Consider the following 144,179-nt stretch of genomic DNA (forward strand, 5'->3'; position numbering starts at 1 on the left):
AATAATTCTATCATCAAGGCTGCTTCTTTTGCTCCAAATTAACGAACTTTGTTTTTCAAATTGTATATTCTCTTGATTCCAAAAGGATAGTTTCGTCTCATGTAATTCTAATCATTGTTTTGTTTTTTTTAGTTTGTTGATGTTCATCTAATGGAATAATAAGTGAAGAAAGAATTTGAGAGAGGTATTATTTGATATAATTTAATGTAAATCAAGCTATTTATTATTATAATCATATGTATTTTTAGTAAGTTGAATTGTTTAGAGACAAAAGGATGGTCTCGTCCCTCCCTCAGAACTCACTACAGAGAAATCAAACCGAAAATCAAACTATAGAGATTTGAGAAATTTGCCTAGAAAATCAAACCCAAAATCAATAAATGATGTGAAATTCGATTTTGTGTATTTTGATATTTTTTAATTTTTTCCTTATACAGTGAAATTTGATCTATAAATGAGGTGCCCAATATGTGGAAGTTTTTAAGAGAATCTCGGGAACCACAAAGAATCCTGGACGACTTTTCTTTGTTTGCGAAAGAAATTCAAAACATTTTCCTGACGATAAGAGATGTAGTTTTTTTTTAAGTGGGCGGATATTAAAAAAAATTGTGGAAGCTCGTCGTCGAATATCACTAAAGAAAAATGAAAAAAAAATCACTCAATCAGAATGTTAATATTTAAGTTGTTGTTGGTATGTATTCTCTTAGCGGTTTTGTGTATTATCAAGTGGCTGGTTAAGGTGTTATTGTCTTAGACTGAAGATTGGATTTGAAGGTGTCAGATGTGTTATTACTTGATGGTAGATGGAGTGAAATTATGTAATGATTATGGTGTATTGGGTGTGAAAGGGAGGAGATTTTCATTATGTCGTGTGGCGTTGTCGATGATGAGTTATCCTAAGTTGGGGTTTTTGGTGGAAATTGTGGAGGAGTACTCGACTTCAGTTACTTTGGATGTAGCTTTTGGTTTGACTATTTGTAAAGGTGCGTTTTAGTTTAACCTTACATACAAGATTGGGAGAAAAGAGAACTGAATATTGGAAAAATCGAGTTCGCTGTTTAAGCGAACTGCCTACGTATCTATCTCTCGATTATGGGGGGAGAAGAATCAGGTCTAGCGTAGTTCATAGGGGAGGTATTTATAGCTGATGAAAGTGGAGATCCCTCTGACACGTGTGCTGATCTGCACAAATGTAGGGCTGAGATTGAGAAGGAGTGTTGGAATGGTGTTGGTAGGAAGTTTGTAATGATGGGGAGTAGTTACATTGGTTCGTAATCTGCGGTAAGTGATTGAGTAAGTAAGACTTTGGTAATGATTGCTTCTAGGAGCTAGGCTGAGTCATGCGGTAGAACGTTCTATGTGAAGATGTACGAGTCGATCTGTTATAGAACAATGTAGTAGCTCGTGGATGTAACTTGATGATGTAGGTCGCTCCAGACGTAGTTCGGGGAACTAGGTCAGAGATCGGTGTGATATTACTGCTATGCTGAACACGTGCTTGATATTCCAGAATGAGGATATCACTCCCTCACACAGCCCCCTCTCAGTAGGGCGTGCTGTTCATTGAAGAGACCTGCTAAAAGAAAACGGCCGCGCGTGTTGAGCATGAGTGAATGAGCATACCCACCGTACTATGACAATCAGTTCATGTTATACGATGAACTGATGTGAGGGGCTAGTTGGCACGCGACTGGCACGTGATAGAATCTGGGCAGTTAGTGAGGAAACGTGTCGCTGCTTTTTCCGAAATCTTGAAAAGACAAGTCCTTAGTATACGTGTGTGGGCTAGTGCATAGGTTGTAATCATGATGCATTGGGAACTGGAGGGGCAGTTATATAAAATAACTTTTGTAGATTTGAAAAGTCATTTTTTGTTTCGTTTCCAAAATTGGCGAGACTAAAAACAGTTCAGGTTAGTGCTTCCACCATTGTTGCTGCTCATTTTTCTTGTGTGCTTGTTAGTTTTGCTGAGTTGTTAGGTCGTCTTGTTTAGGGTTTATAATTACTGAGAAAAAGGAATGTCTAATTCGGACGATACTCTATCTGAAGAGATTCGAGAGATATCATTGAGCTGTGGGGAAATGGAGGATGAGAGGGAAGAATCAGTGGAATTTGGGGGTGAGGATATGGAGGAGGAGGTATGATCTGAATCTGCTGCTGCTGTAGCTAGTACTTCAGGTCATGATGAAGGGTCAGCTTCTAGTGGGCTGCCCCCTAGGGTTGTAGATAAGCGTGCCACGAAGGCTTGCGCTAATATAAGGGAAGTGTATGGCATCCAAGGAGATGACCTGGAAATACACGAACTGGATAAGAGCGTAAATGTGTTTAGTGAGAAGTATATGCCACCGAACTTCGAAATAGTAGTCTGCGAGGGGCAACTGAGGGTCGGTATAAGGATACCGTTCTTGAAGCTGACATGTGACTTTTTGGTGTTCTGCTGGAAAGCGCCCTGCCAGTTTGTGGGTAACACCTGGCGGCTACTTAGGGTATTTGATCTGTTGAATGTGAGTGGTGAATACCGCATAGAGGTCGCTGACATTATTGAGCATTACACGGTAAAGCGATCTAGCATTTTTAACTTTAGCTTGCAAACGTTGACTGGGAAATCGAGCGTGTTGGATGGTGTAAGCAATGAGGCTTGGGAGAGGAAGCCGTTGCTGTTAGTGGGGAACTTCTATGCTAGAAAATGCAGTTTGCAAACTAGGATTTGCAATTTTGCTGGTGGGTAGGAGTGTGTTGTCTTGCTGTCTTGATGTTTGAATTGTTGATATTTTGACTGATTTGTGTCTTTGCTGTTTTTGCAGAGCTCACTATAAAGAAGCCAACTAAGCGGTCGGTGATAGAAAAGTTTGCAAAGCTATCTCGAGCTCAGAAACGGGAGAAATTGCCTGAGGTCGCACATTATTTTGTAGATCGAGGAGGTCGTGTGATCAAGGAGAAAAGGAGGGATCAGAAGAAGAGAGCTCAGGGTCAAACTAGTGAAGTAGCGATGGATAAGCGGAAAAGCGATCTGGTGACAAGGGAAGACCGGAACCAAGGTCGCACTAATCCTAAGCGATCCACCGGAGGTGCTGGTGCCTCAGGAGTTGGTGGGTCGAGTGGGCGACCTGAAGGGGGATTGGTAGCTCGCCCTTTGAACTGGATACTATGGTCTTCAAACCTCGTGATCGTAGCAGCTTGCTGAAGAGGAAGGCTGATACGATTGAGCAGGAAGCTGCTCAGGTTATCAAGGCAGCGAAGCATGTGCTTGGAGATAGCTCCAGTGCTGGGAGCGTGTCTGGTGGTGAACGGGTTGGTGATAAGGCCACTCGTAGTTCTAGGTCGAGGCCTGTAGCACCCTTGGATTTGGAGACCTTTGAGGTCATTCCGAGTCTACCACCAGTGTTCCGAGAACCTAGTTCAGCGGCGAAGGCAGAAGGCGCCGAGTAGGACGAGTGGGAAGTTTGCAGTGGCCAATGATGATTTGGAGGGCCAAGTGGTGTATGTTGATGACCACGGGGTGCAACAAACTGTGAAGTGCGTACTGATATCAGCTTCAGGTCGAGTAAGATTGCATCCTGCTTGCTTGACCACATATGTCTGGATGGTAGCCGTAAGGAACTGGACACCAAGGGGCTCGCTGATAATCTGAAGCGAATGGGCGTGGCCCACTGTCTGGTAAGTGACGTTCTTCAGATCTTGTTCATTAGCTCTTGTACTTGTACGTCAATTATCGACTGTTGTTATACTTTTGTGTGTGTAGCTTGTAAGTGAATACCAGAAGCTAAAGGAGATTGCTCAGATTGCTGAGTTAGAGATGGAGTCTATCAGTAAGCTGAATGAAGAGCTGCAAAATGTCTAGGACGCGTATGCTGCAGATTGTGAGGACTTCAAAGTGCTGAAGAAAGATCACCAGGACGTTGTTTTGGCCAAGCTTGTGATGGCCACCGAATTGGAGGATGCCAAGTAGAAACTGCAGGCCGCTGAGGAGAAACTTGTTGTTGCGGATGTAGAGATTGTCAGGGTGACTAGCTATGCTCAGCACTGCAAAGGCGTCGCTCGGGAGGCTACTCAAGCATACGACGTCCTAGACGCTGAATTCCTTGAGCTAGAAGCATAGTACAAAACTTACAGAGAGAAGCGTGAACGCGGGGCTCCCAGTACATCAGTAGTACCTGTGCTGGGAGATGCATGTGATGCTCCTATTTCTGTTGTACCTGCTCAAGAGGTCGTTGAGTTTCAAGTTGAAGACGTTTCACCGGACGTGTTTGTGAATGTTGATGTTGATGGTCTTCCGATTGTGGTTGGTGATGGGAACGCAGCAGGACATGTTGGACCCCTTGTCTACCAAAAATTTGTCTGTTGTTTCTTGAAGTTGTAAGTTACGAGTGATTTTTACTTGTTGTAATGGTGTAAGATGTGATACATTAGAGCTGGTTTCCCAGGGTAACCTGGGCAGTTCGCCTTTCCTTTTTGGTTGTTAAATACTGAACGAACTGGCTTCCCATATCATTCTGGGGAGCTTATGGAATGATGAAAGATGGTTAGTCGAGCTAGATTTCCTAAGTAGACTCAGCAGCTCGGCTAGTAGACGAACTAGGGCATGATTTTGGTCGAACAGTTCATCTTTTTGTTTGTAAGAAATGCTTGTTTTTGCTTCTCCTATTTGTTTAGCTCCCTAATGGTTTGAATGTGCGACTCTTGCTATTGTTGTAATTGTTTGGCTGTGTATGTGACCCTTGGTAAGAATGAGGGAGGCTAAGTGACCTGTGAGTCTGAGTGAGCGACGTGCATTTTATTCGTCCCTAGCGTTGTAGGTCGCGAATAGCCTTAGGACGTATGGAGCGTCTCGTATGGAACGTCTTCCATTGTAGAACTGAAGGGACCGCAGTACGTGCATGGCACGTGTAGGAATATGGATGGTTGGAGATGTGAAATGATGGCTGCCAGGTGGCCTGTCATTTGGCGTCTCGATGTAATTATGACGTGCCTTGGGAAGATACGTTATTTGAACATAAAAAAGAATTGTTGCTGGTAGATCAAAGGTATTTGCTCTACCATTTCGTTACGCTGCTGCTGCTCCAAAATTCTTGTACAAGTTTCTCTATCGTTTTCAGGTAGGTATCTTTCCATGTGTTGCTCTTCTTTTTGAACGAGAGAGCTTCGTTGTTATGTTAGTTCGCTGAACATTGGGCTATTTGCAGAATCTGCTATGGCCAGGCAACGTGGAGGTACTAGTGATGATAGGGGGACAAGGGAAGTATCTCCCTTTGTAATGGAGGAGATAGAGTTCATAAATCATCGCCGGTGTGACCATGGAAAACGTAAGGCTATTGCCTCTGGTTCAAGGGACTCCAAACGTGCCAAAGTTAAAGGGCGGTGTACCTCTGGTTTGCACGAGCGACCTGGAGGTATAGTGTTCAGGTCTCCCAGTCGTGGAGAGGGTAACGACCTAAACCAGGAAGAAACTAGCGACCTGAGTCGAGGCCATAATGTTGCTGGCCGCAGATCGTCACAGCGTGCTGGTGACGTGGGGAGAGACTTCTTCTACGTTGGGAAGACGGGGAAGAAGCGTATGGTCAAGCGCTCTGACTATAGCTTCCATTCGACTTCTATAGCGACCTGCCTCCTGGAAGGGATAGTACTGGACGGTGATAAAACTGAGCTTGAAGATGAAACTCTGGAGACTGTAGGAACCGTTATGGTCGCAGTTTACAAACCGTGAAAACCATGCATAGCGGAATAAGGGTTCTCACAATTTTGTTTAGAATTCTTACCTTTGATCAGCTATGATTTCTCTGAGAATCCAAGCTCTACGAATTAGAAACCTCTTAATCTTCTGTTATATTCCTATCCTTAGAATGGACGTTGTGTGGGAAACGATCTTCCAGCCCCTTCTTTCTCTCTTGGACTCTCTCACTCTCTTAGTTTATAACCGAATTTAGGAACTAACTTTTCTTGAGCAAAACCTGAGTATTTCGGCCAGAGAAAGAGGGGTTTCTTTATATAAGCTACAATAGGGACTATGAGGAGAAATTAGGGTTAGGTCTCCTGACTGGCTTGGGCTTCCCATGTTCGCCCAGAGCACACGGCCCAAGTCCGTCAACAAATGGCTTATTCCACTAAAGGCCATTGTTGCACTACCGCCCTAATCCCAAATTACGTTTATGGGATCCATATTATATGCTTGTTGATCTCCCCATGTTTAAGATATCGAATGCCCGTTGATTAAGTCAAGTTATTGACAACTACATTAATCAACTTCTTATGTCCTTGAGTAGTACCACTCAACCTCATTGTCATGTCAGATTAAATCCACCTGCAGGGTTTACATGACAATCTTTATGAGCTCCTCAAGGGGACATCATCAACCCGACTTCTTGAGGGTCACGGATTCCTTCTATAATCAACAGCACACCTTATATACAATGTCATTACCTAATCCATCGAGTTTGTTGATTCACAAATGAATCTCACTCATTGATGATTTAAAGCAATGTACAATGCACGTAAGTGCCCGTTATTATATCTGGATTAAGAGGACAAGCATCCATAATAACAGAGGTGTTTGTTCTCTTATATAGTCAGTATAAAGAGAAACAACCTCACTTGGTCCTGTTCAATACACACAAAATGTACTAATGTAATCATATAGTCAAGATAGACTAATACCATATTATACTACAATCATACCAATAGTTTGGCCAAATCCATCTAGGTTGTGAACGTTTACTTATACTTTATAATGTACTGATGATATGATCTTCTGTGTGTCACCACACACCATATCATCTACAACATAAAGTATTAGACGCATACATATAACTAATAACATATATAATATGCATAATATTTACCCATATGATTTTTATTCAAAAAATAAAGAATTAGAGTTAATACAAAAGTAATGCTTTTAGTATATAACCCTATCAGAGACGACGCTAAAGACCACGAACTTGGCATGTTGTTTGGTGAGTTTTTTTTTTTTTTTTTTTTTTTTTTTTTTTTTTTTTAATAAGTGGAAATTTTATTAATACTGATAAGGAATTTTACAAATAATTAGGACAAGCGTGCAACAAGCTGCGCCGCAAGTCCTTTCTGAATTGCAAATTATATTCTTCTAAAAACAAACTCGTTATAACCAATTGTCATAACGTTAATGTCCATAACTTTCTGAAGTCTCTTGAGAAGCTCAACAGACTGTTGTTCCAAGAAACCGAAAGTGTCGAAACTAAACGGAATGAAACAATGCTGGTTAGCCGTGCAAACTTCCTTATGCTTCTCCATCTTCCCTGTCGCTGCTTCTCCCACCTCAAAGACTCCATTCCCAAGCCCTACCAACGGAGAGGCTCCAGTTACATCAACACATGCATGTCTTCCCTCGCACAACCAGATATCAATACATCCGCAGGCGAAGTGTAGATCTTCCCTCATTCGGATCCGCGGAGAAAATTCATGGGAGCCTCCTTCTTCACTTGTACCCCAGCCCTCCAAAAATGCATCACATAAAATATCTCCGACATGATCATGTCGGTATTTGAAACCCGGAAAATGTCTACAACAATTTGCATGGTCCCCGAAAAGCATCTAGTCTACTTTTTTTTTTGCAAACAGGGCATAGACCACCCTCAGAGTACAAAGGAATCATGAGACGGTACCGGAGAATAGAACGATACTCCACTGACGACATACGCTGACCAAGTCCCTCCATCGGAATAGCAAGTAGAAAATCTTTTGCATGTTCTGACTGCACACATCCAATATTCGCTTAACGAAAGCGGATAACAGAAACTCCCTCTCAAGACCAACAACAATCTTACCATAGAACGCTTCTGCCAAAACTTTTTGTGGTTTTGAGGGGACGGTAGCATTCACGGCCATAGAACTGAGGTCAAAATCGGGTAGACAAAGACTCAAAGCACTGCTAGCAACATCCAGAATCTCATCCAAAGGCACTGGGCCACAACTCCTAAGAATGTGATTCTGAAGCTCAGAAGTCTGACAACGGGAGGCCACAAGAGCAAAAGTAGAGACATCAGTGGCACAATAAATACCTAACCCACCAAGACGTAATGGGAGTGTCGATAAACGCCACTACAAATCACCGAGGTTAGGACCATCAGAAACCACAATACCCTGGAAAACACTACGGAGATGCCGATCAAAAATCTTTGCTGCCTCTCTAAAAAAGGATGGTGGACAAGTACGAATCGCAAATACCAACTTAGAGAGCCCAGCACAAGCCCGTAAGAGAGCTAACTCACACTGTGGATCTTCCAATATAGCTAAACAGCTCATCAAAGTCACAACCTTTTCAACACGCTTACGAGCAAGACCGATGACAAAAGATGAATCAGTGCTGACCGCACCTCCAAGCAACCTGACTCCCTGCTGAGGACGGGACAAATCTGAAGGAAAAAGACCAGGAGTGGAGCGACGTGGATCAAGTGATGGCCAAAATATCTCAGTTTTAGCCACATTAAGAACCAACCCGTAAGAAGGTCCTTCTTCCTGAATCATACCCAAAGCTGTCGCCACCTGTTTTGTATCTCCGATCAGAGTTCCATCATCTAGATACCAAGCCTGTAGCAACAACTGACAACTGGACTGAACCCGCAGAATCAGGGGATGCAACACCAGTGCAAATAGAAGGGGACCCAAAGGGTCGCCTTGCTGGACCCCAGTAGCAGACCATATGTAGCCATCCCCCATATATAACCTCGCAGGTTGACAATACAAGTACTCAACCCAAGGGGCAATAGCTGGGCAACGGATACGAACCTCTCTCAACATGGTAGTCCGATCAACCATGTTAAAAGCATTCTGAAAATCTACAAGCAGCATCGAAAGAGAGGTACTATCACTGTTAGCATACACTATGCGGTTGACAGCATGCAGAATCGCCTCTGCTCCACCAGAAACACCAACCCCATACTGAAAATCCTGTAAGTATCCTACCACATCTTGGGAAACTCCTTTCATTGCAATCTTGGAGACCAGACGACGCCAAACCATCCCCACATCTATAGGACGAATACTATTATCCGGCTTAAGAAGTGGAGTAAGTGGGGCACTCGCAATGAATTCCACTAACGACTGTGGGCATCGTCCCTGTAACCAAAGATTCACCACAGGGGTCAATGCATCTAGCAAATCAGCCGATATAGCTGCTGCAGCACCACTCATGGCATCCAACAAATGCTGAGCTCGAAGACCATCACGACCACAAGAAGTACCCTTCGGAAATGACCTAATACGGAGACAAAACTTGTGTCTCTCTCTACCACTAAAGGGAGCTCAACAACAGGAATAGTTGGCCTTACAGGTGGTAGTCGCATCGGATGCTTCTCCTCTAATGCACATATGGTCTCTGCAGTATTGGGGGCAACCCCTGATGATGACAACACCTTTACCGCTGCAGCAAAATGTCCATCAGCAACTTTCTGCAAGCATCGACGCACATTCTGAGTAGGACCAGATCTCTGTGGTGGATGGATTGAAGGAGGCTTTATAGTAGATTCTAGGAGACGAAACATCCCTCCCGGCTCATTCCATGTCATCAAAGCATGGAGAATTTGTCTCTGTTGAAGGTTTTTCCTGTTACCAGAACGACGTTTTTGACGATTCTGGGGTTGAAAAACTTGCAGAGTGCAACGTGGCAAGAGAAAGAGACGAACCCAAGGCATAACTGAACCAGTATCAGCCGTAATATCCCAGAGAGCAGATTTCAGTGCACCAGAAAAGGCCAAACGACAAGCACGTGGTATACTTTTCACAGTTTGAAAGGGTATATGAAATGCACTATCAAGTAACATCTCATCAAGAGGGATACGCGGATTAGGGGTATCACCGTCACCCCTGTGTGTCGTGAGGGAAAGATCTGTAGTGTTAGGCTGGGGGATGCCCACAATGACACATGCAGGTTCCCCATTCTCCATCAAAATAGGAGGTTCAATGGTATCATCTGGATGACGACACGGCATACCATTGGCATGGATGCAAAGACAAAGGCCACAAATCCATTTACCTATTGACTTTAACAAATTCTCCACTGACAGATACAATTCACGATCACCCTTAAGTTCATCCCTCACCCTATCAATACTCACCTGGCAATCCAAGTGTTGTTTATCGAAATGTGTGAGAATGTAGGAAACAGTGAACCCATTACCATTTACCCCATTGGTGCATCCGTGACGACCTCGGAAAGGACAGTGAACACGTTTCTTAAGTGGTGGAACAATGAAATCAGAAAAAGTAACAGTGGGTCCTTTCTTTCCCCTCATGTAGGTGATCAGGTGTCAAACGTAACCTCCCAACTGACCAAAGCACTAAACCAAACACTGAGCAATCAAAACCAGAAGGAAATAATGTAAAATTTGTTTCGCCATGTCCAACTGTTCAATGGAATCCACAAATACCCATCAACATATTAGACCAAGCCATATACCATAAACCAAATTCAAACATACAGTTCTCAAAACCAAAAGGAAACCGACTAATAAACAACAACTGTCGAACCAGGAAACCAATCCAGTACCAACAAAACCCACAAACCAAATAGCAAACCAGGAAAAGAACAAAGCAAAATCAGTATAACCAAACCCCAAACACAATTAACATAATGAAATCACATTCACTTCTATTTTTCGTTGGAAGATGGTGGTGGCAACGACGGTGTTGTTGGAAGTCTTATAGGACAGTGATTAATGATGGTGGTGACGGTGGATGGTGGGGGTGCAGGACCAGTGGCATGGCATGGTCGGGGAAGAAGGCTTGCGGTTTTGTTTGTTTGTTGGTTTTTTTTTTTCAAGATCTGTTAGTGTTTAGGTAAGAGTCAGGTTTAATGGATGTTAAAGTTTGAATGCATTTGATAGAGGTGACAGTGGATGGTGGGGGACTGGGGGTGCAGCACGAGTGGTGCTTGAGGGAGGGGGAAGGGGGACGGTGAATGGTGGGGACAGTGGTGCTTGATGGAGGTGACGGTGAATGGTGGGGGACGGTGGATGGTGGGGGATAGTGGTGTTTGATGGAGGTGACGGTGGATGGTGGGGGACAGGGGGTGCAGCACGAGTGGTGCTTGAGGGTCGGGGAAGAAGGCACGAGATGGTTTTTTTTTTTTCTTTACTGGTTTCTTGTTGTTTGATTGGCGAACGTTAACATTAGTGTTTTCTTTGTAGTTCCTGAATGGGTACGATAAGTTAAAGCGAACTGTTTAACGTACTGATAATGTTGATAGTGCAGACACGGCTGAGCTGCTAAGGATGCGTACTGCCTAGGAAGTTGACAAGAAAGAGCTGAAGGCATTGAGGAAAAAGCATCAGGACGTATTAGATGAGAAAGCGGTGCTGGTTAGTTCGATGATTGACCTGCGTGAAAAGCTGGCCTCGGTGACTGAGTACACGAAGCATTGTCAAGGTGTAGCACGAAAAGCGCAAAGAGAATATGATTAAGTTTGTGAAGAACATGTTTTACTGGCGGAGATGTATGTTGATCTACTAGAAAAACAAGATCGTGAGGCTGAGGGTACAGCTGCACTTGTCGTACCACGAGATGGGAGTAATGCTCCTTCCACCAACGCCACTCCTACTGATAAACACATTGTTGCTGATGCTTGACTGTGATTGCTGGACTTGTCTGTGTAAGATGAAGAATTTTTTGTTTTGAATGTTTTGCCTGTTTCTTTCTCCATAAGAGATTAAAACTATAGAACTGGTTTCCTAGGCTTGCCTGAGCAATTCACTTTTTTGGTACAGATACAGAACGAACTGGGTTCCACGCAAGTGGCAGTTCGATAATTCCAAAAGTTGTAATGATACCGATCTGGATTTCTGGGTAGTCCCAATAGATCGATGGATTTGTGAACTGGTTTCCTAAATTTATTCAAGCAGTTCTTGTTATGGATGTTTATGGAACGCATGCCCTTTGCTTATGCTTATCTGCTTGTATATATTGTTTTGTTCACAATAAGTAAGGTATGTAGTGGCTGAAAAGCCTGAGGTTTAGCTTAGTGAGAGTCATTGCTCATAAAGAGCGTTCGCATCTAGTTGATCCTGGAGTTGTAGGTCTCAACTAGTGGGGATTGAAGAGGATATGGAGCATGTGAGCTCAAGAGAGCATGTTGCTCGCGGAGAGCGTGTTGCTCGTAGAGAGCGTTCTCATTGGGTTGATCCTACAGTTGTAGGTCCTTAACTAGTGAGAATTGGAGAGGCTATGGAGCCTAATGAGCTCAAGAGAGCATGTTAGCTTAAGAAAGCATGTTGCTCACGGAGAGCGTGTTGCTTGTAGAGAGCATTCTCACTAGGTTGATCTTACAGTTGTAGGTCCTCAACTAGTGAGAATTAGAGAGGCTATGGAGCCTAATGAGCTCAAAAGAGTATGCTGCTCACGGAGAGCGTGTTATCTTAAGAAAGCATGTTGCTCACGGAGAGCGTGTTGCTCGTAGAGAGCGTTCTCACTAGATTGATCCTACAGTTGTAGGTCCTTAACTAGTGAGAATTGGAGAGGCTATGGAGCCTAATGAGCTCAAGAGAGCGTGTTAGGTTAAGAAAGCATGTTGCTCACGAAGAGCGTGTTGCTCGTAGAGAGCGTTCTCACTAGGTTGATGCTACAGTTATAGGTCCTCAACTAGTGAGAATTTGAAAGGTTATGGAGCCTAATGAGCTTAAGAAAGTGTGCTGCTCACGGAGAGTGTGTTAACTTAAGAAAACATGTTGCTCACAGAGAGCATGTTGCTCATAGAGAGCGTTCTTGGGTCACTCGTGCTGGTGATTCTTTCAGCGTGAGTTCCATGTCTGTTGGTGAACTCGAACGAAGTAGGTTGCAGTAACGCACATAAGGGAATTATACTAAACTTTGTACTAAATAGGAACATGGATTGCAAAATCATTACACCTTTATTGATAAAATTTCTTTAACAAATAAATGTTCCAAGGACGTGGTAAGGGTTTCCCCTCTTGGGTCTTGATCCAGTATGCTTCATTACCGACGACGCTCAACTATGTATGGACCCTCCCATGTTGGTGCTAGCTTAGCGTCATCTTGAGTCTTTTTCAGAACTAGGTCACCAGGTTGAAAGGATCGAGGATTGACTCGCTTGTTGTAAGACTTCTTTAGAGTCTAATGGTAAGATGCTACTCATCTGATGGCTACTAGGTCACAGCGTTCATCCAGTATGTCGACCTCTCGAGCTAGGACAGAGTCATTGTGTCTAGACTCGACGAGTTCTGACCGAGCCATAGTGACTGTAAGTTCGGTAGGAATAACGGCCTTTGTGCCATAGCATAAGGAGAATGGTGATTCGCCTGTGCTAGAGCGAGTTATTGTTCGGTGAGCCCATAAGATGTTTTCTAACTAGTTCGGCCATTGGCTCTTGTTCTTTTCAATCTTTTTCTTTAAATTCTCCAATATTGCTTTATTACTGGCTTCTGCTTGGCCATTGCTTTGGGCGGTACTGAGGAGTGGAAAATGCATGAACGATCTTCCACTTGGCCAGAAACTCCTTGACTATTTTTCCCTTGAACTGGGAACCGTTATCCATCACTAGTGTGTGTGGCAAGCCAAATCTGGTGATGATGTGCACCCAGATGAAGTTTCTAACATGTGACTCTTTTACATGAGCTAAGGGGATTGCTTCGACCCATTTAGTAAAGTAATCAGTTGCGGCCAAGACAAATTGAAAGCTAGTGTTTTTTTGTGGATGAATGGTCCCATGATGTCCAAGCCCCACATGTGAAATGGCCAAGGGCTTACAATGTTGATTAACTCGCGAGCTGGTTGAATGATATTGTGGCCAAAAGTCTGGCATTTGATGCATTTGAGAACATACTTTTTGGCATGTACATGTATTCGTGGCCAAAAGTATCCCTAGGAGATCGCTTTGTGGGCCAGGGAGTGACCTCCAGCATGGTTCCCGCATTCTCCCTCATAGATTTTGCAAAAATCAACTGACCTTGATATGGGCTTATACACCTCAAGTGAGGGCCGCCACCAGACTTTCTGAATAACTTGTTATTAATGAGGCAGTAACGATGTGCCTGATATTGAACTTGTCTGGCTTTGGTACGTTCTTTTGGGATTGTACCATGTTGGATGTACTCTATGATGGGCTGCATCCATATTTGACTCATCTGACTGTCGGAGAGTGGGCATAGGTCACTGATTTCCAAGATGTGTTCGGTTTGATAAGCAGGTCCATCAATTACTTCGATAAGTAACTGTCTAGGACCACAATTCGGTGTTTGGGTAGCCAGATAAGCTAAATTGTCTGCGTGATGGTTCTCGTCACGCAAGAAGTGATGTATGGTGGCTTTCTTAAAAGAAGGAAATAACTGATAAACAACTTGAAGATATTTGGAAAGGTTACCTTCATAGGTAGTGTACTCTTTAACAATCTGGCGAACAACCAGTTGCGAGTCACTAAAGACTTGAAGTTCTTGTACATCGAGCTGTAGCGCCATTCTAAAGCCCATGATTAGTGCCTCATACTCTGCCTCATTGTTGGAGGTCGCAAAATCGATGCGAACTGACTTCTCCATCATAGCTTTATCTGGGGACACTAAGACGACTCTGATTCCACTTCCTCCAGGATTGCTAGAACCATCAACAAAGAGAGACCAGATGGATTTGTCCTGCTTCTTCATGGATGGGATATCTATTTCTTGTTCTAGGTTGTCGACAGGAAAGTCTTCTAGAAAATCTGTAACGACCTGTCCCTTTTGAGAAGTACGTGGGACGAATTCGATGTGATAAATAAGAGTTAATGTTGATTACGTGCTTTTATGTATTTCAGGTATTGAAGTCAATTATGTGCAGAAATGTGCCACTTTGGCGAGATAAAGGAGCAAGGTTTGGTTGCTAAGAAGTTCTGTGATTAAAGGGCAAGATTCAAGGATAAAAAGCATTTGTAAAGCTCGGTCAAAAGCTGAAAAGTCAACGCGGGCAGAAACAGTGCACAAATCAGCAGAACTTTCAAAGACCATATCTTTGGACTCAGGCCTCGGAATTGGGCCTACCTTATGTCAAAACGACAGGCTCGGAAAGAGATTTCCAATGGTCCAAGCCTTGACCCAATTGGAGGAGCAAAAGTGAACAAAAAATCTATTAAAGTCAAATCCAGCTGAAATGGGCTCTGTGGACTGAAGAAATTGGGCTTTGGGCTCGATTTTCCGGCCCAAAACATGGCTCCTTAGCCCATGCACGAAATATGGATCTGGTCTCCTCCATTTCCACACACAAGACTTAACTCTTAAGCATTAGATAGGTTAGGTAGCAAGTAGCCATTAGAGCATAGTTTTAGATCTAGATCTAGTTTTTACATTAATTAATTAGTTTCTATTATCTTGTTTAATTTAGTATTCTGAATCAATTGTTATTTATTCATTAGATCAATAAAGTTAATTAGTTCTTCATAAATTAGTTTTATTTTCCATTAATTACTTAGTTTCAATTTAATAGATTTACTTATTTGTCATTATTAGTTTCAATCAATTCTTGCATGAGTAGTTTCCATTTGAATTTAAATAAGCAAAGTTAGAATCTTTTTATCATGTCTTGCTTAAATTCATATAGAAATGATAGTTTGATTAATCAAGACTAAACCTCCATTAGAGGGGTTTGAGGAAGCCTTGATGAAACTTGATTATGTAGTGTAGAATTAGTTGTAAGAGTTTATTCCACTCTAGAAGGTAGTTGATTCGCCATGAAAATGGGTGGAACTTCCCCACATGCTAGTCATTAGTTGGTAGAGATTACCATGAATGATTAGATATTAGAACAAGCAATTCTTATCGTAAGAACATAAGAATTGGATTACAACAATCTATTCTAGTTTATTAAGTTGAATTCAAGGTGGAATCAAATTCCCCTAATTGTTTATCTAGATTCAAACCTTAGTATTCTCGTAGTTGCATTATCTTGTTAGTATAATTTGCATCGTAGTATAAATTCGTAAAACTCTCATTGACTTTAGTAGGATTGATAAGCTAGAAAACACGAATGCTAAAGAATTAGGAGTGAAATAAATCTTCTATTCTAACTCTACTTCAATAGTATCGAGAGTAGAAAACTTTGATAAGTCTAGCACAACAAAGTATAGTTTTAGTTTTACTTGCGTTTAGAGTTTCATCGCTTCATTCATTAGTAAAACTATCAATTTTACTTTTATCACATGTTTCCAGCACTCTTCTGCACAAACGAAGCTCGAGAATAGCATGAGACGAATCATCGGAACTTGCTGGAGAAAAACGAGCGCAAAAGAACCCGTGCCGCGCCTGTCACCCACGCGCCCGCACATGTCAGACACACACCCACATAAGATTCGTGCCCGCAAGTCATTCACCTGCGTCCGGATATGACACGCGTCCGCGCCTCATTTACCTGCGCTGCGCCTCGATTTTCTCCGACGAAGATTCCGTTGGCTCGGAATCTTCGTGTGTAAGTCTACTTTAATTCCCCCTGGTTTTTTTAATTCGACTGTTAGTGGATAAAATGTAGATAGAATTGCAAAGTTTTAAGTTTTCAAAACCAAAATTTCAATTAAAAAAGGAATTTAAAAATTAAAAATGTTTATTAATTAAAATAAATTAGTAATCCATCGATCAGCAAAGTTAAACATAAAAATTAGTTTAGTAGCATGTTTAGGTTTTATTTTCTATTAAGTGTTGTTATGCATGATTAGATTAAGATAATATCATATAGTTAATTCAAAATACAAAAAAATTAATTAGGATAAATCCAAAATAGTTTAAGTTTTGGAAGTTTAGTCTTTTGGTTTAAGTTTACTTACTAAGAGTTGGGGATTCATCAACCAACTTGGACCGGTTGGATGTGCAAGGCGAATAGTATAACATCACGCTCGCACATCTCAACCCAACTTGGGGGTTGAAGTTCCAATCTTTGACAAACACTTTCCAAGTTTTTACGTATTTTATTTAATTAATCATTAGTAAATAGTTAATTAGCTAAACGTAGTTAATTTTAATATTTACCGTTTTCATAGTTTTAAGCCCACAAAGGCAAATTTGTTCTAGTCCCACGAAGGCAACCAATTGTATCTTGTTGGCTTTGCCACATTTCAACCCGACTTGTGGGTCTTAGTTAGATTAAACTTGTAACCGTAAGGAAAAGCTCGAATGGTGGGTTGACACGCAAGACACCAAATACTTCGTCAACCCCACCACGTCGCTTTCACCCCAAGGGTCGTGTATGCACACCTTGGGCGGTAATTTCTAAACCTCCTTGCTAGAAAGTGTAAGAGGATACTTGTGTGTTACTAAGCATGCTTGGATGATTGTGTGATTTACATTTCAGTCTCGTCTTTACATTAACGCTAAGGCTAAATGCGCGCCCTAAAAGAACAAAAAGTGGGATTAATCCCTACTTTAGAACGGACGTTGCATGAAATGTTTGTTACATAGACCAAACTAAAAAGATAAAATCAATCAAGCAGAGCCAATCTAGTCACTTCTATCAGGACAAACATCTAGCATAAACAAAGAGAGTAGTAAACTACCTGATTCCAGTGGGCCAACCACCTTCCTCACTCCCCTCCCTCAGAAATACCGTGGGTGAGATTCTTGGTGGCACACCATCTGGTGAAGTAGTGATCTTCTCCCATGACGCGTGTAGTTCCCACTATTAAATTCAAACAGGGCATAGTTTCTAATTTATAGACATTGCATGCAACCTTTTCAAAAACTTCAAAGCTACAAATGAATTTCGCTGTTTGAGCATCCAATACATTTGTGTGCGTATATAAGTAGATTCTAAATAGTCTCTCAATCGTGCATTAGACTACGCTCAGGCTATACAAAGTTAGCGTGTTTAAAACTTACCCACGTAGGAGAGCATGTCCATCTCGACATAATCATATTTATCATCCCCCAGCTACTAGGATGGTGGATGAAGTAGTTCAAGTTAAAGAGCCTCTCTCTAGTTTCTACACACCGTTACAAGATGGACCTCCATCTTGTATACGACTCACACTGCTCAATAGCGATTTCCGCATCCTACCGAACGTGTTCAATCTCTTACCCATTTTTCATGGTTTCTAACACGAGTTACCGTACGAACTCCTATGCCGGATACATGAAGTATGCAGTATGTTCAATCATCCGGGCGTTTCTGATGTTCAGGTTAAACTGAGAGTGTTTTCCTTCACTCTAGCTAGCAAAAGCCACACATGGCTTCTATCGCAGAAGCCCAATTCTTTCAATACATGGGAAAAGGTAGTGTTCTCATTCATGAAGAAGTACTTTCCACCGAAGAAAATAGAGGAGATAGTAAGCAAGATACAGTTATTCAGACAGAGTCCGAGTGAGACATTCTCCGAAGCATGTGATAGATTCTCTGACCTGCTCCATTCATGTCCTCACCATAAACTAGAAAAATCCACTCTTGTCCAATGTTTTTTCAAAAGTCTTCTCCAAGAACACAAAGTCGCACTGGATATCATGAGTAATGGAAACTTTTTAGATAAAAGTACTACAGAAGCTATAACATTTCTTGAAGAGCAAGTAGAAAAGAGTACTCCAATGACATTCCAACCTAGTACTTCTAAAGCCAATGACATATTTGAGGTATAATCTGATCCAGAGATGAAAACACTAATCGAAACCCTCACAAGAAAGATAGATGCCCTTGCAACCAAACAAAAAGACCATACTCCCCAACCAGTCATGAACATCGATATAGCACCATACACTTTCTGTCTAGATCTAAATCACGTATCTACCCATTGTTCCTTGCTCAACAACATAACATCACTTCAACCAGAAGAAGTTTGTGCTTTCAATATACCAAATGCACCATGGAGGCAACACCCAAATTTTCAATGGAATACTAATCAACAAACTCAACCACCTCCAGGGTTCACAAATCATGTCAAACCACAAAATACATTTAATCAGTTCAGACAAAGACAAGGTACCTACAACAATCAGAATAGAGCAAACTTTAACTAGAACTACCAAAATCCACCAAACAACAACCAAAGAGACTTAGTACTAGTTGCCCAACCTACTAATGTCCCATTATATAAAATATCATAGATGATGTTATCTTTGATGAAATAACAAACACATATCATGGCAACCATAAAACAAACAATCGAGCTGTTACATCAAAGACAAAAACAAGCTACCAATGATCACACTGAAACACAAAAGGTCAAAGTTGTCACAACCTTGCATTCTAGCAAAATAGTTGACAATAGAGTAGTCTTGCTTAAAGATCTTGCACCTATAGAAATACCCGTTGCAGTACCTATATTACCAGAACAAGAATTTGATAAACTGATACCTCCTAATGTCCCTATAACAATTCCAATTCTTACACCATCATCTCCCACAATTGACCCAGTTAAGAAATATAAACCAAAGGCACCGTTTCTAGCACGCCTGATGACACCTAAGGATGATGAAAATTTTGATGAAATCAGAGAGACATTCAAGAATCTAACCATAAATCTACCATTTCTAGGTGCCATCAAACATTTACCCAAACATGCCAAATTTCTCAATGATATGTGCACCAACAAAAGAAGAACTAACATTCCAAAAGATGCTTTTCTTACAAAACAATTTCCATCTCTCACCGAAACCAATGGAATCGTCAAGTATAAAGATCCTGGTCATCCAACCATTCCTTGCACTATAGGAGATAAATACACAGCTACTGCTCTGCTCGATCTTGGAGCAAGCGTTAATCTCCTTCCATACTACCTATTCAAACAACTCGGTTTCCGTGAGCTTGCACCTACAACTATGACATTACAATTAGTCGATCGCTCCATTAACTACCCAAAAGGCATAGTTGAAAATGTTTTAGTCAAAATAAAAGATTTTTACTATCCTGTGGATTTCATCATCCTTGACACCGAAGTAGCTCATGATTCTATACCTATCATTCTAAGGCGTCCCTTTTTAGCAACAACCAATGCCCTTATCAATTGCCGCAATGGATCTATGACCATGTCTTTTGGAGATCTTTCAGTGGAAGTGAATGTTTTTAAGATGATGAAGTAGCATATGGAAAAGGAATTAGAAGGAGAAGTGAGTATGATAGAAAATGTCGTCAAAGAATATTGCGACAAGACCTTCCCAGAAAATGATGTGCATCAATTTTTATCCTTTGGAGACTCTGATTTCGACACGGATCATTATATGGAAGAGACCAGTAACAGCTTGGCATCCGTTCCCTTGTACAATTCGGATGATGATCTACCCAAACATAAAGATAATTCACTAGCCTAAGCGTTCAATGTGGAATTATTGCACTTTCTTCAGTTTCCTTTGCAATTTCTTCACTTTCCACATTTCCTCTCATTATTTGGTCATTTCCCATTCATCTCTCATCTTCATTATCTCTTATTTCATATCTCATTTTCTCTTATCTCATTTCTCTAATTTCTTGTTACATCTATTCTCTTATTTCTCTAATTTGTTGTTGTACCTTAAACATTTGTTCTTCAAGTGGTTCGTTCATCTTCATGTTTTAAAAAGTTTGGGTCTTCCATTTTATTGTTTTTATTATGTTTGATTGATTGAGTTGTTTAGGACTTAGAGTATAGTTTTTAGGGATTAAGGTTTAGGACTCGTGAGTTTTAAATGGTGGGGAGAAAAAGTGGAGAGAGAAAGCTATAAAAGGTTGCCAACAGGTTAACTTGATGCATTTGGGGGGTGCCTAACACAAAACATGTTTTTTAGGTCAATGACAAACTTGTAATAATTTTTTTTTGGGTTTGCCCAACACGAAATGGAAGGTGCACGTAACGAACGCCTACTACATTGAATGGGATATGCATATTTTTTTATCCAATTTTGCGGGTGAAGCAAGATTGGACAAATTTAAAGCTTTCCAGTTTCATAGGAACTCCTCTAGACGGTCTATGCTTTCTAAAAATACAGGATAACCATAGTTTGAGATTTCAGAATTTTTGGAATTATGAAAATCTGGAAAATCAAAATTGACAATATTTCGACTCATGTCATATTTTGATTTCGACTTATTTTTTTGAAAAACCAAAATATCCGCGGAATTCCGACATTCCGTTTGGAATTGTGAACATGGATAAGACCATTAGTTGAACTACGCAAACAAAAGTGAGCAGATTATTCATATTGTTTTGAGACTTGATCATATACTAAAGGGTACGTAGGCAACTCTATGGAGTCTAGTCCATCAATAGTTTAGGTAGTTTTACCCAAAACAATAGGTATTACTTATTGTTTTATGTGTCTTGGGACTCGATTTTAAAGATGCGCTAGGTAGTACTTATTGTCTGAAAAAAGTGTTTTGTGTTTTCATTGGTTATGGAATGAACAAATGGGACTGTAGCTAATCATGATTAGCCTATCAAAGCACGAGCATAGAAAGACGGCGGAGAAGGTTGTTTATCAATGTTGGTTTGTTTTGGAACTTTAAGATATTGGTGGATTCTTTTTTTGCGGACTGGGTTATGAGATAGTTGCATGATGAGATACTATCACGCGAACTAGAAAAGGAAGATGAGAAGGCATTGGAAGGCCTATTTAACACCACCTTCACTGTTTCTTCAGCATCCCAAAACCAAATACGCTCTATCTATTATAATTTCCATGGCCAGTTCCAAAGATAAACCCACCTTTAATCAAGCCCACTCAACCAATATTGAAAATCTTTTTGCTGATTTTGCTCACAAAGTTCGTCTGCCGTACAAATCAACCCCTACTATTGCTTATTCAGATCTCATGAAAACAAAACTACTGGAGCACAATAAGCTTAGCTTTTTTATTCGAGTCTTAGATGGTAAAATATCTGCGAGCTGGATTGAACAAATTGTGGGCACCTTTCAAGATAGTTAAGATGCAGTTCTATAAAACCGAAATATTTCAAGTCTGGATGGAGAATCAACACCAACTTAAACTTATCCTCAAGCAGCAACCTTGGATTGTGTCACAGCATATACTACAGATTGTTCCATGGATGGATACGAAGGAAACCAAACAACTTGATTTCAACAAGTTCTTCATATGGGTCCAACTATTACATTTTCCTGAGATTTTTCAAGATAGGGAAATAGTTGAGAACAACTTAATTGAATCCGGTTGTTTTGGACCTACTCAGCTGCTGCACTTAGAATTGTATCCAAAACATAATGATTTTGCTGAAATGACAAGAGTCAAAGTTTTGATGGATATGATATTAAGGACCCCATTCCACCTGGTTTCAAACTACCTGAACCAATAAATGGGATAGAATGGATTCAGTTTGCTTATGAGTTTCTACCTATTTTCTGCTTCAGGTGCGGTTTCATAAGACATATTCAGGCGGCATGTAACTTCAATGATGTGGACTTCAGTGTTGAACCCCAGGTTACTTCCAATGGATTGAAGTTCGAACTCTACAATGCCAAAACCCGCATTTTTGTTCTTGAAACTCAAGTTTCTTTGCAAACAGAGCCACCTAGAGGACATTATCCTTTTCTAATAAGGAATTCTTTTAGTGACGGTGGTATGTACGCTACTACGAAAGGGCCAAATGATGGTGATTACACTCAAGGTATGCAGGGTAAAGGAAAAGGGCCAATGCTAATGGAAATTAACACACCTGAGTCAAATTTGGGAACCGGACAACATTTCAATGGAGAATGGATGATCAATGACAATCTTGTTAACATAGAAAACTAGTTTCCTGATTCAATGTTTTTCATCACCGAACTCCTTGTACTCCAGTTCAACACAATTCCCCATCAAGCTTATTATGATGCATCACAAGTAGAAACTTCTACGTACTCCCAATAATGCTCCTTTGATTGATCTTACTATATAGGTAGAAGGTGCTGATGGACAACCAAATCAACTCAAAAGATAGGAAATTAGTCAAGGAAAAGCGGCTGAGGTTGATGAAACCTATGTCCAAGGTCAGAATGAAGTAGTGGAAAGCTACAACAGGGAAAGGGAGCAGAGGCGCAAAACTCCTCTAAACATGATCAGGGAGGACCATGAAAACTCCATGTCTTCAAATGGAAATACTTTGCGCCTATCTGGCAGGCGTAAGAGAAGTCAGACGGTGAAGGCAGCCCACAAACAGCTCCAACCCAAGTCATGAAGTTCATAACTTGGAATTGTCGAGGGTGTGGCTGTCCTTCGACTTTGGAAGAGCTTAAAAAGAAGATTGATGTTGTTGGACCTTTTGTTATTTTGGTAATGGAAACTAAATGTAAATAAAACAACTAGTATGATCAGGAGGTTAGGAGATTATGGTTGTTTTGTGGTTCCAAGTATTGGTCTGGCTGGTGGTATGTGGTTAATATGGGAAACTTTTGTGACAGTGGAGGTGCTGAACTCAGATAGTTGGTTTATTCACTGTAAGATTGATTTAATGCTGAATGGGATAAATGAAAGATTTGTTTTGTCTTGTGTGTATGGGAATCCAAAATTTTCAATTAGGAAGATATAATGGTCTATTTTCTCCTTGTTGCAACCTGATAATGATGTTAAATGGCTGGTGATGGGGGACTTTAACGAAGTTCTAAATTAGTCTGAAAAACAAGGGGGTCGCCCATTTAATTATTTCAAAGCTATGCCTTTTAGGGATATGGTTGATGGTTGTGAGTTGATCGACTTGGGCTTCATCAGTAACACTTTTACATGGACAAATAAACAAAAAGGGAGTCGCAGAATCTGGGAAAGGCTTGATAGAAGTTTGGCTAATGCTGCATGGATGTTGAGGTTTATAAATACCAAAGTTTATCATGAAATGGCTACTAGCTCGGACCATAAGTTTCTGATCATTAAAGTTGATAATGTACATGATCGTCTTTCAAGACCGTTTCATTTCAAAGCTATGTGGCTACATGATAGTGGCTGCTCAGAACAAGTTTGTTTGGCTTTCAATGTTGATATTGTTAGCTCTCCATCCTTTACCTTGTACAACAAACTGAAACACTGTCAGCGAAACTTACAATGGTGGAACAAGCACATTTTTGGACAGTTAGAAAATAGGTTCAAGGATATTCAGCAGGAACTTCAGGGCGTGCAAGATAGTATTATTGCTTGTGCGGACCCAGAGGATGATTTGATTATGGAAGAACATAGGTTGATGCAAGAACACAATGTCTTGATTGTCCAGCAGGCTACTCATTGGGGACAGAAATCATGTTTAGAGTGGTACAAGTTTAGTGATCTAAATACTAAATTCTTCCACACCATGGTCAAATGTCGTCGTCAAAAATCTTTTATTCATAGGATAAGAGATCTTACGGGCATTATACTTACAGAGAGGAAGCATATTGGTGATCGATTGATGGACTATTTTGCATATATAATGACTACTTCTGAGCCTTGCCTAAACTCTGAAGTACTAAATATTGAGACACCAGCTCTCTCTCCTGAAGACGATTTTATTCTTATGAAGCATGTTGATAATGCGGAGATTCTTTTTACTCTTAAGCAACTCCATCCTTTCAAGGCGCCAAGGTCGGATGGTTATCATGCAATTTTATTTCAACAGTTTTGGCACATTGTTGGGTCTCCGGTTTGTGATGCAGTAAAAAGATTCTTTAGTCATGGAGTTTTTTCACTTCAATTAAACCATTCTTTCATTGCTCTAATTCCAAAAATACCAAACCCTTCATCTCCTGAACATTTTCGCCCCATCAACTTAACCAATGTAGTGTACAAGATAATTTCCAAAATCATTGTAAACCGACTGAGACCTATTCTTAAAAGAGTCATCAGCCCTTTTCAAACTGCTTTCCTTCCCCAAAGGAGTATACATGATAATGCTCTTTTAGCGAATGAGTTCTATCATAAGATTCTGGGGCGTGGCAATAGGAATTCAAAATTTTTTGCTTTAAAGATTGACATGCATAAGGCATATGATAAAATAGAATGACCTTCTCTTAAAATGGTGCTTATCAAGTTTGGTTTTCCTATGGATTGGGTCAATCGTATAATGTTGTGTTGAAAAGGTGTCCTACTTTATCCTGTTAAATGGTACAACTCATGGTTTTTTCAAGCCCACAAGGGGTCTTCGCCAAGGAGACCCTTTATCTCCATATCTGTTCATTCTTTGCACAGAGATTTTATCTTTAAATTTTCCGAAGATGCAAAGGGAAGGTTTAATTCATGGTTGCAAGTTGGGGAGGCATTATGAGCCTGTTTCACATCTCATGTATGCAGATGATCTTTTTGTCTTTGGTAAATGTGGTTTCAATGAGCAATATCTTTTGAACAATCTGTTGAAAGAATATTGTCGACTGTCGGGCCAAACAATCAACAGAGGAAAATCACAAATTATTCATCATCCCAAGCTACATCGGATAATTGTCTATTTTCTTCGAAGATCCTTCCAAATGACTTCCACAAGCTGCATGCCGACTTATCTAGGGATACCTAATCTCACTGGTAGAGGCCGCATTCATAAATTTGCTCCTTTACTGCAGTGGTTCTAATATAAATTGGCTGGCTGGAAGTCGAAGATTTTATCTAAAGCTGGTAGACTAACTTTAGTCAATTCAGTTTTATCTTCCTTACCGACGCATGCCATGTCTCCTTGCCAAGATCATTGATGATATGGAAGTTATTAGAAGATCTTTTCTTTGGGGGCACTCCCCAACTGATCAGAAATTGCATTATTTTCCTTGGAGGCTGGCTTGTACTACAAAGTCCAATGGAGGACTTGGTGTTAAAGATCTCCAACTCCAAAATTATGCTCTCTTTGCAAAAAATGCATGGGATTTGTTACAGCAAAAATCTATATGGGCAACACAAATGAAGGGTAAATATTTTCCTTCAACAAGTTTCCTCAAAGCAAGAATAAAAAGTTCGGATTCTATCATGTGGAAACAATTATGTGCTATGAGGAGGGTGATTCGCGCAGGTGGTATTTGGAATATAGCAAATGGTGTATATGTTAACAAAAATTCTTTAGCAACACACAAAATGGGTTCTAAACTTCAGAAAAATGAACAGGCAGGGGTGTGTGTGTATTTTCAAAGAAGTACTCCAAATCAAAGCTCTCTCGATACACGCGTCATTGTGTTCCAAGTTTCGGGTGGTGTTTTTGTAGAACCACTCATATGTTAATGCGTGGGAGGATTGTTGGGTTCTAAATTCAGAAAATAACATGACGATGCCTTTAAAGCCTCGGATCTGTCCGTTGGAGTTAGTTGCTGATTTTATCGATCAGGGAAACATAACATGGAAGTTAGAGTTACTAAGTACTTATTGGCTGGCTGCTTTTGTCAATAGAATTGCTTCAATTCCTCTATTTCACACAAATGAAACGGATAAATTGGAATGAAAGTGGACCAGTTCGGGGTGCTATTCGGTTAAATCGGCATATAATGGGTGCCTTCAATTGGTGAATCATGCGAACAATGGCGAGGGGGAGCAGAGTGCTCTGTTTAAGTTTATATGGAAAATAAAGTTACCGTTTAAAATCAGATTTTTCTTGTGGCAATGCTTGCAGGGTGTCGTCCCGACTGTAGATCATTTGGCATCCCTCCATTTTCATGTGTATGATCAGTATACGTTATGTGAGATTGCTCCGGAGATGCCATTGCATGTTTTCTTTGAGTGAAACTTTGCAAAAGCCGTTTGGTGTGGTATTAATTGTACAGAAATGGTGACAAATGCGAGTTACTCTACAACACAGGTTTTTCATTTAAGAATGGTTAAGATGATTGATAAAGTCCGGACAAAACATGAAGGAACTACACAAGTTTGCTTGCTTGCTTGGTATGGGCTTATGGCATATTTGGTGGGCTAGAAACGATTCTAGATTCAATCATAGCACACCAAATCCTATTCTTTATGTCAGGAAGATTCATGGTATAATGCAAATACTGCATAATATTTTGGCAGAGGGAATTCAGCAACATTCTATTACTTTGTATGTTAAATGTATCCCCCTAGTGATGATTGGGAAAAATTAAACACAGATGGAGTAGCTATTGGAAATCCAGGATTTGGAGGTGCGGGGTGTGTTCTTCGCAAGGCTAACGGACACTTTATCATGGGAGCAGCAATACCAATTCTACATACTACAAACAATCTTGTAGAGTTCCTTGCTATGCTCTATGGGATTAAATTATTGGGCAGACTTCAAATCAGAAAAGTCATCTTGGAGACGGATTCGAAATTGTTATTCAATTCTCTTACTAATGGGGAGCTGGAGCTACATTGGCTATTAAGAAAAATCTGTACTAAAATTATTTCCTTGTTAACCACCTTTGAGGAGTATAAAATTGAATGGTGTTATAGAGAAGGAAACTCGTGTGCCGATTGCTTTGCATCTTATGTTGCAAATTTGGCAGCCAAGGATTCTTGGAGGCAACAACCTACTCTTGAAACCTCGACGTGGGCTTTAGATGATTTAGCATTCTTGCCTCAGTTTTCCTCTGTATGGTTGTCTAGAGCACCTATTTTCGCGGCTAGAGATATCGCATATGATGCTCAGGGTCTTTGTAAATCTAGAATTATCTTTACATAAATAAAGCTTAGTTTCCAAAAAAAAAAAAAGATACCATTTTTGCGTCTTGTACATCCCATGCTTGCAAGGATGGAACTAGGATTAACGTCTAGGGGTGCAAAAGTATCTACAACACAGTAATTAGGTTAGGGGTGTAATAATAGAACTCCTTTAAAAATCTTGGGGTGCGATTCTTATAGCATGGCTATTTTTCTAGCAAATTACTAATACATTATGTAACTTAAATCTTTGACAATGGTGGTCGCCACCCCCTTGGTTCCATTTATGCTTGCTTGGATCCACTTGAAAAGCTCATCCCTATACTCGAGCTCTTTCTTCTTTCATATAAAAATTGAACTTAGAGCCCAACAGTGCTAAATGCTAATAAATACACTGGCAGGCCCCAATTAGCATACAATTATAGGTTGGATTTTGTAATTATTAGAATTCTAAAATCTGAAAACCGAAATTCACAATATTTCAACTCATGTCATATTTTGATTTCAATTAATTTCAGAATCATCAATATTTCAATTTTATATTGATTTTTCTATTTTTTTAAAAAATTGATATATCAAGTGAAATTCCGCCATTCCATTCAGAATCGTAAACACTTCATACAATACAGTTCGTTTGAACTTTCAACCAAAGAGCAACAATCCGTATCCAAAACTTGAATTGAAAGAGTCGATAAGTTGTAGACTTGTAGATCATCCAAATCACAAGAATACTAAACATCTCAATACCATCAGACAAAGACGTGGGCACGTGGGCTTGTGTCATCGAGCTATATAAATTGGCATACATAGCTGTGAAATGACAAAAACACCCTTCAAGTTCTCAAGTCCACGCCAAACTGATTTTTCATGAAGAATGATACCAATTAGCAAGGATGTCGCTGAAACTTGGTTGCTTTTGCGTATACAATACTACAATAGTATCTACATGGAAGTGTGTATCAAACTATCAAAGTACCGGAACAATTTTAGGTGCGTGGGGCCGTGGACCAAGTGTGCAGGTAATTTTGGGTCGACGTCGACCAATGGACACTCTATATCTTAACAGTTTTAAGTTTTGACTCAATGTAATAAAAAGAGTGCATATGAAAGTTACCATACAATACAAAACCTGTCATCAAATTGCAACATTTTTCTGAAGTTCTGACTGTTAAATCTCCACCCTTCCTTCCTTATCACACCTCTTTCTATAACTATATCTCTTACTTCATACCTTGCACTTCTCTATCTCAGTATTTCTCACATTTGAATGCTTAAACTCAAGCTTTAATGGTGAAATACTCTTCATTATCCAATCTTCAACTATTTTAAACTACCTTAAACCACAGCCATAAATGACTGCTTGGTTGGTCTTTATCTAAACTATAGCTTATCGCCTCTGTTCCTATAACTGCTTTCCTATAGTGCTTTAAAGGCATATTTAGACACCCTCTTTATCTTGTATCTTTCTTTCTTTTCAGAGACTTCCATCCTTCTTTTTCTCTGGTAATTTCCTTACCATGTGGATTCATCAATTTTTCTAGTACTACTTAAATGCAAACTCTGCCTTCTCAATATGCATGCTATTATTAGCTCTGCCTTTCTCAGTGTTCATTGAGTTTTCTTGATATTTAGTCTCTTATCAATAACAAATGATGTTTCGATACGTGGGCCTATGTGCGTATTTGTTTTGAGCATGTAGTTTTCATTGTTTGGCGCAAAAGTAGTTAATGAAGTTCCTCTAAAACATGAGATTAAGGAAGGTTTATATGTTCAATATACCTCTTTAATGTTTTGATAGTGAAATAGATAATATGGTACGCTGCAGATTATACGATGTTAATCTAAATTCTTCAATATTTTAGTTGTTACAATAAGAAATGGCGCCAAATAAGAGTAGCCGTGGAAAGTCGAAAGGGGAGAAGAAGAAGAAGGAAGAAAAGGGTAAGTACTTGGTTACAAATTTTGCAACATTATCTTGTTTCTGGTAAATACTTTTACATGGATATCTAGTATTTCATGATAAGGTTCTTGATGATTGGTTCTAACGAAAGCGCCGCACTTTGGTTTTAAAAGTATCAATTCTGTTTATGTGATTCTGTAGTTCTTCCAGTGGTAATGGACATCACCATAAACCTTCCAGACGAATCACACATTGTTTTGAAGGTTAGTTTCTCCCTAATGAAATCTCATTATTCATTTTATCCTATTGCATTAGGAATTGAACTTGGGAATGATATGCCTTATCCTATTTCATGGGCACTTTAATTTGAACCAATGTGCGTGCAATAATATTTTTTCGCCAAAAACATGAAACGAAACATCCAGCAACAATGTGCGTGCAATAGATTTGAAGGTAACTTATGTTTGAACTATTATTTATTATTTATCATCACTCACAATGCTCTGACTGTTCCAAACTTGTGCTTAATTTAGAAGGAGATCGATATATTCACTTGATGTACAAGAAAAGAGTCTGGACCAATTTCGGGCCAAAACAACTCTAGAGGACACCGTTTTTTTTTCAAGTAACTCACAAGCTAGGACAAATTCCAACATTAAGTAACCCATGAGTCCACGATTTCAATTTTAGTAACCTTCAAGGACAAAATAAGTTGGCCCGACTTTTTTACTTTTTTTAAATACCAGTTTTATCTCTCCGTGTTATTATAGATATAAAACATAGAAATTTTTATTTTTTTTAAATACCAGTTTCACCACTCTGTGTTATATGTTTATAAAGCAGAGAATTTAATTTTTTGTGATTGTTCGTATCAAAATAGGTGAACATACCTTAAACACTATGTTGATGTATAAACAATGATTGTTCATACTCTAAATACGAAATGAACAATAATTGTTTATATTCCAATAGATGTTATTACTAATTATATATTATGTTGAGGTATGAGCAGTAATTGTGCATAGTTCATGTTGAGATATGAACAATGATTGTGCATAGCTCATGTTGAAGTATGAACAATCATTGTTCATACCTCAATAGGTGTTTTTACTGATCATACATTATATTGAGGTATGAACATACTATATACACTAGGTCGTTTCGATTGGGCCGGACTGTTTATTATTTCGCGTCAGGGGGTATACTTGATCTTTTATCTATCCGAGCCATTTTTTTTTTTATTTCACATCGAGGGTACAGCCGTTTTTATTGTGAGTGTTTAAAAAAAAAATGTGTTGAGAGTGATTTTTTCGTCGAATTTGTCCTGAAGAGTCACTCCCTGTTTTCTTAAATTGAAAAAGTTGAATTGAAATATTTTTCAGGGAATATCCACGGACAGGATTATAGATGTTCGACGACTTTTGTCTGTTAACATAGTCACTTGCAACGTAACAAATTTCTCGTTGTCTCACGAGGTAAACAACAATCAAGCACTTGTAATAGTTTTTTTTTATCGTTGCTGTATAGTTCCTAATTAATTAATTGGTATTATTTTTTCCTTTTCCTCATAGGTCTTTCCTCATTTTTTTCTTCTGTTTTTTGGTATGCGGAGATCTTACTATAAAAACGTAATCCTTCAATCAAAATATAGCTCTTGCTACTGCCATAGGAGTACTGTTTATCAAAGGTTTGAAGCTCAAAAGTCAAAACACCTAAATCCAAAAATAATTATAGAAACTTAGAAAGCACTTTGGCCGACAAGAATCACTCACAGTTGAAATTTGAAAATACATGTTTTGATTTTTATCAATGTAAGGATTGTAGGAGCAATGGAACAGTGTTTCTAACTGTTATTCCTATCGTACAAATAATTAGGTACGTGGGCCAAAATTGAAGGACAGCATTGACGTTGCTGCTTTGAAGCCATGCATTTTGACGTTAGTCGAAGGTACACATTCACCCATTACCTTTTTCAGAAGAATGCTAATTAGATACCGTTTATAGAGTTGCACCTTGCAAGCAATAATTTGAGGTAATACAATCAGTGTTCTAGGCGGGTAGTGGGAGAGCTCCTATGACTTCTAAACAGTGTTTTAAGCGGGCTAGGTGCTATAGGGTTTTTTTTTTCTAAATATATATAGCAATACACACTTATACTACAAAAATAAATAAAATCATTTACTATAACTCAAAAAATAACACACAAACAAATATATTTATTAAAAAAATGCGTAATAGTTGAAGAATATCAATTTTATATAAAAACATGCTCTTTATTATATTAGCATATAATTTACATTATACTCTTTTACACTCATTCAAATCTTAAGTTTAAACGGGATTTTAATTTTTGACATTTAATCATTCAAAAAAAAAAAAAAAAAACTAAATTGTCTAAACCCGCCTAATTGGTCTGTTTAGACCTGCATAAGTTCATTGATTTTTTAAAAGATTTGGGCCTAGGCGAATTGGTTAGACACCGCCAGCACGGTTCACTGATTTTTTAAAAGATTTGGGCCTAGGCGAATTGGTCAGACACTGCCAGCGCCTAGAGATCACCCTAGACCGATTTTTAGCACAGTGAGTACAATACACCTTACCTCACTTAACTTTCACAAGAGTTCAGAAGTACAACTCACTTTCTTTATGGGTGAATGAGACTATGAGAGTAGCATCTTTGTAAGCAATGTATAAAACCACGTGGCAATTAATATTGGCTGCAGAGATCTGTGTGGTCCAGCTCATGAATCATGCTGGACTAGAAAATCGGTGATACATTCTACTACTATCTTTTTTCGCCTTTTCTGGAACGTTCTTGGATTTTCATCGATTATTTAGTAGCTGATGGTGAATGGTGAGTAAGAAACAAAAAGGGAGACTCTAGTCTAGTCCAATCAGGCAATCATAGTTCAGGATTCGAATTGTCGGAACTCCAACAGTTCTAAAACCAGAATTCCGAAATGTTTCAACTAATTTCGAAATTTATATTTTTGGACCCTAATATTGTTATTCCGATTTTTTTAAAATTATAATATTTGACGGAATTCTGATATTTTATTGGAAATCACAGACTATGAAGTAAGGGTTATAGAAAAGAATTACATGTAATTCCATAAAAGTATTTTGGTAGCTAAAAGTTTTAATACAAGAACATACCAGACACGCACTTGACTTTGATAGTTAAGCTGTTTAGTATACGTCATATATTGAAATTGACTTTGTTGCGCACTTGACTTTTAATATATGACGAATTGATATCAGGTCTTCTCAAAGCTGATATCCAATTCAAAATTTTGATCCATTGTTGCGAAACATAACGAATTGATATCAGGTCTTCTCAAGGCTCCTCGGCACATCGAGTAACTTAAACCGGGGATATATCAGTTGGTTGATGATCAGCACAGCCACACCACAACTCCACACAAAATGTTTTACAAACTTTTTTTTCATCTGGTGGAAAAATGTGCTTACACGAAGCAATATTTCTGGTATAAACTGAGGTTTTTAAAAATTTCAGCAATTAGTACATCCACTTTTTCCCAACTCTACGTCTGTACTAACAAAAATGAGCCCAGCCGTGAGGTCTGCGTACTCGTGTGACATGTCAACCAACAAAACAACTAAAATTCATGTTGGCGTTGCACCAGTACAAACTGTTTAAATCGGTTGCATCGTACCGCTCGAGGAAGAGTTGTACCGTACAAACTATTTGATTTTGTCTTTTAACTGTCGGAACAGAAAACTATAACGAGGAAGAAGCAGTGGCACACGTAAGAAGACTTCTCGACATTGTTGCTTGCACAACTTACTTCGGCAACTCTCCCCTCAAAGACACACCAACACAACCACCACCCTCAACAACAACAACAACAACAACAACAACAGGAAACAAGGACTGTAAATGTGAAGTTGGCAAGAATAATAATGCAATAATAAGTGATGATGCAAAAGACAAGAAGCAACAACAGATTCAGTCTCAAACTTCTTCTGTTTCTTCGTTGGCGAAAGATGGTTCGATGGAAGGAGGTGAAGGAGAAATGAGTAGTGCTTCTTCATTGCTTGGTAGCTTTTATGAGTTCTTCTCTCTCTCTCATCTCACGCCTCCAATACAATGTAAAGTTTTCTTCTTTTTACATTTCTTAAATATTCTCGCTTTCGCTAATGTAATGTTCATGCAATCTGTTGTTTATCAATGATTATTTGTAAAATGTTTAGTGTACTAGTATATTTCGTGCTTAGAGTTGCTTGCTTTGATTTGAATGTTGCAGTTATTAAGAGGACTACAAGGCAACATGTTGAAGAGAGTGTGGCAGATGATAATTTGTTCTCACTTGATGTAAGACCCCTTTTAAGTTTTTTTTGTTTTCTGTAGTTATTCAAGTGCTGTTACTTTGTTCCGTTTTAGGAAAAAATAATTGAAGGTTCACATTTGATCATCTCTTGATGGCAGGTGAAACTCTGCAATGGGAAGGTGGTACACATTGATGCTTGTAAGAAGGGATTCTACAGTGTTGGGAAACACCGAATATTTGGTCACAACCTTGTTGATTTGTTGAGACAACTTAGCAGAGCCTTTGATATTGTTAGTCCTTCTAATTTGCACAACTAGGCATCCTATTTTGAGTATTTTATTTTCTTTCCTTTTTTTTTAGGTGAAAAATACAGTAATGGGACTTTCATTTGCAAACTGCAATTTGTCTTGATCGTGTCCTTAGCCAAGTGATGGCGTAGGAAGTGATTTGACCTTAAGCAGAAACTTAATACTGCTGTTGTTTTTGTTGGATATTAAGTATGTAAGTTGCATCGTAACACCATTATAGTCCATGTACAACAACTATATGTTGTTATAAAAGTATAAAACTGTTTGCTTATCAAAATCCCTAGTATTGTGAGAATCACCAAGGCAAGTTATTAAAAATGGCATTTGGGAACTGATATCTCATTCTAGTACAGTGGTTATGGACGGTAGTTGGTAATTATGTTCTTACATGAGTATTGCAAACATTTCATCTATTATAATTTTATATCTAATAAAAATCGTCTTTTAGATGAAGAGGATATGCTCTTTGCCTTTGGTTCATTCATAATCAAAAGTTGTAATGTAGTTATGGATAAAAAATATGGGTATTACGTGAAGACCTCTGTTTTTACATGCTTGGTGGTGTTGGAAAAGAACCCTTTTTGAAGTTATACTCATTTCGCATGTTTCAGGCATACGACGATCTATTAAAGGCCTTTTCAGAACGTAACAAGGTATACAGATAGCATCCAATATCTATTTACTGTGTGTCCTACAAGCTTTCAAATTTCTGGATTCAAACGCTTAGTTTCATGTTTTTTTTTAAAACAAAGGTATTACAGAGTTCTTCTACCGTTGTTGCTTTTTGTTAACTTAACTTCTTTTCCAGTTTGGAAATCTTCCATATGGTTTCCGTGCGAATACATGGCTAGTTCCTCCTGTTGCAGCTCAGTTGCCATCAATTTTCCCTCCCCTCCCTGTGGAGGATGAAACTTGGGGAGGAAATGGAGGAGGTTTAGGAAGAGATGGGAGGAGTGATTTGATACCTTGGGCTAATGAACTTTCATTTCTCGCATCTATGCCTTGCAAGACACCAGAGGACAGACAGATCCGAGATAGGAAAGCTTTCCTTCTTCACAGTTTATTCGTCGATGTTGCAATATTTAGAGCGATTTCATCCATATGGAATGTAATGGGAAAACCATGTTCAATCTCTTCAGCTGGAGATGACAAAATTTTGTTCAGTGATGAAGTAGGAGATTTGAGTATCACTATCACCAAAGATGCTAGTAATGCGAGCTGTAAGGTAGATACCAAGATTGATGGAGTACAAACAACAGGACTGGACTCTAAGCATCTATTAGAGAGAAATCTTTTGAAAGGAATTACTGCCGATGAAAATACGGCTGCCCATGTAAGCTAATTTCTTAACAAAATCTGCTCATTTGTAATGTTTTGTACTCACAATGATGAATCAAATAAGTTAATAATTCATACTTTTCCTATTTTTTGGTTGATACTGTAATTTCAGGACACTACCACTCTAGGTGTTTTGAACGTGAGGTACTGTGGTTACATAGCAGTTGTTAAAGTAAGGCAAGAAAGCGGCAGTATAGGCCCAATTCAAAGCAAATTTGAAATGATAGATCAACCTGATGGAGGTGCTAATGCCCTCAATATTAACAGGTTAGTATCATCTTGCTGTTTATGGAATTTCTAGATACGTTTCCAGCATATTAGAATTCGCCTATTTATAATTCATAAAATGTTGTTGTTGGTTTCAGTTTGAGGTTGCTACTTCACAAAAGATCACCTTCAGAACACAATAAAACCTTGCTCAGTTCAGAAAAAACAGATTATGAGGAACTCAATGCAACCCGGCATTTTGTTGAGAGAGTATTAGAAGAGAGTCTGGTGAAGCTTCAGGAAGAGGAAGTTGACGGTGATATCTTTGTAAGATGGGAACTTGGAGCCTGTTGGATACAACATTTGCAAGATCAAAACAATGCAGAAAAAGAAAAGAAACCAGCTTCAGAAAAAGCTAAGAATGAGAAAAAGGTTGAGGGGCTTGGAAAGCCTCTCAGGTTCCTGAAAAGTCCCAAAAATAAACCAGATGGGAGCAATCAAAATGTTCTATACGAGGATGGAGGGTCTTCAACAGAGGTTGTTGCAAATGCTAAATCAACCTCTTTGGAAACTCAGGGTGAAACAAAAGATGGTGACAACAAGCTTTCGCTAAAGAGTATGTTGTCTGATGCAGCTTTTACGCGTTTAAAGGAATCGGAAACAGGACTTCATAGCAAGGTGAAATATAGTTATATCTTCCACAAGTTTAGCAAGTTTTATGTGCTGGGTGGGGAAGAAATCCATTGTCACGTCTACTCATCTGTCTTCTTCTTCTTCTTCTTCTTCTTCATGCCTGCTATCACTCCCTTTACCTCTTCTTCCTCTCCATCACCCTCTTCTTCTCTCATCCCACTGCATTACAGTGCACTTGTATTTCCTTTGGGCAGGTTGGGCTTTTAGGGAGAGGGGGTGTATACGCTTGAATTTCTAATTTACTGTATGGAAGTGTCTAATGACCTTCAACGTGTTCTTAACAGTCTCTGCTGGATCTTATTGAAATGTCTCAGAAATATTACAATGAAGTTGCGCTTCAGAAGCTGGTAAGATACTACTTTCCTGTTTGAACTTATGATATGAATTTGATCAGCACAATATCTTTTGTTTCTCTTTTTTCGTTTAGGGGTAGAGGAATTGATTGATATCTTCCTTGTGCATTACAGGTTGCAGATTTTGGGTCATTGGAGCTTTCACCAGTTGATGGTAGAACTCTAACTGATTTCATGCATACTAGAGGTCTGAGGATGCGATCTCTGGGTCGTGTTGTAAGTGCCGTACTTTGACTCTGAAATCTATCTTCTATAAATTTGAATGTATTGCTATATTGAACATAAGTATTCATCATATTTTAAGTTCTTGGACTTTAGGAGAATGCGAAAATGCAAGTAACTTTAAACTGTAAATTTATCAAATATCCGAAAGAACAAATTTACTAATGTTGTAGTCAGAAATCTTAACAAGTGGAAGAATAAATTTGGCTTATGTTTATGGCTCAAACAAGTGGATTTTTGGTTAGAAGAGAGTGGATATGGTGATTGCCTCTGTTACTTGAGTAGAAAATACTTCTTTTAGTATCTGTCATATGCGCATAGGCTAAAATTTTAGTTGGGACGGGATGAGTGTCTCTGTACGATCAATGTAAATGTTGAAAAACGAAGCTAAGACTCACTGTGATACTAGCACAGTAGTAGAGGGGTGATCTTCGGGGTGGTAGAGAAAGGTGCAAGATAAGAGGCGTTCTTGAGAGAAGTGGATAAGGTAGTCTTCACTCACCATGCATTATCTATATCCTGTAGCGGTTATCTACAGCTAGTCGAGGTAGTGTTGACCTAGCTAGGATTTTCAGTTGGTTTGAGTCGCACAGCCTTCTAGTTACAACCTTGTTTTTTTTTTTGGGGGGGGGGGGGAGGGAATAGAAGAATTATAAACTATGGTACATATTGCAAATCTGGCAAGGAATCTGTTAACCTTGTGCCTATCTATGGTTGCCAGAGAGAAAAGACAAAAATAACAAAATAAATAATTGCACTCTTTTATTTTAACAATTTGTTTTCATGTTTTCTGATATTGAGGAATGTCTCAGATATATGCCTCTATGTGCTATGTTTTTCTAAATATGTTCTGTATTTTTTGTCTGTGAAATATTCTTTGATATTACCGATAACTAAAAAAGTATATACAGAAATAATGTTTTCCTATTACTCCTATACATATCTATCTTTACAAGCTGGAGATTCAAATTTGTATCAATCATGTGTACTACAATTTGATTTCAATCTAAGAGTAGAGCACTCTAATGTGAAAAGTAGTAGTTACTGATTTGGATCGAATTTACCTTCCATGAATATCGGATTCTTTCCCTAACCAGGTGAAGCTTTCGGAGAAGTTATCACATGTGCAGTCTCTCTGTATTCATGAGATGATAATACGGGCGTTCAAGCACATTTTGCAAGCCGTGATTTCTGCTGTTACTAAGACTGAGGATATCTCTGTTTCAATAGCTGCTACATTGAACTTGATGCTTGGCACTGCTAAGAATGAAGAAGCCAAGTCCTCTTGCAATGTCAATGCCCTTGTGTGGAAATGGTTGAAGACATTCTTGATGAAGAGATATGGATGGGAACTAACAAGCCTAAACTATCAAGACGTGAGGAAATTTGCCATTTTACGGGGCCTATGCCATAAGGTAAGTGCTTCTATTTATTTTCAGAATCTTTGGGGATTTCATATCTTCTTTATTGCACTATATGTCAGTTGTGTTTTGTAGTCTTGCACCGATGAACTCCTAGTGATGCACTTTGAGAACACCTTTAAATTAGCATGGATAATCAGATTCTTTAATGTAACATAACAGTTCTCGTATCGTACTAGGTTATAATTGGTAGGTGGATGATAATATACTGAGGAAGACAGATTCTATTATATTTTGTTTTTGTCCAGATAAAAAGATCAGTAAAATTTACTTCCTACTTGTGGTCCTTCAAATAAGTATACTGATTTTTTAATTTCTTCAGGTGGGTATTGAACTAGCTCCTAGAGATTTTGATTTGGAATCTCCTAATCCTTTCTGGAAAGTAGACATTGTTAGTTTGATACCAGTGCATAAGGTAATTAACTATGCAAAATCATTTTCATTTCTATCTTCTATTTATAAATGGTGTATGCTTGTCTCATTTTTTGTTTCTCCTCAGCAAGTTGCATGCTCATCAGCAGATGGACGCCAACTCTTAGAGTCATCAAAAACAGCTTTGGATAAAGGGAAGCTTGAAGATGCAGTCAGCTATGGAACAAAGGTACTGAATTTCAAAAACTATTTTATCAAGTTGTTGTTCTTTCAGTACCATGGTATGTATTGAAGATGGCATTTAACTCAAAATTTTTTTGGTAATGAGTGGAGAGGTCCCATGATTTATATATTGATTAGGATTTAGACTCCCAATGTGGGATTAATCTCAACACACCCCCTCACGTGTGACATGACTTAAGCCTAACACGTGGGCTTTGATTGTGGGGTTACATGGAGCACAAACAGGCCCTTTGGGGCAAACACAAATAGCCTGCTCTGATACCAATGTTAAAGATGAGCATCCAACTCAAAACCAATTGGTGATGAGTGAAGAAGCCCTAGGATTTATATACTGATTGGCTACGCTTTAGACTCCGTGTGTGGGATTAATCTCAACAGTATGGTACCTTTTCTTTTGTGCATTACAGTCTCTTAGATAAAAGTGGATGGATTCTGTATTTCTGTTGAGATATTTGTTATAGTTCCATGTGTGTGGAAACCTTGCAAAATAGTATACATGTTCTTGGGCCTCTCCTCTTAACACCAATTGGTTTTAAGTTGGATGCTCATAATGTGTAAGAGATTTAAATGATTCATATTTCCACCCCAAAATTGTTGGGATGAAGTGCCAGACTGCTAGTGATAAACATTTACATTTAACTGAATCTAGAGAAGATTGAAGAGAGACTTTTCACATTTCTAACATTTTTTTTTCACATTTTTGTTGTTGTTGCCAAAACTTTTATTAATTTTAACCCTTAAACCCCACTTCGCGGGTGAAAGATAGTTTGTTTTTTCACTTAACACTTCGAGATTTACCTGTAATACTCCATTGATGTCTACTCTTCAGTATTACAAAACAATAAAGTGGACAATCATTGATATTAATGAATTGTTACTTCCACATTTTCCATCTTCACTTACTTTTTGGGTTGATTATATATGACGACTCCCCTTTGAGAATTGTTCGGTCAAAAGCAACTAGAAAATTTTTAATTCATACTTCGAATGCTAGTTTAGTTTGAGGTGTTCTCTGTAGAAAGTAATTTAGGGAAAAAGTTAATTGAATGAGAAAGCTCATCACTTATATTTATAGAATCATAATAGAAACCCTAGAAAGGATAATAAAGTAATTACAAAGGTAATATAGGAAAAATACTATAGCTGCCCCGCTAACACTCCCCCCTCAAGCCGGACTATGGATATCACACATACCCAAACTTGGACAAAACATCCGAAAATAGTCTACTACTAACCGCGCCCTTAAGAAAGTCCGCAAGCTGTTCGGAACATATAAAGCACAAATCGTCGTAAGTCACTTTTCACATGAAATTACCGATCAACCTCTATATAAACGATCATGTTGACGGGGATTAGCCAAAATGCTAAGAGCAGACTTGTTGTCACAAAGAAAGCGTCATTAGATGAAGGTCTCAGAGAAGACGTTTTAGCCATATCACTCACATACACCTTCCAACATTTCGGACCTAGAAACAACATCTTGTTTTACTCCGCCATGTAACCAAATTACCACCAATAGTGGTACAATTAGATGACGATCGGATCTTTCATGATAATCCACCTCTAATTCGAGAATGACCATTATCTCGAAACAAAAGGCCACGCCCGGGACATCTTTTTGAGATAACGGAAGCACCTAATAGTTGCCCGAAGATGAGGAATGCGCGGCTTGTGCATAAACCGACCGAGAACGCCAACCACATATGTAATATCAAACGACCAATGTCGTCCAACAACTCCCCATCATAGTCGGCTAGGTTCAATATTCGGGGACGACATGCAAGTTGCCCCGGGAAGCGTAGAGAAGATCAAAAATATACTTTCTTTAGAACGAGCAACCTCAATCCCAAGGAAGTAAAAGGGAGAGATGATCACTGGCACAAAGCTTGAGACTTTTGGTCACTAATAAAGAACATCATCGCCAAGTAATAACAATATTCCACATAAACAAGCAATACAACAATCTTCACCCGAGTGTCTAAGAAACAAGGTGTGGTTGACTTGACTCGAACATATCCATATGCGATCACATTTAGCAAATGTTTCAATTCAGTCAGGAGACCGCTTAAGCCCATAAATAGACTTTTTCAACCGCACACACAAGCCCGAGTAGAAGAACGGAAACCAGTGGTGAAGACATATACACCTCTTCTTGTAAAGCCCCATTGAGAAAGGCATTTTTACATCCATCGAAAAAGGGGCTATGACTTGACGCAAAGAAGAGAAAAAATTCGAATCATTATTCATTCATCTTGGCCAGGAGCAAAGGTCTCCGATAATCAACCCCATGAATCAATGCATACCCCTTAGCAACCAATGAGCCTTGTACCTACTAAATCGTTTCCATCCGGGTTTTGTTTCACCGTGAAAACCCATTTACAAAACGCTCACGGCCCGCGGAAGAGAAACCAAGACCCAAGTATTATTGACCTCTAATGCATGTAATTCCTCCAACATCGAGCCTTCCAATGATCGGGCCAATTCATGACGTGGTATAGCAACCAATGAGAGAAGCCCGAAAAAGATCAGAAACTAGGAGACAAACGATGATCCGGAAGTTATAATTAGTGATAGAATAAGCTACGAGTATTAGCATATCTAGTTGGCATTCCTGCGATGCGCTTTCTTCCAACAACAATAGGTGGAGTATCGGTTATATCAACAAGTAAATCAACATCAATAGGTGTGGGAGGGATAGGAGATGGCTCAATCGGTAAAAGTGAATCGATTGGCGAGTGGAGAAGCGTAAGAAGATGTCATCACTTATGAAGAAAGGAGGTGAAACCAAATGTGGAACCGGAGGGAGACTATAGGCAGGTGAACACTCATCGGAAGTGGAAAAGAAATAGGAACCGAATGTGAATTTCATCTCGAAACCACTCGAGATAGAACATCACCGAAAAAGAATGGAGCATGTTCAAGAAAGTAACGTCCATGGAGACGATGAGGGGTGATAACACCTTCCAGTATGAGAGTAACCCAGAACACACATTTCAAAGCACGTGGATCTAGTTTAGAGATAGACACGGTGACTTGGACAAAACAAACACACCCATAAACACGAGGTGGGATTTGAAAAACGTAATCGATCGGGATGAATAATGGAATTCGAAAAGCCAAAAGCTCGAGATGGAGAACGGTTAATGAGCGCCCGTAAGGGAGATCGGACCGTAAACGTGAAGGAACATTCATGCCAATAGACATAGCACGAGCAAGATCAAGAATATGACGGTTTTTCTTTCGACTTGCCATTTTCTTGTGGAGTTTGAGTGTTAGAGGTTTGATGCAAAATACCATTGGCCTCACGTAACCTGTGAAGACCATGAGACGTAAATTCCCACCCCGATCGAGCTAAAGACTTTAACCGGTTGTACCAAACCGTGGTAACGAACCATAAAACTCGGAAAATGGAGGAGACTTCATCTTTGGATTTCATTAAATAAACCCAAGTACACCTAGAGAAATCATCAATGAATAACACAAAATAACGAATCCTGTGTGACGGGCAGACCCCAAACATCGAGTGCACAATATCAAACAAAGGCGAAGTTTTATTACTACTTAATGGATAAGGGCTACAATGATGTTTAGCCAGTTCACATGTCTCACAAGATAGACTTGACATGGATACTTTGAAAAGAAAGATGGAAACAAATAACGTAGATACTAAATATGACCTAAGCGGTGATGCCAACGTAACACCCGGCTTTACATTAATTTAACCGAGGGCATGGGGAGATCAAGAAACAGTCTATCCAAAGACATATTCCATTGCCAATCACAGGACACCGGATCCCGAAAACACAAGTAAGATGGATAAAAGGTTACACCTGCAGTTTACATCTTTGGTAAGTTTACTAACGTAAATAAGATTGGTGGTCAACTTGGGGACATGAAGAACATTAACAAAATGAATCGAATCGGGATACAACCCCTGCCCTACAATTAGGCGTTTCAGCCCCATTGGCAAGACGAACCTGTCCGTTTCCAAGAACTAGATGCATAATTCCGAAAAAGAGAAGACATACTATATTATCGGTGGCAACAATCAACAATCGGGGTGAAGTCCGGGAATATACTATTGGCGGATGCAAAATTACCCCGCATGAGAAGGTCCCGGTTGAGAAGACATAGAGAGAAATTATGGCGATCTCTTAAAAGACTTAATTGATAGGGACTTGAGGACCGAGATGTTAATCGTGGTGGTTGAAAACCGGAGGGCGACCGTGTAATTGATAACATGTTGCCTTTACATGCCCAAATTTACCACAATGATCAACTTCTTGTTTGGAGGACGAGAACTACGAGGCCGTTGGCAATGGCAAAAGTTAATGGTGCCCGGAAAGTTTGTGGAGGAACCGACGGTGGCGGGCGGATAAGCATGCTCGCCATAGAAGTCTCGCATTAAGACAAGAAGAGTATGAGGCACAAGCACTTCGGCATCACAGAGAGACAATAGGCATGGCTTCCTCTCAGAGTTGGGAACGGATGCTTGTCAAGCGGATGAACAAAGACATACTCAAACTTCGATTGAGCCCAAAGAAGAAACCGAAAATACTCGATTCTTTCTCCACAATTTTGCATAAAATCTTTGCATTAGTCGGCAAACCAATAAAACTATCATAAACCCAACCGGATCGAAGTCTCGCGATAAAATTCCCCAAGAGATCTAGGTTTGAAATTTCCAATTTCATTGGAAAGTTGGAAACTCCTTGCATTATTCGTCTTTGAGAAATATGCATGCGAAGAGATTCCCAAATAAGATATCGAAGGTGTCAGTAAACAAATAGCCAGCCAGAAATCGTTGGTTGCATAGAATTAATCAACCAAGTCCTCACCATAGAATCATCGAGAACCACTTAGCATACCGGATCGGTTTGCGGTGCCTTTTCGTGCCTGAGTAAGAAATCCTATCTTTCCACGGCCTCCAACAAACAATTTTTATTAGGCCCATCGAACATAGTTCAAACCATCTAGTGCGTGAGGTAACTTTCAAATTTGGATTATCATGAGCGAGGGGTAGAAGGATTTGGACATCTTCACCCGTTCTAACCAAGAAACAATGAGATAGTAGACTCATCACTATTAGTCATATCGATTAAATAATTACCTCAAAATAATGATCGAGATTCAGATCAACACCTATCGCATCTCGCGATTGGTTATAAAAAAAAAAATGAAAGACAGAAAAGAAGAAAAAAAATACGGAAGCTTAGGTTGCAATCAGAACAATTTGTTTTAATGGCTCTGATACCATGTAGAAAGTAATTTAGGGAAAAAGTTAAGTGAATGAGAAAGCTCATCACTTATATTTATAGAATCATAATAGAAACCCTAGAAAGGATAATAAAGTAATTACAAAGGTAATATAGGAAAAATACTATAGTAGCCCTGCTAACATTCTCTTGCGAAATCACTTTTCTTTTTAATTCCAAATCGTTTTCATGTACAGTTAAGATGTATTATCAATCCATACATGTAAAGTCAACGGGTTGATTTACAGTGCTTCTAAACAACATTGATCTATTCTCTTTCTGATATCCTGGGTAGGATAATAAAAAAGGAGTACCAAAATGGCTTGTATTTGTTCTTGTTGCTCAGTTTTTGTTCACGATTAATAATATATTTTGGAGCTTCACAGGCTCTAACAAAGCTGGTAGCAGTCTGTGGTCCCTATCATCGGATGACAGCGGGAGCCTACAGCCTTCTTGCCGTCGTACTCTATCACACTGGAGACTTTAATCAGGTACGTATCTAGTAAAGTTTTATTAAGCCATCTTGCATGAGCAATCGTGCATTTATGTTACCCTCAAAAACTTACTATGTGATACTGCTCGTGGTAGAGCATGGGTTTCCCCACTTATCATTTTGTGTTCGCTCTTATATGAGCATCCACCTCAAAACCAATTGGCAATGAGTGGAGCGGCTCCATAATCTTATATATTGTGATGCAAGGCTTTAACTATCCTGTGTGGGACTATATATCTCAATGTGCCTTTTTTGTGTGGCATAACTTGAGCCAAGTACGTCGACTAATTTATTGGGTGATGGGGAGCATGTGAGCTACATACTGAAATAGCCTGGTCTGGTACGATATTAAATTTGGAGCAATCAACTCGAAACCAATTGACAACGGGTGGAGCAGCTCTGCGATCTTATATATTCCGATGTACCTATACATGTCCCATGCGAGACTATATATCTCAAAATACGACCGAAGGTCTTATATATAGTTTTGATGATGCATTCTTTCCGTCGTGATATGAATTAAATTTCAATTTGTCTTATTTTTTGGTATGCACAGGCTACAATATATCAGCAAAAGGCTTTGGACATCAACGAAAGAGAGTTGGGACTTGATCATCCAGATACAATGAAGAGTTATGGGGATCTTGCAGTGTTCTATTATCGGCTTCAACACACAGAGCTGGCTCTCAAGTAGGTTTATGGACTTATGATCTTTAGTTCATATTACACTTCACGAACCTGTATGAATTCTTATATTCGTTTATCACTCAAGCTTTCATCTTTGAATTAATCAAATGTTTTTATTGCTTGCTTACATTTGAAGTTGACCAGTGGCGAACTGGTCAAGCCTTGGGAGGTTGCGCCTAATGTCCTGTTTTCAATTAAGGGGATAGGGGATTTGCGGATTATGATGAAATTCTTAGAAAAAGTATATATATATATATACACACACAAAGCAGATACTTAACTCTGTTATTAATTTTGGAAAACTTTTCGGGAGATTTGTATTCTGGGAGTCTAAATAAATTCTTATTTGCACATTAAGAATTGTTTTCCCCCATACATATACTATCTTTTGTAAGTTTTAACATTTATTCGCTCATATCTTACTTGCTAGATACACAAGTTACAGTGTTCTCCATATATACTTATGGGCTCCACACTATAGATGGATGCTTTTGTTGAACTGTATAGATTCATTTTTGGCATGTGCAGATTTTTTTTTTTGTTTTTAGCATGTTTTAAATTTCCATATGTGTTTCTTGCTTTTCCAGTTTTCAGATACTTTCCGTACACTTTTTTCCTCGTGCAGTATTCCTAACAATGCCTAAAAGTTTCGGTCAATATTTCTTCATTCATATGACATTTTGAGACTGAACTTCAACACCTTCTGTTAAGCTCCTAATTGGTGTGGAGAAATTGAGAAAATTGTAGTACTTTTTTTAGTTAGCATTATGAGATATCAAATTTATTGTTCAATATAAAGTGTAACTGGGAAATCAAGTTTTGTATTGCCTGCCTTATTTCTTCTGTTGATCAGGTATGTAAAGCGTGCACTATATCTTCTACATCTTACATGTGGTTCTTCTCATCCGAATACTGCTGCTACCTATATCAATGTTGCTATGATGGAGGAAGGCTTAGGAAATGTACATGTTGCTTTAAGATATCTCCATAAAGCTCTGAAGTGTAACCAAAAGTTACTTGGCCCAGACCATATTCAGGTGTCTCTTCACTCTAGCTAGTGTTTCAAAATTTTCATTTTGGGTTCCTATATGGTGGAGCAATGTGATAGTTCACACCTTCATACTGTTGTTCCATACACTAGGATCTCTTAAATTGAGTAATCCTACAATTTTCTGAAGATTTTCTAGTATAAAACTCCAAGTTCATGGACGAAGGCCCAAAATATCTATTTCTTATGTATTCTAGACCTTTGAGATTGCGTTATACCGGAATATCAGACTGTACCCATGGTCAAGGAAAATTTTGAAAACAAATAAGAGTAAAATCAGTGGATATACATTGGAAATGTCAGTACCAGGTTTCTGGAATTCCATTATACATGTCAATATCTACTGGCATGTTTTGTTATATTCAGCCCAGCAAGGAGCAACTGTTTGCAACCTTTCAAAGACTTCTTCTTCCTTTTAATATCTCTGAACTCTTAAGTTTTGTTAAAATTGTTTTATTTATTAGTATTATAATTAATAAAATTATATTATCATTTTAAGTTGTAATTATTATTTATTATATAGTTTGTAAAATTGTACTGCTCATCAGACTGCTGCAAGTTACCATGCAATAGCAATTGCACTCTCATTGATGGAGGCATACCCTTTAAGCGTTCAACATGAGCAGACGACCTTGCAAATACTACGAGCAAAGCTTGGACCAGATGACCTACGTACTCAGGTATCTTTATGCTCAATTCAAAATATTATTTAAACATCCTGTAACCCATTTCTTTCACATCTTGCTTTTAATCATTCCTGGGAAAGACTTTAAAACTTATGTAGTCAAAGGGACGCCTAGGCACAACTGGTGACTCAAAGCACAACGGAAGTGTGTTCCCTAGGTCTTATCTAAATCCTTTAGGACCAGCTGATCATATATACAATTAGAGGTAAAGAAGTACCTTTTATTTAATACCGGTAAGATGTGTGCATGCCTGCTCATACTTGGATCACATGCAACTCCTAGAGCCTGGGTGTGCATAGAATACTCAATATCTGGTGGTATTTAACTATATGGTCAAGAATCTGAAATGTCCAAACCAAGTTAAAAATGGAAGATAACGGAATCAGGTTATGGTCTTCATATGATTATTGCTTAGAATGAAAAGACTGTTGGTTGTTAGATTCTTCTGAACCCTGTAGTCAAGTTCTTCATGTAATGCTTAAGAAATGAATTGCTTGAGCAATAATTAGTTTCTAACATGGTGACACAAGTAGTTGAGACCGATGTATGTCAATAAATTATGTTTAGTTTGTTGATTGACTATTGTTTGATGTCTTATTATCGAACTTTGCAGGATGCCGCTGCTTGGCTTGAGTACTTTGAGTCAAAAGCTTTTGAACAGCAAGAAGCAGCTCGAAATGGAACTAAAAAGCCTGATGCGTCTATTGCTAGCAAAGGACACTTAAGGTACTATAGGTCTATATACGAACATTATTGCAAGAAGCATTATCCTTTATATGGTGAGATATATCACAATATGAATATGTCTTGTAAGTTTTATGTTTGTTTTGAGGGACAAATAATAGTTTTTCTATAAATTGATTAAATTCTATATGATGTATACTCACCTAACCAGATGGTGGAATGGAGAGGTTTCATCCCCTTCTTGTCATATATATTTCAGTCAGGAACACAACATTTTTCCTTGGAAAATTATGCTAATGAGTATGTTTAGTTTTTTACAGTTGATTTGTTAGGATAAAGTCACTTGTTATTAGCACCTATGTCCTACAAAACCTGTGCAGGTTAAGCGTTAATCGGTTGCTAATCGATAGAGGAGCACATAGCGATTAGGCCTAGTAATTGGAATTAATCGGGAATAAATCAGGAAATTATCCTGAATAAGAAAGTTCCCCTCCCTCTAGGTAAGACATAACACATATGCTACATTTAATACCATAAAACAAAAGAAAGTCACAAAAGTACTTAGTTTCACTAACAAAGTGCCGAAGTGCAAGCATAGCCTCATTGCAACATAGTCTACGATCTGCATAAGTTAAATAAAAAACACCAAAATATCGAAAACACATAGGAGTCCATGGCACTGCTAAAGTGCTAATCATACCCAAACTTGATATCAATGCCTTCACCCTCCTCATCGGGTGGTGCCGTGACTGGCTGGCTGCAGGCTGCTGGAGTGGTGCCATTGGTGAAGTTTTTTCCCCCATTTTTTTTTTGGTGTGTGTGTGTGTTAATCGTTACGGTCAAGTAGCTCAAAGCACCTATTAATCGCCAATTATTCAGCGCTTAAATCGCAGTTCAGCTATGGTTCTTTCCATTTGCATATATTTTTCGTTCTACTGGAGGTCAGACCTGTAGATGTTGTAAGCTGAGCCTGTCCACGTTCCAAAACGTGTTTTATAATATTGACTCTTGGTACTTTAACAGTTATCATTTTTGACAGTGTGTCAGATTTGCTTGATTACATCAATCCTGATCAAGATACCAAGAGAAGAGATGCTGAGATGAAGAGGAAGAACTTAAGTGCAAAGGTAAGATAGTTTAAACTGTTAAACCATTATGAAAACTACTCAATTATGTGGTTATGTTTCTTAGTTCTAGCTTATAGATTAACCCTTCCCACCAACATGAGTATGGATTAAGCATATTCAATTACCATGATATTTGAAGCATTGTCCCTCCAAGAGGTTCCTACCTGTCAAAATCCAGGGTCAGTACACGTATGACATTGGTGTTTGAATGTAGTGTTAATCAATTAAATCATAATGGAGGAGCTTGCCAGGATGGCTTGGTAAGTTAGCAGTCAGATATGTAGGCGGTAACTCCCAGCTGGTTTAATGAGGGATTTTATCTCTTCAACTGGTGAAATGAGATAGACTTTTGATCTTGAATGAATGCTAGGAAAGAATACTTTACAGGTTCAGTTTTAATGGTTTTCTTGTTAAAAATTTGAAATTTAAAACATGACGAGTTTCAAATTTGCAGATCAAGGGGCGATCAACTCAAAATGCAATCTCAAATTCTAGCGAATCTCCAAAAGATTCAATTGAAACAGTTTCAGATGATGAGAAACAAGTCTCTGAACCTGTCAACGCCGTGGAAAGTGAGAATACAACTAGCAGTCCACCAGTTCAGCCAGCACCGACTGTGTTGGAAGATATTGCAGAGAAGGAAACGTCAATCATCGCCACTGAAGTCTTGACCGAAGCAAACATTGGAGGAGAAGAAGGATGGCAACCCGTTCAAAGGCCAAGATCAGTGGGCTCTTCTAGACAGCGATTGAGGCAGAGACGAACAAACATAGGAAAGGTATACAATCATCAGAAGAAGGATGTGTCTGTGGAACCAGATCATTCTAAAGTGAAGAACAGTCAACCAAATAGTCGTTATTACCTTTTAAAGAAGCGGGCTGTGACTCCTGGGAGCTACACTGACTACCAACCCTCCAAGAGTCCAGTGTTGGGTCCTAAATTCAGCCGAAAAGTTGTCAAGGCTGTAACGTACAGGGTGAAGTCAGTTCCTTTGTCTAGCAAACCAGTGGATAAATCTAGAAATGAAAGTGCACTATCTAATCCTTCCTCAGAACCATTCCAAACTTCTTCGCCTCATGAAGTAGATCCAGCATCACAGAGCAGTTCAATAGTTAGTCTTGGAAAATCACCTTCTTACAAGGAAGTAGCACTGGCTCCCCCCGGAACTATAGCTAAGATGCAGGTCAGAAATTCAGAAAATGGAACCCCTGGAACTTCTATGCATGCTGTTGGAAAATTTGAAGTGGAAGTAAATGAAGCAAAGGAAACTATTGTATCTGCAAACACAGAGATAGAAAAGAAAGAAGATAAGACTGAAAGCTCTATTCCAGATACCTCATTTCACATAAAAGACAAAACTGAAGTTGCGCCTAGAGAAGAAGATGGTCATCCAAATGGTGAAATAGGAGGTACACCTTCTGAGATAGTGTCCCTGGACGTGGGAATGCTTGTGCCTGAGAACAGTGAGAATCAAGTTTCGCATGAGAGCGTCGAAACTGAAAGTGATTCCCCTTCTAGTGATGCTCCAAAAGATGAGCAATCTGATAGGGAATCTCCTAGCAATGCTGGTCTTGACAGAAACTCAGTTACTACTGTGCCAGGAGAGGATGTGAAAGAAGAATCCTTGGTCTCAGTTTCAGAAAATATAAGAGACACACCCAATAAGAAATTGTCTGCATCTGCAGCTCCATTCAGCCCATCTCATGCCACGTCACGTGGCGCTCATTTGGCACTAAACATCAGCATCCCTCCTGGTCCTGTTCCTGTCGTTGGTCCTTGGCCAGTGAATATGAGTTTTCATCATGGAAACACTACCGTGAGTCCTATATGTTCCTCTCCTCTTCACCACTACCCATCACCACCTAGAATCCCTAATGTGATGCACCCTTTGCCATTTATGTACCCTCCTTACAGTCAAGGCCAAGCAGTACAATCTAGCACCTTTCCCATGTCTAGTGGTCCCTTTCATTCCAATCATATGGCATGGTCATGCAATATGAGTTCAGCCCCCTTGGAGTTTGTTCCTGGGACTGTGTGGCATGGGTGCCACCCAATGGAATCTTCTGTATTGCCACCTGTCACTGAAGCTATTGCTGATCCTATTTCAGATACCCCAGTGCAGTCGGAAAATTTGGAAGGAATGAGTATTTTATCGACCCGGCAAGGTGAGACAAAGAATGAAGAGGAAGAAAATAAAGAAACAGGTAGTCCTGTATTAAATTTGATGGATACTGGGAGACCATCAGCTGAAATCAGCTCAGAGAATAAGCAAGAACTTGATGAAGCCAGATCGCCTAGAGGTGATATAAGCAAAGTAAATTGCAATAATAATTTGAAGGAAAATACTGAAAGGAGTCGTGGGAAGCATGTGTTAGGTCGCCCCAAGAAACTTGAGGGTGAAGGGAGCTTCAACATTTTGTTAAGGGGAAAAAGAAACAGAAAACAGACTCTAAGATTGCCAATAAGTTTGCTCAATAAGCCCTATGGATCACAGTCGTTTAAGCTTGTTTATAACAGAGTAGTTAGGGGGAGTGAAGATCCAAAGTCTACCAATAATGTCTTTTCGACTAGCAATTGTACGTCCAATGTTCCATCAGAAATTTCCGCAGAAAGTGAACAAAATTAAGATGAAGATTCTTTGATTTTATTTGGAGTATAAAAGAGACTGCTGTACTTTTTTGTTCTTCTGGCTTTCATCATCACATTTTACATTGCCTTTTTGCTAATGTGACCAAGCGTGCTGAGAGAATGCAGGTTAGTTACCAATATCTTGTTGTTTGCAATTCATATTATGTTTGCTTTAAGGGTGATTGTTTATTGCGTGCTCTCTGCTATTGGAGTAGCACATGGTTAGCACCATTCATTCACAGAAATAATTTTGCAGTGGAAAGATCACGGAGTTGTAACTGTTTAAGAATGTTGTTGTTGCTTATGAGCTATCAAACACATCATAATACTATTTTCTGACTGCAGAGCAATGTAATTCTTTGAATTGCAGTTTATACCAGCTCTCCAACACCTATACTGCAGGCCGTACTGAGATCTGGTCTCTGCTCCACACACTAGTACTCTTGATGAAGATATAAAAGTACTCTCTTAAAATAAGGTACAGTCCTCTTCCTATATCTGTTCTTGTATCTTTTTCTTTTTGTAGTGAAAGTGAACCTTTCTTGTAAGAAATCTGTAATGAGCCTGAAAACCGTGTATTTTTACTTCAAAAAACTAAAGAACTTTCAAGTAAATATATTATCTTGAAGCAGGTGCTGAAGACGAAGAAATGCCCCGTAATTGCAAAACAGACCGATGCTTAGAGGACTTTAGAGAAGTACAAGTATCTGATTTCAGAGATTATTTTTTGTGTGTATGTAATGGGGAGGGGTTGACTTTTAATAGGATAGTCGAGCATGACACTAGTCTCTCCCCAAGTTGAACACCACACTCTACTGCAATTGCAGGTAAAAATGATTTGGTGACTGAAAGAAACTGTCAACTCTACGGTTTTCCAAATGGGACTGCTCTGGGGACTTGTGGAAATTTTACATGTAAACTCACGATAGTTGACATACCCCAAATTTTTAGATTTTGGCTGATTTTATGTGGATATAATATACTCACTATTTAGGTCCTCTCCCCACAAAATCAGAATTCTGAAATTTCTGACCCTACCAAAATGTAGTCACCAAATGGTGAAAACAAAGGGTTCACAATTCTCTGTTTGGTAACAATTGTTTATGGCGATATCGTTTTAGATTGGGCTGGTTTTTTTCAGAGATGTTTTGAATAGTTTAGAGATCATTCCTACATTCCTATGAGTCCCTGGACTCCCAGTAGGGATTATTATAAATTGCTTTTGCAAATTTTTTATGTTTCACTTAACTTTTTTTTTGCTTTTACTTTTTCTTAATTACCTAAGCATGAAACTTTCATGATAATCGTGGTTTTTTTTCTTACAGTGTTGTGGAATTTCTAAGATTATTTTCAACTGATGTTTTCCATTTATCTGCAGGTTGACAGCAGTAAAGAAAAAGTTTTGGGTGTTTAGTGGGATAGGGAGGTTAACAAGGTAACAGTCTGAAGGTCATATTTTTGGTTCCCACAGGATAACTCTCTAAATGTATTTGATTGACTTTTATATGGACCCAAATTGAAATTTTGACATGTCTTTCTCGCGTCTAAGTAAACATTAGACCAGTCTCTTATTGTTTATTAGTGCAACAGTATTGCTGAACAAATAATGCCATTAGCGCAAGTGCAACAATGTTGTTGAACAAATAATGTCCATGGTATATTTTTTAGGAATTTCTAAATTTTCCTTCTTGTCAGCAGTGTATTCATCGCACCACCAGATACATGTTAAACCATATAACAAGTATATTGTTTAAATGAGTTTAATACTATTGAGCCAATTTTATCGTTTGTCATGGTAGCTTGTCGAATATAAGATATTATGTTTGCAAAAAGCGCCTTTCAAAGTTAATATGTTTCGCACAGCAGTGGTAATCTATACGGTCAGGTTTTCAATTCCTTGTAGAGGTCAATTCCAATACTTTGAACGATTTACAATATATAAACAGCAAAGACTTGACACCTGCATTTAGTTTTTGTAAAATTTTGGATTCTGAGATCCATACAGTAAAGCGTCAAGTGCTGTGATTGCTGTCCACAATGTTGCGATGCACATATGATGATTACCATCAATCAAAGCATGTGTATTATACTCTTCATGAATTATTCGATAGTAGATGAACTGTATCAAATTATCATTTCATTTGCAATTATCCGTACTGAGGTGTTTATGTTTCACTGTATGTATTTATTATTATTCCAAAGATATTCTAGTAAGCATTTTTAATTAATGGATTCGCCACAGTAGTCTTGAACCAACTAGTTTCCATAGTCCAGAGTCCAGACGCACTAAGAGCAAAGTTTTAGGATACAGCTACTAAGTGGAAAGTTCAGTGTTCAAAGTAAATCGAGAATAGAAAGAAAACTCATATTGGTCCAAATCCTCTCTAGCTATAACGCTAGCCATGAAGGAGTTGTCGGGCATATTCAACAGACTTACAGGGCCTCTTCTTTTTTCCCCGTACAAGAAACGAAACTCTCCTCTTGACTCGTCGCGACCAAAGCATGCACAGAAAAACACCCTCTCCCTATCGTTTGTCGCAATGGGGAGGAAGAAGGTGGAGGAGAGTGAACCACCAACAACAACCACAAAAGCAACCCCCAGTAAAGATGCTAAGAAAGAGAAGAATTTCCGCGATGCTTGCTAGTATGGATCAACAAAAACTTGATAAACCAAAGAAGGCCGGTATGTTCCTCAACCAGTGTTCGTAAGCCAATGACCAAGTCAGGACCGAGACAATCATCTTACACTGACAACTTTGATCTCCCTCCCTCAGTCCCTCTGATGATGAAGAAGATTATGGAACTGAAGACAACCAAGAGAATGGCAGACCATCTAGTCGCTGTTTAGAAATCAAACCCTTTGACATATCTGTAGTATCTTGTAAGGAGTTGAAAAAACGAAAAGAAAAGGAAAAACTAACTTGCTGCATATGCTGCTGGGCAAACAGGCAGGAGGTTCTCAAGGACGATCACGATGCTTTTGTGTTATAAAATATTACAACCTCTAAGATCACTTGTATTGATTTTCTCTATCTCCTTTCTCTTCTCTCTCTCCCCTTCTGTTTTTCCTTTTCTCTTTTCTTCTTTCCCCCTACTTTCCTTTATAACTCCTTTCCTCTTTCTAACCTCCTCTCTCTTCTGGTTCGTTGATCTCTCCCTCATCCTGTGCTCCCTTGCTCTCCATGTATCGCGTCGGTTCCCCAGCAGTTAGGACTTGGCTGATCTGATCCCCTGCAGCATGTCTCCTCTGTACTATATATATCGCATCCGGCCCACTTACCACCACTAACCTTTCAGGTCATGAATATGACCACCACAGATGCCCTCTCTCGGTCCTATTGATGATCCGCGGACATCTATGGGGCCGAGAACTACCGTTACTCATTCCATATCTCCTTTCGCGGTGTATCTCTCTTCTTTTACACTGTCATCTCATTTTCTTTTTCAAGGCACGTGTTCTACCTTTATTGCCATGTTGGAAACGGCGCATGCGCATTTGAACTCTTCAAATTTTGAGACCCCACGTGTTCCATTTCCCCTGGTCCCTTTCTTGGTAATTCTTTTTTTACCCCTGTCCCTTCAAATCCCGCTCAAACTTCTCTCTTCCCTCAAAACCCAAAACCCTCAGTTCACTTTTCTCTTCACCTTCCATTATCTTCAACCTTTTCAACTTATTTTCCACTATTCTTGATTCCTGTGGATCTCTCCAGCACCGTTCGTGTTCCCATACACTACTCCGTTGCCTTGGCTACTTCGCATCTCAGGTTTGTTCTCCAGCCTCTTTCTTCCCATCCTTATTTGCTATAATCATTTTTGGGGTACTGTTCCACCCTCTTTTCCCCTTTCGTAGCTTGCAATCTCCTTGTTTTGTGTAACATTTCCCATCTTAGTGCTGATTTTATCATGTCGGGATCGGAATCGATGGATACCTCCGCCACCAGATCCGATGGATCTGAATCCTCTACACCTAGATCTAGTAACCATACCGCTGACAGATCTGAATCCCCGACTTCTGGCTCTGCCAGTCCAGCCGCTGCACTCTCTACCTAAGGGAGAAAATCTTCTCTTCCTCCTCCGCCGTCATATTACCGTAGACCTAACTTAGATGCAGTTAAAGCCGCTTATGGCATCCCCCATAACATGGTTCTAGAGCACGTGTATGGCGTCACCCACTTTCCTCACTTGGTCACACTGCGGCCCGGTTATCTCGTCGCTACTGTAGGACAGAGTGGCTAGTTTGCGCTTTCCCTTAACCCTTCTTGACGTCGAAGTATGCAATTATTTCAACATTCCGCCATGTCAAGGCATAGGTAACTTCTGGCGTGTTATGTACGCCGCCAACCATTACAACGAGACCCACACCCCTAAAATCCAACTCCGCGATATCATTGCTCATTATTATATATATAAAGAAGAGCACCAAATTCGGAAGTGTGGGATATCAATCCTTTTGTACTCGTCCGCGAAAGAAGTCTTTTATCCTCCACATCACAACTTCTGACAAGGTGTGCACTACTATCCGTTGTATGTGTCTGGGAGTTTTATTTATGCGGACCTTCCTTCAGAAGTTTCTCTGTGGCATCTCAATTTTCTTACAAGTAGTAAGTAAAACATTTTGAGTCGCAGTGTTTTTGTCTAACTTGTTTGTAACTTGTCTTTATTTTTGATGATCCAGGTTGGAAACCCAATTCGCAGTCATAACTTTACACCGGCGTTTGTTCAGAGGTCTTCCAATCACTCCACGAATTGGGGAGTGCCCAGTGTAAAATTCTCGGCATTGATCCCGACAAAGCCAACCCTATTTTACTTGACCCTTCTCTGAAAGACATCGGTAAATACCAAGGTCCGCTCTATCGCTGCCGCCCCCCAAAGAAAGAAAGCCAAAACTTTCCCCCCTCCAAAAGAGGAAACGCAAGACTCACAAGTCTTTCAAGTATACCACCAAGATCTCTCATTCTCGAGTCGTTGCTCAACGTGCCGCTGCCTCCAAGTCTCATACTAATACCGCTAACCCCGCTCCTCCTTCTTTCCTCAATGGCAGATTGGGAAGACGATTTTGCCAACCCTTCCTCTCCTAATACTGCCGCTGCTATAAATGTTAACAAACTCAAACTCTGGGACAGCGACTCAGATGGCGATGCGCCCGTCAAAGTTGTAGACAAGAGCCCCCCAGCAAAAAAGGCTAAGACGTATGCGCCCCATCCCACTTCCGAAACACGTGCTGATCCATCACGGTCTTTGGCTCCAGCACGCCGCCTTGGCAAGGACCACATCACGATGGGCCCCCTTTCTTTAGGTCCGGTCGAAGTCTGGCATCCCCAATTCAAGGCCAAAGATCGCGAAGTAACTACCCGCGACTCAGCCTTGGACAATCCAGCAGTCGCAGCGTCCTTGTTTTTCAGCTCTCATCTCCCCCGGGGACCAAGCCTATGGAGACTCTGGCTCGTTCGCCTCACATTGAGCTTTCATCTACACTGGCTGGGAAAAGGTTTGTGTTTCATTACTCTTCCCCCATCTTTACTTCTCTTACAACTCTTGCTAACAATTATTTCTTTGTAGCTAAGTCTGGATATTGGTTATGTGGTGTGCGGACTAACCAATACTCTGGAGACTCTGGACGTTGTGAAGCAGGAGATTCACGGTCCTGATGGCTGGAAAGCTAATCATGCTAGGCTAGAAAAGGACAGGGACGATCTTCGAATCGTGGCTCTAAAGGCCCAGAAAGAACTCCAGAGGGCTGAGGACAAGCACCACGATTATGTTGCGGGTGTCGCTTCTAAACTGGAGAGCCTAAAGGAGACAGAGAGACTCGCCTCCCATGCTGCCTTAGACAAGGCTATGAAGGAAGCTGCGGAGCATTTCCGAAGCCTTGCTGCGAAAAATATCGCCCGTGAACTGAGGCAACAACTTAATGATCTTACTGCCGTTAGCCGTCTACTTCCATCTCCGCCTCCAGTGCCTGACACTCTAGTCTTAGCACCCTCGTCCACGATTCCTGAGGCTACTACATCTGATCTACCTCTATCCACTCCCAGCGCTGACACCTCCCCTATTGAGGTGGACGATGACAATACCACAGCTGTGGATGAGGCAGAAGTTCTCCCTCAGGAAGAAGCGAATGTTGAACAGCAGTAAACGTTAAAGCTTTCTTTCTTTAAAGTATATACTCTTGAATGTTTGTATATTTTGTGTTTGGATGAACATCTTTTAGCCTGGATTTCTGGGTGTGCCCAGCAGGTCTTAATTAAGCTCGTTTTGCCTTTCCATTTGCATTCTAATTCCCCGCATGCCAGAACTTGAGATTTTAAAACCCTCCAATTTAGTTTGCTTTCTTTGTACATACCCTTTGGAGTTTGTCTTTTAGCCATTTAACTTCCAGAAATTTAATGTTTGATCTTACTGTGAAGCCTAATGGGAGCATCTCTATTTGCCCCCAAGTCGATTTGGACATTGAGTCCGCGAAAGGCTCATCCCCCCCGTTGTCTTTGATAAACTATGAAGCTTGGTGGGGGCATCTCTATTTGCCCCCAAGTTGATTCGGACCTCGAGTCCGCGAAGGGCTCATCCCCCCCGCTGTCTTTGATTAGCTGTGAAGATTGGTGGGCATCTCTATTTCCCCCCAAGTTGATTCAGACCTCGAGTCCACGAAGGGCTCATCCCCCCCGCTGTCTTTGTTTAGCTGTGAAGCCTACTGGGGTTGACCCTAAGTCGATTAGGACATAGAGTCCGCGAAGGGCTCATTCCCCCCCCCCCCCTGCCGCTGTCTTTGTTCAGCTGTGAAGCCTGATGGGGTTGCCCCCAAGTCGATTCGGACATAGAGTCCGAAAGGCTCATCCCCCCTGCTGTCTTTGTTTAGCTATGAAGCCTGATGGGGTTACCCCCAAGTTATTTTCAATACTCATGATACAATTGGAATGAGTGCATTCTTTATTCATTGATATAATATTGAACACAAAATATCATTCCTAGGTGCGAATGGCCATAACTAAAAGCGAGTCTCCTCTCTTTTACATGAAAAACTAGACAACGGTTCATCCATGGAACTTTTTCAATAGTCTAATGATCCACGGTTTTTCGATCTATTCCCCAGCTGAGGTCTGCAACCGATAAGTTCCAGATGTACCTTTTTCTGTCACAACATAGGGTCCCTCCCTAGTTGGGCCCCAGTTTACCGTCATTCTCTTTCTTGGTGGCGGGTGTAACTCGGCGCAGCACAAAATCACCCACTTTGAAAGTACGCAGTTTCACTTGTTTATCATATTGTCTCTGTAGCCTCCGATGGTACTCTTCCAACCGAATGCGCGCGTTACCTCTCTCCTTTCATCAATGAGATTCAAATCAGTGGCCAATATCATCTCATTTACTCCCCCTTCCACATCTCTAGTTCGGGTCGTTGATGCGATCATCTCTACAGATATGACCACTTCTACCCCATATGCCATTGCGAATGGAGATTCATTTGTAGAGGTTCGCGGTGTTGTGCGATATGCCAATAGCACGTGATTTAACTCATCCACCCACGCTCCCTTCCGCGACTCCAATTTTTTCTTTAGATTATCCATTATAGTTTTGTTCGATGATTCTGCCTGCCCATTTCCTTCAGGATTGTAGGGGGCGGAGAACCTTTGCTTCACCTTGAATGCTTGAAGGAATTCTCGCACCTTTCCCCCCTGTAAACTGAGTGCTATTATCCGCGATGACAGTATGAGGTAGTCCGAACCTACATATGATATTCTCCCACAAGAACTTCTTTACGTTTTCTTCCTTAACCTGTTGCAATGCCACACCCTCTACCCACTTGGTAAAATAATTGGTAGCAGCCAACATAAATCTTCTTTTCCCACTAGCCATGGGTAGAGGTCCCACAATATCAAGTCCCCACATAGCGAAAGGCCAAGGACTGAACACATTATACAACGGCTCTGCTAGTGAATGTATTAGCGGAGCAAATCGCTGGCACTTTTCACATCTTTTTGCATACTCCGTGGCATCTCTCTTCATATGGGGCCAAAAATACCCCTGTGATATCATGCGGTGTGTTGTTATTCGCCCTGCCAAATGGCTTCCGCAGTCCCCTTTGTGCACTTCAGCCAATAGCTCTTGACACTGTTGTGGCCATATGCATTTTAACAGTGGCCCGCTGAAATTTCTCCTATACAAGTCCCCCTCTACTAATGTGTACCTTCGAACTACCTGTTCCATCTTATGCCTCTCTTGCTTGTTCTCTATCTCTACTCCCATCAGGAAAGTCTATATGGGTTCTATCCAACCCATATCTCTCTCAGTGGTTAACTAAACCCCTTCCTCCTTTGAAGTACTTGGCTTACTTAAGACCCTGACTTCAATAGAACGACCCTCTGTTCCAGGAAGCACTGCCGCCACATAAGCCAATGCGTCGGCATGTCTGTTCTCACCGCGGCCTAAGTGGACAAACTTTACCTTGGTGAACCTTCTAGCCTTTTTTTTGTAAAACCTCCAAATATTTTGCCATTCATGGGCAGCGGGCTACAAACCCTCCATTCGCCTGACAAATTACCAAGTTTGAATCGGAGTACACAGACAATTCGCTCACCCCCAAATCTTTAGCCAAATCCAAACCTGCTATCACCGCTTCGTATTCAGACTCATTATTAGAAGCGACAAATCCCAGTTTCATCGATAACTCTAGACGGGTGTTCTCAGGAGTCACCAAGACGGCACCGATTCCATTCCCTGTATCTGTAGCGGAACTATCAGTGAAAACTCTTCATCCATTCTGCGCATCCCAAGGATCCAAAGGGTCGCGACTAACTTCCCCTTCCTGTTCCATGACCATTTCCTCTCCCCAAGTTGGGTCCTTGGCCGGGAATTCTGCCATAGCTTGCGCCTTTTCTGCCGTTCTGAATTGGTACTGAACCTCATAAGAACTGAGCATTACCGCCCACTTTAGCATTCTGCTTGACTTCTCGGCCTTCAATGCTTGCTTGAGGGACAGATTTGTTACTACCACCAGTGAATGTGCCTTGAAGTAAGGCTTCAATTTTAACGTTGAAAATATCAAAGCCAAAGCATATTTCTTAATCCTACTGTACCAGGTCTCCGCATCCAGCAGTGTTTTACTTTGAAAGTAAACTGGTTTTTCCACCTTATCGACAACTCGCACGAGGACTAAGCTTACCGCGTATTCTGTGACTCCCAAGTACAAGTACAATTTCTCCCCCTATTCAAGTCGTGACAATAAGGGCACCTTTCCTAAGTACCTCTTCAAATCCTGAAAGGCACATTCGCACTCCGCAGTCCACTGGAAATCTGGCATTTTCCTCAGCAAACGATACAGTGGTCGGCATTTGTCCGATGATTTGGAAATGAATCTATTAAGTGCCGCAACCCTTCCAGCCAACCGTTGTACTTCTTTCACATTCTGAGGAGATGGCATCTCTACTAGTGATCGGATCTGCTCGGGATCAGCCTCTATGCCTCGGTGAGTGACTATATAATCCAGAAACTTTCCTAAACTTACCCCAAATGTGCACTTCTCGGGATTGAGCTTCAACTTATGCGTCCGCAGTATGTCAAAAGTCTCCTGAAGACCTTTTAAGTGTTCCCCTTCCGACATGCTTTTTTCCACCATGTCCTCGATATATATGTCCATTCCGAATCTTGCTTTCAAACATCTTTTCTCCTAACCGCTGAAATATGGCCCCCGCATTTTTTAAACCGAAGGGCATCCTTGTGTAGCAGTAGATACCACCTTCTACTACGAATGTTGTCTTCTCCTGATCTGGACCGAACATCACGACCTGATTGTAATCCATGGACGCGTCCATAAAAGAAAACACTTTGAAACCTACCGTTCTATCTACTAACTCATCCACCCGCGACATAGGATAACAATCTTTAGGACACTCTTTGTTTACGTCCGTAAAATCGACACACATTCTAACTTTGCCGTTCTTTTTCGGAACCGCGACCACATTGGACAACCATTCTGTGAACTCTACATCCCTTATTATCCCAGCCCCCTTCAATCGAGTAACTTCTTCGCGAATCCCCTCAACATACTTTGGTCTCACACTTCTCATTTTTTGCCTTATAGGCTTCGCATCTTCATTCATATGCAGGCGATGATAGGCAAACCCTGGGTCTAATCCTGTGATATCCTCAATCACCCATGCAAATATATCTGTATTCGCTACCAAAAACTGCACTAACTTCCCCTTCCATTCCTCCGACAAGTTAGACCCCACCGATATAAATTTCTCCTCGTCTGCAATTCCGAGGTTAACTATCTCAATTTCATCCAACATTTTCGGCTCCACCGGGGTTTCATAGACTTCCTTTGTGGCCGCCGCCTGTAATTGCTATGTTGATCCGTCTTTGCGAACCAAACCCTCCCCCTTCGTACCTCGGACCATATTTTTCATGGTCACTTGATGGATGTTCTGCGCAGCGACTTGATCCCCTCTTATTTCATACATCCCCCCATTCGTGGGGAAGCGGATCACTTGATAATATGTCGACGGAACTGCCTTCCGAGGTTAACTATCTCAATTTCATCCAACATTTTCGGCTCCACCGGGGTTTCATAGACTTCCTTTGTGGCCGCCGCCTGTAATTGCTATGCTGATCCGTCTTTGCGAACCAAACCCTCCCCCTTCGTACCTCGGACCATATTTTTCACGGTCACTTGATGGATGTTCTGCGCAGCGACTTGATCCCCTCTTATTTCATACATCCCCCTATTCGTGGGGAAGCGGATCACTTGATAATATGTTGACGGAACTGCCTTCATTTCATGGATCCATCTTCTCCCTAGGATTGCATTATACTAGGAATTAGTGTCCACCACCATGAATCTTGTGAACACAGTCGTTGGACCAGCTGTTATGGGTAACACCAACTCCCCCATGGGCTCTGTCATGTTGCCGTTGAAACCAAACAAATTTGTTTGAGGGACTTTCAGTTGATCTCTACCGATGTTCATTTCTTCTATGACCCCTTTGAATAACAAATCCACCGCAAATCCGCAGTCTATCAACAACCTCTTTACCAGATAATTTTCCATAGCTATAGTGATCACCAAGGCATCCTCATGTGGTGAGATTACCAACTCTAGGTCTTTTGGGGTGAGCATTATGGTTTCCTCTCCTATCGCGGTTCCACAGACTAACCGCGGTATGCCCATTACCTCATTAACCTGCTGTAAACTCGCTGTCTTTCTTATCTTGTCTCTGTGTGCATTTCTCCCCATTGTTTCTCCACTAAATATGACATTGATAGTCCCCAAGATTCTAGTTGGAGCCGGCACTCTCTCGGTTTGACGAACCTCCGCGACAAATTCCTTAAGCATCCCCTTCTCAATCATTCTTTCCACCAGCCACTTCAAGGCATAACATTCATTAGTGGCATGGTTCCTGATCTGATGATACACACAAAATGGTTTCCCCTCTATCTCCTCTAGTATACTGCGCGGACCCTCAAAATACTGCTACCCCTTAATTAGCGGTAAGATCTCCTCTAGCGGCCTGTTAAGAGGAGTTTGCTCTATTTCGCGGTACGACTTCCTCTCTCTGATATCCCTCCTGCCTCGATCCCCAGTCCTCTCTGGTTGTCAGGATTCCCCTCTGTATGATCCTCTTTCTCTTTCCTTTGTCTTACCTTTACCCTTTCGGTCATCTCTGTCAATAGCTTGCACTGCCTTCCCTGATTTCTTCTATTCCTTCGCGTTCCTCTGCATTATGTCCACATATCGTATGTATTTTTCTACCTTTGGATACAGAGCGTGCAAAGTAGTGATTTCGATTTTGGAAACCGACTCGTGGACTCTAGTTCCCGACCTCAAGCCATGCTGGAAGGCAATGATCGTTGTGTGTTCGTCTAGATTTTCCACCCTCAGTGTCTCTTCTTTGAATCTGCATAGAAACTCCCTTAATGATTCCGCTGACCTCTGCTTGATGTTGAATAGGGTAGCGATATCAACCACCCTCCTTTTCTGGTGTATGAAGTGATCTACAAAGGCGCGCTCTAGCTCTTCAAATCTATTGATGCTCTGCGAAGCGAACCTGTAATACCAGTCTGAAGCTCCCCCTTTAAGACTAGCGGGGAACATCATGCAGCGGAGTCCATCATACTTACTTTCCTGCCACAGCGACATCTGTTGCCAAAAATGGTGCAAATGGTCAGTCGGGTCTTCTTTCCCATCATACCTCTCAAACCTTGGTTGGGTGAACCTCTTAGGCACCTCCGAATTCCATCTTGAATATGCAAGTGGGTTTTTGTTGAGACTCGTAACCACTTTTTGTGCAGCGCTTTGGTTCACTTTTTCTGCTATGCGGTTTTCTTCCCTATCTTTCTCAATCATCGCCTGAACTACCTCTAGTGTGATGCCCGCTGTTTGTTCCGCGTCCGGTATCGGGTATTATTCATTCTCCCCCTCTACCTCACTTCCTCGAGGATCCCCCAGTTGTGTTTCCCCATGTGGGACCTCCCTCTTTTCTCAGCTCGTCATTCTCGTTCCTTAGCCTAACTATCTCGTCTTGGAGAAGTCTGGTGGCATCTGCCGCCACATCTGATATCTCCTCTTCCCCTATCCCTTCCATTTTAGCGCTCTCTGGTTCCTCTACCGCCTCTCGAATTGCTACTTTCTTAGGTCTTCCCACTCCTCTTTTCGTCACGGTGGCCACTTTCTCTCTAGGCCCCACAGACGGCGTCAAATGTGTTATCAAATATTACAACCTCTAAGATCACCTGTATTGATTTTCTCTATCTCCTTTCTCTTCTATCTCTCCCCTTCTATTTTTCCTTTTCTCTTTTCTTCTTTCCCCCTACTTTCCTTTATAACTCCTTTCCTCTTTCTAACCTCCTCTCTCTTCTGGTTTGTTGATCTCTCCCTCATCTTATGCTCCCTTGCTCTCCATGTATCGCGTCAGTTTCCTAACAGTTAGGATTCCGCTCTCTCTCTCTCCACGTATCGCGTTGGTTCCCCAGCAGTTAGGACTTCGTGGATCTGATCCCCTGCAGCATGTCTCCTCTGTACTATATCACATCCGGCCCACTTACCACCACTAACCTTTCAGGCCATGAATATGACCACCACAACTTTCACTGTTATCATTGGTAGCCTGTGTTCAGTCCTCGATGGTGAAAACGACGCTGATGCTAATGTTAAGGATATAGCTGTTGAAAAAATTTCTGTGTCTGCGCGTGGTAAAGAGCTTTTGAAAAATGCTTATGTGAAAATTTCTCATGGAAAGAGATATGGTCTTATTGAACCCAACTCAACTCTTATGAAGCTTCTAGCTTGGAGAAAGATCCCTGTACCTAAGAACATCGATGGGTGCTTTTGGTTGAACAAGAGGTATGTAGTAGGGATGAGCAGGCCTTCTCTTAGACGGATTATCTGTTAGCGGACATCTTGAAAGTCAAAGCTGCTCACGTGTTTTCTCTCTCATTCCACTTTGCTCTCTAATATTAAATGAATATTAGTGGTTTTTTTTCCTCTCTTTTTTCTCTCTCTCTCCTCACACTTTCACCTTATATGAGTTCCTCAAATTCTTCTCTTGCCTCTTAAATTAGCTAGACAACAACACCTGAACGAAATTTCTTTGAGAAGAATTGAAACAGGAAGAGGGTAATAATGTTCAACTTCATTTTAGCTAGTTACTAATTTTCTTTTCTAATGGTGTATATTTGTTTGAATTATGCTATAATTTTGCAGTAATTTGGTATGGGTTTTGCTTTATTTTAATTTGTTTTCTCATATTTTTTGACGGTTTGAGTCAAGAATTGTTTCATGTTGGTAAAGTATATATATGTTTTTGTTGTTACCCAATCTCTCTTATATTGTTTGGAAAATCATTAAATTCTATCGTTAGTTTTTTTTTTTGAATATTGCATTTATACTGCTTGTTTGATATATTTTACATACATTTCAGGTTATTTTCAAATGGACTACGAGAAATTAGAAGTAGAGAGTGGGATTGAAGGAGAAGAGCATACTGAGCTTAACAATCTTCAATTATCAAGTAACAAGAATTTGAGTCACTGTGTGATGTCAGAAACTTTTATAATGCATATGCGAAACAAACTGGGTTTAGCATCCACAGTTGGTCCAACAACATTGTTTGACACTATAAAAGTTCAATACGACACCATAACTCAGGATATTCCAACAATACTGTACGACACTATAGAAGTTCAATACGACACTATAACTCTATAGTATAATCCAAAATTATACTACCAAGATTATATTATGATTTTCTAATACGACATTATATAACACTATTACGACATTTTAGTGGTGCTTTTGTATTACTATTTTAAACCTTTAAGGTACTGTGTAGTGTGTATATATAGCTAGCCTCAATTGAAGTCCATACTCGCCAATATTTTTTTGTATAGATCCATCCGTCTCATATGGAAAATCATGAAAGACAAACAAGTTCATTTCCAAGCGTCAACTTAGATTTGAGACCCCTTAATCAAATAGGGTGCATAACAATCGGTACACCATAAATTAGCTCAAACTAGTACTCTTGTACACCTCACTCGATTATTCTTGAATAAATACTTATTAATGGTTTATATATCATCTATAAAATGTCATATTCTAGGTTTTGGATGTGTATGAGAATGTTGCATCTACAAGAAAGACACTATAGAAGTTCAATACAACACTATAACTCTATAAGGGTATTCCAACAACACTATACGACACTATAGAAGTTCAATACGATACTATAACTCTATAATGGTATTCCAACAGCACTGTACAACATTATATAAGTTCAATATGACACTATAATTCTATATCATAATCCAAGATTATACTACTAAGATTATACTGTGATTTTCTAATACGACATTATATAACACTATTATGACATTTATTAGTGGTGTTTTTGTATTACTATTTTAAACATTTAAGGTACTGTGTAGTGTGTATATATAGCTAGTCTCGATTGAAGTCCATACTTGCCAATATTTTTTTGTACAAACCCATCCGTCTCATATGAAAAATCATGAAAGACAAACAAGTCCATTTCCAAGCATCAACTTAGATTTGAGACCCCTTAATCAAATAGGGTGCATAACAATCGGTACACCATAAGTTAGCTCAAACTAGCCCTCTTGTACACCTCGCTCTTGAAACTAAATTATTATAGGCATTAAGAATGTCTGCAAAATCTACGAAATGAAAACATATAGGATCATCGTATGTATGCTCGACTTTAGTTGCTAAAAGGGATTTTATTAGTAAATAACAGTTAAGTAATGGATCGGGTATTTAGACTTTGGTCCTAACAATAGTGGGTTTATTAGGGTTTGGTCCAGAAAAGCTTGAATATTAGGGTTTAGTCCTAATTCTAGTTGTTGACGGTGGTCAATCTGCTTGTATTTTTGAAATGACAATAATACCCCTCACGCGTGCAACATCACGTGAATATATAAGTTAGACTTTGATACAAGAAATAAAGTCATCTTCTAGGACGTGGTCCCTACTCTTATTTGACAAATTAGAGTTTAGTCTTACTTGTCAACCATTAAAAAAAACCAGTCTCAACCAGCGGAGGATCCCTTTTCCATCTTATTTGCCCCGGCCCCTGTCTTAGCTTCAGACGTTGGAAAATGAACAACTATAACCTATGCCCGTTCCTCTTCTATGGATTCTGGGTAAACAACCCTTTATCTCACTAGGATTAATCGAAAGCCCATTACAAACACCTATCAATGGAACCACAAGCAAACCTTCATTGACTCTGAACGAGATTCCGATAAATCCCCTCACTCCAACGGAGAGAGGATGGGTATTATTGCCATTAATTTCAATTTCAGTTCAGTGAAAGATTTTGTCGAGTACTCTCTTCAGATGGCTGCATTGCCCATATCATCTAGTTTTGGATCCCAACCTTCTGAAGGGAAAGGAAAATATGGTCTGGCTGGTCCTGCTAGTTTGTCTCAAAGACAAATCATACACAATGAGGTTTTTAAGATTCTAGAAGGAGAAGTCACATTGTCATCAAATGAAGAGAGCGGCAGCCTTAAAGTTGAAGCTGATAAACCCCTCCGTCTTGAGATTGATCCTATCAGCCCATTTAGAGTGGTACTTCTTGCTTGCTTAAGCTTTTCATGAACAAGTGGTCAAGCACGGTGCATCTACCTTGTCGACAATATCGCTATTGTCACAGCTCCCCTAACCAGTTGAGATTGATCAATTGGAAATCCAATTTAATCAGCCTGAATGTAATTTCCTGATCAATAGTGCTCAGCAACCACCGGTAGATGCAACATCTTGCGGTCAACAAGATTTGCGGGTAGAGAATGCTCCATTTTTAAAACTGCTCACAAATAAGTGGCTACGCTTGACATACGACATAAAATCTGGTATGCATCTGATCCCCTATGTATTTTTATCCATTCTTACTTTATTACTGCTGCAACTTTGAAACACTGCTATGATTACAAAACAAAGCGGAAAGCTTGACTGCATATCTGTGATCTCAAAGGTGGGACCTTGTTTCACAATTATTTGTCGAGCTGAAAGTTGGAAGTTTGAGGAGTGTGTTGATACCTTGCCAACCAAGGACCCTGGTCTTGCATTCTCTGGCCAGAAGGTTATTCAGGTTGAGGAGCAGGATTCACAAGTTGATCTAGCTTTAGGTGCTACTGGTCCCGCATTAGTTGGAGAGAGCTTCTTAGTCGAGAAAAACCACTATTTCGTCTGGTCCTGGTAAACACAGAGAGAGCTTTGCTTTCTTCATAGTAGTCAGGTCATCTTAGCGCCTCTGGTTGTTCAGGCCCCCTGTTTCAGCCCATTCTTTAATGGTTGACAAGGAGGACTAAACTCTAATTTGTCAAATAATAGTAGGGACCAAGTCCTAGAAGATGACTTTATTTTTTATATCAAAGTCTAATTTATATATTAGCATGATGTTGCACACGAGGGGTATTAATGTCATTTCAAAAATACAAGCAGATTTACCACAGTCAACAACCAAAACTAGAACTAAACCCTAATATTCAAGCTTTTCTGGACCAAACCATAATAAACAAACTATTGGTAGGACCAAAGTCTAAAAAACCAGTAATTGACATGTTGGTGGGCCCAAGTTTTTTTTTATACTTAGTAACAAAAAGATAATAAATGTGAGGAGAGAGAGAGAGAAACACCTGAGAGGGATTTATTAAATTTTCAGAAATCTTATTTTGTGAGACCCAACATATATTGATTTTATATTAGAGATAATTGATGATGTGAGAGAGAAACACATGAGGAACTTTGACTTTCAACATGTCTGCTAACGGATTGTCCATTTAAGAGAATTCCTATAGGGATGAGAGGACAACACTTGAAACTGTTGTTTCAGCTAATGAAGAACTCGTCAAGCTCCGAGAAGAGGCCACATCCTTGCAAAATTTATTGTCTTCTGTTGAAGATGGGGTTGAGAATGACGATGATGCTAGTGATAAGCTTGCTGAAGTGTATGCTAATCGGGTCAGATGTAGCTGAGGCTCAGGCATCAAAGATTCTAGCGCAGCAGGTCTGGTTCACCAAGGATAATCAAGGTCAGGCTACTCAATCGTTGAGTGGTGGGTGGAGGATGAGAATCTCATTGGCCAGGGCCTTGTTTGTGCAACTTATAAGTATTTTGAAATAGTGGGGGATTGTTGGAATTCCTTGTTTTATATTTCAAATTACTTGTGTTTCTCTCTTTGTGTTTTTGTTGTAGTCCCACATTGGTAAGCTACTACTAACTTTGTGAGTATATCTAGACTATCCTTAGTCGGGTGTGCCTTGATAGTTCCTGTTCGTTCTGTCTTTGTCTGAAGGGGATACTACGCAATCGAGAACTCATTCTGGTAATGAATGAAATGGGGGATACTACGGAGGGCAAGCTTACGAGCATATATGCTGCTGCCCCAGCTTATGGTGGGGCTTATCCTGTGTACCGCAACCCCCAACAACAAGTAAGTTGGATTCCATCATCAGCTTAATTGTAGGCGTGACGTGATCAAACCAAGGTGGACAAATTGCTGCGCTTGTTGTTGAGTTGTTATCAGTCTTGGTAGTTAGATTTGAATTTTGATGACTCAGGTGTTTTTAGAATTTGGAGGTGTTTTTAGAATTTGGTTAACGTTTGAGACTTTTAGAGGTTACATTGGAGGAATTGTGTCCTAAGAAAAACTGAACAAGGATTCTTTGGCCTACATGGTGTAGATGCAGTTGCGTGCATGGCTTGTTAAATCAAGTTGACATGGTCCTCGTATTTAAACTGTGTTTTTAGGGAACGGTCTGGCTATCCCAGAATAATATATTGGGTGAACTAGTGTTACCCCCCTACTAGATGAGCCAATTAGGATTTCCCCCCCACTAGATGGGAAATTAGGGTCTCCCCCCTAAATACACACACAAAAAAAGTCAAAATGAGTTGACCGAATATTTTTTGTGTGTATTTAGGGGGGAGACCCTAATTTCCAATCTAGTGGGGATCCTAATTGTCTCATCTAGTGGGGGGTAATATTGGTTAAGCATAAGGAGTCCATAACTAACTAAGTAGTTTGCTAAATGAAGAGTTGCCTCCCAAATCTTCAAGATATTATAGCTCGATCACAAAGCTTGCATTTTGTAATTCTTCAACAGTACGCAGTTTATGAATGTATTAATTTAACAATATGGTGTTGTTTGATTGGTTAAAAACAGGGGGGTGTAATTTGCGAGGAATGATGCGTGTTCTCAAAAGAAAAACTGTACTATTAAGGAAGTGTTTACTGTAAGCAAACAGGGTGCATCAATGTGCATGGAAGTAGTGAATTGGTAAGGAGAAATAATTGTTCTTCTTATACCCATCGCTTGATTGATGGGGTAACCTAGGTACTTTTCCCTGAAGGTTTGAGGTAGATAGATAGCTGTTCTTCCTTTCTTTCCCTGTGGAGATTTGGGCCCCCTGTGGTTGACGGTATTGTATTTCATTGGATTTGGAAGATGACCCGTAACGGAAGCACCGCCATGCTACGTCCTTACTGTCTTTGGTTTAGGAAAGTGGGACTTCCGTAACTGCAGTCTGCAAGTGTAGAGATAGCTTTAATGCTGGAAAAGGTCACAGTGCCTGTTGTATCGTGTTTACGTACAAATACACAATAGTTGTTTTATTGGACTGCTATGGCTAGTTAAAGGCTCTGTCTCTCAAAAAATTACCTAGTTTAACATACTGTAGAATTATTATAGACGATAGACGCCCATGTAAGTCTAGTATATCGTATATGAGCATACGCCCATAAAAAAGTACCTACTACACTTAATAATGGTTCTTGAGAGAAATGTTTTCTTCCAAATTCACTACCTGGGAAACTTTCATATTGTCAGGGAATCACACCTAATTTCAAAGTAAAATATCATTCCCATATCTATTTCTACTATCTATATACTAAAGCAGAGCAGAGACTTTTAATAGAGGATTTTTTCTCTCTTATGTTGCACTATAATATGAGAGTTAGCATTTTCTCTATCCTATGTGGCACTCTAATATGAGAGTTAGTCTTTTTTCTATCCTATGTGGCACTCTAATATGAAAGATAGTGTTTTCTAATCTCTATACACTATATAATAGCCGGGTTTCAGGAACCCACTCTCTACTATCGAGTAGGCAAATTGAAATCTCTCTATTTGCTCAATTTATAAACACCTCCCTCACAAAAATTAGAAACTTCCCTTTATTAATAATTTAGAAAACCCCCCCTAATGTTACTTAAATTATTTAATTATTCTCCATTTCCCTCCCTGAATTTAGAACAAGTCCTCTTTTATTAAGAATTTAGAAAAAAACTTCCTAATGTCACTTAGGAAAAAAAAAAAACTTCGGTGTGTAGCATGGTTTGTATACTTGTACTATCTTTAAAGGAGAGTTTGTGGGTGTATTTCTAATTCTTATATTTTGAGAGTTTGAGTGTATTTTCAATTCTTATATATTTGATCAAATAAAAAAAAAACTGCTAAAAAATAGGTGATTTGTAGAAGGTAATTTCCTATTACGAATCAAACATTTTTAGTGTTTCAATTCTTATATATTTTATCAAATAAAAAAAAATTGCTAAAAAATAGGTGATTTGTAGAAACTAATTCCCTATTACAAATCATACAATTTTAGTGTCTATGATAAAACACCGACTTATTTTGAAAATATCCTTAACACAACCTCAAAACATAGTTAAAAACAATTATACAAAAAATAACATCACAAAAAATATAATAGAAAATAATAATAATAATAATAATAATAAAAAAAAAAAATGGCAAAGCAATAATGACAAATATTTTAAAATATGTATAATACTGAATGAAACTAATGTCAAAAAACAATTAATGGGGAACCGAAAAATGAATGCAAATGCATCGAACTAACCTCAAATAATATTTAACGGGAAATCGGAAACTGGATGCAAATGCAAGCATTAAACAAGTCTAAAAAAGTAATTAATAGAAAATCGGAATATGGATACAATTGCATTAAACTAACCTCAAAGAATAATTAACGGAAAATCAAAACTTGGATGCAAATACATCAAACTAACATCAAAAAATAATTGTCAGAAAATCGGAAATTAGATACAAATGTATTGAGCTAACCCTTAAAGATTAAATTAACGGGAAATCGGAAACTGGATGCAACTGCATTGAACTAACCTCAAAAAAAAATTAATTATAAATTGGAAACATAATGCAAATGCGTGGAACTAATCTTAAAAAATAATTAATGGGAAATCGGAAACCGGATGCAACTGTACTAAACTAATATAAAAAAATACACTAGATGCAAAACCTCAAGAAATAATTAACGGAAAATCGGAAACTGGTTGCAAATTTATTGAACTAACCTCAAACAATAATTAACGGGAAATCGGAAAGTAGTGCAAATGCAACTTTATCAAATAATAAACGAGAAATCGGAAACTAGATTTAAATACATTAAACTAATCTCACAAAATAATTAACAGGAAATCAGTAACTGGATGCAAATGCATTGAACTGATCTCGAAGAACAATTAACAGAAAATTAGAAATTGGATGCAAATGTATTGAACTAACCGAAAAGAATATTTAACGAAAAATCAGAAACTGGATGCAACTGCATTGAACTGATCTCAAAAAATAAATGACGGGAATTGGAAATTGGATACAACTACATTGAACTAACCTCAAAATATAAATAACGAAAAATCAGAAATTAGATACAAATGCATTGAACTAACCTCAAAATATAGTTGGGTTATATGTTGTGGGAATGTCTCGATAAGTATAGTTTTGCATTTAAAATGGTGTTTATCTTATCTCTTTCCGTAAGATTGGGAACTCATTGTTATTCAAGTAGCTTCAATATATATGAACTTCGCCTTATTAAGCAATCTTACAAAACTTCAATCAAATTTCTATTATTAAACAACAAAATGAAGTTGAAGGGTTTTATCAAAGGTGTGTGTGTGTGTCTTTTTAATGAAGAGTGAGGTTTTCACGTTATAAGAAATTTAGTTGAGTGATCAATATAATATTAATATATAATAGTTCTGTATATTTGCAAATATTTTTCAGAATAATTAATATAATAACACTCGTTCGTAGATAATCTTTGAAGATTCTACATAGTGAGTCATGCATAATTTAAAAAATAATTAACGGGAAATCGGGAACTCGATAATCTTGGATGATCCCACATAGTAAATTAAGCATAATTTACTTTTTATGTCATGCTTGCAAGGACACTACATATGGATCAGTAGAAGTTGGTATTACACACCACATTGGATATTTATAAGGAAATAAAAAATTGGATTAAAATACATAACTGAGCTCAAAGAGTAATTAACGGGAAATTGAAAACTTTATGCAAATTGCATTAAACTAACGACAGAGAATAACTAACAGAAAATTAGAAATTGGATGCAAATCTTTGAAAAATATTTAACGAAAAATCGAAAATGGTATGCAAATATATCAAACAAACCTCAAATAATAATTAATGGGAAACCAGAAATTGGATGCAAATGCATTGAACTTAACTCAAAAAGTAATTAATAGAAAATCAAAAAGCGAATGCAACTGCATTGAACTAATCTCATAGAATAATTGGTGGGAAATCGAAAACTAAATGCAAATGCACTGAAATAACCTCAAAAATAGTTAACGGGAAATCAGAAACCGGATATAATTGTATCAAACTAACCTCAAAGCATAAATAATTAGAAACTAGATGTAGATGTATTGAACTAACCTTAAAAGTTATTAACGGAAAATCAGGAACTTGATCCAAATGCAATGAACTAATCTCAAAGCCTAATTAACGAAACAATGAAAAATGGATGAAACTGCATTGAACTAACCTAAATGAATAATTAACGGAAAATTATAAATTTGATGTAATTGCATTGAACTAACCTCAAAAAATAATTAACGAAAAATCGGAAACTTGATGCAAATGCATTGAACTAACCTCAAAGAACAATTAACATAAAATCGGAAATTAGATGCTAACCTCAAAGAATAATTAACGGAAAATCAAAAACTGTATGCAATTGCATTAAACTAAAAATCAGATATTAACTAACGGAAAATCAGAAATTGGATGCATATGCATTGAAATAACCTCGAAAAATAGTTAACTAGAAATCGGAAGTCGGATGTAACTGCATCGCACTAACCTCAAAGCATAAATGTCTACTTTTTTAGCCTTCTCACATGAGTAATTATGAGTAATTAGGAACCAAAAACAAAAGTGAGTTTATAAAAATAGACTCTTACATGTATGCAAACTGTATAGAAATTGTAAACTATCGAACTAACCTAGAAAAACAAATAATGAGAAATCAGAAATTAGATGTAGATGTATTGAACTAACCTCAAAGAGTAATTAATGGGAGATTGGAATCTAGATGCAAATGCAATGAACTAATCTCAAAGACTAATTAACGAAACATCGAAAACTGAATGCAACTGTACTGAATTAACCTTAATGAATAACTAATGGAAAATCATAAAGTGGATGCAATTGCACTGAACTAATCTCAAATAATAATTAACGGAAAATTGGAAACTTGATGCAATTGCATTGAACTAACCTCAAAGAATAATTAATGATATATTGGAAACTGGATGCAACATCCTACATTATATTAAACTAACCTCAAAGAATAATTAATGACAAATTAGAAACTTGATGCAAATGCATTGCACAAATAACCCTAAAACATATTTGTATTATATGTAGGGAGAATAAATGTCTCGACAAATATAGTTTTACATTTTAAATAGTATTTATTATAATTATTTTATTGTGATTGGGAATGCTTTGCTATTTAAGTAGCTTCAATATTATCTTTGCCACATTGGGCATTCTCACAGAACTTCAATCAAACTTCTATTATTAAACCTAACAATAAAAAGAAGTCGATGAGTTTTATCAAGGTTTAGTGCTTCCTTTTTATAGAGAGTGGTGCAAGAAATTTAAATGAATAATTAATATAATTTTCATATCTCATAGCTATGCATAGTTGTTAATATTTTTTAGAATAATTTAATATAATGGCACCCGTTAAGAAATTTAAATGGACATACGTTCATGTGATAAATCTTTTCAACTGGGAGTAATGTATTTTTTGAGGATATGGAAACAATCAATCTATTTTAGTGATTTGTACACATTAGTACGTAAGCCGAACGGTGATGATTTACCGCTAAATCACCATAAATCTAATAAAACTATTATACAAACTAGATCGAGTTTAAGATAATTCCATTTGAAAATTACGGATTAATATTCTAAACCATAGAGTGAAGAGGCTATCTCAATTTGATCTCTTAGTTTTCAAGTACTTATGCACCATAATTACTGCTCATTAACGTATTTTGGTTTATTTTCAATAAATATATATTCTGATTCAAAAATTTGCCGCTAAATCACCATAAATCTAAGAAAACTATTATACATGCTAGATCGAGTTTAAGATAATTCTATTTGAAAATTACAAATTAATATCCTAAACCACAAAGTGAATATGTTATCTCAATTTGATCCCTTATTTTCCAAGTACTTATGCACCATAATTACTGTTCATTAACGTATTTCGGTTTATTTTCATTAAAAATGTATTATGATTCAAAAATTTGCCGCTAAATCACCATAAATCTAAGAAAACTATTATACAAGCTAGATCGAGTTTAAGATCATTCTATTTGAAAATTACGGATTAATATCCTAAACCACAAAGTGAAGAGGCTATCTCAATTTGATCTCTTAATTTTCAAGTACTTATGCACCATAATCGTTGGTCATTAACATATTTCGGTTTATTTTCAATAAAAATATATTCTGATTCGAAAATTTGTATGAGACATTTTGTAAAGTCTTTTCAGCACACAAAATATTTAATAAATTCTGGGCATACGATCGGGTCCAAATAGTTAATCTTAACTATAGTACTATAGTGGCAGGACGAGCCCATTCAAGGCACTCAATATATTTGTTGCAGCCAGTGAGGCAAATAGCCAGAACACTGCACACTGTCTGACTAGTGTACTGCACGTGTCTTCCAATGGTTGGAATGAACATTTGCTTGTTAACTTTATTTATTTTTATTTTTTTGGTCAAAACTAACTTTTATATATTAACAAGTTTATTTGTAGATACACCCAACATGTCAGAAAGAAAAAAAATTACGAGGGAGAACCACTCCAACAGTAAGAGAGAGGAGGTAGACTTTTCTTAATTTAACCTCTTTGGGTGGGCCAAATTGTGACAACAGCGTAGTTAGTACAAAAAGCACATGCACAAAACATGATATAATATGGTGGCTAACACATGTATCAATACTTTAAAAAAAAAAAAACACATGCATCAATCAAAGACCATGAATACTGAGTAGTTGAGAATGCTCCCAGTGAAACACGTCAGTCCCATTTTTTCTTTGAAGTGGACACCTCAACTTTGGCAGAAAAAAAAGGCAAATCCACACCCTTTTCAATTGTTCGTATGTCTGCGAAAGAAAAATAAACCTAAAAGCAGAAAATCAAAAAGAAAAACCTCTATGCACCCTCCCAACCTCTCTATTCCTCTTATCTCCATATCAACAGAAACCAATCTCTTCAAACTTCAATTTGATGAAAAAAGAAAACAAAACAAGAGAAACCTAGTACTTGAAAAAAAAAATCCAATGATCTTATTCAGGTGAATAGTGAGTTTGCGCTCTCTCTTTTTCTTTTTTTATTTGTTTTTGAAGGAAATATGGTGATGGTGGCGATGGTGGCGATGGGCGTGATTTGGGTCTTAAATGGCAACACATAATTGATCAGCCTCCATCCTTTTATGGGGCGCCACCCGGTTCCAATTTCATGTGCAGTGCTTCTCCACCACCACCTCCTCATCCTTCTTCATATGCTTACAGTGCTCAACCACCACCACCTTTTTCTGTTGTCCGATTGTGCGGAGTCCCCTTTGATTGTGCTGAACCAGATATCGTTGAGTTCTTCCGTGGTCTTAACATAGTTGACATTCTGTTGGTCAACAAGGACGGGAGGTTCAGTGGCGAGCCGTTTTGTGTTATGGGGTATCCTCTTCAGGTTGATTTTGCTCTTCAGAGAAACAAACAAAGCATGGGTAGGCAATATATTGAGGTTTTTAGGACTAAGAGACAAGAATATTACAGGGCAATTGTAGATAGTTTCAGAAGGTCAACCTCATTCTCCCCCAGGCCGAAAGGCTCGGAGAGCAAAGTCATCTGATGACAATAAAGATTCAACTGAGCATACAGGGATTTTTGCCACTGAGAGGTTTGCCATATTCAGCTGGGAAAGATGATTTGATAGATTTTTTTAAAGATTTCGAGCTTTTAGAAGACGGGTTCATATTGTAATGAACTCAGATGGGAGGCCATCTGGAGAGGCATATGTAGAGTTTGCCAATGCAGATGATTTAAAGGCCACAATGGTAAATGATAGGAAGACACTTGGGAGTTGTTATATAGAGTTGTTTCCTTCTAACCAAGAGAACTTGGATGAAGCAGTCAGGGGAAGATGAATGGTTTTATGGAGCTTATGCAAATGTATGATCTTTAACTATGTTGTAGTCTTCTCTGTTTGGGTTTTACATTGTTTTATTTAGTTTTAGAGTTTAGTTTGAAATTTTAGACGTTGCTTGAAACTACTTATGTGCTTATAAGCATGACTTTTGTTCTTCAACGAAACAACTTTAATGTGGTAACATATATGATGATCAGTAAATAGACTTTATTACTTATTAGTATTCTTAATGATTATTCCACTTCTTTATAGTTGGTAACTAAGTTTGTAAAGAAAGAAGATATTCCAATTGGAGGAATCCAATCTGCGGAGATATATTTGGGAAGAGACACACGGCCAAGTACGTGGAGAGGTTTTTCTTGAAGCTTCCAAACAGGTATGCTAATGTAATCTCATATCTGCTTCAAAAAATCTATCATCTTATTGATTTGATTGTATGAAATTATTTTATCTTTGTATCCTGGGCTGGGAATTAGTTCTGTAGTCGGTGTTGTCGTGATTGACATGGGAATCCTCATAACACCACAACTGCATTGGATGGTCCATAGAAAGAATATGGGCATGAAGGTGTCTGAATCCGGTTACTTTGAGCAGTTGTGTTTACTTCTCAAACTTAAAAGGGGTGCATGACTATATAATTTATTTAATTTGGAACCACTAGGTTCCTTTTAAATAAGTAGAATGTGATATAATGAGCTCACCAAAACCTTCATGAAGATTAAACATCTTCTATCAAGTATGCTCTCTATCGTTAGTTTGTTTGTGAATTTGGTACCTATTTCCCACGAATATCAACAATCAATCGCACAAATATTTAGAATTTTTGGTTTTTTGCAAGTTCCCAATTGAAAAACGAGGGGTTTAAGAAGTTGGGGTTCTAATTCAAGCGAGGGTGTATTCCAATAGCTTTTCTTGAAGAATGCAGTGATCCTTGGGTAATTAATAATTGATATGTCTATTGGACCTTTTGAATGAGGATATGTTTTTATGTCATTCTCAGGTTTTCACCTGCTACGGTGCCACAGTTGAATTGGTTGGGATAACTGAAACTGGCTACACTGCTGATGAGGTATATATATGCTGATGGGACTCATTCAACACTTTTCAACTTAAATTTACCTTAAGTGTTTTTTTTTTCAAGGATGAGTTGATTTATTTTGAAATATATGATTTTAGACACCAATGATCAGCTATATATGTAAATGTTCATGTTATTCTGGAGGGAAAAAGGAATCGTGCCAAAGCATCCCCAAGTCGTGATTTTGATGCTTCTCAGGTAATAATTACCTATTAAATTGATAGTTGACTATGGTTTATTTCATACTTCTGTTGTATCTTCAGTTGGGGATGTATGGTCATGGGGTATGGAAAAAGGTCTTGGTCTATTATATTTCTTTTAACAATACAATTACAGTTGTTAATTGTCTGTAGTTGATTTCCATTTATTTCAGGTATGTATAATCTTCCATCTGAATTGCGTTGCCAACAATATCTGTACACTTCAGGTATGTTACTTCCAAGCTTCCACCATGGTGGTTTTAATCACCAATTTTGTAACATGCCACTACCAAACTTATTTGCTCTAAAAATATTAATTCATTATGCATGACTGATTCGATTGCTTAGGTGGAAGATACATCGAGGTTATGATAATTCATTTATAACTTATGTGGATTATATACATGATAATATTGTTCGATTTGATATGTTATTTTCGTTGATCTCAGACTACATTCTAAACAAAACGTGGGCACAATATGTTATAAATTAAGTTACAAACTAATTAAATATGCATATTTCATTGTGGCTGCTACATGTTGTAATGTGGTATTAATCATATATATTTTTCATTTCTTGAACAGATGTTGTTGGGATATTGCTTCCAGTGTTAGAAATGGAACAATAACCCATTTCCAAGAAAAAGGATATTTTTCTTCAAGATGAAAGGTATGAAATTTGTAATTTTCTGCTTTGCTTCTTTCAATAATTGTTATAAACAATGCAGCTTATTGGTTAGATTTGTTTATTTTTAACTTCATATACTTTGTAGAACATCAACTTAGATTCTCTCAATTGTAAGTGTGCAACTGCGCCCTGATATTTCTCCGTTAGACATCCGCTTAAATCCGAACAAGAAATATGTAGCAACTGATTTGCTAATGTAAATCTCTTGGCGATAACATTAAAAAGACCCAAATCAGGGCTTGCATGAATTCCCATGTTTCAAACCCTGATATTTCTCCATTAAACATCTGCTTAAATCAGAACATGAACAAGAAACATGGGCTTTTTTAAAAATTTTGTTGATGTGGCTCAATATGAGCATCGTGCACTATCACATATTAATATAATAGGTTAGTAAATAAACTAAATAGGGTTGTTTTTCTGTCTTAGAGATTTGGTTTTCTAGCTTGGTTGTTTATATATGTCTTTTATTTTGTGTAAACATTCATGTTGACCTTGACCCTAATGAACATATGATGGCTCTGAATCACCAGATGAAGAATTGAAACTGATGAAATGAATGCAACCAAGTTCCACCAAAGTAGGCTACTGGAGGGCACTATGACAAAGTAAACTTGAATTAACTTCATTTTGATTCTTCTCTAAACTATGAGTTCAAGATTTTCAATTGGAAGGTGTTGGTTTTTGCAGTTTAAAGAAGAGAATGAACTCCGGAGACAGATGAATATTATATTGCAGAACTCACTAATCTCGACGAGGCAACTAGGTTAGAGGTTGAAGAAATTCAGAACGGGGACATACCTGCGGTTGGAGGTTCACAATGTTCCTTATGAGATGGTTGAATTTTGTGATCCTTCCCAAGTTTATTTTGGTTGGAGGTATTGGTCTCAGGGAAAAAAACGTTGGGTACATGTAGGTCAGTATACTTTTGTGATTAAGTTGTTGATTTGTATTAAGAATGTATATTTCAATTTTCTTATCAATGGTGGACTAAATTTTGTGCGAGTATTAGTATACTCAGATAAGAAAGAGGCATTATTGTGTTTGTGAAGTAGTTTTTATAAAAAGAAAGATAGAAATCGATGATGTTTCTAAAGGTTCAGTCATGTCAATGGTAGAGTCTAAAATATGTGCCACTCTCCATAGCCTTGCAATTTGATAGTTAAGTTTTTCATTGAAAGTGTTACTCACTCAATGACCTTAAACAATTTTTGATTGGGAGGCTCATTCTCTTACAACTCTCATCATTTGCATTATCATTGTTGTTGTCATTTGCATTATCAGGTTAAAAGGTAAGTTTTTCTAATCATGGAAAACTAAAAAATGTAAAAATAAAGAATAGAACAAAAAAACAAAAGAAATCATCAAAGAACACTAGAAATATCTCAGTACCACCTATCTAATGAAGGTATGATACATTATGATTTCTCATTTCATTTTCTTATTTATTACATGTAAGACTTCACTATCACACTTTAACATCTGGTGGAATTTACTGTATTTTTCCAGACACTGTTGGTGGTGTTGGTGGTTATGGTGGAAGCAGTGGAGAGTATGGTGCCACTGTTGGAGGTGGCAGTGATAACTTATTTAGTCATGGTAACTTTTTTAGTGGTGGTGCAAGTGGCAAGAAAGAAACTAAATCTATAAAAAAAAAAACCCCCCTCTCTTCAAACCCAGCCTCTCTCTTTGTACCAATTCCAATAGGTATGAAAAGAAATTCATGGAATAAATTTATGAAATTTATGTTCTTCAAGAAAAAAACTTCCAAAACCTTCTATGCACGTCTCTAAATATTCCCTTCATGAGATAAAACCCCTTCTCCAAACCAAAATTAAAAAGCCGTGTGTGATTTCTTCTTCTCATCCTCTCTTCCCTGCTGCATGTTCTTCGCCGATCGCAATCCCTCAAGGCCACTCCACCCACCACTAACAATGTGTGATACCATCCATTCCGACAATGTTCTGACGTCGCAATTGAAATCGGCATTTCCATCCATGCCGTGTTTACCATTTCGATCGAGGGACGGGAGTCTATGACACTTGGAGAGAAGGCAGTTGAAATACAATGTTTCTATCAATCATGGTTGTAGCTTTGCTATGTAGTGAAGTGATGCAGTTGAAAGGTTCGGAACAATATTCTTTTTTGTTCAATGTTCTCTTTTTGTTGGAAATTTACTTGAAATTTAAATAACCCATCTTAAAAATTTTTGTTAGTCTAATACTACTGTAATTCTCGGGCATGAATTCCTATTTTTTCTGTTCATTTGAAGATCAGTTGTTCACTTATAAATACTGAAAATTTGATGTGCAAAAACAATCATGGCAAATGGATGTGTTCTATAATGTAGAAGAAACGTCAAGTTAATTGGATTATGAGGAGGTGATGGTTTCACACTTTGAGCATTTGTCGACTCCAACCTAATAGGCATACAGGTCTGTCTTGAAAAAATGATACCTTATTGTTTATCTTTAAAATCGCGGAATAATAATACTGTTTATGTTACTGGCATAGGACAACCAACCAATCAATGACATGCTTAATTTGTATCGACTTAAGTAGTCCAGTGAGCCAATAATTTGCCATCATTGATTTGGACATGTTTCATTTTTTTTTAGATGTTGAAATTAATCATAACTCTCCATTTTTCGCATCTATCTCCACTAACCTACATTACTAGACCATAGGACCTACTTGCGAAATAGGAAGGTCTCAAACCGCGGCCAGTGGACAATCAATTTAAGCAGGGATTCTATATTAATCCTAACCTCTATCATAGCGGCATAGCATAGTGGGTGGCTCCTGGGTGTGTAGAACCAGAGGATTCAATTCAATTCAGTGTATATTTACTTGATTGAATTCTAAAGAGATTACAATTGTTTATATAGAGTTTACAAAATAGGAAACAACAAAATTCGGTGGCTTGAGAAACACGGGGCGCGGGTCACGCCCTGTTTAAGCTAGAGAAGGGCACGGGTCACGCTCAATTCACTGGACATCCCGAACATCGGAGCACGGGTTGCGCTCTATCCACACTATATCTGGGCACAGGTCGCACCATATACACAGAAAGCAGAATACAACTTTCTACACTCCCCCTCAAGTTGGTGCATAGATGTCAATCATGCCCAACTTTTCAACTAAGCTGTCAAACACCTTGTGGGATACACCTTTGGTAAGAACATCAACTAATTTCTCCTCAGAGGTTACAAATGGAAAACGAATACCCTTCCTGTCAAGATTTTCTTTAATAAAATGACGATCAACCTCCACATGCTTTGTCCTATCATGCTGAACTGGATTATGTGCAATTTGAATGGTGGCTTTATTATCACAATATAAATCCATAGGCTTTTGAAGTTTGCAGCCCAATTCCATCAAGACAATATGAATCCATAATAATTCACATACTCCCTGTGCTATACCTCGAAATTCAGCTTCTGCACTCGATCTGGCAACAACTTCCTGCTTCTTACTACGCCAAGTGACAAGATTTCCACCGACAAAAGTAAAATATCCTGATGTAGACCGTCTATCAGTTTTATCACCAGCCCAATCTGCATATGTGTATCCAACAATATCCAATGCATCATACTTTCCAAATAGTAAACCTTTGCCAGGTGTTTTTTTCAAAAACTTCAGTATACGAAAGACTGCATCCATATGTTCTTCACTAGAACTATGCATAAATTGACTAACCACACTCACAACATAAGCAATATCAGGTCTAGTATGAGATAGATAGATTAACCTTCCTACAAGACGCTGATATCTACTTTTATCAGTAGGAACTTGGTCAGAATGAATGGCGAGTCCGTGATTCATCTTAATGGGTGTCTCCATCGGTTTGCAATCCAACATCCCGATTTCAGCAAGCAAATTAAGGACATACTTCCTCTGTGAGAGTGAAATCCCCTTTTTAAACCTTGCAACTTCAATACCCAGAAAATACTTCAGTTGTCCTAGATCCTTCATTTCAAATTCCTTAGACAAATACTTCTGCAATTCATTTATTTCCTTCGGATCATCTCCTGTAACGATCATATCATCAACATACACAATTAGAGCTGTAATCTTACCATCCTTGTGTTTGATAAACAAGGTATGGACAGAATTGCTCTGTTTGTACCCAAAAACTTTCATTGACTGTGTAAGTCTTCCAAACCAAGCTCTTGGAGATTGTTTCAGGCCATACAAAGCCTTCTTCAGTTTACACGCCTTCCCAACATCTTTGGGATGGTTCTTCACACCTGGAGGCATATCCATGTATACTTCGTCCTTCAAGTTCCCATTTAGGAATGCATTCTTCACATCAAGCTGGTGCATGGGCCAATCTCTATTTGCTGCAAGTGAAATTAAAATCCGGACTGTATTGATTTTCATTACAGGTGTGAAAGTCTCCTCGTAATCAATTCCATAACGTTGTGTGTATCCTTTGGCAACCAATCTCGCCTTGTATCTATCAATAGTTCCATCTGCATTAAGCTTCACAGTAAACACCCAACGACATCCAACATTCTTCATTCCAACAGGCATATCAACTACCTCCCATGTTACATTCTTTTGAAGGGATTCCAATTCTTCATTCATTGCTTTTTTCCATTTTGAATCTTTCAAAGCATCTTGCACATTACTAGGAATATATACAGTAGACAATTGATTTATGACAAGTGCATGGGTTTCAGAAAGGCTATGGTTAGACATAGAGTTAGTTATAAGGTATTTAGCATTGGCTTTGATGTCTGGTTCATATTGTTTCTTAGGAACTCCCTTACTAGCTCTTTGTGATTGTCTAGGTTCAAGACTTTCTACCCCAACAGACTCATTAAAGGTTATGGGAGGTACCTGAGGCGGAGCATTCTGATCGAGATCTTTAGTTATTGATGTAGAAGGGGAAATGTCGTGTACTACAGTTTCAGATACATCCGGATCATGTGTTTCTGTCTCTACTGTTACAGGATCAATTTCTACTTCAGGAACTTCAAATCATTCCTCCAAGTGTTCCAATTCTTCAAAAACATCAGGATTCCCTTCACCGCCACTCTCCCCCTAAAGGGAAGACTGGGAAACTCCCCTTGAGTAATACGGGTCTGATTCATGGAATGAGACATCAAGAGATATATACATCTTGGCATTAATCGGATCATAACACCTATACCCCTTCTGAAACTCAGCATAACCCACAAAAATACACTTCTTTGCACGAGGATCAAGTTTACTTCGTTCTGGTTGTGGGATATGAATATAAATTGTACATCCAAACACCCGAGGCTCCAAGTTAGGCATAGATGGGATGGACAAAAGTGTATGGAGTTTCTGATAAGGATTTTAGAACTCAATTACCCGTGAGGGAGTACGGTTGATAACATAGGCTGCTGATTTCACTGCTTCACCCCAATAGGATCGAGGTACATTCATGTCAAACAAGGAAGACGAATAACCTCCCAACAACAACCGTTCTTCTTCGATTCGGCTAAACCATTTTGTTGGGGAGTACCGAATTGGAAGTTTGATGACGAATTCTAATTTTTTTGCAAAATTCAGACATGAGGCCATTCACAAATTCTCCACCATTATCAGACTGAAAGACCCTAATAGATTGTTGATACTGCATCACCACCATTTTGTAAAAATCAGTAAACATCCCATATACATCACTTTTGTTTTTCAGTAACGACACCCACGTCATGCGAGTGCAATCATCAATAAAAGTCATATAATATCTAGCTCCAGAAAATGAAGAAACTTTGGCAGGACCCCAAACATCAGAATGAATTTTCATAAAAGGAACAGGACATCTATTAATACTTAGTGAATATGAAATACGGTGGCTCTTGGCCAGTTCACAAATGTCACAATGAAACTCAGACTCACTAACAACTGAAAATAACTGAGGTTGCAACCTCTTCAAATAACTAAAAGATAGATGACCTAACCTACGATGCCATAACCACACAACTTCTTTTGCATTCTCGACCCTATTAACCTGATTAGCTTGCCCAAGAAAATTCTTTTGTTTCTCGTCAGTTTCTGTCAAGTCCAGGTAGTACAGTTTCCCCTTTCTAACACCATAACCAAGAATTTGTCGAGTCAGAATGTCCTGAAAAACATAGAAAGATGGATAGAATGTCACAGTACATGCAAGTGCTAGGATAATTTGACAAACAGACAATAGGTTATAAGCAAGGGATGGAACAACTAAGACAAATTCAAGAGTGAGGGTGTTAGATAACTCAATAGACCCTTCTCCGCTAACCGGAGTTGGAGTACCATCAGCAGTAGAAACAACAGTCTGAGGTGAAGGTCTAAGACTTTTCACAAGGTCAGGGTCATTTGTCATATGGTCAGATGCACCTGAATCAATTATCCATGTATTATTCGAAATAATCTTACCATTCATACCTGATTGCACGACACTAGCCGAAGCATTCCCTCCATTCACAACATTAGCAATGGCGGCCTTGCTTAAATTCTTTCGTGGCCTCTTCGAGAAGTCCCACCAATCAGGATAACCAATCACTTCATAACATCTCTCCTTGCTATGACCCAAGTCTCTGCAAACACCACATTTTTTATCTGCCCAAGGATTTGATTTACCTTTAGGATGGCGTGGAGGACCAGAAAAAACTGGAGGAGTTGTCTTGCTATGAACAGCCAAGACAGAGGATTCAGTTGATACAGAGCGCCCCATAGCCTGTTTCTCAGATTGTACCTTACGAATGTAAGCATAGCTTTGTTCCAAGGAAAATTTAGGTTCTTTCCGAAGGATCTCTCCACGCACTTGATCATACTCCTGATCTAGGCCACGTAAAAACATATGAACACGTATTCTAGACATCGTGGACGTTTCATGGACCACAGCTTCAACACTGTTATTCTGGGAGGTCACCCTCTGATCAATTTCCTAGAACATAGCCACCAATTCGTTGTAATAGGAAAGAATAAGTCTCCCATTCTGCTTCGCTTCAAAACACTACGTATTCAATTCAAAAATTAGAGTTTCATCAGAGTCATCATAGAAGGTCTTCTCCACATCCTCTCAAATATCTTTTGCAGTAGGAAGACCAATATAATGGTTCATAAGAGAAATTTCCATAGAATCAATAAGCCAGCTTTTTTACCTTTTCATTATCTGTTGCCCAAACTTCATATTCTGACGAATTCATAAGCGGTTCAACGTACCTTTGCGCCAGTCAAATAACCAAGGTTTCCCCTTGCTCCAATCCGCATCCGCATGAGAGGAGCTCAGATGGTATAGTTGGACTCATCTAATGGAACAATTTTTGAGAATGCTGAGTTGTCTTGTGCGGTGTAGTGGTGATGAATGATGCTTGAAGAATTGTTGTCAGAGTCAGCCATTGCAGAAAAAAAACAAACAATTTAGGTTTTTGAAGAAAAGAAAAAATAAAACCTTGTGAGAGGGCTTTAAGATTCAAGAATTCAATAATGGGTTTAAGATTCAAGGATTTAATGCAACGGATTTCAATAGTTTCGCTCTGATACCATGTATAACCAGAGGATTCAATTCAATTCAGTGTATATTTACTTGATTGAATTCTAAAGAGATTATAATTGTTTATATAGAGTTTACAAAATAGGAAACAACAAAATTTGGTGGCACGAGAAACTGGCCGGGTCATACTGTTTAAGCTAGAGAAGGCGCAGTCGCTTTAATTCCTTTGGACATCCGAATGTCACACCCCGAATTTTGATAGAATTCGGAAAAACAATATTTGTTCCCGACTCTTCAATTTTCGAGGTGTGATGCACTCTCCTATTCCAAAAACCCATAATCAATTTAAATACGCGGATAATTAAAAACCAATAAAAATTTCAAATTAAACAAAAGTCCTCTTCGTTACAAAAAAATTCACAAATCTGATTAAGTTACAAATCTCCTTTCAACCCTCTTTAGTTATAATTACAACGGAAAATATAAAACAACGTTTGTCTCAACTAAAATCTATTACACCTTAAGGGAAAACAAAACATATCCTGAATGCGACGCTAATGCAAACCACAAGCAGCAACCAACCTTCTTCAACATTAAACCTGCCAAAATTTATCAACTATGTTTATTTAATGAACACACCCGATAAGCAAACATACAAATCGGGTCAGCATTATAAACAATGCTGGTGTGAGTAGCCCTAAAATACAATATATACTTATACATATATTTACACACTAAATAAGGCAGTTAGTTCCTCCACCGAGATGCCTTAACATCCAACGAATAATACAACATCCTTAAGTACAATAATAAGGTAGGTAGTTCCTCCACTGAGGCGTCTTAGCTTCCCAACAATAATACAAAGGCATTTAGTTCCTCCACTGAGGCGCCTTAGGTTCTAACTAAACTACTAACCAGCCAAGCATATTCTATACTTACCGCATTTCATGCTCAATTACAGAGTAGGTCGTCTCTGTACAAGTAATTAGTTTGACCCACCCTTCTGCAAAACTCTATCCAATCATATATTTAAAGATATATCATTAACCAACATATTACCATAATTATATTATTTAAGGCTTTCTTTGCGTGTCCCTAAAATCACGTCGTATCTATGTCTTACCTAGTTTCTCTGGCTACTACAATTTCTACCCAACGCCGAACATGTACATCCACATGCCTCCCCTCACATAATGAACCACTCCGTGCGTAGCTACCTTGAGCGGGATGCCGCACACCAGGTAACCCTCACACGAAAGCCATTATGTAAGTACTGCCACTATTCAGCATAAAAATATCGCGCGTCTCGTTCTAAATTTGCGAACGGAATAATCAAGCCACCATTCGGCTACGCCAGAATGGCCATTCAACTTCACTGAAACGCCAGAAGGGCCATTCATATTCACTGAAACGCCCGAAGGGCCAATCATATCACATACGATCATCACTAGGGCCAAATCACATGAGTTGTGGTAGCTAGGTTCTAGGATTTTCGTTACGTAATTTATTCAGGTGTCATACCTTAGTATCTCATAACCATTTCATTCTATGACGTGCCAAATAAATTATTGCACTAAGCCACCATATTTGGAAAATCTCAATAATAATTCTTGTTCTATCTCATGCCAGTATACTTAATTGTACTGAAGCTCAATGTTTCTCGTTAGAATAAAAATTCACATTATCACGTGCCAATATTATTCATTGCACGATATCCAAGCATCTCTATATCAAATCTCAAAACTTATTATTTCACGTGCCAATCATATATTGCACAACACCGTATGGAAGGTATCAACCTTCATAAATACTACAATTCATTTAAGTAGCAACTCATAGTAGTAATCGATCATGTAATATATTTGTTCAATATATTTATGTGAACTCAATTCACCATCAGAGGCACGCATTATTTCCATTTGTGTATAATATAAATAGTATATAAATAATCAAAATATAAGTCCATTCCACCAAATATCAAAATGAAACGACTTTAAAAAGAAAGAACAACTCAAGTCCAAATATCACGCATAATTATTCGAGTCCAAATCACAAGTCAGGTCAAACTGATCAACCATAAAAAAAGCCTAAAACTAAAGTCCATGAATCTGAGTCCATGTATAGTTTAATTCTCATAAAAATGTATATATCTAAGTCTTATAAGAATTCCCCTCTTGTTACGTGCCCATATCTGTATGCTTTACACACTACTCACGTCAAATCTTAATTAGATAATGACAAACAAGGTTATACAATTTCGACAACATTTTATTACTACATTTGTCCATATTCTTAAATATGTGAAAATCTGAAAAAAAAAAAATCAACATTCCACACTAAACGGTCAATGGTCAACGGTCAACCTGTCATTGTCAAAGTCAAACTGTCGTTTCCATGTTCAACAAGTTCAGGGTCATAGCCCTGGTTCATGGCTAAGGGCAAAGGTGCATGGCTCATGGGCTCATGACTAAGGAAATGGTTCGGACCCAACTAGCCAAACCCAAACCCAAACCTTAGAACCCTGCCCCAAAAGTCTAAACATTTAAAGACCCCACTGGATCTATTTTAAGTTATATGGACCGGCCCAAAACCAAATTAGAAACTGGCTTAAAACACAAATGGGTTCGGCGCAAAGAATTAAACTGAAACCGGCCCAAAACTTAAACTAAAACTGGTCCAAAACAAAAGATTAATCCGGCCCAACAACTAACTAGTGCTTAGGCACAAAAACTGAAATCAGAATCGGCCCAACCAAAACAAAATAAAATCGGGCCCAAAGAAACCAACTAAGGCCCAAACAACTAACTAATGTGGACTGGCCCAAGGAAAACTAATTGGTTCGGGCCAAGCCCAACCAAAACAGACACAAGTCGTCTCTTCCTCCTCCTTCTTCCTCACAGCAGCCTCCACCACCGGATCGACCACCACCAGCTCGTCTCCTCTCCATCCCATTTCAACCCAGTGGTTGGGCTCCTGAAGAAAACCCCTAAAACTTTAATACCTACAACAATCGAGTTTGTTAACTTCCGAAAACACTCCCTAACCGATATCAACCGCCATTAACAGCCATTACCAACCCTTCAAAGCTTCGAACAACACCCAATCTCCAGCACACCCTCACCCCACTACCAATCATCCATCAACCAACCCATAACACCATACCACAGTTCAATTACCATACCACCACCACAGCAGTATCACAGTATCACACTCGCGCCCCCATTATCACACTTTCAAGCTTCAACAGCCTCATCCAATCAACCAACAACCCACATCAAATACTTAACCCCCAACATCAATCAACAAAATTCAAAACCACAGCAAAGAAAAAGAGTTCAAATAGAAAACATGACGATTTCTTTATGTTGGGCTTTAACTGCCATTAACGGGCTATAAAGCTTCGACAGCCAATTCAGAGTTTCATATGTAACAGTTTATCAATACAATAAGAGGAAAAGATTATCGACAGTAAGCGTATATAAAAATACATTTAACGGAAACAAAACTCTGACAGCAGTAAAGTTTCGTCCCCTTAGGTTTGGTGAAATAGATAAAAAAATATAGTTACTCGCCTGTATTAAAAACTCAACGAATCCCTCATCGTCCGAATCGTTGCGCTCAAATGCTCTAACAATCAAGCTTTTTATCTCCGCCTCCATTTTTATTTTATTTTTATCTCAAAAACTGGGTTTGAAACCTAAGCCCAAAACAGACTCGGGCCCAGAAATCAGGCCCACATATCCCAAATCTAATCCAGTGAATTTTAAATAAATAATTAAAATAATTAATTAATAAATAAATATATATTTTAAATACGGACGTTACACCGAACGTCGGAGCGCGGGTCGCGCTCTATCCACACTATATCTGGGTGCAGGTCGCGCCCTATACACAGAAAGCAGAATACAGCTTTCTACAGGGTGCTCTTCTTTGACAACTAAATTATGCAGAGGCATACGGAGCTATATAGGTATATCTGGCATCTGTATCTTCTCCGAATGTAAAGAAGAATTTAATTTTAGCTAGAAATCTCTTAATAAGAAAGAAGTTAAGATGTTAAACTGAATATGCAGATCTTCCAACAATCCCTACTGATTTCCACAAAATATTTAAAATTCACGATAAGTTATATATTAGATTAGTTGGAATGCTAGATTAGCTACTGATGCCCAAACTCTGTTTGTTAAATGCAGTTTTGGTGTTTTACGTTTGTTGGGACTTTTGTCATGTAGTATTATTGTATGAATGACAATAAGCTTCATGGTTGTTGGTTTCCACTAATTTAAGATATATATTTCTTGATCTCTTTTTTTTCATCCCAAATTTATATATTTATCTTAAATTATCTGTTGGCTTTATTTGTTTTTACTGGGGCCAAGTGATCTAATTCATAGTTCAAGAATGTTAGACAAGGGCTTCATGGATTTTCTGTAGTTTACTATTGGCCTACTTACTAGCTTATGACATTCATTTATGATTTTTGTCATATTATGCTATTGGCCTCATATTCTGAACTTTTGGTGGAAGGGTTTCGTTATTCACTCAGAAATTTCTTCCTTGGTTTTCACTTACAGAATGACCTTTTGCAAGAGCTTCTAAAATTTATTACAATGTCATTGTAAAAATAAAATGGCTTGGATCTTGGGAAGAAAAAGAACCAATATATTCAACTTCTACAAGTGTTTGAAGGTGTGCCTTTATGTCCTTAATTTTATTTCTTCTTTGTTAGTGTAGTTTGTTTGGGTTTTCTTTCTACGAAAGTACACATCCGATTCATGTATGCTTTTATTACATTCGGGTGTATTAAGGGTTTTCTAGCATCCCACCTTCGTGTTGCTTGGTGTTTGAGAAAATGATCTCAGCATCATTGTTTATTTTGATGGATTTAATGTTAGCGAAGTTCTTATTGCTCAATGCATTTTAAAAGGGCGTAGCTCTTATCGTTTTAGTTAAATTACTGTATATATGTGGTTGGAAGTTAATTATTTTAGAGAGAGTTATTGTCATGAGAGATGGATCTCTGTAAAATTAAGTTTAGGTGCATCTGAACACTTTAGATTGGAATTCATGCTTTGCTAATTCAGTTGGTATAACTTTTCTTTTCTTTTCTTTGTTTATGATGATTATATGGAAGTTTTGGCTTCTTATTTAACAGTGAAACAGATGGAATTCACACACTTTAGGTTCTAGATGTTAATTAGTACAAGCTATGATGAGAATTGAAATAGGAACAATAATTATTTACGTTGATTTTAATCTCTAAGTGAAGACACTGCAAGCTACCTATTATCACCATTTAGGCAGAACCCAATACAACTCTCTATCATCTCCGTAAGAGCATATGCCAATTGGTGACAAAAGTATTTGTTAACCCTTATAAGTTTCCTCACCTTCATTAACAATACAAAGTTTAAATAACACCCAACAGAAGCTAGGTGAAATTACTCTTCTTTTAAAGAAGCCCCTTATATTTTCTTTATTTCGCACCTACTTCATTTTTTATTAAACACATTTTTGTACCTTATATATATTCTTATTCTTTTCCATGAGTGATGAATTTGTCGAGAAACATAGATTTGCATATGTTTTATCACATTATTTTTTTATTCTTTAAAAGAGCAAATGAAGAGCCTAGACTATCAAAGTCATATGACCTTATGACATTGTTAAGATAGTTCCTTGCTCCTTCCAAAAAAAAAAACCGCTTGGTTTGTCACTTTGTCTTGCTATATACTGTTTGATTTTATTCTATTTTGATACTGATTGGTGGTTCATATGAGGTTAGCTAAACCATTGTCCTAACCACATCATTGTGTCAATATTCTAAATTTCGAAGTTTAATCCAACTCAATTGGGGTGTCAAATGCAATAAGTACATGTTTGAACCTTAATCCTACAGTTTTATGCGGCTATATATAATGGTATAATTCTCATGTTTTGTTGTGAAATGTGCACTATATGAGGCAATGGCAGTTCATATGATATCTTTCAATGATAGTTTGTGGAGTTGTGAGTTTGTCGTTGACAACAGTAGATCATACTATTGTATTAAGACCAATTTCCAAGTATGGAGCCTATGAATCACTCAAGGCTTATAAAGCTTATGCCTCGAGTTCATATAGCCAGAAAATACCTTGAGTTATAGTCTTCCATATGAGCTTCTAAGCAACTGTTGATGTTGGAAGACAACCTTGCGATCTTCCCCACCCAAGGCTTTTTCTTTTTCGGTCCTTATATTAACAATCCCTTCAATTACACGTTGAAAGTTTGAACCCATTTTACTATGCTTTTAGGACAGTAATACTCAAGATAAACACTGATGGGTATACTCAAGATAAACACTGACGGCTGTTCGAAAGGAAATCCGGGAAGGTCAGGATGGGGATATGTATTCAGAAATTACAAAGGAGAATTTCTGGGAGCTGCTGCTTGCGGAATGGGTATCTCCACAAACTACATGGCTGAAACAATGGCAATTGTGCAGGCCATTAAGCAGGCGATTGAATTGGGATGGCGCTATATTTGGGTGGAATGCAATTCTTCTTCAGTTGTTCACGCTTTCCATAACAACACAACACATTGGAGAGTTAAAGAAATATGGCAATCTCTGAAGGAAAAAGCGGCATGGATAAATGTCACTCCAACATGGAGAGAGACTAATTTGGGAGCTGACAGCTGTGCTAGACAGGGGGCTGCTTTAACACAGGGAGACAGTATATGGTGGATTTCTCGACCCTCTTTCATGATTCATCTGGAGAACCACCATACTACCTATTTTCGATTTATTAACTAGATAATCATATTCTAGTGCAGCCATGTATTTATATTTCTTTCTCTATTTTGTTCCTTTTGGTACCATGTAACTCTTATTCTTTTATAATTAATCAATTACCTTTAGCAAAAAAAAAAAAAAAAAGGACAGTAATACTCTGTCAAAGAGTCTTTCTTACTGTAATTTACACTACAATTTATTCAAGTGAGACTCTTTACTGTTCTATAAGAGTAAGTCCAATGGTTTGGCTGTTGCAACCTCAAACTTAAAAGCAATATGGAATGTTATGGAAACTATTAACACTTGATATTCTTTTCTGACCTTAGCTAAGGTGGTTCTTTGTTCGTATTAGGTGGGGAGTTGTTGCCTTGAAGTATGTCTTGCCAAGAAAGATGAAAGAAAAAGTGCTTAAGGATTTTGCCATACCAAGTTTGATTCACAGACATGTCAAGGGAGTTTTTGATGTTGTTGCTCAAGAACTATGTGATTTAGACATTTATAGTACCATATATTAGTATATGCAATGGCTATATATGTGCACTATTTAACTAATTTCCTCTACTCATTTGTAGCCATTGTAGTATTTTTTGTTATGTTTCATATATCCTATATATATAAAATAAATTGTACAGTTGTGTGCTCCTATAGCCCTTCGATTTGCATTGAGAATATATTTTTATTTCCAACCTAAAAACATATTTGAAATGTTGTATGATATGCATAGTTGTGCTTTGGTGAAAATGTGAAGTGATGCGGCATGGTTTAGTATTGGGTTTGTAGTGTGATACAAGGTTTTTTAGTTTGTTGTGTTTGTTTTGGTTTGGATCATTGAGTTTTGATGCCTTTTTTTGGATTTGATATGACAATAATGACTAAAAAGCTTGATTGACCTATGTATAGAGAATGTGCATTATGACTTCAACTTAATAATATGATGCTAATCAAGAATGTCATGACATTGATAATTTTATTAACATATCTTATTTTTGTCCTCCTTGCAGTTTGTTATATGTTATGAACGGGTATATTAATTGTTTAATTCAATTGAACATTAGGTGGTTGATCCAAGTACCGACCGAAAGAGGCATTACAAACTAGATTTGCAAAGGATGAATATTACTAAATGGAGTTTTCTATTAAAAGTCTCAGGTATCCATTCTCTCTTACAAGTTACGACCAAAGTCAGTTTACATTTTTTTTTTAATACTTTACATTTTCAAGTTACAAGTTTTGGTGTTTTCCTCCTATAACGCTTTTAAACCTACCTGCAGGTAATAATCTTTTTTGCAAATTTTACTTGAACTATTAGTGAATCTTGAAAGACATCCACTTAGAATCTTTTATTCATGAAAGGTATATGTTTGTCTTAAATTTCTTCCTTATTCAATTGTTAGGAGTGTTTGACTGCTCGAGGATTTTTCATGTGATAATAGCTGATGCTCATTTCCTTCTTGCTACCCATAGTACTTGCCAATGTATGAGAATAGTTGCAAGTGAGTTACTCTTAACATGTTTAACATTCATGTTTGATTTGGGCATTCAATTTTCCTTTTTTATGTTTATAATAATTTTAATATTGCCATCGAACTGGCAGTGGTGACTGAATACTATTTCAATGGTTTATTCTATGGGATTCAACTGACAAGTGTTTATGCATAAGCATGCCAACGAGTAAGTGGGGTGTTTCACAATTGTGCTCAATCTTGAAAGTTCATGAACGGGCATAAAAAAGGAGTAATGGACAATACCTCAAAGAGTAAGTTTCTCATTTTCTTTTCTTTTTTCAATTGTTTCTAGGTTGTTATAGTTTGAGCTTTGGTTTAGTTTACTTTGTAGTTAGGAGCATGCTTGGTTACTGAAAATTGGATAGTAATTGGTAAGTTTAGATATAAGAAATATTAAAAATATTGTTTAACGCTAGAAAGCTCTCTATGTTGGGCTTTTTCCCCGTTAGCTAAGATTTTATGTCAGGGGAAAAACAACGATTTAATAATGTGTTTATGGTACTGACCTTGGACAAGGGAGCATTAAGTAGCTTAAATAGGTCCATATGAACTCTTATAGTTGGGAAAAATATTTTACGGCCAACAATATCACAAAGTTAATCCCTTGGAGTGAAGATCTATAATAGATGATTTCTTAATGTGATGTCTGAGAATATATACTTGCAACAGGGACCTAAATCATGTGTAGTATAATCACTAGGAATTATATGTGGATTTCTTCATCGGCCACTTATTTTATTCTCTTTACTCTTCTTCTTATCTTTCATTTGTAAAGCTTAGATTAAAAATTACTTTGTTTTCTGTCTAGGTAGGGGAATTCCTTTACAATGGATAGTAAGGTTTTCTTACCATCTGATCTTTCACTCTAAGCCTGATCAAGTTAAGTAGCTTAGTGTTGGTCAGTAATTGATACATGTTGATCAATAATTTTTGAAGGGTCATACAAGAAGTATGTAATCCCTTTTGACGGATTGGTTTTACTTTGTCATAAGGTTATTTGGTTTCATCCTAATCAGCACTATGCTAAGTTGAAACTGAAAGTGTAACACCATGCTTATTTCTTATTTTAGGCATGTGTTTAGTAGTTATTTGTTGTTTTCCCTTTTAGGCATTATGTTCCATGGGAAAAGAAATGAAGTGTTCACAAATTTAGGGGAATATTGTGGTGCATATCCATCTATTAGTGTTCTCAAATTCAGGGAATAGTGTGTGGTGCATATCCATGTAATAGGGCAATTATCACTCATACATGTAATAAAGATCACTCTGGTTAACTTTAGTATATCATTAGCTATCCTAGACTCCTTGATAAATTATACCACTTCTGCAAATAATGCTACTGATACATTACATTTGATCTTGCTACTCATACATGGAAACAAGTTTTGGTTGTATTGCTTTCTATATATTTGAATAGGTCATTGATTGTGTTGTGGGGTCTTATTTGGAGGTTCCATTTTGTACTTAATTAAAGAAGGTTTATTTGATTTAAGGATTTATTTTTTTGTTTCCAGTTAAAGATGTGCCTTTGTAGAGTTATTCAAATGTGAAGGATCAATGTCGTGCACTATTGTTTAGGTATTATTTCGCTTATTGCATACATGTGGCTTTTCATGTTAGTTGTCCTTTGTTTTTGTTTTCTCATTTATGTGTAGGAAGGTTATATATAGTCTGCAAATTGGTAATGTGTGCATAGAATAATATGATATACAAATGTAACATTGAGTTAAAACATTTTTCATATTGTTGTTAATACTATATACATGACGATTCTTGATAGGTCACCTCAAGAAGTAACTTATACTGTAACCAAGACTATATTTCCAATTCCATTGCCACTCTATAGCTCTTGCATATCCATACAAACCAAAATAAGTAGTATTGAACAAGGAAACCAAAATTAGTAGTTTTTCATTGGTGTGAGACGCAATACCTCGAAACACTAATGTGTTGATCAAGGAAAAACGGCAATATGAATGGTTCTGCCACGCATCTATCACTAAAAGGTGGAGTCTTTTGGAAAGAAAGATGAATGGAAGACCAGAAACATGGATTATTTCCTGGACAACAAACAAGAAACTATGGAAGTATTATTAGTTGTACCCTTATAATTAATATGCAACTTTTAATTTCTTATGAGTACCATTAATATCTTATGCAATTATTTCATATTATTATTGGCACCTACACCTCACTGTTATGAGTTTTTCTTTTGGGGGTTCAAACATTGTTCTGAGTTGGCTCATGTGTTTTAATGATGAACTACAGCAAGCAAAGACATCATTTGGATGTTACAGAGTGCATAAGAAATCTCGATGAATCGTGGTTAGTCCTATTATCTCGATGAATCGTGGTTGTTGCCGCTCCGGAGAAGCTCAATCTCGATGAATCACTTGGTTTGGGGATCTTGCAGTGTCGATTATTTCGAGGAATTAGGAACTTACGAGTATGTCAAATATTTAATTTTTTTATCACATATAAATGGGTGAAGGAACTTAAGACTGCATTTTGTTACTTATTATCATTCTATTTTAATGTTGCAGAGATGTTTTCAATAACGATCTTTGTGGAACAATTTCAATGATGGGCCATTTGGAAGTTTTGCTCTTGAAAGGTACTTCCACTACCCTGTTCTCCTTTTTCTGCTTCCTGTTAAATTATTCATATGGTTGATTGAAAAAAACAAGGGTGTTAATATTCTCACCCCTTCAACTCGATAACCTCCCCGCCCAAAAACCAGAATACCATATATACCCCTAGATCTAACGACCGCCCCAACCATGCATCTTCTCTTTGAACAAAACTGATTCTTCAACATAAGGTTTTCACCTTTTCAATTGAAATTGAACACATTGCACCCTACTCGAACTATGAACAAAATTGTCTTTTAGCTACATCAACTATTTAAAACAGTGATGTGAAATTAAACGTATTACACACTAATCAACCTGTGAACAATGGGTATTTTTTATTGGTGATAAATTGGGTTTTTGATTGAGGTTATTGTTTTTGGATTTAGGGGTTTTTTTGTGATGGCATTTGGTTCAGTTTGGTGCAGGAAATTAATAACCAAATTATTGGTTTTGGGTCTTTGGCACTTGAGGAAGAGCCTGCTCCACTGCCCCAAGGTATGAATTAGAGTTGAATTAATAAATTTGTGATATTAGTAGGAAGTATCTTTGGTTTGAGGACTGAAATCTGCGTATGGCATGAGAAAATCGTGTGTTCCATCTTCCTTATGGAATGTTGGATGGTATGGAAAATTTTCTTTAGGGGGGATGAGGGGTTTCTCATCTCTCATTGGCTCATGGCACAAATTTGAGTCAAGGGGAAAGTTTTTTTTGCAGGGAATCGTTGCCAAAAAATGTGTTTTCTTAGAAAATTCAAAGACACTTTTAGAATCCATAGCTTACGTCATATAAACCATAATGTATTAGTATTATGTCATAGTACTGCAATATTCGTATATTGATAAATTGAAATTGTTTTTGTGTTGTCCAGTTTTGTTTTACTTCTTCAAGGTATCTTCTCAGGTATGGTTCCACTAGATTTCTTTCATTAAGGCATCAGTTAGAATCCTTGCAAATATCACATTGTGGTTAAAGTTTTTAATAAGAGATATATACATATATGAAGTTTGGTAGCCTGAGTTTAAGTAATGATTTTTTACCATACAATTAGTGAATGCCAAGAAAGGGTAGGATTAGACAATCACCCCCATATAGCTGGTATCCATAAGCCGAGTTCTTAATTACCTTAACTTAATTTGTCTGATTTTGGTCAGATTTTTTGGAGCAATTGTTCTTCTGATTTTGGTTCTTCTCTTTTGATCTTCATTGCGAGTTATCATATCATTATCTATTCTACTTATATAAGAGGCTTGATGAGCCGCCATTCGTGCCCTTCGTCTGCAATTATATAAGAGGCTTGATGGCGTAGTTTTTCTACACGTGTTCGCGTTATTTCTCTCCAGCTTAAAAAAAAAATGCTCAACTTCCTTCACCTCTTCCTTCACCTAAAAAAAAGGAAAAACACTCTTCACCCATCAAAGAAATGAATTGCCATAATCCATTTTACAAATACTATTTATTAGAAATTGAAGGTTGCCTCTTGACCCCATCAAATAAACGAATTGCCTTCAAGGTTAGTAATTAAACTTTGAAGAAAAAATGGGCATTTTGAAGTAAGTTTAGCTTTGGGTGTAGTGCATAATGGATTGATTTAGTACACAATGACTGATGCATAGGCAACATAGTAGACTTTGAATGACTGAATTTGTTACATGCTTTGTCTCAGGTGCTAGCAGAAGAGGGGAAAGCCAAGGCTCTCGCTTTTGGTGAGATCGACAAAGCTCCTGCAGAGAGGCAGAGAAGAATTACAATTTTGCGTGTTATTGTAATGCATATATGTTTTGTAGAAGCATAAATTTTCTTCAGTGGTGCCAATACATTGTTTTGGAAATATATCTCACTTTATAAAATTTTATGGTGCTTTTGCAGTCCCATGTGGAGTATGAGACCGTTAACCGACACTATGCACATGTTGATTGTGTAGGACACGCAGACTATATTAAAATGAGCCTGATTCTTTCTCTTTTTCTTCTTTTGATCTATATCTATCTTCTTATTTAAACACATCATGCATCCCAAGACATGCTTTGACATGCAAAGCATGTTATGTTCACCAATTTAGCTTCCATTTCTTGAAAAGGATTAGTATCTCTTTTTAAGTCGTTGATACCCGATAAATAACTTCAAATTTGAAAAAAGTCAAAAGACAACTTCGACCAACACATGCATTCTCCAAATAGTCATGCGGTTTATGCCGATACCGACCGTTATGCATATTGTCTTTCATTTGTGTTCCTCTGGGTCCTTATTCCTTTAGTTAAGTCTTCTAAACCTATTATTACATAATTTAATTAATCCACTCCAGGCCCCCAACAGAAGTCTTTAATTCATACACTTCATATAATTGCTCGCGCCTTGCAAGATTCAACTGGTTTCTCTTAACATTGTCATTGTGTTGCATGTTGCTATATCATGCACTTCGAACTTTATAAGCGTTTGAAATTAATATCTGAATTCTTTTGTGTTATGTTCACCATGTTTTCCAACTCATTCATATACAACAATAGCAAGGATGTAGGTACGCAACATATGAATTGCCAACATCAATTGCATAGGTTTGCTTTCTTATGTACACGGATATGCATAAACGTTAACACTTTCTAATCTACTTTATCGTTCTGCAGGAATCTCAATAGCAAGTTATTATTTGGAAAAGTCCCACTGTGCTTGGAGGAAGACTTCTTCATATAGCTAACTTCAAGTATGCTACATTGACTCTTTAAAAGCTTATAATTAACATTGAATTAGATGATTTGCTGATAATAATACTTATTGTGGGCATATATACCTTTACTACTAATGCAGGTCTTTATGGTATACCTGGACTACCTACATGTGGTCCACATCTTTCCACTGCTGCTAAGAGAGGCGTTGCATTCAGAGTGTTTTTTGCGATTTTGCTAATTGTTATTGGGTTTGTATGTTGGTGGAAGCGGAGGCAGAATATTCTAAGTTCACAAAGGATAGCAAGTAAGAGCATGCATAATTCAGAGGCTAATTGAGATGTACAAGTACAGGACCATGCATTTTTTGTTTTTTCCCCGTTCACACAAACTCATAGATTGTCTGCTTTTCTCTTTGCAACAAGAGATGCTCCATATGCCAAAGCTAGGACACATTTTGTTTGTCATGTCAAGAATACACTCAACTTGCTACTAAGAATGGAGCTACCTTCCTATCTTGATTGGAGAGCTTCATTCCAAGTACATCAATTCAGTTTTTGTATCCAATGCCAACTTAGATCATAAAACGTGGAGTTGATACAAAATGTTAAATGTTTGTCGTGAAGTCAGTTATGACTCAAGTTATGTACCGGTCCTATTTTTAGCATCAGTTGAATTGGTTTTGTTTGGTTTAATTTTCAATCTATATGTGTCAGATAAAAACACTGCTATATATAGTTTTGGACTTATTTGACTCTTCAATGAGCTCTTTGTATCAAATACATAAGTTAATGCAATTCTCCATTTCAATACTTTGATTGTGAATAACTTTGATGTGTATACCTCAACATTGTATAAATGCAAGAACTATCTACAAATGGAACTTCTTCAATGTAATCATTCATATAAATCTCTTCTTGCTCTGACAACTGTGACATTTTGTCACTATCTACAACTGAATACTTCAACAAAGAACTTGCCAGACAGAAGGAACTTCAGTGGCTCTAACTTTACTTACTCTGTATATGTAAATGATATTAGTCTTTTCTTAGGCGTTCTTTTGTGACTTCTGTCTCTGCACTCTATCTCAATAACTTTGTACACAAATTTTTTTTAGCTTTACGATTTAGTCTATAATGACCACAGATGAACCTGTACATCTATACATCAACTATTGTACAGCTATACATCAACTATTCACTAAGATTTCCACATGCTTTCACGTGCAAAGGAGTGAACAACACTCACCCCACTCTATATTTGACTCTCACGGTTTATATATCTGTATTTCGTTACATTGAATTAAAATCTTAAAATGCATTTATTTATGACCCGAATGATTTCAAATGCTATTTTTCATTACTTGAAACTAATTATACGCACTGATGTCTGATTTGTAAACCCTTCATTGTCTCCATTAAAACCTTAATCGCTCTCACCCTCCGATAATCAATTTATCAGCTAATCTATTGAAAAGCTAAGGATTCATTCACATTGGCTTATGAGGAGGAAGGTCAGTCAATACTCTACCAATGGTAGGTAATGCAACTAATGGCAGGTAATGGTAGGTAATGTTGTATTGTAGTTGTTAATAGAATGATAAAAGTAAAAACTGTTCATCGTGAACTATCAATGTAGCAGGTCTAGCCGAAGGCGGACTAATTGGCTAGTAGTATATTAGAAAACAACAAGTCAGTATCTGCCACGTGCATAAAATGAAAAAAATTGGAGCATTAGAGTTTGACTCAAATGTTGTTATTACCTCTTGAGTGACACCCATGAAAAAATTTGAGCATTAGAGTTTGACTCAAATAGTTGTTATTACCTTGAGCGACAACCCCAGTATATATGAAGGGCATTTACAAATCGTCGGTGACCAACATGTCTTTGCTTTTCTATGAGTTTGTGTGTTTGGAGTAGAGATAATTTGGTAGAGTTCTTTCCTGGAGTTGAATTTGGTAAGTGAGGGGAGAAGAAAGGGTTTTTTTAGTGTTTGTTACGATTGGTTTTTTGGGTTTAAATGTAGTTTAACTTAACTTTTTCGGTCTATTTCCATTTTTCTCTCATATTTTTTCATAACAGCTCGGCCTGAAAGATTTTATATATTTATATAAGATTTTTGACCTGGACGTGATCTTTTAGATAGTTTTCGCCGCAACTGTTTTAGAAATTTTGCGAACTTCATGGGTCTTTAATTTGTTGTTTAGGCAAAACCATCAACTAAGAGAATCAATTTGTTTTTGTTGCGCACCACTTTTGCAATATTATTGCAAGTGAAATTCTATGTGCTAAGAATGTTTTTAATGGGAATGGATATATTGAATATAAACATCTTATTATTTAGACACTTACTTATGTAAATACCTAGCTCAAAAAGATAAACTTTTAGAATGAGTTAAGGGTTTATAAACTTTCACAAAAGACGAACTTATGTACATATGATTATCATACCACAGTTCCATAATTATAAGGCTCGAGTGCTTGACCTTGTTAACTACTCTTTGGAGGTCATTGAAGTTGAACAACATGCATGCAAAACCATTAATTGCCATAACTCCTATGGTATACCACAGTCCTTAAGAGGTGTTGTAGATGAGATTCTTCGTCATGTTTATCCATTATATATATTGTACGCTTCAGAGCAAGATTTACACCCCCTTTTGTTGCACTATATAAACTATATGGATTTTGTAGTGCAAGAGTTTCCAAGTTGGCCATGCCTTGTAACCTGGGATAGAATGTCCACCTAAGAGAAAGAAAATCTTGCTTGAATTGGGTGGTAATTTCCTCAATTTGCTGAAAATAAGGAGTCACTTCTTCTACCATGTATATCAAACAATTGCTAACTGAGGGAGCATATGATAGAAAGATAAATAACTAACACAAAACATATTTAAGGTAACGTAGTTTAAACTTGACCAATATATAATCAATTTCAATCTAGAATAAGTATTGTAGTGATTAGTAGTATAACTTATGACTGACATGATCATGCGTGTCTAGATGTATAACAACCCCAATTTTTAAACAACATAAATTACATTATTTGAATTGAAAATAACTATTATATTATGAAGTCTAGCTTGTTCTAGAATTTGTTTGGTTGTTGTTGATTTTTCAAAATTGTTTTTACATGAATTGTTTGTTAGAACTTGTGTGGGTATTTTAGAATCATTGTTGGACTTGAAAACATTGTTAAAATGTACCCATTGATATATGTATGGACCTTGGGAGTTTTTAGACCCATTTGAGGCCCATAATTTAACTTAAACAAACTTAAAACATTGAATAAACAAGACCTGCGAATTTGCTTTGTAAAAAAATCTCATTATTTAAAAACAAAACCCTAGCCTCCATTAAAAAGAATGTTTTTGATTGAAAGAAATAAAAAGAATGGGAAGAAGAAGAAAAGGGATTGGAGAAAAGGAAGCATATATGGATATTCTTTTGCAAATTCAATTTCAGGTGAGTAGTCTAAACCTTATTTTCATATAATTGATTTATTACTATGGTTTAGATTAGTTGCGTATTTAATTCTCTATAATGATATAGAACTTTAAGATCGAAATTATTTGTTTAATCAGAGACTGTCGGTATATTGAGTTACTGGCACCAAAAGTTTAGCTTTGATATATAGGTATTGTTGTGTTCAGGAGTACTTGTATATGGTAGTGAGTAAATCATGTGTTTATTGATTGATTGGTAGTATTATATAGGCCTGCAACTATTTTGAATGATGTGAAGTCATTGGATTCGTGTTATAGGGTTTTGATTTGTAGAATTTCAGAACTGTTCTTAGTAATTTAATCGTAGAAAATTCAGTTTTTGATCTTTTTGATATGAATCCAATGCCTGTCTACTGTTGACACGCATATCTACAACTTTCATGTTTTGTAAAATTTCATATCTAGTCGTTTTGTATACTAAAATTTAAGTTGAAGTCTGAAGCAAAAACTGGGACTGAAACTGAGCAGTCTGCAGTAATAAAACTATATAAAATAAAACATTTACTCTTTTGTGTTGATTCCAAAACCATTAGAATCTAGACTTACAGAGGTACAACCTCATACTTTGACCCAAGTTTATACTCGTATTTATGTTTATGAAAACTGACTTCAATATATGATAACTGTTTGTGCACATATTCTGAATATGTTGCATTGTAGGAAGTGTATATGACACTATACTTTGTAGATTTGTGCGAAACCAAAACCTAATGAAACCTTAGAGAGTCGTTTATCCGACCCAGTAAGCCTCACTTAATTTGGATGAGTGACGGAAAAGATATGACCTCAACAATTATATGCGTTAGAAATTCTATTCGTCAGAAAATAGTTTTCTGCATAGGATTTGATCACAAATTGCATAAAGCTAGGGGGAGAGTTAGAGTTTTTGTAAAACATGAAAAGGTTAGTTTTATAAGTCTTCTTTCTATCTCAATTGGCCTCATGATATTCCGAGGTCTGTGGAGGTAGATATGAAGTCTGGAAGTTTGACTGGCAGAAAACAGTGCGTCAGAAATCAGTTTCTGTGCACTATGTTCTAACCTAGTTTTCGTATACTTAAAATGAGATTGAGTATTTTTGTAAAACATAAAAAAGTAAGTTCTGTGTGTTAGCTTTTCAACACAAAAAGCCTTAATGTATTTGGACACCTATGGAAAGAGTTGTTCCATTTGGAAGATAGTCCGTCATAAATCCAATTTGCTGAAATTAGAATTTGTACCGTTTTCAACCTAAGTTTTCTTTTAGATGGGCTGAGGTTGGGACTTTGAGTTATACATAAAAAAAAGTATGTCTACATACCCTAGTTTCTAAATAATTAAGTTACATGTCATTTGGATGAATATAGGAAAAACTATAGCATTAACTATGTGGCTGATAAGAACTACGAAGGCTTGATTCCAATCTTGAAAGATTTGGATACGTAGGCAGGTTTGAGCAAAAGTGCAACCACTACACTACACTATGTTATATATGTTATATATATATTATATATTAGTTTTTGTGATAATTATATGTGTACAATGTTAGTACTTAATTGTGTACGTAAAATGTGGTTGTCTAACCAACTCCCAAATAGTAGAGAAATAAACATGTATGAAGGGTTAGTTGATGGAAATGAGGATGTAGATGACGATCTCTCAGAGAGTGAATCTGAGTTGTTTGGGGATACGTATATAGGAGCTCCAACGATTGCATTGCCTAAGAGCACATCAAAGTATGCAGCGCTTTCTGAGAATCAATGGACTACTGTGAAGCCAAAAAGAAGCAAAAGGATCCAAGAGCGTTCTTCAGGAGAAATAGAGCCTACACTTGCAATGATGAAGAAGGTTAAGTCGTTAACTAAGAACAAAAAGATGAGATATCTTGAGGACTGCACAAAAGAGTTTTGGGATGACACTTTGGGACTCACTTATGTGTGTTGTGCTTGAGAAGGTTTCTTTTGTAACTATGAGAAAGCGCAGACTCATCTTAGGAAAGATCATCCTAAGATTGTAAAGGAAATCATGACTAGGAAGTAGGATTCTTAGCTCTATTTTCTTAGGGTTCGATTGTAGCATGTCTAGTGATCTCGGGTGTGTTAGGCTTATAATCCTGGCCGACGATTCAAGCGTCTATGTGTACCTTCTTTTAATGATCAAACTCTTAGGGAGATTTGTAAGGTTTACCCTTTTGCAATATAAACCGGTGGGGGTCTGCCTTAACCCCATAACTTTTTCAAAAAAAAAAAAAAAAAAAATGTATTCACGAGACATTTAACTAATGCGTTATTCCTGATTGAACCTTTTGATATCTATGATTTATATAATTGATAATGAGGTGAGTTGATTAGTTATTGTGTTTGGAATATTTAGTAATGATTCTATTGTTTGAGACGATGTTTGTTTTGTAATGAAAATATTATAATAAATGAGAACTTTTGAGTGTTAAAAATCCGGTGTAAAAGTGTCTGGTGAAAATTTAATGTGTCGCCCACATCTTTAGATCTCTCCACGCCTCTTTGATGAAAAGAAATGAAATGAAATGTTTATGACTAATGATATCATGTGAAAAGCTGCCTTAGAGAGGAACTAATGCATTCGCCTTACGGGTTGGCTGTATTCCTTGAATATACGAGAATGTAGGTGGGTATTCCTTGAATGTGGCGGGAATGACCCAAGGTATTCATTGAATGTGCCATGAATGACATGTTACTGTTATGATGGGTATTCCTTGAATGTGGCGGAAATGACCCAAGGTATTCATTGAATGTGCCATGAATGACCTGTTAGTGTTATGATGGGTATTCCTTGAATGTGGCGGGAATGACCCAAGATATTCATTGAATGTGCCATGAATGACCTGATATTTTGTTATGCCCAAAAGAGGCTTTGTGATTGTGTGTATGGGAAGCCCAGAGATGGCTATGACTCACAAGTTACGAGTTTACAAGATGAAAATATGTTTCCTGGAGGCGATATCCCCGCTTGGGACATATGTCTTGTAGTGATACTCGATGTGAGTGAGGCACACGGATATGTGTAATTTGGCAAATGTGTGTAGTGTAAATCGTGGAGTAGGAACTAAAGGTTGGCCTGTGTCTTTTAATAAAGGAGTCAATGAGATAATTAATAAGCAGAGTAAAATATTGATTTTACGTGTGATGGAGTTATAGCATATGAATATTTATATATTATGATGTATATGATTTCTTATGAGAAATGTTTATGTGGTTTATATGAGTTGATACTCACGAGGGATAAATGTACTCCCTGGTTGTGATTCTTCTCGTTCTCATAAATAGACGAGTGGTTTTAAAGAAAAATATTGGCTTTATGTAAGAGCGAGTTATTGGATATGATTGGTTGTGTATTATGATATGATACATATGATTTCTTACGAAGGAATGTAAATATTGTTAACGTGATATAATTGATACGGTGGGGTGATATATTATGTCAGATTGTATATTCTCATGGTTATGGTGAGAGAAGTAGATGTACGAATTAAATGTTAAGGTTTGGGAAACCTAACTTTGTTTTGCAGTAGGGTATGACTTAATGATATTTTGTGCAGGGACGCTGTCCTACTCTTATACAGAAGGGGATATCGGTAAGATTTAATTCAATGACTAAGTTATTAAAATGAGTTATTATCATGAGTTAATAGAATTGATGTCTTGTTTTGGAAGAAACTATGCCGGTTGAAATGACGGAACTACCTGTTTTTCAAGCTGAGAATGGTTAAGTTATGGGTATATATAAAGTGTTTGTTTGGATAATTAAAGTATGGAATTGTTTTTATGTTGTTGGTCTACTCATACCAGCAAATTCAATTTGCTGACCTATGTTTGTTTTCTTTTGCAACGTGGGTATGTTCTTGGAAACATAGATGGTAGAATGCAATGTATGAAGACGCTTGATTTGGATTTGCTCTTGGAGTCTTACTGATATAAGTTATATGAAGTATAAAGTCTTGATTTGAAATAGATGTAATAGAGTTGTTTCGAAATTCTTGAATTTGTACATTAAGAGTTGTTTTTTTTGTTTTAATTTGATATTATATTTTAATATCGTGGTTGATAATAGGTTATTAGGGTTTGGTTTCATCCTGGATTTTCAGAAGATGAAATAGGGTGTGGATAATTCTCTATTTTAAATTTTCTGGAAATTTGGGATGTGACAAGATGCCTCAATTCTTAGCTTGTGAATATATTATAGTAGATGTTTTTAAAACTGCAACATTGTAGCATTCTCAATCTATAACCCAGTTTTTGAATATTTATCTTAGTTATCTATTAGAAAGAGGCTTCATAAATGACGCCAATACTTCACCTACACATCACATGCTCACAATTGTTATTGTACTATTTCTTAATATTTACCATCATAATTACTAAATTTGTCGTGGCCTGGAAAACACCTACCAACTATATAAGGTAAAAATTCTTCTTCGTACCTAAAAATGGTAACTGACTGCACCTACTGACCTACACAGCACATGCCCTCCCAATTGTTCGTACCTTAAAATGGTAACTGATTGTCATAATTACAACTCTATGGAACTTTCCTTTATTCAAGAGTTCTTTCACCTATGTAGCCCTATCTTTTCACCTTGCCAGTTATCCGGACACCCTTGCCAGTGGCCTTGAGAAGAATTGAACTAGTGACCATTGAGGAGCAAACCCAAGGCCGGACCAATTGTACTACTCCTTCCATTCTCTCACTCTAAGAATAAAATCATAGTGTGTCTGATGTGATTTTGGCATGCATTATATTGTGTTCTTGACATGTTGGAACTGAGACTCCACACTATCACAGTAATTCCTCTTTCTTCCGCGGCTCAAAGCATTGTATGTTGGGTTGCTTTAGATGAGCTCAATGTCTATATTCTTTCCGTGACTCAAAGTGTTAGGGAAACTTGCTATTTGTTTCTCTAATGAATTGTAATGAAAAAAAATAGGGTAAAAATAATCCAACAAACACTAATGCGACACATTAGTCCACACAATAATGGTTTATTATCATGGTTTAGTAAGGTTGTTCATTTTTTGATGCAACATCAATCATTACAGATGCTAATCATTAGATGGAGTTGCAAGATGATTCAACTAACTAATAACAATAATCTTATCGAATCATATAATGTAAAGAGTAAAGACTAAGATACTAATATATAGGAAACATAAAACAAAACAGAGTCTTCATACCTATCTGACACATGCATACAATGACAAAATTTGAGCATTTTTTAGCATTTGAAATGATCACTGTTAGCTTAATTAAGCGAAGTTTTTATAGTAGTTAGATAATGTGTAAATGGAGTATGGACATAGTACAGCAGTACTGAAATGAGTAAAAAGGATCATTATCCAAAATAAACAAAGTGAGAAAAAAAAAGGAGAGAGGAAATAACTTTGCAATCACAACAATTAGGATTTTATATTTCCAATTAGAGATCGCCAAAGGTGTGTGTAAGTTTAGGACTTAGGCTCAGCATGTGATTTCAAAAGGCATTAGGCTTTAACAATCCTAAATGACAAACCCACGAAAATCTTGCCATGGCAAATATTTGGACAAGTGTCCTCGGCTATTCCACACATATAGACAAAGCCAGTCCCTTACTCACTTATGAATTGTAAGTTTGTAGTACTACGATGATCAGATCACGTACCTAAGAAATCACCGTAAACAAAAACATCAACATTTTGTCGAAGCTCCCAAACGATTAACTTTTCCTCAATATATAGGTATGTGAGTTATTGCTAGAATCACCAATATAGAGGAGGGGTTAGTTTATTCAAGACCATTGCACGATGACATTGTATGGTATATATGGACTGTAGGTGGAGCCATGGGACATTGGGACTTAAAAAAGTACAAGAAAAGAAGGGGAGAAGATTGAACGTGAAGTAGAAGTGAACAGGAAAAAGAGAGGAGAGGACTTTTACATTGAGATTGGGAGCATTTTGATGCTGGTCAAATATAGGAAACAATTCATGAAACACAATTATTTTCTTGGGTCCCTATTTTCTTCTGCGTACAAATTAGCCATGTGCGAGGTTGTTGGCTGAAAAAATAGACCACTTGGGTAGCAACTAGCAATAAGTGTTATGTCCTTCGGCCGAGATAGTACTATCTCAGTACATAGATCTATCATAGTACATAGATCATCTCAGTCACCAAGCGTACATACTAGTTTCTGGCCTCCATCATCTATAATTTGGTCACTCAGCTCACGAATCACGATTATAATTTTAGTGAAAGTGCCTTAAAGGCATTATAGAATGCAGCAATAAGAGAGTTTGTAATTTGTATCACTGGTCGATGGTGGGCATGTTTTATGTTTTATGATAGTACCATGCTACCTGTAGGCGTCATTGTTTATGTCTCAACTCTTAGGTTAACTGGTCCCACAAAGGCAAGCATACATTTTTTTTGGTAACTTAAAGGCAAGCATACATGACGGCGGCTTCTAAGGGCATATGAAAGTTTGACACACAAATAAACTCGATCATCATTGTACGAGTACTTGGAAAGTTTAGATTTAACTTATTTTCATACGATCTCCTCACTATTTCGGGTCGAATTTATCTATGCAGTAGATAGTGAGTCTGAATTTTGTGATCGAGACTCAAAATTAAATACTAATTTTTTATGAACCTTTACTCGTACTTAAAAAAATGCTATATATTTCAAAAATGAACTAATATTTCAACTTTTAAAAGCTATGGAGAAGGGCTCGGAGGAATGTATTACAAGAGGTTATAGAAAGTTGTTGTTACCTCAAGGGTGACTTATTCACTAAGTCAAAAGGAGAGTGAAATTTGTGACCGAGATAGTAGTTGAGTCGGGAACTTCGGACGGGATGTATTATTCCGTCTCGCGTGTTTTTTTTACTTTTTTTCGGGGTTTTTTTTAACTTCAGACGACGGGATGTTTCATTCCGTCCGACACGTTTTTTCGATTTTTACATTCAGACGGAATCAAACATCCCATTCGAAAATAATAGTCACCTTTGTATTAGGCAGCCTCACCTTGCTTTTCACCCAAACGGTGGAAAAGATGGGAGATTGAGCCTACGTGAATATGAGTGACTTGCATTGGAAATGCTCTAAGGAGAAAGAATTTCCACCATGGAATTGTCTTAATATAGTTGCTATCATAAATAGTTACATCATTCTTTTAAGTGAAATCTCATTCACACATATACATACGGAGGGAAGTAAATCGGGCTGCAGATCATCTAGCTAAACTTTCCATTACTTTTCCTGGTGATCATTTGAGTTTCATTCCACAATTATGTAATACTTTGAATCAAATTGTACTTGAAGATGTTGTTTTAACTTATTTAAGAGATTAATACAAGGGGGGATCTGCCTAATCCCAACAACTTTTCTAAAAAAAATATTACAACTTTTAGCATCGCTAGTCCGTACAAGCATATGAATAGCTTAAAACTTACTGAATAAGATGAATAATAATAGGTATATAGTTCAATTGAGTATGTATTACATCAATGTTTCTTCAAGAAGCTTTTTAAAAGCTTCATTCATGCAAGAACCAAGCAGTTGTGAATCAATAAAGCCCTTCTCCGCTGAGATCACTATCGTCAGCTTTCCCATATAACTCATTACAGGAAAAATAAGACTCTGAAAATCCAGTATAACAACATCAAAATTCACCTCCATGCAAAATGAAATGTATACAAACTTGCTAAGTGCTTAATTTGTTAAGGATGATCTGTTAATTTACCTGCGGTGCACCTGCAACAGTGAAGTAAATGCTACTAATAGGGTGATCACCTACAGCCATTTTCTCCACTGGCCCAACCAGATTCGAGATAGTGAAGCTTGCATTCCACATCAGCGAGTGCACATACTTAGATACTGCCTGGTCCATTTAAATGGGGAATAAATTAATAATAAATAAATATAAAATTTTGTTTAGTTGAATTTGAATAATTTAGCTAGTATTGGTCCAATTAAATTCGATCAATTTGTTCCAAGTTACTAACCTCTGAACCTCTTAGACGTCCTAGTAAAGATAGTAGCATGGCATTGAGATAAACAGCCATTGAGCTTCTGCTCCTCTTTATTATTTTACTGGCTAAGAAAATGAACTTTTTGAGATCAACTTTATCTCTAGCAGAATAAGAAGGAATTGGTATGCTCATGAAAGCAAATTGATTCCCCCACAGTTTCTTCTTCAGCATTTCATCGATGTTCCGGTATCCATCCAACATTCTCGTGTTTAATAGCACCAATGCAGTTTTGTGAGATGTAGTAGGATTTTTATCCATCGTTTGTGTGTACAAATGGATGCCGTAAAGTATCACCCCAACAACAACATCATTTACAGACTGCACACAGCCAAAAAACAAAAACACACCGTATTGGGGGGGATTAACTTCACATTATTAAAACATGTAATGTAAGTAAGAAAAATCAAATCCATTGTGCAATGTAAGTAAGAGAAGTGGTATGGGTTAGGCCACTATAATCATCACTTCATGTACAAAGACTTAATGACATAGACAATCCTATAGATCTCCTTGAATTCTGGGGGAAAGCTTTTGGAGACCATTGTCCTTACTGGGCAGCAAAGTCGAACTCATTAATGAACAGTTTCAGTCCAAAACTTGCATTTCTAATTAGGTAAAAGGCCTTGACATTTGGACATCAATGGTGGCACAGTACGTGGCATACACTTGACACTTCAACCTGCTACTGCCGACCATTGAATTAAAAGTGAAAGTGAGGTAATGACAAAAATTTTAAAAACGACTTTCTTTTCAAGTTACGGAATGATCAGAGTCTAAGCATAATTTGAATGACATTTTCTGATTTTCCTTTGAATATTGACCTATTCAGAGTTTCAGACCATCATAATTATTAAGGCACATGCAAACATTAGCTAAATCAGAGTCATATTTTAATATAGCATGTTTCCAACATAGATCCATACTGGGGTTTATATTAGTTCTAGGAAAACTTACTACACCAATCGTAGATTTAACTCTGCGAATATCATCAAGAGAGAATGTGATTCTTGTAGTGTGCAATGGCAAACATTCTACTGCCTGAGTTCCGGATCGGATAGCGCTTGGACTGTCTCCAAACCAAGCAGTATGCATCATACTACTGACAATATCAAAAACTGTATTGAAACACCCAGAAACCAAACTCAAACCTCTCCTGCATATGTTCTTCTTTTCTTCTGATCTTGAAGAAACAGAAGGAAAGGTAAGAGGCAGAGAAGGATCATCTGCCCTTTTAAGCACAGAAAATAGTGCACCCATTATGGAAAAACCATCTCCAAGTGCATGGTGCATCTTGAACACTAATGTACCAGCTGCAGTTCGGGTAGGGTACTTAATAATATGGAGTTCCCACAATGGCCTGGTTTCAGGAAACTTTTCTAGAGCTATTTTCGACAAGTATTCATCAAAATATTGAGTATAGGACTCTGGGGATAGGCCTTGAGGGAAAGTAGGAATCACAACATGGTCCTCAAACTGGACATTGACTCGTTTCCACCATTGTTTTCCGTTGTTTCTAACTACAATGGAGGAAAAACCTAAGTTAACGCGCAAAAGATCAGTCCTAAGAGGTACCATAACTTTATCTACCTCAATAGGGATCTCAGACTCAGCAATTCCTAGGATGCAAAGGGAGAGATGGGAATTATTAAGGCATTCTGAGGAAGGACACATGGGTTGAAATATTTCTTCTCCAAACTTTACTACTTCTGCTTGGTTGGTTGTCATTGCTAAAATGTTGTGTATGCCACTTCGCTTGGTCTTACATCTATTATTTATAAGCATGTAAAGTATATGTTAGGGTTTGTTTGGTTATGATCAGAACGAAATTTTCTTTTCTCATTTTCTTGAGAAGTGAGAACTTATTTATTTGCTCAAAGCAACATATATGTCATAATGAGGAAGGTCGAGGGCTTCTAGCTAATAACTAATTAGATTAAGATTTTTGAGTAGAGCTATCATCCATATCAAGGCAGTCTCGTATGGATTTTAAGAAAGTAGACGATACATTAGCCATACTTTAATTTAACGTATATTTTCTATATTTCGTAGCACAAACATTTTAAGACACGATGGATCATGTAGCCATATACGACGGTTACGACCCCACCTACCCATTTCTTTGGCACTTTCGGTAAATCATCAGCCATAAGTCAAACACATCACACACAACCACCTAAAAGTAGCTATTGGCTCCCATTAAGGAATGGGCACCCAGTTGCATGGGAGTCATTGCTCCTTCTCAAGTTCCCACTTTTCAGTGCTTCGAACTGTTCCGGTTAGGCAAGAACAGGATCATTCAAGTGTGGATCATTTTCCAATGCACTCTGAAATCCTTGAAAAAACTTAGCACTATATATATATAATAATGTTGTTAGTTGGCGACAAAACAAAATCTTGCAATTTGAAACGGTTTGATTTTTGAGGTTAGTGTGACAACGGACACTAGAAAACATTTATGAACTTTGGACTGATAATCTAGCAACCACTGAACCAACTGTAAATTTTGCATTATGTGAAAACTGTCCTAGCCCCCGTAATGATCAAGTCTACTTTGGTTGACTTGAATTAATAATGCCTTGTCGGTTAAATCAATAGACTTTCACTGAACAACCAATTACAGAAGAACCACATGCATGAGCCTCCAGCTCAAACAGTTGTGCACCCCTCTCTTTATGCGGGAGGTTACGGTTTCAATAGTCAACACCTAGTGACGGTACCGTTCGGGTCAGGAAGACGGTGACACAAGCAATACCAAGCCGGCCTCCATAGTATTTTGATGTGGAGACACTAAGAATACTTAGTTGCTTGGAACAAATTAATATAGTGTCGCAGATGCTTTAGTTAGGGTTGCAACTAGTATGGATTGTCATGAGATTTTTTCTAATGCGCTAATATGTTTCCAAAGATGCTAGAAGTTGTTATATGCTTGACAAATCAAGTATGAGTAATCTTAGGGACTAAGTTGATTGTGCAGTGTCGGTCTTTATTATTTTATTATAGTGTTTACGGATGTATTTGCTATTTGTAATATTTGTAATAGGGTAAGATTTGTTACCTCCCCCAATATTCCTATGTTTAATAAGCAGATAGAGGTCTGCCGAAAAAGAAAGGTAATATTATATTTGTTTGAATCTATTATAGAAATAATTTATGATATTAAATGTTTAATAGTTTAACAATGTTTCCATATTTTAACCAAAACTATTATGTTTCTTCTTATATCTATTACTTCTTCCTTTAAAATGATAAATATTAATTAGTTTTAAAACTGGACGTAAGTTTGTAAAATTTAAATGGAGTTTAAAAGCTGGAGGCCCACTGGAGGCTTTGTCTAAAAAATAAAAATAATAATAAATTAATTAATTAATTAATTTAGTGAAAAACTGTTGTCCATACCCAAATCTATAGGAAAATAAGGCAAGAAGACATGAACTTATATATAGTTATTGCAAAGACCATAATATAGAAAAATGTCATTTATTAAGTTATCATGATCAAGAATGGCAATCCAGAAAGTAGATTTTTGGCACAGTTTGGTATACCAATAAAAAAAACACAAAAATATATTGTGATTGTGATGAAATGAAAGTTGTTAGCTAATTGCAAAATGTAAAACAGGACCACCCTGTTTATATTTCTGTCGCATGACAATTTACAATTTGACATGATTAGGCCGGCCCCAACTCCCACATTTGGACCTTCGCATTTAGGATCTATACTCTAAAAGTACTCTTTAAATAATTCTTCATGGAAAATCTTCAAATCTTCCTCGGATTGAAAATTAAATTACTTATGTTCTTTGTCGATCATCACAAAAAGTTCATGATTACCTACCCACACCATCAACTAAAATAGGTCTTTGAAGCACTGTTCATGATTCCGAACGGAATGTTGGAATTCCATCCGATATTTCGATTTTTTTTTTTTAAAAAAAACAATATAGAGTCGAAATATTAATGATTTTGAAATTTTTCAAAATCAAAATTATAACATGGATAAAAATATTGTCAATTTCGGTTTTTCAAAATTTTGGAATTCTAAAAATTTCCAAAATCTTGATCTATGTTTTGAAGAGAGGACTTCTTCCTCTTCATGGCAAGGCCAAATATTTCAATCGTCGAGCGATATATCGACCACTAAAAAATCGATATATATATCGGATATATCGATATATAAGTAGATATATTTTTTTTATTGACCGGTCAAAAATTTGTTTTTGTATGTTGATATATTGAAAAATATTGTTAATATATTAATAAAAATCGGTCAAAGATTGGTCAAAGGCAACAATTTATATCGGATATATCGCTCGATATATATCTATATATCAGAAAATCTGATAGATATCGGATACAAAATGTGTCAATATATCTATATGATATATCACAATATATCCATATCAGGTACCTCAAAAAACGAAATATATAAGTAATATTTCAAAAATATCAGCGATATTTTGGTCCTTGCTTCATGGAACTGGTTGCTTCTTCCGACAGCACTAGACAAACCATGTCATGGAGCTCTCTTTTTAGGAATCCAAACAATTCCGCTGCTTCTTCTATGATTTTGAAGAATTATACTTCACAATTTGGTGATGATGGCGATGTTATAGTTGCACTAGAGATTATTGAAGAATGGATTGATGAATACTCAAACAAAAGGGGTCTTTTGTAGCGCACCCTTTTGTCGCGCCTAAAAATTGTTGCTAAAAGGAGTCTTTTGCAAAGCCAACAAGTGCTGCAAAAAGTTTTTTGTGTTATCTGACCCAACTCACTTGGAACTATTTGTTAAGACGCCATTGGCGTGGCAAATGTTCGCAGTTAAATATTTCTCAAAATAAAAAATATATTGTTTTTTGAAGAGATTTATCATTTACAACACTGGAGGCGCTGCTATAGTGTACGCACTCTGTTGCAACACTTCTACTTGGGGATGCAAATATTGTTAACGTGGGGTTAGGAATCAGAAAAGAGACAAGGACAGAACGAACATGAGCTACCAAGGCATGCTAAACACTATCTTTAAGGAAAGATTTCACTCCCTTCAAATGGTGCAAAAAGGCTTAAGTAGGCAACTCCCCTCACACGATTCAATGGTAATAACACAATGATATGCATTTGATAGGATTTTAACCAGTCTAAATAAATAGACTAATTTAACATTATTTTATAAAATTTGCAAGCGTACAAGTTCTATTGTAATAGGTATGTAAATACGAGGTTGATCCCACAGAGAATTGAATGTGTGTTGGGGACAATTGAGTTTTATAATTCTACTTAACCTAATCCGAACAATAGTTGTTTGGAAGTTTTGATTTACTAAAAACTAAACCTATTTAATTTAACTGTGAAAGCAATACAATTCTAATTTATGAATGGAGATAATACTAAGACATTCGAATCCACCCTAGATTGTTGTAGATTATCTTGGTTTAATTAATTTAGCGTTCTCTTTTTAATATGAGTAACACGAGGGAAATGTAACCCTTGCTTGCTCGAAGATATAATCGTTAAGTTCTTATATACATCTATATATTGGTTTGATTGAATTTCAGCAAACAAAATATAAACCCCTAGCAAAAGTTGTCTTCTTACAACACAACTTCTCACATATTTATTTAAACATATAAATGATGCTTTGATAATAACAAAATATTTATCTAACAATTCAATTAACTACTCAAGACATGGAATTTATCCAGCAAGATACAATCAATGAAAATATTCTACTAATATCAGAGAAATCAATCAATTATTATGCTGTTAAACTTAATTAGAGAATAGTAAACCATTATACATTACAAACCCACGCAAGTCTAGGGCTTCATCTAAGCCCTAGCTTGGAATTTAGCTACACATAATTATAATTAGACAAAAACTAAAGTAAGGGATAGATGAATTCATGTAGACCTTTTGATCACTTATCATAACCCCCATCTAACATTTTGCTAGCCTCTTAGCAAATAAGATAATAAGATGTAAGTGATCAAAATCACTACCTAATAATCAAAAAGAAAATACTAACTCACTGCCGCAGGCATCATGATTGCATTTATCATATGTAGCAAGGTTTTAAACCTTTAAGTTTCCCAAAAAAGACGAGTTATAATCTCGTGAGGGTTTTCAGGTGATATACCTACAAAATCAATCAATAGCATGTTCAAGAATGATAATATTTTTCAGAGAGAGAAAATTCCTTACCAACTTAATTAGTGCTTAATCCAATGGACGGGTTTCCATTGCTAACTTCATTATTTTAAAGACTCATAGATTATGCTGGGAGATAGTAAAAATTGACAAAATTCTCAACCAAGGCTTATGTGTGTATTTTGTCAATCTCATATACTCTCTTATCCAAGAAACGGAATCCCTAGTTTACCTTTAGACAAATAATCTCGACTTTTAATCCTCACCGGTCATACTCTTAGAAAAGAATCTCTCAGAAGATGGTCTATTTATTTATCTCATGTATGTGGGGAAAAAAATAATGAATACGAACATCCCACATACTACCTTGAAAAACGGACTTCTAAATGAAAGTAGTCTCATGGAAAGAATGTCAATTACATATGAAGTGTTGGGTCCTTTGCTTTAGCACCTTCTCACCTATTCTAGACTTCGCATCATACTATAGTGATAAGTCATGAATTTTAACTTGGCTTGGAATTGGTTTATGAAGGAAAAGTAAAAAGGATTCAAACCTGAAGAATACTAAGAGTTTTGTTTTTTCCTTGGAAGATGTCTTCAAATTCTGTATTGCAGAGAAAATTCTTCCTTTGTGTTGGCTTCTCCATCAATTTTGCTTATTTTTATTATTTTTATTATTTTTATTATTATTATTATTATTATTTTAGCTCAGTGGTATATTTTTGATTGACACTGGATATGCTTGTTTTCCACTAGCTTCTTTTACTTAGAACAGAATTATGGTCGCCATTGTATCTTTAAGGTATTTTTCTTGTAATCTTCCTTTTTGCCTCTTTCTTCCTCCTTGTGCCCTTCATATTTTCAGAAATATATGGGTATGGCTGATAAGGTTTTGGGTTGTACTCCTTGTCTGGAGTTGGGTAAAGGGTTTATGAAGGAAAATATTTATTATATGGCTCAAAAGGGTTTAACATGATGGTCCTACTAGGTGGGATAAAGGCTGAATGGATTTACTACTTGACTTATCAGTATAATACTATGTTTTGAATAGACTACAAAACTTAATGACTATCTCCCCAGTTGACGTACCTTCGTTCATGATTAACCAAATCAAGAAATAATGAGACTATATTACAATGACATAAAAAACTAAAAGAGGTTGAGTCACATAGACTTAGATTTTACGTAAGAATTCTCCAAAGAATAGGTATACAACTTAATTCTCACGGGTTAAGTCTAAAAAATCTACTTCCAGTTTACTAGGGGTTTAAATCTTTATTCTAGCAGAAGTACACAAAACTGACCAAGTACTATGGTGGTGCCTTGATAAAGAATTCTATCAAAAACTATGTCTGAGCATAATAAATAGTCTAAGCAGTAATGAAATCAACAATATCAACTATTCATCAACTCAACACTAAGTAGTATAGAATATATATCCCAGACTCAACATTTAAATTCATCTTTCTCATGCTAATGATATAAGAACAAAAATATTTTTTATTTATTTATTTTATTTTTTTGAAAACAAATTTTCCAAATTCATTTCTCAAATACACGCCCCTACTTATACATGCATTGGCCTCAATGTATAATTAAATGACATGGATGAGAAAAAGGTAGGATGTTGCCATTGATGTACGTCAAATATATATCAATATTTTGATCTTTCTCTATCAAATAAAAGTTAAGCTCACAAAATAGAGAAAATCAAATACAATTAGTTCAAGAAACAAAAAAAATACAATATTTTAAAGAAACAAATCCTAACTGAGCAAACAGTGCTCAAATACTTCTAATGTCGGCCTCTGACGTTACGATGTCCTCTATCTGCTCGCCCGCCTCTCTGCTGACCCCCATCCTAACTATGTACTCTCTCATCTCCTCTACACTACTAGTCAAGGTATTCACTGAATGTGTCAGTTCTGCAATCGTATGACTGGTGTGTACTACGCTAATCCTCTGGTGGTCAAACAGAATATGCATCCCCCTCTACATATGGATTATAGCAGCCTTCATGTTCTGGTATCCTCTAGGGCCTCATACGGTGCTATGTTCGCAAAATCATACTCAGCAGGGTGTGGTGCATGTACAGGGTATGTCGGTTATCCCTGCACATCTAAGTACTTGGAATTCCACTCCCCTTCATTCTTCATAGCCAAGATGTTCTTAAGATCATAGCTCTCAAGTCTCATCTGAGCAGCTGATCTAAATCCTAAGCCTTCCATGATCTTCGTGGCTATTATCGGGAGTGCTATCTTTGTATGCTCCCATCTCTTCTTCTTCATAGTTCCTAGCCTTCCAAGAATAAATCTACACATGCAGATCCTTATATCTCTAGTCATCAACATCCAAAGCAAATGTAAGCTCGATTACTATAACGTGTTCTCACTCACCGTGCCTACAATGTTGTGACAAAGCCATCTGTATGTTAGCTGTTGGTTCTTCTGTAGTGACGGGGTCATCGTCTGCCCTAGTTTGTTCAAATCTGCATGTGGGCCAAGACGTCCATGTTAATCCCTTAGTCCTCCTAGTATAGGTGTCTCATCCCCCCGTACATCGAAATCTGGGTATACTCCTAAAGCATCTCCCTCGTCAACCTCAACTCTCATGTATTGAACCTCAGAACAAGCTCACTTGTTTCTGGGTTGAAGCAATCTATTGTGTAAAAGCACTGTCGCACTAGACCCTCATCACACAAGTCGCTCTCGTCGTAAAGAAATACATCCCAACTTAAAGTCGAGATGGCATTCCCAAAATGGGTTGAGAAACCCTCTCTTTCAAACAAATCATTGAAACACAGCTCTATGGGTGTATCTCTCGTGGTTGTGCCATGGTGATCAAGCAACACAAACAAATGATGGAAACAGAAACTAAAAAAAAAAAAAATGCACTGTCTGGATCAATGCGTCTAGACGCACATGCTAAACTCGAAAATCTTGATTTTTTGTAGGTTCGAAAATGTGATGGTTTTTTATGAAAATGGTGATGGTGGGGAGGTTTTGGGTGTGGTGTGAATGATATAAACTAAAATGGAATGGATTGGTGGTGTAAAAATAAAATAAAAAAAATGAAAATTTTGGGTTGATGTGTCTGGACGCACGAGATAGTTAAAATCAATGCGTCCCAGACGCACAGTAGAGACGAAGATTTTTGAAAAACAAAATTGGGATGATTTCTCAATTGTTTATGGTGAAATTAATGGTGGTGGGAACGTGGTGATGGTGTTGTGAGCAAAATATGCGAAAATGGTGTCAAGTGGTGGTGGCAGATCTAGGTTAGGGTTTAATGGTGGTTTTTGTGAAGAAGATGGGTTATTGGGGTGAAAGTGTGAACTGTTTTTCCCCAAACCTATATATCCATTGTGTGTGTGTGTGTGTGTTTTTTTTTTTTTTTTTTTTTTTTTAGAATAAAAAACTCATTCTAAAAACATGGCCTTTATTATAATCAAGCAAAAATAAACACCATACTAATCGAAATAAACAAGGGAAAGACTACTTACAGACCCCGATTCTCTCAAGGCAGACCCCATTTTTTCTCAAAATAGACCCCAAACTTAAAATTGTCATTGCGCACACCCCACGTGGGCCTTGTCAACCCAAAGTCCAAAATTGTCTTAAAATTGTCTCTTTTCACTTTCTTCGGCTGTTCTCTTTCTTCCTCCTCCTCTAAAAACAAAAAACCAAATGTGTCACTTCTCTCCGTTTCAGGTAATAAGAACACCACCTCATTATTCAAGTTTCATTTTTTTTTTCACAATTGTCACTAACAATGTAATTGTAGTTTATTATTCTAGTTTTTTTTAAGTGTTTAAAGTAGGTTATGTACAAGTTTTATACTTTTATGTTCTTACATTTAATAAATGTTATGTTTTTCTTGATTCTAATAAAGAATATGGTAATCTGCGGTTTAGAACAATCACCACTGGTTATTTTGCCCTATTTTGTTTGCTTCATAGATTCATTTCTGTATGATATTTCCTTAAGGAATCAAATATAGTGACAATGCAAGTGACATATTTTTTACTGCATTTTAGCTTTGTTGATATTATAGTTGTTCTTAACCTCCAATTCTGACTTTAAATCTGTAAACTCATATAACAATGCATTCAATGTATTTTAGCTTTGTTGATATTATAGTTTAGTTAGGTTTCTACATGCAACACAGAATAACTTTGTGGACATGCTACTATTTGCTGTCCACAAGACATCAAATGCTGATTGGGGGAGTTGGTGCCCGAAAAAACTGTTTATGTGCCCGAAAATGATTTGGACCAATGAGAAACTGATGTTTGTAGACAAGCTTGTCCACAAATTCGCTCTCTATGTAGCATGTCTACATTGCTCATCGGTTTTTCATGACACAGTCAAAAGCTTGCATTTTCTGTCTTGCATCATAAAATTTGGGTTGTAATTGAAATTTGACTATTGTTAGCTATTAACGTATTATAGGGATAGTCATGCCGCCCCGAAAAACAAAATGAAAGTTGGCTCTAGACAGCCTTCAATTAGGGTGCCCCAAACAGCATCTCATCGAATACGAAAAAACAAAAAAACAATGGTTGTAGAAGACCATATTGAACGTGGTGAATGTGTTGTGGCTTCCTCGGATTGCGTTAATAGATACATAGAATTGGTTCAACAATATTAGCCATTTTCGTATGCGGAATCCGAAGCACTTTTCACAAGTTCATAGACTTCCACCTGTAAATTGGGTAAGATGTATATATATTTTTTATTCCTACTCAAATTCGATTTCATTATTATGTACAAAAAATATAATATATATAATGTTAGTCATATTTGTGATATGCATTTAACTCTCAAATTACTTTATATGAGCTTATTGCAGCAGAATTGACAAGGTTGCTTAAAAAATCGTTGGACACAGGAGGAACCCAAGATGTTCATGGGATGTTAGCACGTGAGAAGATGATATACAACATTCTTCAATTCAAACAAATTATTCAGAAAAATTCACAAAGAGGAGGTAGTGGTGAAAATAGTGGAGATGTTGGTGAAAATAGTGGGGGTGGTCAAGATAATGGTGGAGATGGTGGTGAAAATAGTGGAGATAACATGGACTTTGACACAACAAAGGTGACAAAACGACAACTTGTAATGAGACAGAAAAGAAAGAAATGATGGTGTTAATGTTGGTATTATAAAGAATGTTTGTCTGAGGGGATATGGATGATTTTGTTATTAATTTTAATATGTAGCTATCTGATGCAGACTTCTTGTTGACCATCTTCTATATTTTTGTCTCTCACAAAGGTGTAATGTTATTAGTTTTAATATAAAGGATTAGGTCCTTCTTCTAAATGATGTCATGTCTATCTCAACTCTCAATAGGGTAAGAGAGAAAATCGGACAATAATTATACTTGAAGACTGTTACTTGAGTTGTTTCCTCTGGTTGTGAAGGTACGGGTGTACACATGGTTGTACTGTTTGAACTTTGGACTCAGTTGGTAACAATGTCAGCTTTTAGTCTCTGTTAGCAAGTGTATTTTATAGCATTAAAATTCACAATACACTATCTCATATTATAAAGCCAAACTTGCAATGGATTACTGCTTTGAAACTTGCAATGGATTGGGTAAGATTTTGGTTATCTACATCCGCGCTCCCTTCAGAAAAATAAAGCTAGTCACAAAATGAAGTCCAATCAACTTTGGTAAGTAAACTGAAAAGATAAGGATTTTTGACATCCTTGTTCAACCAACTAAAGCAGAAAAGGCTAGCCTTATTAGAATGTCGTTTCTCTTTAAGTTAGTTCCATTATACCGATCTTAATGCAGGACTAGCAAAATCTAATCTAAGTGTAAGACAATCTAGTTCAACCAACTAAAGTAGCAAAGGCTAGCCTGGTTAGAACGTCTTTTCTCTTTAATTAAGTTAGTTTAGTTAAACCAATCTTAATGCATGACCAGCAAAAATCTAATCTAAGTGTAAGACAATTCAGTCCAACCAACTAAAGCAGAAAATGCTAGCCTGGTTAGAACGTCTTTTCTCTTTAAGTTAGTCCAATTAAACCGATCTTAATGCAGGACAAGCAAAATTTAATCTAAGTGTAAGACAGTCTAGTCTAACCAACAGAGGCATAAAGGGATAGTCAAACTTGAACATCTTGGTTTTCATAAGTTAGTTCAATTAAATTGTTCCTAATGCAGAACCGGTACATCTCATATATGTATAAGACGGTCCATTCCAATCAACAAAAAGGGGCATAGAATAGCCCAATTTGAACATCTACTCTTTTTAAGCTAGTTACATTAAAATTTAAAATTTTAAATTTTGACAAAATATTTCGGTCCAACTTCAATAATTTTAAATTCCAGAAATAATCTAAATTCCATAAATGTGTATTTAAATTTCAAAAATAATTTTGTGAGCCAAAATTCAATAATAAATTTTGAATTAAAGATAAAAAATATTGTTCAAATTCAATTTCATTCACATCTCTATAAAGTACAAAACCTTGCCCATAAACCTTAAACCCTGAACTCATATGTACATCTATAGTATAGTGGGGAAGACCATAAAATAAATATGTAACATTTAGGTGTACAAACAATGGTTTGTAATGTTTTTTTAATTATTATCTTAAAATCAAGATTGTTAGCCACTGTGGACCAAATTTTAGTAAATTACTTAAAATTGACCAACTAAACAGTTTATAAACCTTAAACCCTAAACTGAGTCGTGTATTTAAATTCCAAAAATAATTTTGTTAGCCAAAATTCAATAATAAATTTTGAAAAAAAAATGTTGTTCAAATTCAATTTCATTCACATCTCTATAAAGTACAAACCTTACCCATAAACCTTAAACCCTGAACTCATATGTGCACGTATACTGTAGTGGGGAAAACCATAAAATAAAGATTAGGTGTACAAACAATGGTTAGTGATGATTTTTGAATTATTGTATTAAAATAAAGATTTTGTTAGCCACTGTGGACCAAATTTTAGTGAATTACTAAAATTAACTAATTTTGACCAACTAAACGGTTCATATCAGATATCCAAAATGAAATAGGTTAGTCTGGTCGAACTATCTTTATTTGAAATGGTTGGTGAAATTGAATTTTGGTCCACCCATCTAATGCAGACAAAGTTAGCCTAATTTGAACGTCTTTTCTTTTAAAGTTGGTTCCAATAAACCGTTCTTAATGCAGAACCAACACAATCTCCTATCTTTATAAGCCGGTCCAGTCCAACCATCCAATGCAGACAAAGTTAGCCTAATCTGAACATCTTTTCTTTTAAAGTTGGTTCTAATAAACCGTTCTTAATGCAGGACCAACACAATCTCCTTTTTTTATACGACGGTCCAGTCCAACTATCCAATGCAGACAAAGTTAGTCTAATATGAATGTCTTTTCATTTTAGGTTAGTTCATCTAAATCATTCTTAATGCAGGACCAACACAATCTCCTCTCTTTAGAAGACGGTCCAGTCAAACCATCCAATGCAGACAAAGTTAGGCTCACCTAAACGTCTTTTCTTTTAAGGTTGGTTGCAATAAACTGTTTTTAATGCAGGGCCAACACAATCTACTCTATTTATAAGACAGTCTAAGCCAACCATCCAATGCAGACAAAGTTAGTCTAATACGAATGTCTTTTCATTTTAGGTTAGTTATTCTAAACCGTTCTTAATGCAGGACCAACATAATCTCCTCTCTTTATAAGACGGTCTAGTCTAACCATCCAATGCATTAAGGTTGGTTCCAATAAGTTGTTCTTAATGCAGGACCAACACAATCTCCTCTCTTTATTGATTGAAACTTCTACTTATTGATTGGTCGCCATCTTGGTCACTTGATTGAAACTTCTCTTTATTAAATAGTTCATTTTCCACATTAAAAGCATCATATGCCCATTCCATTTCATTCAATGTCATAAAAAAAAAAAAATAGAGGTTTTAGGGTTGTATATAGAAATAGAACAAAAGAATTTGAAAAAAAGGATGAATATGTGTAGAGAAAGAAGAGATGTGTGGGTTAAGTTTCTTTGGAGAAGGGTGAGAAGAAAAAAAAGGTGTGGGTTTAAGAAAGGTTTCTTGAGAGTAAAAAGACCAAAAGACAAAACTTAAGTAAAAAGACAAAAGTTGAAATTTGGGTGTTTTCACTTTTAAGTGGGGTCTGCCCTAAGAGATTATTTGGGGACATGGCCGGTATTTTAATTTTTTAAAATGGGGTATGCCTTTAGAGATTTGGGGTCTGTATATAGCAATCCCCATAAACAAACAACGGAAAAGGAAATCCTAAACTAGATAGTTGTACGAAAACAAAAATCCTAATCTACGGCCATGGAAAAGCTCTTCCTTCGATTTAAGTCATACTTCTCTTGCTATAAGTCACTTCGTGGTCATCCTCCTCCTCCTCATTGTTGTTATGACTCAGAATTTTACATAAGGGTGATCCGGTTATTTTACGTGTTAATTTAGTACTACTATAGGTAATTACGTGTTGACGGTATTTATCTTGCTGTGTAATAGCGATGGACTCGTCTTGTTATAACGTAATTTTGATATGAGCTTGTGTAGTTGTATTTGACACTAATAAATCTGTTAAAATTTTGCACACAGTTGATGCGTAGTTATTATTAATGCGGGATTTGTTTGTGTTTTTTTTTATGGTAAGTATAAGTACCCTCCGTTCTACACTACAGAGCACGTGTCCACATGGCAGGATGTCTTACTTCAGCTCGTCCATAACATCAGATCGTACCAACGACCCAAAGACCCGTGTCGTCACCGGCCAGCAGATTCTGACCATTCATGGAAAGATATCAATTAGCATAATCTTGGAGCTCAATCAACGCCACAATCAAGGAAACATTAACTCTGTAATAGCACATTAATGGGGAATCACCAAGATAGCACACAAGGTGGATCTGCAATCCATAATGGTTCAAGCACACATCTATAAATAGAGAGAGATGAACTACGTAAGGCTTGATTAAAGTTTACTCCGAGAAACTTGATACGTAGGCAACTCCTATCCCAAGTAAGAGTGTAGCCATTTCCTATCCAACAAATCATCAGGTCGTAGTCCCGAAATAACCAACATCTACATTGGCGCAATCTGCTGATTCGTTTCCTTAAGAAAAGAACAACCACTCTTTTCTCAAGCCCACGAAGCTGGTCAGAAAAACCACAATGGATCCTAACCTACAAGCGTTGGCAGACCAGATGAAGAGACTCCAAGAAGCCTTCATCACTTTGCAACAAGAAAACCAGACAATGCAAGAGCATGCCAACTCCAACGCCAACAATGGCACCACAGAAGCCGGGGAGCACAACACTGTTGCAACCCTAACCAACACCACCAAGCAGCGTTTAGAAGACTTCGCACAAAAATTAGAGAACTCAAGCGAAAGAGCCAGCGCAATCCAGATCACTTAGAAGATGTTAGAGACGTACAAAGCATCACCATTCATCCAGGATATCAGAGACAAACAACCTCCTTCAGAGTTCATCCAACCAAAGTTCCCACTGTATGACGGTACTTCATGCCCAGGAGAGCACGTAGCTCGCTTCAGCCAAATCCTAGCACTCTACAACCATCCTGACTACGACTACCTGAAGTGCAAACTTTTTCCAGCCAGTTTAAAGGACGGAGCTATAGACTGGTTTTACACACTCCCTCCAGATTCGATCAACAACTTCGACAGCCTCGCTGAGACGTTCATAGCAGAGTTCGTCCACAATAGAAAGAAGCGCGCAGACCTGGACTCCTTGTTTCAGCTCAAGCAAGCTCATGGCGAAATGATCCGAGCCTTCCTAGGACGTTTTAAGAAGGACCTCTCTCGCTGGAGTCAAGACTCAGTGACGGTTTTGCAATTTCTGCGTTCACAAACGCCCACTTGGACGACTCTGGCCTAGCAGGGTCCCTCATGCGCAACAAGCTAGACACCTCAGCCGACCTGTACCACAAAGTCGACAAATACATCAAGTACGAAGAGTAGATGGCCAAGCGTAAAGGCAAAGAAGTCCTGGCAGTTAGCAACGATCCAGACCCCAAGGAAAGCAAGCAATATTCAAGCAACAACAACAACAACAACAATAATAACAACAACAACAAGAAGAGATCCAACGCTAGCAAACCCTCATACACAAAGAGGGAATTCTCCAACTTCTCCAGGACGCCAAGTCAAATCCTGAAGAAAATATATACAACACCATACTTCAAACCAAACATCAACAAGGTGATAGCCATACCAGAGCGTCCATACTGCCATTTCCACAAACTCCACCACCACTACACCAATGATTACTGGAGCCTCAAGCACTACCTCCAAGACCTAGTGGAGGAAGGCAAATGATAAGAGCCCAGAACTGTAGTTTTAACCCCTTAACAATAATACTTTTAGACCAATTATGCGAGTAATAAATAAGAGTTAATGCTGATTACGTGCTTTTATGTATTTCAGACATTGGAGTCGAATATGTGCATAAATGCTCCCATTTTGCGAGATAAAAGAGCAAGGGTTGGTTGCTAAGAAGTTCTATGATAAAAGGACAAGATTAAAGGAGAAAAAACCTTTTTAAATCCCAGTCAAAGCTGAAAAGTCAAAGTCAACGCAAACAGAAACAACGCACAAAAGTCAGCAGAACTTCCGAAGGCCGTATCTTTGGACTCAGACCTCATAATTGGGCCTACCTTATGTTAAAACGACCGGCTCGGAAAGAGATTTCCAATGGTCCAAGCCTTAACCCAATCAGAGGAGCAAAAGTGGACAAAAAGGCTGTTGAAGTCATTTCCAGCTGAAAACCCCTTTGTGGACTGAAGTAATGAGGTTTTGGGCTCGATTTTCCGGCCCAAAACATGGCTCCTCAGCCCATGTACGAATTTGTGGATCTTGTCTTCTCCATATCAAAAGACAAAAGCTTAGCTCTTAAGTTACTTAGTTTTAAATTAGTTTTACTTAGTCTAGATCCAATAGTTAGTTTTAGATCTAGTTAATTAGCATCAAATTAGTGTTTAGAACAAGATTTAGTTTTTAGAATCAATAATTAGTTTTGTATTTCAAGTTTTAGTTTCTAATTCAATATTTGATTAATAGATTTAGTTTGTCTTAAATTTATAATTAGTTATTCATAATCTTAGTTCTACATTAGTTTTAATTTCAGTTTTAATTCATGTTGATTCTTAGACTATTTGTTCTATTCGTTTAATCAAGTTTATTTTAATCAAGTTTAGTTTAATTTAATTATGTCTCCCTATTATTGTTTATTGTCAATGAATCCAATGAAACTAGACTAAAAACTATATTAGAGGAGGTTAAAGAAACCATGTGAGGATGATTGCTTGTTAGATAGTTGTTATTTAGAAAAAAAATTCAAGTTCATTATTATGAGCGTTTAGAGATAAACCTCATAATGATGAACTAGAGTTTAGAGCCACCATCAAAGAGATTTGTGGTGGAGCTAAACTCTCATGCTAGTGGAACCTTGATTCGAGAGGACTTGGTATTACTAGGGATCAATATTCGATTCGATGACTAACTAATAGCCAATCGAATTGCATGGTGGAATTTCCCTCCTCTATGTTCTTCCAATTCATTAAATTCACATTTTAATTGCTTAGTTAAATTAGTTAAATTTATAATTAGTTTTAGTTTAAATAAATCACAACACTACTCTCATTGTTCTCACCATTGTTTCCTTGTGTTTGATTAATTGAATTCACTTATGTCTTGCTAGTTTAAGAGTAGAACGATTCCGTACTCTATATATTGCATGAATATATATGTGAGAGTAGGAAAGAAATAATTGATACTGTAAGAATAAGATTAGAGTAATCTAGTCGTGTTTTTATGGGTTATCAGCAAATTAAAAGAGTTCATGCCAGAAAGCGATATGAGGCATAAGCTGGATGCCAAACGCCATAGAAGCAGGAGCCGCAGCAATGAACGGCCTGCCAACAACAAAAACAGAAGCAGGAGCAGATCAACTCGACGATCTAAATCTCCAAGTCGGTCAAGGCACAACAGGAAACAACACTCCTCCGACCAAGATGAGGACAAAGTAATCAACATGATTACAAACACCTCAAACGACAAAACCTCGGGTCGGGAGAAGCGCAGAAGAGTAGGAGCAATCCAAGAAATCTACCACCTCTCACACAAAGCCGAGATGATCAACCCCACCGACCCGAAGAGGACAACAACAATTTCATTCACAGAAGAGGATCTAGACAAGGTGTGCCTACCTTAACGATGCCTTGGTAGTGCATGTTAAAATCAACGGTTGGAAAGTCAAAAGAGTCCTCATCGATCCAGGGAGCTCATGCGACATACTGTTCTATCAAACATACAAGGACATGCACCTGCCGAACTCGATGATGATAGAGTCCAATGCACCGCTCTATGGGTTCAACGGAGATCGTACAGATGCCATCGGAGACGTAATCCTACCAGTCTCCATTGCCGAAAAAGAGGACATAGTCAAAACTTCAACACGCTTCAATGTGATTGACGTCAGGTTGTCCTACACTGCCATTCTAGGACGCCATTGGATTCACAAAATCCAAGCAATTCCATCAACCCTACACCAGATCCTACGATATCCCGGTCCTAGATGCATCATGGAGCTCAGAAGCAACCGACTGGAAGCTCACCGATGCAATCAAGTCAGCACAACAACCTCACCCAAGCTTCAGGTCGTTGAAGCCAAAGACGTCCTAAAGAGGCAAGATCCTCAAACATCCAGCCCTCCAGCAACGACATCAAACAAGCTCAATGGAAAACAATCTCAAATAGAACCAGAAGAAAAAGTTAATTTGGGCACAACTGATGACCCAAAATTTGTCTATGTAGGGGTTGATTTGGACCCCAAGCTCAAGGAGCAACTTGTTAAATTTCTATCTCTCAATAAAGATGTTTTTGCTTGGTCGTATATCGATATGCTAGGAATCGACCCTCAGGTCGCTTGCCACAAGTTAAATATAGATCCAACCGTCAAGCCTATCAAACAACGACCTAGAAAGCTAGCACTCAAGTTTTAAAAAGCCATCAACGAAGAGATAGAAAAACTCAAAAATATTGGATTCATCAGAGAAATCGAGTACCGACCTTAGCATGCCAACATAGTAGCCGTTCCAAAGAAGAATGGTCAGGTATGACTCTGCATAGATTTCACCAACGTCAACAAGCACTGCCCACAAGACAGCTTCCCCCTATCAAGAATCGACATACTGGTAGACCAAACTTGCGGCCATGAGCTTTTGTCATTCATGGACGCATATAGTGGGTACAACCAAATACCACTTGCAGAAGAAGATCAGGAAAAGACGTCCTTCATAACCGAGCAAGGTACGTTCTGCTATAACGTTCTATCTTTCAGATTGAAGAACGCAAGAGCGACCTACCAAAGACTTGTCACCAAAATGTTCAAAGACTTGCTATGAGACACTATGGAGGTCTACATAGATGACATGGTGGTCAAAAGCGAAAAGGCAGGTGATCACATCTCCCACCTACAAGAGGCCTATGAACGACTTCACCAAAACAAGATGAAGCTCAACCCAGCCAAATGCGTATTTGGAGTAGCCTCAGGGAAATTCTTAGGTTACCTCGTCTCATAAAGACGCATTGAAGCAAACCCAGAACAGATACGAGCTCTCCTTGAAATGCCAAAACCAACCACAAAGCAACAAATTCACAAGTTATCTGGCATGGTTTCAGCCCTCAACAGGTTCATCTCAAGAGCATCTGACAAATGCAGACCATTCTTGCAAATACTCAAAAAGGGAGCAACATTCACTTGGACAGACGAGTGCCATAAAGCCTTCACCGATCTGAAAGCATATTTATCAACTCCACCCGTCCTGCATGTCCAAACCAGAAGGAGGAGAAACACTAGGGCTATACCTTGCAACTACCGACTTTGCAATCAGCTCAGTTCTCTTTCGCGAACATGATGGAGTCGAAAAGCCGATCTACTTCACTAGCAAGACGTTAGCAGATGCAGAAAAGCACTACTCTCCGATGGAGAAAGCAATACTTTCTTTACTCTACTCAGCTCGGAAGTTCTGACCTTACTTCCAATCTCACAGCATCAAGGTCATCATTGACGTACCTATTAAACAGGTATTGAGTTCTAACAACAAAACAGCCGGCATGGCCAAATGGGCTGAAGAACTCGGAGAATATCACATCGAGTTCGTTCCCAGAACGTCTATCAAAAGCCAGGTTGTTGCTGATTTCTTGGTAGATTTCTCCATTGAAGACATCAACTGGGAACCCGAGTCAATCATTTCACTCCATCAACAAGCCACCCCAGACACATGACACCTCCACGTAGATGGCGCATGCAATAATAGTGGTAGTGGACTGTGGGCCGTATTAACTTCATCAGAGGGAGCCCAGCTACAAAAATTAATCAAAATTGATTTTGCAACGTCCAACAACGAAGCAGAATACGAAGCATTGATCACAGACCTCCGAATGGCACAACAACTACAAGTCTCAAAGCTAAAAGCTTACAGGGATTCCCAGCTAATCGTTAAGCAGATCACCAAAGAATATGTCACAAACGGAGCAAACTTGGCAAAGTATGCTCAAGTCGTTTATGACATAATCAGCTCGTTCAAAACATTCTCCTTAGACCATATTCCTCGAGGACAATGGACGACATGTAGCGACTTGGCTTTCCTAGCCTCCAAAACACAAGAGGCATGTCCACCACGGTCTACATTGACATTCTTGAGCGACACCGCTTACGGAAAGAAAATATCAATAAATTTCACAGATTTCCAGCCCTCATCCGAAGAAGAGATCAATCAATCTTGGATGGGCCCATTCCTCAAGTTCATCTTACATGGTGAGATCCCATCATAAACAAAACATGCTCGTGCAATACAACTCCGAGCCCCAAGATACACAGTGATCAAAGGAAGACTGTTCCACAAATCAGCAGGAGGACCCCTCCTAAGGTGCATAACTCCAAGGGAGGGACAACTCATTTTCGACAAAATCCACAAAGGTGAATGTGGCAACCACGCAGGAGCAAAATCACTAGCACACAAAGCAATTGCCCAAGGGTATTATTGGTCAGGCATGCATATCGAGGCAAAAATGTACGTTCTTAAATGCCTCCAATGTCAAACTTTTGGCCACAATCACCCAAGTCCAGCAAGGGAATTGATCAACATAGCCAACCCATGGCTGTTCCACATGTGGGGACTAGACATCATGGGACCGTTCATCCCGCAAAAGAAATCAGGGCTCAAATACGTCCTAGCAGCCACAGATTACTTCACCAAGTGGGTTGAAGCAATTATACTAGTCCAATTCAAGGAAGTCAACGTAATCAACTTCATCTGGACTAATATCATTGTTTCAGCAAGATTTGCTAAAACACATTAGTTGAGGGTCGGAAGTAATGTTTTTTTGGAGATGGTGAAGGAGATGGTGGTTGGGAAAAGATGAGACTGGACTTCGGTTTTAAAGTTGCCTACGTACCCAAAGATATTGCTTGGGATCAAGTCTCGATTGCGTAGTTCTGGAAAAATGACGAAGGTTGGATTTTATAGGTAGCATTGTTGATAGTTACTTCCTCGTTCTCCAATATTCCAATCGTGGGATGAAGTTGAGAAGAACCGAGGAGAACTGTCGAATCATGGGATGAAGTTGGAGAGCGGGCGGGACAACCATTTCGTGGGATGAAGTTGGAGAACTGGCGGGACAACTGTCAGTTCGTGGGATGAAGTTGGAGAACTGGCGGGACAACTGTCAGTTCGTGGGATGAAGTTGAGAACTGGCGGGACATCTGTCAGCTCGTGGAATGAAGTTGGAGAACTGGCGGGACATCTGTTAGCTCGTGGGATGAAGTTGGAGAACTGGCGGGAGAACTGTCAGCTCGTGGGATGAAGTTGGAGAAGCGGGCGAGGGAAGTTCTGGAGAACATCTGACATCCGGGGATGGGATGGATGAAGTCTGGCGGGCGACATCCGTCAGTCGTGGGATGAAGTTGGAGAACTGGCGGACAACTGTGTGGGATGAAGTTGGAGAACTGGCGGGACATCTGTAAGCTCGTGGGATGTAGGCTTTGAGCGTGGGATTTTTGTAGATAAGCTCTGAGCGTGGGTTTTTTTATAGATAAGCTCTAAGCATGGGCTCTGAGCGTGGGCTTTTTTGTAGCAAAGCTCTGAGTATGGGCTTTGAGCATGGGCTTTTTTGTAGCATGGACTTTGAGCGTGGGCTTTATATTGAATAGGGCTTTTATTGAGCCACATTTGTGGGGGCCGGAACATCGCCCTCTCTTTGTTACATGGCCAAGGCCCGTGTGGCAAAGAAGTAATAATGATTGCATTCGTGGGAAATATAAAAGTGGTCGGAAAAATTCTTGAAGAGTTTGACATGAAATCGGTATAAAAAATCAAATTTGTTCGATAAAAGATGGTATTTTGGTAAATATGGGAGGAATTGGAATTGGGATTTGATAATGGGCTCTGCAATATTTAAAGAAATACGAGGAGCAAGGGGCTAAAAGAGCTTGTAGGATCGGTCTAATTCGAAAGTTGGAAAAATGAGAAGAAGTTATCACCAACGGCTACTCAACTGTGACAAAGGTTTTTAGGTAGGTGTTACTCAAATTGGGTGGGATATTGATCGGGAAATTTTGAATTTGGTTTATTTTGATAGAGAATGATCGGCCAAATTGGATTGGCAATGCGAGCGGTATTTATGGGATCTGCGATGCGAGCGGCATTTATGTGATCCGAAGCTGATAATTCAAGCAGTGGAAAATTTGAATTGCTCTGAAAACACACATCCAACGCATTTCAATACAGCGGCATTTCAATCAAGCGGCAACATATCCAACCATCTGACCATATCTTGGTCCCATTAGCAATATCTTTGACACACAAGCTTTGAAACCAGCTGCACAAGTTATGAGTAGATTTTTTTTGTTTTGTTTTTTTTTTTTTTTTTTTTGAAACCAATGGAAATTCGAAAAAAAATAGCAGCGGCATTGAGCGACATATCTAACACTTTGGGTCGGCAATTCAGGGATTGGCAAATTATATTGAGCTTGTGTTTTGGCAAAGATTGGGTCGGCAATTCGAATCTCCATCGGGCCGGTGAGGAGAGCGATTACGTGTCTTTTCAAAACCCATTGCCACAAGCTTTTGAGCTCATTTTCAAAGGTAATCGCACCACTGGTGTTGTGAAGGAACTGCCCTCGTGACTATCCACACCTGAACGCCTTCCCTCCTGGATTCAAGCATTTGGAGCGGGACAAAGGCTTTGTGCGAGTGCAACATGCTTGCTAGGATTCAACTTGCCATTTTTCTTCATCATTTGGTCACGGGCTTCCTCTTCCAAAACCGTAAGACGGACTTCGAGATTGCTTTTAGTACAATATGAAGAGATCTTATGACTTGCAATATAAGTTTAGCTATGATGGTTTATTATCGTACTTTATGTTTTATGAATATCAAAGTCTTGGCTTTATCGCTCGTAAAGCTAAAAACACCGGTTTATTCCAAAGAACTCCAAATGGCGACTAAAAATCTAAACCCCGGAGATGCTTTATGTTGAAGAATATGCTCATCACTTTAAGTTGATGCAAATCATCAGCCACCACTATTTTAGAAGAATATGCTTTGCGGCAAATTCAACAAGCAGCAAATCAAGCAGCGGCAATTCGAGTTTACTATTGGCAGCGGCAAATCAAGGTTACTATAGCCAGCGGCATACAGTGGCAATTCAAAGCGGCTATTATTCAGCGGCTATTCTTCAACTGCAGCTATTCTATGGATTAGCGAACTAGCGGCATTGCGACAATGCGAGCGGCATTATTGGATCGGCTACTCGAGCGGCAATTCAAACTTTTAGTTTTGATCGGCTTAAATGATATTCAAGTTCAACAACGATTTCAATTGCAAATTCAACAAATGAGTAACTTGATTGTTTAATTCAATAGGTAATTGAATAGAATTTGGAGGTCTGTTGGGTACTCAATTCAAAGTTAGATACCCAATTCAAGATTGATAAAAATATCAAAACGGATATATGATGGGTCGGGTAACTATTATGAACAAAAGTTTTAAAATTGTTTAACATAGACTTGAGATACAAAAGGTTCGGCAGTTAAAGGTGAGAGTTGGTTGTATCAACTGTTGTTTGCACTAGTGCTGGATTGCCGACTTCTGTTGTTAATACCGATGCAGGTATGTTAACAGAAGTGTCAACGATTGTTGGTACAAATACTGGATTGCCAACTCTGGCGACACCGATGCAGGTGTGTCAACAGAAGTGTCTACTATTGTTAGTACCGACATCATTGTTGGCTCAACTGTACCTTCTTCGTTGCAGCCAAGGATGAGCGGTAGTTCTACAACACCTATGCTCATCACTCCAGACGTGCAAGCCTTGGCAATTGAAGGTTAGATGTTGAATAACTATTTAAATAGTATTTACTGATTATTATATATTATTATTTTAAATCCTTTTGTCTAATATTTCAGATCCAGAGTTATTGTGTTTGGATTATCAACGAAGTGTAGATTTTGGAAAAACCGTTAATATGTTGAATTCAAAGCTTGCAGAGGTAATTTTTAGTGTGTGTGTGTGTATTTTATTTATTTATTTTTTTTTAGTAACACATTATTTTTTCTATTAGGCGTCGAAGCTTGGGGATTGTGCTAAAGAAATCTTAGAAGCAAAAGAAAATTATAAGATTAAAACCAGTGAATATGCGAGATTGAGAAATATTTGGAAGGAGAGAGAGCTCATCTTTCAGGAGAATGAACATTTGAGAGGAGTACTTATGAGAAATGAAGTAGTTTTGCACGACTATGAGATGAAAATGAATATCATGAAAGCTGAAGTGTCGAAACATAATCAAGAAATTGTTGTTCTCAAGGAGCAGAAGGTTTTGAGTGATGAAGTTGCGATTTTAAAATGTGAGAAATTGGAATTGGCAAAACGAGTTTGCGAGGCTGAAGGGATTAGAGGAGACTACAAGGTACTATTGGAAGAGAATGCATTTTTGAAGAAGGAGTTAGATGAATATCATGAGAGGGTGGAAAATTTTAGAGTAGGGTGTGAAGAGAAGGATGATATAATTGAGAAGCATGCAGTTGAAACTAAGAAATCTGGGGCGTTGTTGCGTGAAGCATCGGCAAGTGTTGGACTTTGGAAATCAAGAGATTCTGAGAAACGGGAAAAATTGCAGCAGCTGTCAGATTATTATACTATGTGTTATAGGAAGTTGGAAGATGTATCTCTATCGGATCTATTAGGTGTTCCAGTTCCAGTGGAGGATATCATTATGCCGTAACTTCTTGAGTGAAGTTTTTATTTTTTATTGTTATGATGATGTGAGGTTAGGTTACGGTTTTTTCTTTCTCGATTATGTTTATTTTTTCCACTGTATTAATGATATTTGGTTTTTATCTATTTTTTATTAGATTAGTAATCAGAATAGGTCGGTCAAAATATATAATAGTTGGGTAATCTGGCCTTGAGGTAGGTCGGAAAAATAGATATAAGTATTAAGGATAACGTAATTGGGGTGTTGCCGCCCCCATAATATAATAATAACATAATGAAATTTGGGGTGTCGCCGCCCCCATAGTGTAATAATAACGTAATGAAATTTGGGTGGTCGCCGCCCCCAAGATAACGTAATGAAATCTGGGGTGTCACCACCCCCGTAGTGTAATGATAACGTAATGAAATTTGGGGTGTCGCATCCCCCCCCCCCATAGTGTAATGATAACATAATAAAATTTGGGGTGTCGCTGCCCCCATAGTTTAATGATAACATAATGAAATTTGGAGAATCGCCGCCCCCGTAGTGTAATGATAACATAATGAAATTTAGAGGGTCGCCGCCCCCATAGTGTAATGATAACATAATGAAATTTGGGGAGTCGCCGCCTCCAAAGTGTAATGATAACATAATGAAATTTGGGGAGTCGCCACCCCCGTAGTGTAATGATAACATAATGAAATTTGGGGGGTTGCCGCCCCCATAGTGTAATGATAACATAATGAAATATGGGGTGTCGCCGCCCCCATAGTGTAATGATAACATAATGAAATTTGGGGAGTCCTCGCCCCCATAGTGTAATGATAACATAATTAAATTTGGGAAGTCGCCGCCCCCATAGTGTAATGATAACAAAATTTGGGATATTTGATCTCTAGTTAAAACGAAAGATGGATCGAATTTTATTGAATTATAAAATGATTACAATGAATGAAAAACAAACATTCAACGATAAAACTTTTTCAAATGAAAAGCATTCCATGGCTTGGCAAATTTTTCTCCGGTGATTCGACGAAGGAAATAAGACCCTTTGGATGCTGGTCTATCAATAATGAACGGTCCTTCCCAATTCTCTGACAGCTTCCCAGATTCAATGAGCTTCTGTTTGCGGCTAAGTACCCAATCTTCTGGTTCAAAACTCTTGAGGCAAAGCTTTCTATCATATTTGTGTTTCATGGCTGCCTGATATTTTATTAGACATTGTAAAGCTTCTTCTCGAGTTTTATCAATTCAGTCTGCCACCAAAGTTAGAGCAGCATCATTGTTACCACTTTGTACTGCTTCTGTCCTTGTAGTTGGTGCAATTAATTCTGTCGGGAGGACAGCATCCATGCCATAAGCTAGATTGAAAGGGGAAAGATTGGTAGAATGCTTTGGAGTGGTGCGATAAGCCCAAAGCAACTGCTGGCAACTCTTTAACCCAATTTCCTTTTGCTTCATTAAGCTTCTTCTTCAAAGTCGAGAGAATCTTCTTATTGGTTGCTTCGCTTGTCCATTTGCTTGTGGATAATATGGAGCGGAGAAATTATCTTGAATTTTTAGTGAGGTATAAAATTTGTGAATTTCTTCCGCATCAAATTGTTTCTTGTTGTCGAGATGATGTTAGATGGAATTCAAAGCGACAAATGATGTCTTTCCATAAGAAATGTCGTATCCGTCATTCTTTGAGAGATGTTGACAAGTGGTTGAGCTTCTACCCATTTAGTGAAATAATCGGTCGCGAACCAATAAAAATCGCATTACACTTCGAGAGCCTTTGGTAGGGGTCCCACAATATCCAAGCCCCATTTCGCAAAAGGCCAAGGGCTTAGAATTGGGTGGAGTTCTGTTGCTGGAAGTTTGCCCATATTTGCATGTTCTTGACATGGTATGCATTTTTGGGCAAATTCTGTTGAGTGTCTTTGCATGCTAGGCCACCAGTATCCTTGAGTCATGACTTTATGTGCAAGACTACGTCCCCCAGAATGGTTTCTACAAAGTCCGGAGTGTATCTCTTTGAGAGCTAGATGACCTTGATCTTTGGAAAGACATCTGAAAAGAGGATTGAAATTATTTGATTTCCTATAAAGTAGGAGATTTCCTTTAGAATTTGGAATTATGACAAATTTCCAGGCATCTCTCTTAATTTTGTAGGAAAGCGATGAATCCTCAGGTAGAGTTCCATATTGCAGAAATTCTAAATAAATAGGTCTCCAATCATCTGGTGAAGTGTCACTGTCGATAGATTGGAGATCCAAATGTGGTACTTCTGGAGAATTATCTGCTTCGTGGGACTCATCTTCCATATCAACATTGATTTGGTCGGCATCATGTGTGGGTGGAGAATCACTCTCAACACGATGGTCGGCCAAACCTTGATGGTCGGCTAAATCTTCTTGAGCTGCTTCCTCTAAGTGAGATTCGAACTTGTGCCGGCCGATTGAGCTAGCTCTTCTCTCTTTCTTTTCCTTGTTGTTACGGCATTCACTTGCTCGAATTGAATTTCGAGATGTCGATGCGGAAATAGCATAGATGAGCAATATATAAGTTTTGAACATATTCTTCTATGGCCGGTTATGCTTGGAAAAGGTTGGAAATCAATATAGATTTTTCTTTCATTGTTAACATCAAGCTGCGGAGAGATAGGCTAAAGGCATCGGCATGACGATTATCATTGGCGAACACCGGTGAACAACAATGGATTTGAAATGAATGGATAGCTCATGCATTTTTGGACATATGCACCATCCTATCATTTTGAGCAACAAAAGATCCCCAAATTGATTTGAACAAGCTTTTGAGTCGGTGAATAACTTCGATTTTTTGTCGCCCCAGGTCAAAGTTCGATTGCATAAAGAACCGCTTCATATTCAGCTTCATTGTTTGATCGCATAAAATCCGAGGTGAACACATTTTTCAATTTTTCGCCATCAGTCGGATCAAAACACAACCAAGGGCCTGAACCTGATTTGTTGTTGGAACCGTCCGTGTGTATAGTCCATAAAGTAGGGTCGGAACTTGTGGATGGATCGGCCGATCCTTGTTGTGGATTAGGAGGAGGTTAGATCAAACCGCTTTCTTCCATGGTCGGTATGTCATCGACGGAAAATCGGCCATAAGTGATGCCATTCGTGGCCTTTCTCGGATGATCGGGCTTTGTAGATAATTTAAGTAGGCACTCAAATATGTTTCCCCATTCCGCTAATCGGCTCGAATCAGCATTTGAAGAACTTTTCTCAAGGGGTATTCGGTGTAAACATTGATGATCGTCATTGAAAATAAGGCTTCAATCTTCGTGCACTATGAACAAGTGAGAGCTATTTTCTCAATCTGTGAATACCTTGTTTCGGAGCTGTAAAGGGTCTTACTTATGAAGAAAATTGGTTGTTCATTTTCATCATCAATGAATAAGGCGGCACTTACGACTATTTCTCGATCTTTGCCAAATAGATGCCAATTGTTTGTCGGTGGTCGGACTAGCAAGAATTGGCGGTGTACTAGGTATTCTTTCATTTTCTGAAAAGCTCACGTCACACTCATCGGTCCATTTTGGGGATCCCTTAATGGCTTGGAAAAGGGTGGAGCCGATCCGAATATTTTGAGATAAATCTACCCAAAGCGGCTATCCTACCCGTAAGTTCTTTGGATTTGCTTCTTGGTTTTGGTGAGGGCATTTCAAGTAATAACGGATTTGATCGAGGGTTAGCTTCAATGCCTCGTTTGGTCATAAGATATCCAAGAAAATTTTCCGATGCTAATCCAAATGCATTTTGATGGATTTAGGCGATTGAATATGCATCACCGATCAAAATATTTTTGCAAGTGATGAAGGTGTGATCACTCTTCATGCGACTTGATGACCATATCGTCAATATAAGCTTCCATAAACTTGCCTAAGAAGTCTGAAAATGATGTATTAATGAATTTACGATATGTTGCGGTGCATTTTTTAGACCGAAGGCATTACCTTATAGCAAAATAAGCCTTGGCGTTATAAAAGTTGTAAGTTCTTGTTCATCTTGGCTAATGCAATTTGATAAAATCCCATTGAGTCATCCATAAAAGAAATTCGTTTAAACCACGAAGTGGCATCAACCATTTCAGAAATACTGAGGCAAAGGATACGGGTGAACATGACATTTTTTATTGACATCGATTAAAATCAACCTGATTCTAAGTTTCCCATTTTTCTTAGGGATTTGCTACTACATTTGATATCCATTTAGGATATAGTACATGCCCTAATAAAATTAACACTTAGAAGTTTGTCGATCTCTTCTTTCACTTTGAGCTTTTCGATCGGGAGCCATTCGGCGAGGCTTCGGACGATTTGGCTTTTTGTGTTTTGTCGATATCCACTGTGACATGCAAGTGAAGGATCAATCAGGCATTTGTTCGACCGGCCCACGCAAAACAACGTGCTATTTTTTTCTTCAAAAGCTCAATGAGATTATCCTGTTCCTTCTTGGAAATTTCCGCAGAAATAAAAGTGGTTTCTTCTTCCTTGTTGCCGACCGCGCCTTCGAGGAGTCCGCCGATGGTCGGGGCCACCTAAACGCTGCTCCATAGCGTTTACCCGCCAATGGAATTCTGTAATTGCTACTTTTTCCCATCGGCATTTAGGATGGTGTTACCCTTGACTTCGAATCTTTATAATCTTGATGTACGGACTCATGGCACTTCAAAGCTGCTATCGATCACCGAACTTTGCATACCCTACCATCACACCAAAACTTGATAGCGATGGAAAGTAGAAGCGACAGCTCCATTGAGTGAATCCAGTCTCTTCCCGAGAATGACATTGTAGGAGGAGTTACAATCCAAGAGAAGAAAATCAATTGTAACTTCCTTGTTCATTAATGTCACGGAAGAGAGCATCTACCAACTGATGTTCTTCTTTGTCCCATCGGGAAGCCAATGATAGGATTTGGATCGGGAACTATCATTTTTTCGAGGGCAGGTTGAGTCCTTTGTAACAACGCTTGTAGATCACACTTGCCGAACTACCGTATCGATCATGATTTTCTGCACCACGCTAAATTCCAACAAAAGCTTGTATTACAACGGCATCATAATGAGGATGGTGCACTCCTATCAGGTCATTGTCGGTCAACGGAGAGGTCCTTCCTCATAAGTTTGATTACCCATTCCGTGGAGAAAATCATATCCACTATACACATAGTGGTGGGTGAGATCGATGATCTTGGAGTGATTGAAATTCTTATTTGGGTGTTAGACATTGAATCAACTCTGGCATGACCGACTTTGATTACATTGTGTGCGGTAACGACTAAAGCTTGTTTCGTTTTACCCAGCACGTAATCCTGGAGCATACCCTTCTCGATCAAACCTTGGATTCTACCTCTTAGAGATCGGCATTGTTCAGTTTCATGACCATAATCATCGTGAAATTTGCACCACAAGGATTTGTCACGTGTAGCCTTGGTATCTTCGGAGAGAGGAAAAGGTGGAGATAAGATATTATTTCCCTTAATATTCTCATAGATAACAGTGTACTTCTCGTTGAGGGCGGTAAGCTTTAACTCTGGAAGTTTCTTTTGTTCTTTGTCATTCCATTGTTGTGGCCTACCATCACTCTTGGATTTTTGATCGGTTGTTTGTTGAAACTTCTATTTTTGACTCTGTTCCTGCGGCTTGCTTATTCGATCCCTATCTCTGTGAACTCGTGCCGATGCATCATCTTCAACTCGAATAAACTGTTGAGTTCGAGAAAAAAGTTCATAACGAGTTGTTGGGACGTCTTTTACAATAGAGTTGTAAATGTCGTCCCTATCATAATTAATGCCTTCCTTGAAGGCATAAATGACAAGAATATCATATGCATCTGGGATTTCAACAGCCGCTTTCCGAAATCTCGCAACAAACTTATTGAGCTTTTCTTCTTTTTGTTGTTTAATACTGAATAGAGAATCAATATGTTTCGGTTCTTTTCAGTTGTGACGAAAATACTCGGCAAACTTGTAAGCCAGATCAGTAAAATTGTGGATGGATCTTTCTGGAAGCATGTTAAACCATCTCATCGACTCAATTCCAATGAGTGTGGACGGGAATAACTTGCAAAGAAGAGCATCATCGAAAGTCCATAAGATCATCTTGTTTCTGTAATTAACAAGATGCATCAAAGGATCTCCATCAATCTCATCATACTTTTTCAATTCGGCGCTTGAAGTCCTTATGATGAAGCAGTTGTTTGGATTCGGAGAGAGAAGGGAGAATCGATACCACTCTCGATAGCAAGATTCTCAGTATTTTATTTTCGTGACTCCTTATCATTAACGCCCGGTATCATTTCGTGTAGACGTCGTTCAGAAAATGGAACATTCTCTTGACGATGGTCACGACCGAACTGTGGACGTTTTGACCAAGATTTCTTCGGAGGAGGTGGAGTGAGTTCTCGTCGACCCGTCCATGTAGGTGAAGGTGACCGAGCCAGTAGAGGAGTTCGGTTCCTTCGTCTCCTATGGTGAACATCGGGAGAATACGGACGGAGTGCTGGACTGTCACAACCATTTTCTTGACCTAATGCAAGTGAGTCTCCATCTCCATGGCTACCATTGTCAACATACTTTGGCCGACAATGAGCTCTTGGATTGGGACTACAACTTGAGTGACTTGGTTGTGAACTGGAACTGCTTGGTGAATAGTGTTCTTTGTCGAGATCTACAAGATATCGCTATGCGGACGAGGACTTGCAGTGGCTTGCCTACCCCTTCTATAGCTTGGGGTAGGAACTTCATTGGTTTTTCGTTGGTTGGGTAATCTATCTTGCCGACCTATATGAATATTTTG

General features: G+C 37.9%; 7 protein-coding genes and 1 long non-coding RNA gene across 13 annotated transcripts; 4 read left to right on the plus strand and 4 right to left on the minus strand.

Annotated features, from left to right (window-relative positions):
* Positions 1 to 8,073: 8,073 nt before the first annotated feature.
* Positions 8,074 to 10,265, minus strand: LOC147495609 (uncharacterized). The gene is made up of 2 exons (XM_086568428.1): positions 9,282 to 10,265; positions 8,074 to 9,246 (listed from the first exon to the last, which is right to left on the minus strand). Exons 1-2 carry the CDS (start codon positions 10,263 to 10,265, stop codon positions 8,074 to 8,076), a joined length of 2,157 nt encoding a protein of 718 aa, XP_086424554.1.
* Positions 10,266 to 23,556: 13,291 nt separating this feature from the next.
* On the plus strand, positions 23,557 to 26,544 carry LOC147495610 (uncharacterized). The gene is made up of 2 exons (XM_086568429.1): positions 23,557 to 24,495; positions 26,434 to 26,544. Exons 1-2 carry the CDS (start codon positions 23,557 to 23,559, stop codon positions 26,542 to 26,544), a joined length of 1,050 nt encoding a protein of 349 aa, XP_086424555.1.
* A 1,977-nt stretch (positions 26,545 to 28,521) lies between these two features.
* Positions 28,522 to 53,085, plus strand: LOC147495611 (Tetratricopeptide repeat (TPR)-like superfamily protein). 5 transcript variants are annotated; one of them, XM_086564214.1, is made up of 26 exons: positions 28,522 to 28,937; positions 29,297 to 29,375; positions 29,536 to 29,597; positions 30,717 to 30,809; positions 31,210 to 31,282; positions 33,073 to 33,447; positions 33,603 to 33,670; positions 33,785 to 33,916; positions 34,546 to 34,587; positions 34,743 to 35,267; positions 35,385 to 35,539; positions 35,638 to 36,157; positions 36,457 to 36,519; positions 36,640 to 36,741; positions 37,845 to 38,162; positions 38,491 to 38,583; positions 38,668 to 38,769; positions 44,425 to 44,529; positions 45,088 to 45,221; positions 46,072 to 46,255; positions 46,815 to 46,946; positions 47,566 to 47,678; positions 48,676 to 48,763; positions 49,218 to 51,517; positions 51,737 to 51,869; positions 52,770 to 53,085. In XM_086564214.1, the coding sequence occupies exons 2-24, from the start codon at positions 29,312 to 29,314 to the stop codon at positions 51,387 to 51,389; spliced, it is 5,715 nt and encodes a 1,904-aa protein (XP_086420340.1). In that variant the 5' UTR covers positions 28,522 to 28,937; positions 29,297 to 29,311; the 3' UTR covers positions 51,390 to 51,517; positions 51,737 to 51,869; positions 52,770 to 53,085. The 5 variants fall into 5 exon arrangements, with proteins under 5 accessions (XP_086420340.1, XP_086420337.1, XP_086420338.1 ...); XM_086564215.1 differs by having other exon boundaries at positions 28,679 to 28,937; positions 33,785 to 34,127; XM_086564211.1 differs by having other exon boundaries at positions 38,491 to 38,769.
* A 9,113-nt stretch (positions 53,086 to 62,198) lies between these two features.
* Positions 62,199 to 62,735, minus strand: LOC147495612 (uncharacterized). The gene has a single exon (XM_086568430.1). The coding sequence runs from the start codon at positions 62,733 to 62,735 to the stop codon at positions 62,199 to 62,201; it is 537 nt and encodes a 178-aa protein (XP_086424556.1).
* Positions 62,736 to 63,083: 348 nt separating this feature from the next.
* Positions 63,084 to 63,731, minus strand: LOC147495613 (uncharacterized). Its single transcript, XM_086568431.1, has one exon. The coding sequence runs from the start codon at positions 63,729 to 63,731 to the stop codon at positions 63,084 to 63,086; it is 648 nt and encodes a 215-aa protein (XP_086424557.1).
* A 31,632-nt stretch (positions 63,732 to 95,363) lies between these two features.
* On the plus strand, positions 95,364 to 97,750 carry LOC147495614 (uncharacterized). Of its 2 annotated transcripts, none has more exons than XR_015198318.1 (4): positions 95,364 to 95,381; positions 96,645 to 96,708; positions 97,408 to 97,576; positions 97,674 to 97,750. It is a non-coding gene; the product is annotated as an uncharacterized LOC147495614 (long non-coding RNA). The 2 variants fall into 2 exon arrangements; XR_015198317.1 differs by having other exon boundaries at positions 97,428 to 97,576.
* Positions 97,751 to 111,229: 13,479 nt separating this feature from the next.
* Positions 111,230 to 113,699, minus strand: LOC147495615 (wax ester synthase/diacylglycerol acyltransferase 4-like). The gene is made up of 4 exons (XM_086566782.1): positions 112,903 to 113,699; positions 111,922 to 112,266; positions 111,660 to 111,797; positions 111,230 to 111,556 (listed from the first exon to the last, which is right to left on the minus strand). The coding sequence occupies exons 1-4, from the start codon at positions 113,671 to 113,673 to the stop codon at positions 111,416 to 111,418; spliced, it is 1,395 nt and encodes a 464-aa protein (XP_086422908.1). The 5' UTR covers positions 113,674 to 113,699; the 3' UTR covers positions 111,230 to 111,415.
* Positions 113,700 to 127,511: 13,812 nt separating this feature from the next.
* LOC147495616 (uncharacterized) lies at positions 127,512 to 137,396 on the plus strand. The gene is made up of 4 exons (XM_086568433.1): positions 127,512 to 127,801; positions 136,285 to 136,499; positions 136,582 to 136,664; positions 136,737 to 137,396. The coding sequence occupies exons 1-4, from the start codon at positions 127,512 to 127,514 to the stop codon at positions 137,394 to 137,396; spliced, it is 1,248 nt and encodes a 415-aa protein (XP_086424559.1).
* Positions 137,397 to 144,179: the final 6,783 nt, after the last annotated feature.

Source organism: Coptis chinensis, chromosome 6, assembly GCF_015680905.1.
Source record: "Coptis chinensis isolate HL-2020 chromosome 6, ASM1568090v1, whole genome shotgun sequence".
In the NCBI taxonomy this organism is placed as follows: domain Eukaryota; kingdom Viridiplantae; phylum Streptophyta; class Magnoliopsida; order Ranunculales; family Ranunculaceae; genus Coptis; species Coptis chinensis.

What these genes read in the sequence shown, in the direction of transcription:
- LOC147495609 (XM_086568428.1), bottom strand. Translation starts at nt 10,265, where the DNA reads ATGAGGGGAAAGAAAGGACCCACTGTTACTTTTTCTGATTTCATTGTT. An exon ending in TAAGGCCAACTATTCCTGTT is followed by an intron (nt 9,247 to 9,281) that starts GTTGAGCTCCCT and finishes GAGAGACACAAG; the next exon opens with TTTTGTCTCCGTATTAGGTC.
- LOC147495610 (XM_086568429.1), top strand. Translation starts at nt 23,557, where the DNA reads ATGGTTGATGGTTGTGAGTTGATCGACTTGGGCTTCATCAGTAACACT. An exon ending in GGCACATTGTTGGGTCTCCG is followed by an intron (nt 24,496 to 26,433) that starts GTTTGTGATGCA and finishes CAATGCTTGCAG; the next exon opens with GGTGTCGTCCCGACTGTAGA.
- LOC147495611 (XM_086564211.1), top strand. Translation starts at nt 29,312, where the DNA reads ATGGCGCCAAATAAGAGTAGCCGTGGAAAGTCGAAAGGGGAGAAGAAG. An exon ending in TCTCACGCCTCCAATACAAT is followed by an intron (nt 33,448 to 33,602) that starts GTAAAGTTTTCT and finishes TGAATGTTGCAG; the next exon opens with TTATTAAGAGGACTACAAGG. An exon ending in GCTAGCAAAGGACACTTAAG is followed by an intron (nt 47,679 to 48,675) that starts GTACTATAGGTC and finishes CATTTTTGACAG; the next exon opens with TGTGTCAGATTTGCTTGATT.
- LOC147495612 (XM_086568430.1), bottom strand. Translation starts at nt 62,735, where the DNA reads ATGATTGAGAAGGGGATGCTTAAGGAATTTGTCGCGGAGGTTCGTCAA.
- LOC147495613 (XM_086568431.1), bottom strand. Translation starts at nt 63,731, where the DNA reads ATGATTGAGAAAGATAGGGAAGAAAACCGCATAGCAGAAAAAGTGAAC.
- LOC147495615 (XM_086566782.1), bottom strand. Translation starts at nt 113,673, where the DNA reads ATGACAACCAACCAAGCAGAAGTAGTAAAGTTTGGAGAAGAAATATTT. An exon ending in GACGTCTAAGAGGTTCAGAG is followed by an intron (nt 111,798 to 111,921) that starts GTTAGTAACTTG and finishes TAAATGGACCAG; the next exon opens with GCAGTATCTAAGTATGTGCA. An exon ending in CTGTTGCAGGTGCACCGCAG is followed by an intron (nt 111,557 to 111,659) that starts GTAAATTAACAG and finishes CTGGATTTTCAG; the next exon opens with AGTCTTATTTTTCCTGTAAT.
- LOC147495616 (XM_086568433.1), top strand. Translation starts at nt 127,512, where the DNA reads ATGTTAGAGACGTACAAAGCATCACCATTCATCCAGGATATCAGAGAC. An exon ending in GCTGAGACGTTCATAGCAGA is followed by an intron (nt 127,802 to 136,284) that starts GTTCGTCCACAA and finishes ATACCGATGCAG; the next exon opens with GTATGTTAACAGAAGTGTCA. An exon ending in TGAATTCAAAGCTTGCAGAG is followed by an intron (nt 136,665 to 136,736) that starts GTAATTTTTAGT and finishes TTTTTCTATTAG; the next exon opens with GCGTCGAAGCTTGGGGATTG.